The sequence below is a fragment of the Amblyomma americanum genome, chromosome 3 (genome assembly GCF_052857255.1).
Source record: "Amblyomma americanum isolate KBUSLIRL-KWMA chromosome 3, ASM5285725v1, whole genome shotgun sequence".
NCBI classification, from domain to species: Eukaryota; Metazoa; Arthropoda; class Arachnida; order Ixodida; family Ixodidae; genus Amblyomma; species Amblyomma americanum.
Genome location: NC_135499.1, coordinates 66161609 through 66305787, shown reverse-complemented (window position 1 = coordinate 66305787; position 144179 = coordinate 66161609). Strand labels below are relative to the sequence as shown.

General features: G+C 46.4%; 2 protein-coding genes and 1 pseudogene across 2 annotated transcripts; 2 read left to right on the top strand and 1 right to left on the bottom strand.

The window, feature by feature from the left end:
• Window positions 1-30239: 30239 nt before the first annotated feature.
• On the top strand, window positions 30240-50381 carry LOC144123794 (uncharacterized). Its single transcript, XM_077656543.1, has 4 exons — window positions 30240-30592; window positions 38075-38387; window positions 48873-49032; window positions 50298-50381. The coding sequence occupies exons 1-4, from the start codon at window positions 30325-30327 to the stop codon at window positions 50379-50381; spliced, it is 825 nt and encodes a 274-aa protein (XP_077512669.1). The 5' UTR covers window positions 30240-30324.
• A 2838-nt stretch (window positions 50382-53219) lies between these two features.
• Window positions 53220-56953, bottom strand: LOC144123793 (uncharacterized; annotated as a pseudogene).
• A 9298-nt stretch (window positions 56954-66251) lies between these two features.
• On the top strand, window positions 66252-103719 carry LOC144123791 (uncharacterized). The gene is made up of 5 exons (XM_077656542.1): window positions 66252-66309; window positions 67512-67585; window positions 72073-72319; window positions 78746-78839; window positions 103479-103719. The coding sequence occupies exons 1-5, from the start codon at window positions 66252-66254 to the stop codon at window positions 103717-103719; spliced, it is 714 nt and encodes a 237-aa protein (XP_077512668.1).
• Window positions 103720-144179: the final 40460 nt, after the last annotated feature.

The window sequence follows — 144179 nt, the reverse complement described above, 5'->3', positions numbered from 1 at the left end:
AAAAAATGCACACATTTTTTATTTCGAACGAATGTACAGTTATTCTGTAATAAACATCGTATTCTCAATGTAATGTTGGACTTAAGAAGGGAAATCTAAAAGTAAGTCCTGAACTGATGACTTCGGTTAATAAACATTTGCTTGGGACAAACTATTAAGCAAGCGGGGCAATCTATTTTCCAGTTTTTGAAAATCGTACGTTGTTCTACATGTCTTAACACTACAGAGACCTCGGTTGCGTGTTTGGTATGCTTGTTCTCGTTGTTGTAGGTTAGCCAGTGTTCGAAGCAAACATTTATTTTTAGAAATTTCTGGTTTATAAGCGCCACTTAGGGTGTAGTCTGGCAGCTTTATTGCTGGGACTATTTTATACTCCAAGAAAAACTGACTAGTGTCATTTAATAACAGTACACATTCAACTATGCGTAAAAAGCTATTTTGTAGTACGTGCAGTTTTCGCAAATTTTCCCGTGTTCTCATGCCCCAGGTTAAAATGCCGTAACTTAGGCGAGAAAGAAATAGAGATGGATGTATTGTAATTTTGACATTACTTGGCAGCACATTGGCAGTAGACGATACCTTGCGAAAGTTTTATAACAAGATTGTCAATGTGATCATCCCAAGAGATCCTTTCGTTGAAGATACCACCTAATTTTTTAAACGACTGTACAACTTCTAAAGGAATGAACCTGAAGCAAATGTCCTTGGCTACTGAACTTGCTTATTCTTAGCTCTGAAAACAATGACTTTCGTTTTAGAATTGTTATACTGAAATGTATTTTTTGAGTCAAAGTGTCAAGCTGTGCTAATGTGTGATGGGCAAAATCTACTAAACTGTCTGTTTTGTCTCCCGATAGAAGTAAGGTTGTGTCGTCTGCGTAAATTGTAAACTTTACTTTTTCCATTCGGCATGAACCCCCTTTTCATTTAAATTTCAATACAACCGTCTCTTTTTTTTACTGCCCTAGTAAAACACTGCTTTCGATTAGTCGCACAAAGCTTGAGTTGTGGGATAAATTTATTATAAAATTTATTTTACCGTGTAGCTTTTTGATCAAAATTTATCAGTTCACATGTATAGGCTCAGTTTGTAATCCGTGACTGCTTCGATGTTGCAAAGATGTTAAGAGCTGGTTGATCGCAGCATAATTACCTCTTTTATTAGACTCCTAGGAAGTGCAAAAAGAAAGGCAGCTTTGATTAGCTTATGGTATAGCTTATTCTTCGGAGTTATGCAATTAATGAAGCTACCGCGGTTAGTGGAAAGTGTTTAATTAAAACTGTTTGCGGAATTCAGTGTGAAAAGCGTCAGTTTCTGAAATTAATTGCTTGAAAATTCAGTTCAGTGAGGTGTTAATAAAATTTATGTCGTTGTGGGGCCTAGAAATGAAGACGACAGTCAGTAAGACTAGCCTTCCATTCAGTGGGCGCAGTAAGGCTCATAAAGCGTAGAAGAATGATGAGTTGGGAGAGTTGGATGTAGTTAATTTTGGCGGTAAATCCAGCGCTTGTTTTGTCCCCCTTCCAGTGTCTTTCGCCCATCCGCGCTGAATTTACCGCCAAAATAAGGCGTAGGTAGCTCGTGAGACAGTTCAGGAGTGGCGTGGCAACCTTTGACTTATGATAAGGCTAAATCGGGATCATCGAGAAGGGCGTTAGTCCTTCCGTGAACGTTTCCGGATTGATGAGAACTAAAGCTCGATCAAGAAAGCTAAATAGGCATGCGCAGGCCGTGTAATGCGAAGACAGTATAACCGACTGTCGTTAAGGGTCACGGACTGGAGTCCCAGACAAGACAAACGTACGATGGGCGGCAGGCAGTTAGGCCTTTGCCCTCCAGTGGGCGTAGTAAGGCTGATTATGATGACGACGGTAATATAGAAACTACGAGCATGACTTTGAACGCGCTTCCATCATACACACCACCACGACATTCTTAAAACGACCGTTTACTCATCTGAGAAGGAAGATAGTGTAGGCTCTTGTGTTCTTGTCAGCAGAGCGCATTTTTGCCTGCATTATTCGTTCCCGCGTTTTCCGGAAAAGGTCGACTTGGGCAGGTTTAGGTGGCCGCAGAGGTGCAGAAAATAACGCAAACTGTGTAGGTGCTCTCAGGCTGCGTGTCGAGCAGCATGAATATACTGATAATCAAGAACAATCACTGTATCAAAATGAAGACTAGCGTGAAGTGACGTACGACACTTGCGCCTTTCTTGCTCAAAGCGGTTTAATATCTCATTGTGTCATTGTGAATACTCTGTCGTGAAACACTGTGGCGCAGAAGGAAATCCGTTTAGCGTCGTTGTTTCGTTCCAGCTCTCTCGTGGTACTTCAAGCTACGTATGACGATATTCATTGCTGCTCTGGGCGTTTCAGGCGCTTTTAATCTTGCAAAGAGGCACTCTGGTCTCGACCTCTCTTACTGCTGTGAAGGACCGCTATGTCTGTAGCTCATGGCAGAACAAACCGTCTTTACATCCGCCCTAATGAAGGGGTCCGCTGTCATGCACAAGTGGCGAACCCGTGTGTAAGCCTTAGGGCTTGTTCTATGTATTAGCATTATGCGCCTCTTAGCATAGAATTATTAGCTGAGACAAAGCAAATTCGAGGTAAACAATTAATTTGATTTATTCATTGCATTGTTTACATAGAAAGTGAAGCCACTCAATGTACATGGGGGAAATAAAATTAAACCTTTGCAAGTGGTTTGTAAATTATGCTTCCCATTAGGAAGCATTAGCCTCAAAGTCATTGTTTGCTTCCCTGTCTATCATTAAGGTAAGGTAAGGGTGTGGACTATAGCGCGTCCCATTTTCTGCATGCAGCCCTTGACTCGCTTCAACGTGTCTCTCACTCATGCGGAGACTAACCTGCCACCACGCGATGAATTCCGAGGCCGTTTGCTGCGTATATTGTGCCCTCACAACCAGTTGGCATAGGGAATGGTGTCCATCCATCTGTTGGTGGAGTTCTCACCTTGTGTTGTAGTTCAGACCAAAACATCCCCGTACTTTGGTTTGGGTTTGTTGGTTCATAACTTGCGAAAGGATTCTGAACAGAAGCAGGGACAAACTAAGACTGGGCCGGCGCTACTTACAACTGAGTTTTCAGTGGCGCTGGTCCAGTGTTTTTCATGCCAATTTGTCCCTGTTGAATTGAGCGCCGTCTTCGACATCGTTTACAGCCCCATTAGGTGGGCTGAGTTCTAAACATTGTGGTAAAACAGTGCTGGGCATAGCACAATATAGCGTGTGAAATTACCCTAGGAGGTTCTTCAATTATGGCGCGGTGGCGGCGCGGCGCTTAGCCCGAGGAAGCGGATTCGATCACGGTCGCGGTGGCTGCCTTTCGGTGGAGGCAAGACGCAAGGCACCTGAGAACTGTGCGATGTCAGTGCACGTTAAAGAGCTCCAGATGGTCGCAATTTTTCCAGAGCTCTCTTCTAAGGCGTTTCTCATAGCCCGTGTGGTTTAGGACGTTAAACCCCATACACCAATAACGTACCACGGCCGCTTGATGCAAAGTGCAAAGTGAGGTGCGGCGCGCCACGTTGCACAGAAACGGCGTCTTGGGCCTAGTTCTCCGCGCGCCCGCCGCGGCGCCACTGCTCGGGACAACAGCTCGCAGAGAACCGCCGCGACAGCTGCGCCGGTACGCCCCGTGCTGACTGTCTGATGGCGTGAACAGTAAGTTTTCTAGTTGTTCATTACAGACGGCATTTTTAAGTCGTCATTGAAAGCGCCGTTTATGTCACAAATCACTGCAGCAGGCGGGAATCCCCTTTCTAGTGTTTGCCTGATATTTATCCATGACGGCAGCTTGCATGATGGACGACCGGGCGAGCGGCTCTGCCTTGATATGCTGCATTAATGCGCCTGAAGCTTTTATTCTGCTTTTATTCACATCTCGCGAACCCATGTATGCTTCCAGTTGTAGCGGATTAGGACGGTGAACGAGATGAACACACACAGCGCTACACAGAGCCCATCTATGTAACTTATTGCAATTTAGAAAAAAAAAGAATTCTATATAGGTGCGAAGTTATGGAGCATTTCTAAGCGCACCTGCAGCCGAAAAAACCAGAAAGCACTTCAACCAGCTGCTTGACACCTTTATTTCACGGTCATTTAAAAAAAGGAAAGAACCATTCACAAACGAATTTCTTTGAGGTTTATGACAAAGCCTCAAAAGTCGCTCCACTGTAGAGTTAACAATCCCAGCCCTATTAGTTATGAGAGGTCGCAGCAACTTGCTTATAAACATCTTGCAAAGCTCCTCAGTGTGGGCACTGTCGTTGCTCTCATAGATGAGTTGCGGGCACCGTGTAAAGTGTGGAAGCAGTACTCACATCAACAGCTTGCACAGCTTAGTGCTTCGCCTGACCTCTGGAAGCCTCATTACACGGTTAACAAAGATACACGTGATTTGGAAAATCTTTACCGCTTCCATTTGGGGTACATCAACCCTCCACTGTCCATGTTTTTGATTAGCCCGTAAGCGGGTCCGGTCGGCTCTGGTGCTGGCAGCAGTGTTTGCATGACTTGCATGTCACCTGAAAACCAGAGCCAAAATCCCATAAAACAACAACTTTGCAGTGATAAAAAATGCTCCGGTTTAAACAATCGTAACAATGTATATATAAAAATTTATGCTTCACGAAGCATAATTCACAGGCTTTCTAATAAGCCTAAGCAAACTAGAAAATTAAACGGTTTGTGTCCACATAGATAAAACTGTTCATACCTTTTCTTACATGCTCTCGTAACGTATCCAGCAAGAAAAGAAACTGGTCCTACCTCAAGGTCTGCCTCGGAACATGACGTTAAGAACCTGAGCTCACTGGACATTTCCCTGGTAGCCAATTCAACAGCAGTGCACAGGGCAGTTGTTTCGGTATCCGGAATTGCCAGCCTCAGAGGTGCCTTCACTTCATAAGAATTGCGTGCAGTGCCAGTTCTTGCGGCTTGAAGGATACCAACCTGAAAAAAAGAGAAAAGAGTCAATTAAATATATTTTAGAAAAGTTTTAAATAACAATAATTTGTTAATTTTTAACAGCACTTTTAGCAGTTTCTCCGCTGTAAGAACTGCAGTCCTGGCATCCACCTTGTCGTTGCCGCCATTGAACTGCCGAAGCCAGGTAAACAGTGATTCCACATGGTCGGTGTTCCTCATGCCCCCCCCCCCCCCCCCCCCGTGTCTTCACTGCACCGATATCATGGAGGGCATACCATTTCGCAACCATCCTCATAAAACTGATTCTGGCCGGGCTGTTCTTTAACTGGCCTGCATCAGGATGACAGTTTTGTTTCTCCTGAAGAAACTAGTGTGTTGCTATTGTTGGCGCAGAAAATATTTGAGTGGTCTTGAACACTAATTTTTTCCAAGTTGTTAGGTTCAACGTGTGCACGGATAAGGAACCTGACTGGCTTGACCAGCAGCTGTGACTGAATTTCAAAGAGCTTCTTTAAGTTGAAACCGCCTTGAATGAGTGATTTGCAACTTGTGATTTCTCGCTCAAGAAAGTGTGCACAAAGATGTTTTATAAAGTAATTAGGGTCAAAGGACGAGAACAGTGGGTGGCCTCTCCGCAGAGGGTGAGGCAGGGCATGAGCAAGCGTGCAATCTTCTGATAGGCCTTTGAAAAGAGCCACATTTGTTTGGTGGTTGTCGGTGACGATTCTTAGTACGCGAAAACCCACATCTTCGACTGCCTTCATGACTTCCATTGTCATTGCAGAGAGCTAGTCGTCCTTGAGGCACCGCGTGAAGAAATAGTTAACCTGTATGACATAGGTTGCCGCTGTCGATAGTCCTCGTAAAACGAAGCACAACAAGCGGTTTTCTATTTGAGGGGCTGTACTTGGTTGATACTCGTGGCCCATGTCAACAAAACCAAATATCTTGTACACCTGTCGGTCGTACACAACCTTGTGAGCTATAGACGTCTCATCGACAATGAGCGAACAGTAACATTCCTGCTCCACACCTATTCGTGCTCCACAAGAAGCCACTCACTTATCAATGAAGTCACTCCAATTTCGGCGGTTGAATGCCCTACGTAATTTTTGACCGTAGTCCGGAATGGGAGCTTCAAAAGGCCTCTGCTTCGAACGTGTTCATACGCTTTGTTTGAGCAGGCTTTCTACAAAACACATTCCCGCAGTGTCCCTTCATTGTAGGGATGCTTTTTCTTATTGAAAGTTGTCACTTGGTTGCGGATAAAAACTGCTGCTTTGTCTCCTTTTTCCGCCTCTTTCAACACCTGTAGAAAGGCCTGAATTTCTTTGTTGTCTGTGAAGATTTGGGGGGAGCTATTTTGTGTCGTCAAGGTCAGTTTGCAATTTTTGTAGCTGGTTGCCCTGGCGAGCAGCCTTTATCTTTAGTGAGTTCTCTGCTTTCTTCGCCTCTTGCAATACTTGCACAAAATCCAATGTAGTTAGGCAGGTCTGATCAACCGGACCACCACACGGTTCTATGCCAGACACTGGATCGAGCGCTTCTACCTTGTTGCTGGTTGCACGAGACTTTCACTCACGTTGGCGCTTTCTCCTGAGTTTCCACTTTCTTGGTCTACTCCAACCACTGTGCTATCAGTAAAGTTCCTTCGCTGGCGTTTTCTTGGGTCTACATTCTCCTTTTGCATGCACTGAGGATATTTGTAAAACACGGTCGGGACTGCAGACGGAAGCAGAAGCCTGACCTTAGTGTTCTCTTTGTAGTCATTCTCTGTAATGTCCAAGTAACATACGAGAGACCTGTCGCTTGGCTCCCACTTGCTTCCTTTCCCTGACAGTCCTTGGCGAGAGATAATTTTAGCCACGTTTCTTGACACTGTAGTTCACAGGGGAACGTGTGATACTTCACTTTGGGTCCTTTCTTGCGTTTGTGATGCAGAGTGGCACACATCAGTTGAGCGGCATCGTGCCTCGTACACGGCAGTGACTGTCTCACGCACGTGCACAAAGAGCCCAAAGCGTGCGCGGCAGATACGAATCAAGCGCTCTTCCTGACGCGCACAGAAAAAAAATTCGATTGCAGCATTGCAGAGTTGAGGCAAATGTGGTCACTCACGCGCACAGAAAAAGTCTCACGAAAGCACTGCAAACACAAGCAGCATAAAGCAAACGCGCTCAGACACGACGAAGGAAGGAGCGCTTCAGGAGTCCACTCCAGGGAAGCCGGGCGACTTGTCCCCGAACAGTGGCGCCCTCACCTAAAATAGCGCTCGCGAGTGTAAACTCCGTCGAGACGCGCTCGCCCATTGTCGGCGGCACGATGTGGCTGGCCGCACCTCGCTTTGCGCTTGGCATCAAGCGGCCTTTACCGTACATAGAAAGTTATATTGAAGTGGACCAAACGTCACGACGCGGTTCTTCCCTTCGCGTTTTTTTCCTTGCGCACACAATGATGCTTCCTTTTTCTTTTCAAGCTTGAAGTGCGTGATGCACAGCAGAGGAAAGACGACTCCAGGAGCGCACCTTCTTCTGTTTTTCGCGGCTCTCAATTTAAACAACAATGAGACTCGCCCAGTAGAATCTCATTCTGAACCTTCTTTCACTTGGGAACATTAAAGCCTGAAGCCTGTCTTTGTGTTGGTGTAGTTCTAGCCACACTAAGTGGCACGGAAAGCTGCTTCCACCTTGAACTGTCTCCTTCCTGCACATAAGTCGCTAGCGGCAGGTTGCGTAGCTATTGATTTTCTACACGGAAGTTCAAACCGCAGGCAGTGCAGAAGTGAATCAAACATTTCTAATCACTATGTTCGCAACCGCAGTGGCTCGGAAAAGCGCACCAGCCGGACAAGGAGCTGTAGGTACTCCAGGAAAAAGTCACGTTTTACGGCGAGCAGACGAAAGCAAAACCTCAATTTGTCTGCTTCCCGCAACGTCTCCAGAAAGCATCTCGACGGCGAAGACGAACGCTGCCCCAGGCGTAAGCTCTGATCATACAGAATTTGTCTTTGCAAGTTTTTTCGTCAATGTGAGATGCATGCTACACGATGATTTGCGCAATTAACTGTGATAAATAACGTAAATATTTGCTGCGATATGTGGGCTAGAAAACTTCCAGGGCACATTCCACATTTAAGAGAACCTACTTGCAACAGTGACTCTAGTAAGGACCAAGTTGTTCTAGCTTGCTATAATTTATGGGACACAACATGACTGGATCGCGGCTGTGGCGAGACTTCTTATGGTCTTGTGCTGGTACCATTTACAGTTTTGAGGGGGACATGGCAGCGAGGGCAAAAGAGCATTTGACATCCGTTCAGTTTTTGCAAAAAGTAACCAGGCAATAAAATTCCAATAAGGAAGGATGTCAGGCAGGAAGGCACGATCTCACCAATGCTATTCATCACCTGTTTTCAAGAGGTGCTCCGAGGCCTGTACTGAGAACAGTTAGGGATAACAGTTAATAGAGAAGGCCTAAGTGATTTGCGTTTCGCTGAAGGCATTGTTTTGCTATGTCAATCAGGAGATGAGCTGCAAAGCATGATAAATGAGTTAGACAGGCAGTGCTGAGCGGTGGGTGTAAGCATTAATATGCAGAAAACGTAAATAATGTTCGACAATCTTGCAAGGAAACAGAAGTTCACAATTGGTAGCGAGGTGAAGAAAATTAGGTGCGCGGATGAGATGGAAGAAGTTTTGCGGGGATGCGGTGGCCGCAGTTAGCAAAGGAGAGGTTTAATTGGAGAGACATACGGGAAGCCTTTGCGCTGCAGTGGGCATAATCAGGCTGATGATGATGATGATGAACAAGAAAGTGGGGTATGTTCCTCAGCCGTGTCGTGGAGCACTTGTTTCATCCCTCAAGTTCTAAATGTGTGCAAGGCAAAGAGGACCCTTGGCCTCACCATTGGGGACCTTTTTACCTTTAAAACTGCCGCAAAGGCTCCAGTATAGAGCCAAGATGCAAACTCAGTTGCTTGGTTACTTTTGGCAAAGATGTGCCCCTCTTGCCAGGAGTAACCGAGCAACCGCTTTTTCTCCTCAACGGTATGTTGGGACATTCACAGCAATCCTAAAGACCGAAATGTGTCTAAACGTGAGGAGAATGGTTCACCTTACTGTACACAAATTCATAGCTTAAGGGCTCCCATAAGTGCTTCGCTAAGCGGCTAAGAAACAAACCGACTTTGCGTGGTTACTTATCGCAAAGACGGTACCTAGGCTTTCGCAGACGCTTAAGGGTGTTTGTATGCGTTGCGGCTGTGGTTTCAATGGATGACTTCGGTGTGACTTTGACGTGCAGTACGAGAGGTTTTTAGTGCACGTTCTGAACATACGCGTCCAGTGAGCACAGGGTATTCTAACGAAACTTCTCCTATTGGCCGGGTGAACCTAGCTAGATTGACAATAGGAAAAATAAAAAAAGGGAAATGGAATGAAAAATAGCGGCATTAAAACAGGTAAATTTTTGCATTGTACTCTTGTAGTGTCATAAGGAGCAAAGCTACAAAATAAGACGGGACAGAGCCAGGCGACAACCCAAGGCGGTACTGCAAACCGAACATTCAATGAAGAATATAATAGCTTATATGGGTCAGTCGCGCGTGTAATCTGCCAAACAATCGTAAAACGTAGATAAAACATGAAAAAAATCAATCACAACCATAACTAAAACGATAAATACGTGGAGGGGACTGAAACCGAGCAAGGATGACACAACAAACCTGCGCAACAAAAACAACCTATAGAGACGGAGACAAAACGGTAATTATTTCTGGAAAATGAACACAGAGGGCGTGCTGATGCACTTATCTGCTACAGCGGGGACTTAGGCAAGCATGTCCTCTGTCTCCTTTCTTGTTCATGTTGTACCTGCAAGGGTTGGGGACCAAGCTAGGGAGGAGTGGACAAGGCTTCAACCTTTCTTTTTTCAAGCAAGGGGAATGAATTAAACAGTAATTACCGAAACTAATATACGCGGATGATATAGTGCTATATGGCTAACAACAAGGAAGACTTGCAGAATTTGATAGTCATATGTGGTACAGAGGGAGATAGATTAGGTTTTAAGTTCAGTAAGGAAAAATCTGCAGTCATCATATTTAATGATGAAGGCGGCGAGCATAGAATAAAGGAGTTCACGCTAGAAGTAGTGGATGAGTACAAGTATCTTGGGGTGTTTATAAATAACGGTGCAGAGTATCTGACAGAGCTTGAAAAATATGTTATTAATAAAGCTAGTAGCAATGCAGCTGTCATGAATAATTGGCACCATGGAATTAAAATAGGCATGAAGTGGTAAGAAGGATCTGGAACTGGAAAGGGGTGATGGTCCTAGCCTGACTTTCGGTAATGCGGTCCTGTGCATGAGACCACATTTTCAAGCAAGGTTATAAATCAAACAACGCGGCGTAGGGAGGCTAGCTTTGGGAGCACATCGCAATACACATAATCAGGGGGTAAAGGGTGATATGGGATGGGCGTCGTTCGAGAGCAGAGAAGCTAGCAGTAGGATAGCATTTGAGGAGCGATTGAAAAAAATTGGGGAAAAGCAATGGGCTAGGAAAGTTTTCAGATAACTGCACATAAGGAATGTTGACACGAAATGGAGAGAGAGAACTAGAAAATTGACAAGCAAATATCTGTACAGCAGTAGGGGGGCAAATCAGGAATTTTCGGTTAAGAAAAAAGTTAAAGAAGCAGAGAGAGCTCTATGGAAAACAGGGATGCTGACGAAATCGACACTAGGAACATACAGGATCTTTAAGCACAAAATTGCCAAAGAAAATGTCTATGATATTTGTAGAGAACACTCTTTGTTGTTCGAGGCCAGGACGGGAGTTTTGCGGACTAAGACATATAGAGTCAGGTACCACGAGATAGACACGGTGTGCGTTGCGTGCGGAGAGGAGGAGGAAACGGCTGAACGTTTGATACTTTTCTGTGAAGGGCTTCACCCTACAGTGAAAAGCAGCGGGACTGATTTATCCAAGGCATTGGGGTTCAAGGACAGTGAAGTGAAAGTAGATTTTAAGCGGGTAGAAGTAACCAAGCGAAGGTTATCTGATTGGTGGCTAAAATCAAGACAAGAGTAACATTTCATAAGTCATGGCTAGGTGGCTTGAGCCACCGCCCGATTTAAAGGGTTCAGCCTTATCCATCCACCCTTTCCATCCATCCATCCACCCACCCTTCCACCCATTGATCCATCCATCCATCCACCCATCCATCCGCCCATCCATCAATCCATGCATCAATCCATCGGTCAATCCATCAATCAATCCATCAATCAATCCATCGATCAATCCATCGATCAATCCATCGATCAATCCATCGATCCATCCATCCATCCATCGATCCATCCGTCCATCCGTCCATCCGTCCATCCGTCCATCCTGGCTCCGATCTCAAGATGGCAACAGTCTCGACAGTTTCTCTTTCCAACTGCCCTTTTCTTCGTCACATAATCTGTGTGCAGTTCAATGGGCATAATGTTTTACAACTGCGAAAGTGAACGGCCAGGCAGGGTCCTCCGGGCCTACTCAAGAAACGCGCATGATCTTGCAAGCGAATGGTAAACATCTCCCCGTTTGGCCGTTATAAAATCGACAACAGTTGAAGGGAACGTTATAAACCACCTCAGTTGCACATGAGACATACTTTTTCGAATACCTCATGCCGGAAATTACAGGCTTTGAGGTCTGCTTCGTCACCAAATTGCAGAGTTTAGAAAGCTTGCAGGGTGCACACATGACCATATCTGCTTGAGATCTTCTTATGATTATGGAAAATCTTATGAAGATATGGTAAGGCTACATTCAACTTGAAGATGAAAAGTGAGATGCACCTTGTGAAGGCATGATTCCTAAAGCGCACACCTAAAACATGACGACGCCAAGGTCCGTTTGACAAGCTTTGATTGGGATGAGTCGAAGGGCCGTACAGCTTTCTTTCATCTGAGCTGAAAAACCCAGCAAACATGGTCACGTTGACTAAAATATAACTGTCTAAGAACTGAATTTACCCATTTTTAGATCTAGCGCTTAAACGTAAGTTGACCCATGCCTTCATTTCTAGTGTTTTTAGATATCTAGATGATTTTCTTATAATTTTAAAACTTTCATCTATCGATGTCCTAGCTGAGGTGGCAGATGAGCTTTTGGCCGTGTTTTCCAGTTGTTCACGTTCTCTCAGTTTTACTCTTGAGCTTCCGCAAGATGGGTAAATCCAGATTTTAGAGTTAGTTATATTTTAACCAACATGACCACGCTTGCTGTTTTTTCAGCCGACATAATGTAATAATTCACGTTTACAATGTAATTCAAATTGAAATTAAAATTTATTCCGCAACAAAAAGGAATGCGAGAAGGGCAGGTAAAAAGCTGAAAAAACAGCTTGAGGAGTCCTGACCTCCCAGCATACACAGCTGCGCAGCAGCGTGCGGGGAAGGCGGTACGCATCAACATCAAACAAAGGGATTATACAGCTTATACAAACAAGGCACGCAATTTCTTAGAAGAAATCGCGGGAATGTCATTATTTGGTTCCATAAAAATATTATTCATAACCGTCGGCAATGAGTTCTTCAACATCTGTTTCCCGCAGTTAGTCCGGCATTTGGTGACATTCCAGGGTTCCAAATTACGTACGTTATAAGTGGTTGTGTTTATCTGCAATCCTGATAGGTCACTTAATGCATAATTACTTTTTAGTATTCCCAGTTGTTTATAAAGGCAGGATAGTTTGCAATTGTATAGCGATGTAATAGGAACGATATTGTGTTTTCTAAATAGGTCTGCAGTATGCGAGCGATACGGAACATTGCAGACCAGACGTTAGACCCGTTTTAGCAATATTAACAGTCTGCTAATGTTTGTTGCTGTTGTGGACCATACTAAAAAGGCATAGCTTAATGTAGAGGAAAATAAACAGCTCTATAGAAGGTCGTTAACTTAGGTAGGGAAATAACAGTGACGGTGCATGACGCCAATAGTTCTCGACGACTTATTTACAACACACCCTACGTGTTCATCTCATGTCATATCTTCAGAGAAGTATACACCTAGTGATTTAAAATTTTTTTACTATTTCAAGATTGGTATTATTTAACACGATGCGCGGCAATTTGATTTGCTTGAGGCGGCGGTGAAGTAGTACAGCTTTTGTTCTGCGATGGGTAAGTGCTAAATAGTTTCTTTGAGCCCATGAATTTATTTTAGACAGCACGCTATTGGTTTGATTAGCTAAGGTCTCACATGAGTTGTCTGAAAGAAATAAACTAGTGTCGTCTGCATAGATTATATAGTGGGCAGTTTCGTCAAGGCGCACTATTTCATTTATATACTGGATAAACAAAAACGGGCTCAGAATACTGCCCTGTGGGACACCTGTTTTTACTGATTTCAGTGCAAAATTTTGTCCTCCAATTACTACAAACAGAGATCTATGTTGCAGATGTGATTAATTCTTGTGACTTGCCCCTAACGCCATAATGCTCCAGTTTTTTAATGAGAATGTTGTGATTTATAAGATCAAACGCTTTTGAAAAATCCAGATACAGTCCAAGCACCATAATTTTGCGTTCGAAACTTGACAAAATAAACTCTTTTTGAGCCAGAAGTGCCAGCTCTGTCGACTTGTTCCTTCGAAACCAATATTGGGCGCAATATATAATGTTATGACGATCAGTAAATGAAGATAGGCGTTTGAGAATTATTTTCTCCAGGCCTTTGGAAAAAAAAAACGGGTAAAACCAATATAGGCCGATAATTTGACATGTCGTTCTTGTCACCTTTCTTGAATATAACAGTTACCTTTGCTGTTTGCATTGGATGCGGGAAAATTCCAGTCAACAAGCATATATTGAAAATGTGGGTAACACAAGAGGCTATTTCTCTTATTACATACTTTATAGGCTCTATCTGAATGTCCCTGGCATCAGTTGCTTTGCTGTTATTAACGGCCAGACGTGTGGTTACAACTTCACTTTCCGAGACTGGCTCCAAAAATATTGTTTGTTCATTTGGGCCATTCATAAGAGAAGTCAGCAGTAGGTTCGATAACGTCGCCAAGTGACAGAAAAAGAGTATTAAAGGCGTTGGCTAGTTCAGCACCTTGTAACTCTATTTCGTTTTGCTATTTTACTTACTGTTTCTTTTGAGGTTGCAATTTCAACTTTAAGTGCTTTCCAAACATGCCCTGTGCGCCCTTCTGTCGAATTAAAAAGGTGAATGTAATACTGTCTTTTTTCGGCACGCAGGTGTTTCGTGACAAAATTCCTGTACGACTTGAATATTTTGAGGGCTTCAGGAGATTTAGTTTGTATGAATGTCCTGTATGATTGATCTCATTTCCTGAAAAAGGTTTAATGATTCTTTAGTTATCCAGGGTTTGCGACTCTTTTTACATGTTCTACACTTCTTCACGAGTAAAAAGTGCAAAAAAAGTGATTTCCACCCGTTTCTCCAAAGCACAAAGTTCCTCGCTACGGCTAGAACCAAAACAGAAAGGGAAATAATTGAGGCACTCTTCATCGCAAAGAATGCGAACAATTATGTGAGCACACCGTCCATTCTCCTTTCGAATAAAGAAATCTCGTTTTTAGAAAGTAACACTTGAAACTGACCTTTTTAACTCTGCACCTTTACTCTTGTTACTTGTTGTTTCCATCCTTCATAGATTTTAGCCTGGTTTTAGCCTTTGTCATTTTCGCGTCGCCTTTACCTTTGTTTATTGCTGTTTCCATAATTCACTCTTGGTTTCATTGTTTTAGCCTCGTTGTTAATCTGGTTTGTATCATTCATATGGTCGCGTTTTTTATGCTTTTGTGCTTACTTTTTAGTGCCTGCACCTTTATCTTTTACTGTTGTTACTGTTGGTTTCACGTCTCATCCCTTTGCTTAGTAAGTTTTCGCTCGTAATACATGGTTAGGCCGTCTTAAATTTTGTTCTCTTTGATTTTTTGGTTTCACCGTCAGGTTTTATCTTCCTCTGTCCTTTTATCTAGGTATCAAGAGTGTTTAGGCATGCACACACTTGGGGTTTTAGACTGGTTCTCCAGATTAGCTCTACTAAATTGTTAAACTTATCTGCTGTGTTGGATCCTGGATGTGTCACGTGGTGGGTGGTACGTTTAAGAAGAATGCTCGAAAGCGTTTTTCGAATAAAAGTTGGAAGTCTGCGCTCTGTGTGTGTGTGTTTTCTTGTCTTTGTCCCCGTTTCTTTCGCGCAGTTTAATCATGAACGAGAAGCACAAAATAGCCCGCCAGAAAACCCTTCTTCACGGGAAAACACGCAAAGTAAATTTCAAAAAAATTACGCAAAAATGTTTCATATGCTACGTTCAGGTCATTTGCTGCGAACACATCGTTCCAGTTGACTGTGGCTAGACGGTCTTTAAATGCACAGTTTTGTAGGATTCATAAATCGCTAAGGGAATACGGAACGTGGTGTCTTTACTGCATTAGTGCACTGATTTACTGATATAACTAGTGGTAGGTGGTCGCTGATGCTATGAATTAATATACAAGCCCTAATGAGGGATGCGTCGAAGTTGGTTAAAAAATATCTAGAAGTGTCGTTGATTGTGTAGTGATTCGTGTTGCTGGTGTTATAAAGTTCTGACAGGAATGAGTGTTTAACAGGGATTCGAGTTCTAGTTTTACATTGCTATCAACGAGCATATTTATGTTCAGGTCACCACCAAAAATTAATTGATATTTTCTTACACTCACAAGTTCTAAAAATGAATCAAGAAAAGACAAACAACTGGACATTGGTAGACTGAGGACGGTAGCATACACAGAATGCTGTGGTACCACATCCAATGAGAAGAGTTTCATAAAAGGGGTTAATACAGGAAAATTCAGTCAGTAGTTCAGAATTCAATAAATTTTAAACTAAGATTGCAACACCACCAGCCCTTTTGACACTACGGTTCATGTAACACGATTTGTGTGCCTGATATGTATACACATCCTCTTTCGAGGCAAACCACGTTTCAGTAAGCATAACAACATCAAAGCGTACTTTAGCTTCAGTAAGATGATCGAGTTCATCTCGCTTATTTCTTCCGGATATAAGGTTGCAATGAACACAATTGAGGCTGCGCCGGCCATCAGCTTTGAGAACGCTTCACTTGAGATGTAAAAGAAGGAAGCATTTGACTAGATAGCGGTTCGAAAAGAAAAACCAGTAGGACTGCAGGCCAAAGTTTATCATAGACTGTCGAGATCTGCGGCATGCACAGCGAATGACAATGGCGTTATCACCTTCCTTTTTCCTGATTAGTACTTTGACATTGCAATGCCATGAAAACTTGTAATCATGGCTCTTTGCCCAATCCCTTGTGCGGCGCAGCAGGTCCCTGGTCTGATTAATCATGTTTTCGGTGATGGTGACATTCGACGAATTGTTTCGAAGTTCTTTACGCGCTTCCAGCCACAAGCAACGAATTGATTGCTGAGCAAATCGGACAATGATTCCCGGTATTTTGTGTGGTTTTGATGGAAGTCTATGAACAGCGCCAATATCATTCTTTGTTAGCTCTGGCACGTGGATGGTCTTACCTAGATGATTCAATTTACACATCTTAGTTTTCGTTTTTCGTTTCTGGGATGCCATGAATTTCAAGATTGAGTTTTCCTCTACGCCATTCATGGTCACTGACGATTGATTTCATTTGGGCCATGTCGTCTGCAGTACAGGTAGCCTCTAGCTAAGTTACACGCCTGTTCAAGTTTCCAATATCCTTCCCCGGCTGAACCTGTCGGCTTAGTATCTCGTCATACTTTGCTGACATCAGCTCGATTGAAGCTTTAATCCCACCCACCTGAACAGGTAGGTCTACCAGGGCATCAAGCCTTTAGTTATGTCTGCTAGAGAGACAGCAATATAAGGTTCTAGGGGCGCTCTATCACCTTTGACCTTTGATGGACGACAAGCCGTGCACCGCCGTGTGCGGTGGCCGCTCTCGCCTTTGGCTTTATACGTTGATTCTGACCAGCCTGAACTACTACCAATATGGGAAGAGCACTCACATTCGCAGCACGTCAAGAAACGCCCGTCGTCTGGCAGGAGCTCATTGCAGGCTTGGCACATGATTGCCACGGTATAAGGAACAACTATGAATACACGCCTAGAGTCCTACAGTAGCAGCTCATACAAGGGCAAATACGCAACACGGCAGCAGAGCGCGCGCACGGGGGCAACGGCGGTGGCAAAAACAGCGCTAAGGACAAACTGAAAACGAGTTCACTAACCTGGGTAGGCAGGAAAAAAAATATAGGTACGGGGAGCGTCTCTCCGCCGCCGCCGTCGCCGCCGCCCGTGTGACAAATTGCGCCTCTGCCACCAGGAGCGCGACAACAAGTTCACGTAGTCCGTGACGTCACGGAGGATGCACGGGTCCGATCAACAGCCACGGCAGCGTTTCAGGCTTGGACTGGGTAGGCAGGAAAAAAAATAGATAAGGGAAGTGTCCCTCCACCGCCGCCATCGTAATTGTTCACATTCTTTCAGATTTACTCTTGAGCTTCCGCAGGATGGGCACAACAAGTTTTAGACAAAGTTATATTTTAAACAACATGACCATGCTTGGTGAGCTTTTCAGCCAGACTTCATGTAATAAGCAGCGCTTGCAGACGAACCAAGTGAATGAAAGACGACACTACACAACTGCGCTGAACTAACAAATTTATTTCAGTGCAAGTAGATCCGCGCCTTTTATGGGTGAGAGAAACAGAGTTTTAAGCGCACAGGTATCCAGCGCTACGGCACACGGTCATGGAAGGGAAGAAAAAGTACGAGAAAAAACAACGAAACACAGCGCCAAACAACGCTACTGAGGCAACAACAACAACAACGTCTAACACCGCTGAAGAGAAACAGAGACGCGCACACGCACCTATTACCAGAAGTATTATTAGGAGGCCCACAGAAAATAAAAAAACCCATAAGAACAGCTGCGCGTGAAATGATATCTTGAAACGTTTATCACCTCAACAAAATAGGAGTGAAAGACGCGACAACAAACCGCGAGAAATCATGGCCACAGTGGAGTCAATAAAAGCCAACTAATACGGCTCACCCAAAAAGAAGGCCATAAAAAGGTAAAAAACCATTAAAAATGTACATGTGGAAACAAGATAAAAGGTAAAAGAGAGCGACAAAAAACAGGATGAAAACGTGACCATGACTGAGACAGTAGACCCAACAACTAACATATCACGCCTATGACAATAAGAAAGCTAAAATCGTAATTTATGATGGACTAGAAAAGGGCAAAACATTTTTATGGCATATGTGAGGCAACAATTAACCAGGTCTAAAAGACGATGAAGTGAGAGGTATAAAGCGGTTCTGGAGCGCAATTCAAAGATCGGATTCTTGTTCCGGCTCCGCGTCAGCAGGACGTTCAACAGGACGAGGGAAGACGATGGATTGGCCAAGTATTGGGCGGCTGGTCCTGTTTTCCTTCTTCCCCTGTGCCTTTGCACCTTTTTTGCGCGTGGATAACGACGCGGTGAATTTGTAAATCTCAGGTAATGTATACGCAGTCTCCCGGCCAGGGGAGCTCTCCCTGGTCGGCTTCCCTACCGCCTCATGAGATTCCTGTGGAAGCTTTTCAACGCTCCGGCGTCCGCAGCCTTCCTGTGGCGCTTATGCCAAAGGATGGTTGTGCTATCAAAATTAACAATCCAGGGCCTGTTCGAGCTGCTCTCCAGGTGAACACTTCCATTTATGAGGCAATCACTGAAATGCGGCAATTTGGACGTGGCGGGATTCTGTGCCGTTCACCAGACCTGTCGTACGTAACGGATCTTCTAAACTGCTCTTCTTTCCGGTCTCTTTCGGTAAACAGCATCATTTCGTCTTATCTGGCCTGCACAAAAGGTTTGGTTCGTGGTGTGGACTCTTGCTTGTCTGCAGTTGAAACCCTCGACCTTCTCTCTGAAGCGGGTGTTGTTGCGGTTTATCGCTGTGGCCGGTAGGTTAACAATGAGCGGGTGCCAACGCAAACGGTTATTGCCACTTTTGCGGGTACTGCCTACCCCTCAGAAATAAAAGCATAGCCCTAATCCTCCGTGCAGATCCCCTTCCACTGCAGTGCAGCAATTGCTGGTGATATGGCCACAGTGCTCGTGGCTGCAAGTTCACCTTGCGCTGTTGCAAATGCGGCAGTGACCATCCATCAAATGCATGCTCTAATCAAAACGAGAAGTGTTGCCTTTGTGGTGGATCTCATGCTGCAAATTCCATAGACTGTCCTGCTCGGGATCATGAATTGGAAATTCTAGACATAACCGACCACAAACGCTGTTCGCGGCGCGAGGAAATATCAGAAATTAAAGAGAGAGCTCACGGCTATGCAGGTCTGTCAGCCCGTTCAGGTGTGACACTAGATTCGTCTTTGTCTCAGGCAATAGTGACTGCTGTGGAAGCCTCTATGGCTAAGATGGTTGACAGGATAGTGTCCACTGTAACAGAGTGCATATCTAATGCTCTGGCAACGCAGATTACCTACGCCATGCAAACTGGAATGACTTCTGCCATGTCAGCTATGCCTTCGTTAATGACCCAACATTCCTTGCCTGAGCAGTCTCAGCCTCAGGAACAAGTTACCGCTGTTTCTCCACTTCCTCGGTCCACCAATTCAGATAATGCTCCAATTATTGATGATGCAAAGATGGTGGATTCGAATACGCAAATTCTCAAACGCAGTGGATCCCCGATGTCTAACCCTTCTTCTCCACATCCTCAGCCGAAATCAAAGAAGCAACAGATTGGCTCTAAACCAAAAGAAACTATTTTAGGATAGTCACTTGCTGCTGCCAGGATTTCTCAACCATATAGGTGTTAAGTGTTCTCCTTTGAAACGGTCGGTCACTTCTTTCAGCTTCAACAGATTTACTGTACCTTATATCGCAACATAATCCAGACATAATTATTTTACAAGAAACTTGGCTTACATCTGAAAAACACTTCCATTCGCAAAACTATTCTTCATTTCGACAAGATCGACAGTCAAGAGGAGGACGCTTACTCATACTAGTTTCTTCTAAATTTTGTCACAGGGCTATGATTAGTGTACAGTGCTCTACTATGCACTGTGAGTTATTGGCTTTAGATTTTGAAATTCCAGGGTGCTATTCCTTTTCATTAGTAAATGTTCATTTTTTGCGGTGTGCAGGATACCAGGCTGCTAGATCTCCCTCTCCTCAATTGTCAGAAGTCAGTTCTCTTGGCCGGCGACTTTCATTCTCATCATGTGTCGTAGGGCTTTAAGACAGATTTCTGTGGTTAGCGCCTTTGAGATTGGGTTACTGATAGCAACCTTTCGTGTATGAATTCGGGTTCGGCCTCATTTCTCCGCGCAAAAATTCGATCTGAGTTAGATTTTACTTCCACCAGCCCTTGTGTTCATGTACTCAATTGGTCGACTGTGGATTGTGGAATATCTAGCGATCACATACCTATCGTTTATGATGTTAATTGCTGCTCATCTCCGGCGTGCTCTCAGTTTAGGTCATATATAAACTATGACCAGTTTCAGTCCATTTTGCGCTCCACTCTTGCTTCAGCGGTTAATTTTCCTGAAGAGCATGCAGCAAAAGGCATATGCTTCGCTACTGAGGAATGCCGAAAGAAGTCCGAATTTTCGGTACGTACATCAAGAGGGAACACTTCAGATAGATGGTGGAATGCAGATTGCTCGAGGTATTACAGACACAGGAAGGCTACATGGAAGAAGCTCCTACACAATCAATTCCTAAAAAATTGGCATGATTATAGGTTTATTGCGGCTCCTTTTCAATGCACAATCTCACAAGCGAAAGAAAATTATGAATCCGAGCATTTTGATTTCCAAACAAAATCAGGTAATCGTCTCGCACTTTTCGAATTCTTAAGGTCGCGGAAAAAGATTCCGGATTCAGAACATTTACCCTCATGTGTTTTGACCCCGCAAGAAGCAATAGAAACAGTTGAGACCATTGCCAAAAGATTAGAGGTGTCAGGATTAACAAAAAAATATCCCGTGGAAGAGACTGCAGCCTATCTGAAGAACTATGCCCTCTCCTTGCTCAATGAAGACAAGCAGGTAGGATTGCTATCATGGCGAAGGACGGGTACATTGTGAAAGCATCACCAGCAGTTTATTGGTGTTTTAAAAGATGCAACAATATTTCTTTGCCTCAGGTGAAAAGTGCACCGAGAAAGATGCATGAACGGATAAGCCCAGACAGGCTCTTTCACTCTATCAGCGGCAGCAGCAAGATGTCCCTGTGTTTATTTTCACAGAAAAATGAATAAAGCCGAATTCCCGCTCTACGTTATATTTTCAGAAAAAGAAACTTCGCGAGAATGCATTACAAACTTTCTGCAAGCCAAGCTGAACCTGCTACCAGTAGATGATGTGTAACTAATAAAAAACTTCAAATGACGCCTTTCTCTTCTTGCAAGAACACCAGAGTAGAGCCTTCCTAGATTTTTTTTTTACATGGACGTCAAAGACTTGTACCATTCAAATTGTCATAATGAACTGCTCCGATGTGTTAATAACTGCACTGACCGACATTGCGGCGTGGCGTTTGAAAATGCCTGCGGTACCCTTGTTTACAGTACGTTGGAATTGTTAAACACTTATCTGTTTTCTACGCACACTGACCCGAGCGCCTCTCTTTACATTCGAAAACAAGGAGTCTGCATATGGTTATGCATCGCTCTCATCCTGAGCGAGCTACACCTAGCAATGCATGCATGACAGAGCACTCAGCACATCAACATCATCACCAGCCTGACTACACCCACTGCAGGGCAAATGCCTCTGCCATGTCTCTCCAATTATTCCTGTCCTTGGCCCCTGTCCAATTAACCCTGTCTTTTAATGACATCCGCCCACCTAACTTTCTGCCGCCCCCTCCTGCGCTTACATCATCTTGGAATCACTCCGTTACCCTTAAGGAACAGCGGTTATCTTGCATTCGCATTACATGAATTATCCAAGCCCAATTCTCTTGATTTCGACTAGGATGTCATTAACCCGCGTTTGTTCCCTCACCCACTCTGACCGCTTCCGGTATCATGACGTTACACCCATAATTTTTATTGCATAGCTCGCTGCGTTGTCCTTAACTTAAGCTCAACCCTTTTCGTCAGCCTTCATGTTTCTGCCCCATAGGTGAGTACCGATAAGGAACATCCGTTGTATAAATTTCTCTTGAGAGATATTGGTACACTATCATTCATAATCTGAGAGAAGCTGCCATATGCGCTCCACCGTATTCTTATTCTTCTAGTTATTTCCCTCTTATGATCATGATCAGCAGTCACTAGCCGCCCTAAGTAGACGTATTTCTTAACCACTTCCAGCACCTGGCTCCCATTTGTGAACTGCTGTTCCCTTGCTAGTTTCGTTAATATTACTTGGTGTTTCTGCATGGCAATTTTTAGACGCACCGATTTGTTCTCTTGTAGTTCATTGATCATGCTTTCAAAGTTCATCTCCTGAGTTACTTAGCAAGGCAATGTCATAAGTGAATCGCAAATTACTTAGGTATTCTCCATTCACCCTTACCCCAACTGTTCCCACTCCAGGCCTCCGAACACCTGCTGTAAACAGGCAGGGAATAGCATTGGCGAGATCGCATCTCCATGCCTGGCGCCCTACCTTATTCCAATTTTATTGTTGACTTTATGGAGAACTATGGTAGCTTTTCAGTTGCTGTTGACATCTTTCATTATTTTCACATAAGGCTCTTATAAACCCCGATTCTACGATGACTGCATGACTGCTGAGGTTTCGCTTCAGTGAAATGCTTTCTCGTAATCAATGAACGCTTTATATAGGGGCTGGATTTATTATGTGTATTTCTCTATCACCTGATTTATAGTGTGAATATGATCCAGTCTGGAATATCGTATACTAAAGCCTGCCTGACTATTTGGCTGATAGAAGTCTATAGTAGTCATGACTCTATAAGAGATTATCTTAGTAAATACTTTGTAGGCAGCGGAGAGTCAGCTGATTAGTGTATAGTTTTTCAGCTCCTTGACGTCTGTTTTCTTATTAATTAAGATAATGTTAGCGTTCTTCTAAGTTTCTGGTACATTCAAGGTCTTAAGGCATTGCATACAAGGTGGATAGTTTTTCTAGCACAATCTCGCCTACCTCCTTCGACAGATCAGCTGATATCCTGATCCTCCCCAGCTTTCCCCCTTTGCATTGCTCCTAAGCCATTTTTCACTTCCACTTTCTTTAGTGGCCGAACGTCGCATTTTCGTGCGCTGATGATTAACGTTCTGATTACACTGGCCACTATATAGATTTGTGCTTAACTATGCGCCTACTTTGCTAATGACATTGTCCTCTTTGTCTTTAAATGCATACATCTGGATTTTATCCATGCCTAGTCTCCGCTTCACTGCTTTTAGGCTACATCCGTTTCGTAGAGCATGATTGCTTTTCTCTATATTAAACTTCCTTATGTCGGCTACCTTACGCTTATTTGTTATCTTTTATAGATAAGCCAGTTTTATTCTGTCCGTAGTGTTAGGCGCTTTTGTGCTTTGGCGTTTTTTAATCAGATCTTTCGTCTCCTGATGTAGCTTGCCGGTATCTTGTCGAGCCATCCTACCGCCTACATCTACTGCGCACTCCATAATGATAGCTGTCAGACTATGGTTAATCGTTTGAATATTAAGATCGCTTTCTATAGGTAAAGCCGAATGGGTATTCGGCAGCTTTATCCTGAATTTATCTACCTTCTCTCTTACCGCTAACTCGTTCATGGGGCTCCGCTTTAAATTTTTCTTTTGTTCTCACCAAGTTTATGCTAATTCGATACCTTACCATTCTCTGGCTGCTACAACGCACCTTTCTGAGGATCTCCACATCCTGCACGATACCATGCTGAGCACATAGGATAAAGTCTATTTCATTTTTAGGTCTCACCACTGGGGCTTTTCCACGTCCAATTCCTGCTCTCTCGTTTCCAAGGAAGGTATTCAAGATCCCTAAATTATTTCTCTCTGAGAACTCTAATACCTCTCCTCTGCTATTGGCGCCTACCGTGGGGTCACGTGCCTACTTCTTATCTACTTTCGCATTGAACTCGGCCATCAGTACAGTGTACTGTGATTTTAATTTGTTCAGTGCCAATTCCACGTCTTCATGGAAGCTTTTAATGATCTGGTCATCATGGCTGAATTAAGGAGCTTAGACCTGCACCACTTTGAACCTGTGCTTCAGGCTGTTTCCAATAGCGGAACGAAGCTAGCAAATTCACTAAATCTAAAAAACTTTTCGATGTGTACGCGATTGTCAAATTAACAAAACCAGGCGAATTTCTCCTACACGTTCACTGTGTTAGCCGTCTTCACTGAGTGTGTATCTCTCCTGGTGTTAGCGCGCGAGCTACCGGAGGACGGCCTCATCCGCTTTCTGGAGCTTAGGCTACGGTTTTTACCGCTGCATGCTTGCTTTTGCTTTGAAGCTAAGGCCAACAAGCCTGTGCTGCCCTACGACTCCGCGCACTCAAAATTATTAAAAAGAAACATTGTCCAATCTGCCTTCAGCAATGTGTCAAGTAAGTTATATGAAGACTCTTTTGCAGCCAGCCTTCAGAATCAATCTCAGGAAATGCTTCTTTCCGGATATCCGCCATTGATTTTTTATTCAATAGGTGAAAAAATATTAAGCGCCATGCAAGGAGAAAAGCGTACTTCACCCAATGAAAACGACCGCAAGAAAAAACTGGCCGTCATGCTATAGATGGGCAGGGTTTCGCACAATTTAAAAGGAATTGGAAAAATAACAGGAGTTAGCTCCATTTTTCTCTGCACCTCTCCGCCTTTCCAGGCTTTTTAAAGTGATTAACAATCAAGGCGAACGAATTCAAAAATGCACAATTAGGCATTTATCCCTTTCTTTCATGCGCAGCGCGAATTGTATATTCCATCTCTCTATCTTGCAGAAAGCACTGCAACAAGAAAATATGGCAGAAGCATAGCAATATATCTACCAACTTAGCTGTTCAGTGCCGTGACTGCTCACCCTACAGACACCGACAGCCGTACTTCGCGGGCACTAGAATAATGACAAAAGGCAACAAACAGCTGACTCGATTAATTGATCGTACCTTGCACTTCATCCCCTGAGTGAACTAACAAGGCAATGTTATGAGTGAATATCATAATAATAAGGCATTCTCCATTACGTCCTACCCCTACTGTTTCAATCCAGGCCTCTGATTACCTACTGGAAACCGGTGGTGAATAGCATGGACGAGATCGTGTCTCCCTGTCTGACACCCCTCCCTTATCGGAATTTTATGGCACACTTTATGCAGGACTATGGTGGCTGCGCAGCCATTATAAGTATCTTCCATTATTTTTTTCATAGAGCTTTTCTACACACTGATTCTGTAATGACTTCCCAGGTTTCGACTCAGTCTAATGCTTTCTCGTAATCTGTAATGACGAGTACACAAAACCTAGATCTCTAGATTCCGTTCTGTTCAAAAACTGATGGCTTGTCTTAGCACTCTCAACTTGCTTCACGCAACTTAAGAGAGGCAATGCTGTCTTCGTAGCTGCAATTAATCGCTGTATAGAGGAATCACATCCGGTTTTAATGTTATTTTTGCTTTTCGTTTACTACAATGTCTGCCGGATCATAAGTGGGCTCGTAACGAATTTTGAGACGGGGCTGTGATTTTGAAGTCACTTATGTTACTCATTGAATTAAGCACACATTGACGTCTGGGGAAGCATTGTTGCGTTGGTGCCTTTTTGAAAAAGCATGCTGTGAATTAAGTTCACAATTCGCTATAAGCGTTCTGTCCACTAAATGACTATAGACACCAAACCTTTTCTTGCGTGTTTTTTTCTATCAAACGATGGGTTAGACAATGGTATGCATGGAGAAGACCGTGTTATTCGCCGATGACCGCTAAATAATTTATAACTGAATTTATTCTTCACGTAGTTTCGGTTTCATCAACTGATCGATGGGTTTACATGTAGTTGAACTTAATGTCGCGTGAGGCACAAAAAAAACGGCAATATAACTAACTGCTGATACGTTCTTCGTTGTAATTCTACGTCTTCAAGTAGGCTGGTTCAAGTCTTCTAGTGAGTTATTTATTTATTTATTTTACAATACTGCCACTCTCAGCCGAGAGCCTAGCAGAAGGGCATAAAAATGATTTCTTGTACGCGTACAAGTATACGTATCAAAATGACGTATCAGCGTTTATATTGCAGCGTAGTGTGCCTCACAACATTCTGCACAGCATTCCAATCTGCTAACAATGGAATTATCTGAGGCATATCATATTCACAATAACTCCGACATGTGCGTCAGCACACCATCTGTTGTAATCCATGATTGTGAAATTCGGTATCCTGATTAAACACAGTGAATCGTTTTGTCATTTAGGGGTAGGCGCATGCGCTGCTGGCTGCCTTGTGTGAGCTATTTAACCTTGTGTTTTTTCCAATAAACTTCAGTTGATAGTAGCGCTTGTCCTTCGTGTCTTTCTATTTGTGTCCCCTGTCGCAGCGCTTTCGAAAGTTTTCAATTGCGCCTCACGTGACTGAAACTGAACTACACATCAGCGCCATAGTTCGGTTGATGAAACAGCGTTAGAGACGAAACTAAATTATAAATTAGCAGTCATGGGCAAATACCATCCGATTATTCGGCGCATAACATTGTCTGACGCAGCATTTGGAAGAATACACGCAGTAAAATAAGACGTCTATATCCCTTTAAAAGTTGCTCTTAACGCTTGCCGTGAAGTGATGTAAGAACTGAGCTTAAATATTTACTGCAGCTGTCGCTAGAACCTGCATATGGTCTAGGTGCTAGAATGTCGGTCACAATCGGAACTTCCATGTTCGTGCCGAAACAGAATTAGCGTGAGTGAGCACTGGCTGCAATACACAAGTCACGTGGTCATGCTGCGTCTTCCCGGCGCAGGTACCGACTCATCCAGGAGCTTTTCTTCGGCAGCCACGAGCGAGGCAGGCTTTCAAACTGCCGGAGACGTCTACAAATGGGAGCTCAACGAGGGCCATCTTCAGTGGGCACGGCAGCACAGCCGTGACTCTGTCACCCAAGGGGTCGTTGTATGTGAAGGTTAATAATTCTGTATATGGCTTCCATAATGACGACCTATGTCTCATAGTGCTGCCGTGTCAGCACATTGCGCTAGGCTCCTTTTGAGTGTTTGTCGTTACCAGGAAACGACTGAACAGCGCACACAGACGGGACAGAAGAGAAGAACACAGACGCATGCGTTGACTAGCAGTCAAAATGACTAGTAAGCATTTGGCGGTTAGTCGGCGCATGTGTCTATTCCGGCCCGTCGGTGTGCGCTGTTTAGTCGTTTCCATCGGCATGCACCAACCAGCCCAATTAAGCCCTCTTCTCGAGTCGTTAGCAGGCTTGTTGCTGAAATTGTTCGGCGACGTAAAGGAAGATCTCGGTCCAGAGGTGGAAGAAACATTTACAGAATTTATCTGGAGGCAAAAGGGAACCCTGTGAAAACTCACTGAGGTTCAGGTTATTCAAGCTGCTTCTGAAACCAGAATGCTTGAAATGCAATGCCGACGTCTTGCAACTCAAGAGAAAATTCAAAGTCCGGATGATACTCAGAACACGCTTGCAAACATTGAAACGATTGTTGATGGGCAGTATGATGACATGCCTAGTCTTGCCAAACAGATCGTTCTCCAAAAAAGTAATTCATTAATTAACAGTGTACGCGTGCTTGAAGATGCGAATGAAAATGAAGTAACTTTCATTAAAAAGTGACGGAAGATATTTGTAGCGGCATCCTGAAACTAAACGTAAGCTCCATTGTAAGAATCCGTATTCTCGGTAAGAAGACAGCTGGTAGAAATCGTCCGATGAATTTTAGGAAGGGCGCAGAATGGACCAAGTAAAAATTATGAAAAATTGTTCTGAGCTTAATGATACAGCGATAAGCATACGTGAAGGTAACTCCAAACGAGTGCTGGAGTTTGAAACAATGTTTAGGATTCAAGTGCACAGGTAAGAAAAAAAAATGACCGTAAAGTCAAGTACGCTTTTGATAAACTAAAAGTGAATTATATGTTGTTTGGATATGAGGAAGTAAAAAAAAGATATTCACAAAATTTTCAGCGTCACTGGAAGTGACAACTGCTGCAAGCAAAGTAACCTGTATGGTTTCAGGATATTAAGTATAAATGCTGGAAATATAATAAACTAAGTTCATGCAGTGGAAGTAATACTTATGGCGGATGAAGCTGACATTATCATGATAGCGGAGACGTAGTTACATAAGAATATGAAAGAAGCAGAGGTTGTGCCTGCTGGATAAAAAGCTTGCAGAAATGGCCGTGAAGGAAGAGGCGGTTTGATTACCATACTAGTCAAGCAAATTATTTTGTGTACTACCTTCCAAAAATATCTGCCGGATTAATGAAGCGGTATGGACCAAAACTAGGCTGAGCGATTTAGATTGAGCGATTTGACCTTGCAGCCCTTCACTTGACGTAATTGCGGACCGAAGACAACTGCTGGATTGCAATTTTCGATGCGGACAGAGCATAGTCTCCTTGCGCGACTTTAACTTTCCAGGAATCAGTTCGACGCCTTACCCGGAAGGGGAGGTCAGTGTGGCTTGATCAAGTTTTGGACTAGGTGTTTTGTTATGATTTGGTGCAATAGTAGCTGGAAACACCAGATTGTGCGATGCATCTCTACCTTATATAATTTCAGTGCCGCATGGCTTAATAAGGCTTCAGATTGACTATCATGCTGGAGACAAATTATAGGATCATAACATGGCAATAGCTACATTCAATAAGTAAACATCACACCATCTCCTGAAACAAAAAGACAGGCTTTGAATTTTCACTCCGTGTATGATGTCACCCTGTGGAATATCATACATTTTCGTTCGATGAATTCACGTACTCTGCAATCAGAACCGAGCATGGATGATATGTGCAGTTTCTTCCCCAATGTCGTAACGCACTCTATCGAGCACTTTCTTCCAAAGTGCTTACATCATGGATTAAGAAAGTCATCACTGCCATCATCAGCCTGGCTTTGCTAACTGTAGCACGCAGGCTTCTCCCATATCTCTCAAATTAAGCCGGTACACGAGCGACAAGAAGGTCGGCGCATAAACTCTGACCGTTTATAGGGCGGACAGACGTCCACGAACACGCGACAACTCGGTGCTCGAATAGCAAGAAATGCAGTGGGTAGTCGCAGAGGTCAGAATTCCCAACGCTGTCGGCAGCGCACAATTGAAAGATGACAGCAGACTTTCCGCGTCACTTTGCTCGCGACAAACAAAGGGAGCTAGCTTGCAGCCCCTCAAGGTCCACAAAGCCTCCCGGAAATGTGATTTCTCTGTGAAAACAGTCTGCGCGCTGCCCGAAGTCGCACTTTTGCAGCGCACTGACCAGGTGTGTTTTTTGCGCGAACGTTTCATGAGACATAACTTAAAACTTTAAGGTTGTTTCTTTCGTATTAAAGAGTTCCGTAATTTGGTGCAACTGTACAATAATAAGAAAGCGGCGTCTCAGCGCCGTTACAAGAACTTTGGTCTCAATGTAACGGTGTTCTGTTTTTGCCAGAAATAATAATAGCATACATGCCTTCTCTGTCCCCTACAGCGCATAGAAATCTTGTGTGCACCGAACAAAGGCGCTGGATGACATGCATTCGGTGGTCGTTGCTAGAAATGAATGGCACTGATCTCTTGTTTCGGCTAGATTTTTGCTAACCTCAAGTTTCACGATTGAGTTTTCCGTGCAGCCTGCTGTCTGAAAAAAAAATCTACTCTGAATCGATGGCGCTCAAGGTGTGAATATTTTTTAACCTATTCGATTTGGCCGGTGCTCTAAATCTTCGTGGTGAATATATTCTGAATATTAAGCTCCCGATAGAGAAAAGTAAATGCTGGATTTTGCATTGTTCTACATCACCTAAGCCGGTGAAAGAAATCATTAAACCAAAGAATTTGGACACAGCTTCTCTCGTTGTTTTGCCTCGGATGCAAAAATTCAACACGCTTCAGGTAGCAAAGCAACTGCTGAATGCATGCAGTTTTCTCGTTTCTAGACAGGTCGTAACGTGAACTGCATCGCAGAGAAAAAATGTGCTAAATGACAAATCAAATTTGCTATCGAAACTGCAGTTATTACGTCAGCGACCTCACTAAATGACTTTCTCTTTTGAGCTCCCAGATGAGCCAGCGGTCGAGCTCGGGACGCAATCCGCCGCTGCCCGAATTATTCAGCGCTGGTGGCTGAATAGACTGCGGCTGCGGTCGCAAGCTCCTGGATTTCGTGCGAGATCTGAGTCGATGTGCCCCGTCCCTGAACACTCACTGGACGAGGACTTCGGAGCCGTGTTACCCGTGGTAGCACACTATTCGGAGACGGCTGCCAACGTGACGTGGATGCCTGGAGAAGGGTCCTTAGACTGCGAAATCTCCACAGGCTGGGAGGCAGAATACGCGCTTTACAGCGATGCCGGCGTCAATGAACGAGTGGCACAGTGCTGTCCAGACGTGCGCTGCAGAGACCAGGGAAACGATGTCGAGCAGCATGACACTAAGACACCGGAATCAGGTGCGTACTGAGCTACCACCCCAAGAATGGTGCACTCCAGCTACAGGTCACGTACTAACACTGATCTGTGCTGGTCCTGAGCCCGATACCGAAAGTCATTCTTGCTAGAGCACGAGTAGTGCTTCAAGAACGCCCATCAGTGCTAAACAACGCGCTGGAAGAAAGCATATAGGGTAGAACAGAGCAACCGGACGAAAGAGAGGTTGCACTGTTCCACCCGATATAAACCTATACTAACTGGGCCAAGTTTGCATCTTACCACTGGAGGAAAGCTCCAGTCTTTTTTTAATAGATCCATGTCTATGCCTAAGGAGATAGCTTCCAAAATTTTTTGTGCCATTTCCGATGCCCTGATATTGAAAATTTAAAGAAGGCAGAGCGTCACAAAATGAAGTAATGTCTTCAAAAGAGGCGCCAAATTTCTTGATGTCTCGGGGTTGACACAGACATCTTCGGCTGACAGGCGGTGAAGGCAGCGGTATTACAAAAAATTATTCCAGTTGCTATACAGGCAATATTAGCATTCTCACCCGGCAACTGCAGTAGCGAGGTAACTAAGCAACTTGTGCCCCGGAAGTAGACTCGGCGAATTAAGTCTTACACCACAGCATTCGTGTAGATTTAAGCGTCTGTCCCAGGCATGAAAATGATTATCGCGTCTATAAGTGCCAGCGTTGTTCTTTCTCTAGTTAGACTTGACGGCGATTTGTGTGCGATGGAACAGTCTATGCGTTAAATCTGAGAAAGTGATTGGAAATTGGGTAGTTTTCTGGCGATCTAACCCAAAGATTTACACAGTAGAGCATTTACGGGATAGTTCAGAAGAGCGTGTTGTCGGACAAGTTGGCTTTTCATGATATAAATGAAGTGGGCGCAAATCTTGGACAAGGACCCGGTCAGTCGTCGTATGTGTTTCTTTTCGGTCCTTGTCCAAGTTTCGCACCCACATTATTTATATCATTTACGGGATAGTGACTAGTAAAGTAGCCGCTGAGATTTCTGGCCCAAATGTTATCTTTGGGAATTAGAGTGACCAGAACACCACTCTTTTTAAAAAGAATAAGTGGAAGGTAATTACTTTATTAACTCAAACTACCACATCAAACAGCTGTTTGCTAAATGTCTTAAAATACAGGAAGCGACGTCATACTTCCTGCCTCCTGGGAGTCGTCATCCATCGCCCACGCGGAAGGATGCGTTCGACGGTCTTTTTCTTAGTCGTACAGTTCATTTCGTTCTGCTCCGTCGTGTCAAAGCTTAAAACCTGCACCCCGTGGTTTTTTACTTTGCTGTGTGAAGCAACTGGCCCGCCGCCGCTGAATGCCAAATATCTCCTGCTCCAGGATGTCGAAATGACACTTCAGGCGACATGTGCCGGACCACTCTTGTCCCAAAGATGAGCAACTGCGCAGAAATACATTCGTGCAGCGGAACCAACGCGTACAATGCGGATGCCGTCCAGGTGCACCTTCCTTTTTTGCGACCACTTCGCGGACAGCGATTATGAGGCTAGCCCGACGTTGCTGGGGTGCCTGGGAATTGCATTTAAACGGCACCGCCTCAGCCTTATGCTGTGACCTGTTTCCTCTAGGAAACGCAAATAAGAACTCGTCAAAGGCGCGCTTGAAACGAGCAGGCGAAAGGCGGTTGCTGTTCAGTACCAGTTGCAGTTTTCGAAAATGGCGGCGTTGTCTTTGGGAATCGTTGCTGAGTGGAGCCCCTTCTTGCAGGAGCACCTTCCACCAACATCCCGTCCATATCCGTCCACCGTATTCCCTGAGAACAATTTTGTCGCGGGTGTGGATTCTCGGCTCATCCTGAAAGCATTAGTTAGAAAAAAAAAATCCCTAAAGCAATTAAGTACCCAGGGTAAATCCATTTCCATTCGCAGCTTTTCTCGCACCAGGTTTCATGATCGTCCAGTCCAATTTCTCTTTCACGCTTTGCTTTTTTTCAGCAGATTATAGTTCAGTGTCGAATATGATCTACGGCATGCTGGTATATAACGCACTCGCGTGGTAATGCCTTTAAGCAAATGATTGGTTACGCACTGCCTGTCTCATTCAAGCGAGGACTGCCTTCTTTCTGTGTCAAGATGAAGTCCTCGTGAAGAACTTCGCCGCGAACAAAACAGCCTACCTCCTTGTTGTACATGCTTGTTTCCGCGAAGGAATTCTATAGGCTTCGCACGACGAGCCGACAGCAGGACATCTCAGGTTTTCTCGCACCCTCCGCCGGGCTCAAGACAAGTATTACCAGCCCCGACTGTCTGCCGATGTCGCACATTATGTGAAAAGCTGCCGAGATTGTCAGCGACGAAAGACCCTTCCCACTCGACCAGCAGGATTTCTGAACCACATTGAACCCCCCCCCCCCCCCCCTCAAGGCCCTTTCAGTAGATCGGCATGGACTTGCTTGGTCCTTTTCCAGGGTGAACGTCTGAAAATAAGTGAATCATCATAGCGAACGACTACCTGACCCGCTACGCCGAGGCAAAAGCCTTGCCGAAGGGAACAGCAGCAGAAGTCGCCAAACTTTTTGCGGAGTGCATTCATCTGTGACACGATGCCCCGATGTGCTCATCACGGACAGATGAACAGCATTCATGGTGAAACTAACAAACGCCATCCTGCGTTATAGCCAGACCAGTCACCGGAGGACAACTGCATACCATCCGCAGACCAACGGACTGACGGAGCGCCTGAACAAAATAATCGGCGATATGCTCGCCATGTATGTCAATGCCGAACACAAAACCTGGGACATAATCCTGCATTACGTCATCTTCGCCTACAACACCGCAGTGCAGAAGACCACTCAGATAACGCCTTTCAGGCTCGTCCATGGCAGGGAGGCTACGACCACGCTAGACGCCATGCTGCCCAAGGTTACCGAAGAAGAGAACGTCGAAATCGCCGCCTACGTTCAACACGCCGAAGAAGCCCAAAGACTTGCCCAATTAAGGATCAAAGACCAGCAGCGGACCGACGCCAGACGTTACAACCTGCGAAGACGCAACGCGGAATACAAGCGAGGAGACCAAGTCTGGGTTTAGACGCTCATTCACCGCCGTGGATTGAGTGAAAAGCTTTTGCGCCGGTATTTCGGCCCTTTCAAGGTTCTTCGTCGGCTAGGTGAACTGGATTATGAAGTCATCCCTGACGCAATGACTGCATCCCAGCGACGCCGCGTACGACCACAAGTTATCCATGTTGTCCGTCTAAAGCCCTATTATGCGCGCTAGAGGACGCTGTGTTTCCATCCTCTGTGTTTATTTTCGCAAGTTCTGTTTTATTTGTTGCTAGTCGGCTTATTTGTTTTATGCATCGGGTCGATGCTTCTTTGAGAGGGGAGTAATGCCGGGAATCTTTGCAGTGTTTATTTTTTCATCATTCAAAGCTGCCGGCACGCCTCTTTATCGCTTTGTTTGCGATGCAAGATTCGACCAGGTATATCTCGATTGATCACGTCCGGGCATAGCTAATTCTACGTTATTTCAGAATGTTCTAGTAACTTTTTGTGCCTTATCTCGAATGCTCGCTATCAGCTTCAAATTGAGCAGTGCCGACACCGGTTTGCATTGTGTTCGACGACCGCCGAGCACGCTTGTTGCTACGCCGCCGCCAAGTGATTCAATCCGTTTTGGGCGCAAGTCAGCCCATATAAAGTGTTTTTTAAGCATCATTTTCGCAACTTTTCTGCTCCCTGGACTGCAGTCACCACTTCGTGACAATAAGGTGCAACTGGTGGAGTTTCTCCGGGCTATGCGCAAATTTTTCAAATGCGCACTTACCCGCCGCACTGAATACGCACGCATCACCGGGGGCAACGTCTACGCTTTGGTAATTTGCGCTGTGTGGTCACTTTAGAATGCTCGTGTAGTTTGGCGGGCTATTGACGTCTTGCCATTTCAAAATGTGTGCGTCTACTTGTGACGAAATGAGAACAAGCGACCAACAAGACCCAGTTACGGCATGGTCGGAACGTCCATCTGTTATCCAGTGCTGTCTGCTCTCTGCATGCTCGCAAACCGGGAGGAAACGCAGCTGTTCCTTACTGAGCTCAATGCCGAATCGCCTATGCCTCCTTTTCTTGGTACAGCACTGAGAAAACCTTCTACGATCATTGGTGAGAAGAATAGTGAAGTAAAAAGTGATGATGGCAACGAACAGTTTGTTGCAATCAACATGGAGCATCCTGCAAACGTCGCTACGACGCCCAAGATTTAACTTGACCACGTAACAAAGATTTCCCCAGAAAGGCTCATAAACTTTCGGGTATTACTATCTCCGAGTTCAATAGACACTGCACCACTTTCGTTAGGAACTGCGCGTAAAAAATCGCGGAAAAATCGCCGTTGAAGTTCGAAGTGACCAGAGATCGCCATCTCTGAATTCCTCGTGCGAGCTGATTCCCATGCTTAGGGAAAAGCGCCCAACAAAAGCACTCGAAGTTTTAACAGAACACTAATGGATGACCGGAGGAGAAGCTCATCAGGTTACGCGGTCTTACGTGCAAGCACACTCCTTAGCCTCGATGCAAGCAGCGTTGAAAATTTTCGAGAGGGGCACGCATCACCTGGGCGCCCTTAGGGTAGGCATCTGTGGCTCAAACAAGGTAGTATGCACTTATTCTAAAAACGGTGCTCTATCTTTCTCAGCGAAATGCGTCTGTAGAGCCGTGATTTTCTATTAACAAGGAATGTTTTATCAGAAATCAGAAGGAAGATCTCTGTACGCCCAACGAATAGGCTTTGACGCCGTGTCGTCGGCTGGAGGGGTTGTCAGCGTACAGCTGACCTAGTGGATGCTTAAATTTCTCAGTGAGTCGAACACGCAGTGGAAAGAGCAGCTGTAGAAGAAAAATCAGAAAGAGCCGATGCACTGAAAAAGGAACAGGAGAGAAGGCACGCCGCGCGTCTTCTGTTACTTCACTTTACTTTATTACCTTAAAGGCCCCCGGGATTGGGGGTGTTACATAAGGGGTGGGGTACATGTATAAATCAGATTTAATAAACAAAAACACGTAAGGTACATAAATCATTCGCTATTAAAAATAGTCGCTAAACAATTCACTTGATGGACAGGTGATTGCGGCGATGTGAGTGTGAGCTCATAAAAGAAAGTGTTGCCTGAAGCCTAGATGCAGGTGCCCCTTATCGAAACCAAACCAAAGTTTATAAAGGAGTAATACACAACACTGGGGCACTCTGCGCAAGCTAATAGAAAGTCAGTAGGTTTACAGTTGACTTCCCAGCATTCATTTTGATTTGTCTCTCTTAATTATGTTCCACTAATTAACTGACAGATTTTTGTTGTCTGCGGTTGGTCTAAATATGATTTATGCCTATGTTTGCTGAGAGAGGACATCACTTGCGACAAAGTCCAGCCCGATACCAGCGAGGCCACTTTCAGTAGACGGAAATATTTCTCATTCGGAAGTGCTCGTTCTATATGCGCCTCATTTTTTGTTCGTATTATAAAATGATTCACTCAATTTGCCAAGGGTGTTACCATTTTTTTCAAAGCTTTTTATTCCCTACGCATTTTACTAACCTCTCTTTTTTGGTATCGCTTTGAGGGAAGTAAACACTTTTTCCTACTATTCGAAATGCATTCCAATAGGAAATTTCTGTGCACCTATACTATTAAGTCATATAATTTTCTGGCATGCTCTCTAGACAGGGACAGCACCAGGCGGCATTGTGTGAGCCCGTCTTGAATTCGAACGAACTTTGATCAGCTGGGGTAATTTTAGAAAAGCAGTAAACGAATTCTTTGAAAGCTCACGGCATTTGGAAACTGCAAGTTGGTATGCACCCAACTGCCATCACCGCCGCCTGATTGTTGAGTTCTTTTTGGGTGCAGTGCAGCCCAATAAACACCTTCGTTTGGAAGCGTTTAACTGTTTTCTTGACTGTTGGACTGCCGATACCACTACGTGACAGTATGCTGATGACATCTTCCTTGTTTCACTTATTTCCAATCACTATACAGAGCTGATCTCAATGTCCATGGGAATCAGTTGAAATGGAATGGATTTGTAATAACTATTAATTTGCATCCACTCAACCGCGGCACTGGTGCAAACGATAGCTATACAACTTTCACAGAAACTTCGTAGTTAAAAAATTCGTCTTCGCCCGTTGTCGAATTTTTTCCACGAAGAACTTTTCTTTAACTGCGGAGATTCTGTGGAGGGTATAGCTTTTTTTTTGTAGTCGTATGACTGTGCTGGGGTCGACGCAAATCAGTAATTGGTTCTTTATTACCACAGGGCTCTTTCAGACCTTCTTGAAGACGCTACCCGCTTGACTGCAAAGCTTGTTTAGTCCATGCTAATTATTTAAAAACAAAGCTAACTTTTGAGAATTCGTAACCCTCACAAGTTATACCCAACGAATACTGCCGCCGTTTTGCACACGTCCAAATACGCTTCTTGCTCATGCCACTGGGCACATATACAACTGTCTTAGTTATACGCATGACGACTTTTCATGAAACACGCACGTGGCATATGTGTTTAAAAGCCAGGAAGTGTTACCTGCTGTAGCGATAGCTACATTACGCTAGAATTTCGAGCCTTCAGCGTGGCGGCGCCGTGGTTGGTCACGTGGTGAAGAGCAGCTGCCGGCAGCGCGGCGTGTCGGCGTAACCGAGTGGGGGGGGGGGGAGTGGAGAGGGGGAGAGGAGGGAGAGTGAGTCCACATCAAGGGACGAAGATCAAGAAGGAACGCTCAGCGAAACCGAGCGCGGAAAGTGACTGTGCAATTCGACTGAGCGAGTTCCACTCGGCCAGCTAGAGCTATCGCGTCACTCCAGGTTTAAGCAGAGCTAATTAAACCACAACCATTTCGTATTTTAGCCTCAACATTTTCTTTTCAAGCTTGATTAGAAGAGTCTTGGCTAATGCATTACCATACAGCGTGTTAAGGCACGGTATGTGCCGTTTTCTCAATGTCTGCAATCCATGGAGAACTTTATGGAACCTGTAGTATTTAATCTCAGCGAGAGCTTTCAATGTACGGACTTCTGATGGTTAATCTTAATTCGTTTAATAATTTATTTAAACATATTACTGTCCTTGAGCGTCTGTATTTTTGGAATGACAGCAGTCTTTGCTGACACTTTTGGAATGACAGTTATATACCTACCTGACTAAATATATTCCGATATTATGCGCGTCACCTTAGAGTGATCTTTCTCTATCGTGATCACTGCTAAATAATTGCATGGCATATTTTTTCAAAGGAATTTGTGGACGTTGATGTCCCTTAGCTCTTCCAGCTCTGTCATTATGAATGTCCTGTTTTTCTCTCAGTTTTGCACTGCTTGAATGCGGCCGCTACGGCCGGGCATGTGCACACAAGACAACATATGGCTTAGGCATGCCTGGATCTGCACTTTTTCGGCTGAACTTAATGAAACAACAATCACTAATCCCAGATATTCCCACCCATGATTGGCTTTCTTTTGTGCACAGGCGTCCCCGAAACGGACCGATGCTGGTCTTCGGAAGAGAGCGCTTACGCGCTGCTTCCAGCTACCGGGCCATCTCCCGCGGCGAGTTCCAGTTCAGCTTTCCCGCCGTTGACTTCGCCAGGCGGCCAGAACACTCGTGACACGGTTGGCAGTGGCGCCAGTGAGCAGCTTGTCGTGCATATGCCGTACCCGCTGTCGCCTGTGCCCGTTGGGCAACTGCTTCCTGGCCCGTCGTCAGAGAGGGTCTTCGGAGAACTCCTCGGTGAATGCAAGCACCGTGTGCCGCTTACGTTCCACGCCATGCTCCACGACATGTGAGCACATCGTGTATTTTAAACGTGTACTGATACATTAAGCGGTTAAGCTCATATGCAGCAGGGAAATTGTTGGGCATATCTCAATGTATTGCGAATCTTTACCTAAATAAATGCATGCAACGTAAAAAATGCAGGAAGTGAGTAATTCAAAGAACACCGCTGACCTCTTTCCACACTTCCACTTTGGAGCGATAGAGTGCGATAATTTATTAATCATAGGACAGCGGTAGCACCCACCGACTATTCTTTATCTGGACTTCTGTAAAGTTAGGGCAGAGACGGTGCTCAGGATTTTGTGGTTGGTTTGCGAGCGCTCGAGAACAGCCCACTGGCAGGAAAGGTCGTCTCTGGATCACGGTTAAGCAAGCTGTCAGGTAGCCCATCCACCCCTTTGGCTGCTATTATGCCACCCTGCGGGGATCCTGAAAAACGAAACAGCGGCAGCATAAAACCCTTTTTTTAGGCAGCAGATGAAAAACACGATTAACGCATTGGCATCGAGAGTGTACGTGGAGAAAATATTTTTTAAAGGAGAAAGGAAATGTAGTATCAGTATTAATGCACACACGAGTGCGATTGAGGCGAGTGCCGTGGGTAATTAGGTGCCGAAGGACAGTAATAGCGGCGATGAATATCAGCGAAACAATTAGACGGGAGAAAGAACTTTCTATAATAAAAGGCAGCTAGGTTTTATGAAGCTAGTGGCTCAAAAAAACTGCAAACTAATTTGCCATTGGTGACCACCTACAGAAAAAGAAAAATACATTTCCTTATGTTTTCCTAAGCATTCGTGAATTTTTTAAATCTCATTCGCGCCGGGAAGGAAAATGGAATCAATGCGAAAGGTGGGGTAGGCTTTTCTTGCATTTAATTCCCAGTTAGGAAACCAACAGGGCAGTGTGTGTGCTGCAATTTCTTAAGCTCTCTCTGCATATTTATCCGTGCGAGATTTAGAAATCATGTTAGACGCAGCTACCATCGCTTCTAAAAGCCTGTGTACTGTACCATGTGACTGCACGTTAAAGAACCCCAGGTAGTGGAAGTTTCCCGAGCTCTTCACCACGGCGTTCCTCATAGCCTGAGTCGACCTTAAACTCCCATGAAACAAAATAGACCAGTCAGCTACCATAGCTTCATAAAGCACTCCAAAGTGTCATAACGGAGCCGCTGCACAACAGCGGGTAATTTAGGATAACTCCTAAAGCGTAGGACACGACACTGAATTAGCGCAAATATTGCACTGAGCTCTGTATTGAGCCTCCATATTTCGTATATCATAAACTCAGTAATCACAACCTGTGCGTCACCGAGCGGGAAATCATGGTCGAAGCCTGTCACACTTATACTCGCGTACAGTTATCTGGGGCTCCGCAGTAGAATCTACGCTGCTGCAGTGCGGCCTTAACAATTTTTAACCGACCCGGATGAAAACTGATTTGTTTGTTAGTGGTTCCGAGAAAAGCTTATTGCTACGACTAGTCTTCTGCAGAACCGCTAATTGTTAACGCCTCTCTTAAAACCATGCATAGCTTAAAAACCTCACCTCAAATATTACGCTAACCTCACAAGATCAAAGTAAACGGTCATGGACTCGACGACTGTGGGTTAACCGTTAATTGTTAACGCTTCTTTTCCCCTTCCGTAGCCTTATTTTTTCGTAGCCTAACTCACAGTAATCTGTTACGAACACATACAACATGTAAAAGCCTTAGTGTGGTGAGGTTTTGTCCGGTACCACTTCTAGAATGCTATGCCCACGCACCTCTCAGCCAAGCATGCAGCTGAGGAAGCCATTGGAGAACTAGGTGAGAGACTGAACCAGGCATGTGGCCTCTTTCCATGGCTGGAAACCAACTTGCTCGAGCCAATGCACATTGGCGCCAGCCTGAGACAGGCCGGCACTTCATCTTTATCTTTTTTTGAACATCCTGCCGCACATGCAAAATGCTGGTCGCAATGATACAGCCTTCTCCTGCGCCACAAACATCCTAGTCTGTCACCGGCACAGAACGACTTGTGTTGAAACGATGAAGCTGGCGTCCTTGGTCTCGTGCCTGCTCTGATCATATGTCGGCAGAAGGGAATCGTAGATAAGATCTAAAATTGCGGGGGACGCGGCCTGGCGTCAGCACCGCCTCGTAGCAGCTAATGCGGTGTAAGTCCCTGATGCCTTCATCAGACATTACTGTCTGCTTGTAGAGGTCGCAAACTGGAAAGCAGTCCTCACCGCCAACTGCGAGTCGTCCAAAGAATGTGTGCTGACTGTCGATCTGATTGGCCTCGAGGTGCTTCGTTATTTTAATATTTCTCGTCGCCGCTTTCGGAGGATCTCAAACGAGCACATTGAGGCAGTACAAAATTATGTATTCTTTCTGCCTCCTTTAATTTGCTTTGAAATGGGAAGCCTAGAGCTCTTCACCCAGGCTGTCTGGTGCGTTTGCGAAGTACATACCATCGGGCTGCAGTGAAGCGCGAAAACTGGAGCGCGTAGCCTGTGGATAATTTTGGTACAGCGCGCGCATTTAGCAGCGTCCGCGATAAGCTGCTGACGTATGCATTGTGTTTGTGGCTTCTTCCCCAGCCGCCCTGTGTGCAGCTATAGAGCCTAGAAGTGCAGCGTTCGCTCGACAAGCTCCGCTTTGGCAATCCCCGTCAAGCGCCAGCATGGTGTTAGTCGCATTGCCTCGGTAGCGAAGCTCGCCATGTTCGCTGTCAGCGCGAGCGGAATGACTTTGCGATTTTCTCTTCTTTTGACGACCGCATTATCTCTGCGCGATGACAAAGCTTCGACTGCATAATGAGCTGTCATGAACTTGCGAGTCACGGCCGCTTCGGCCTGATGTCTGTGGCTAAGATTGTCATCACACACTCGACTGAAACATCATTTGTGCAAGGTCTGGCGTGGGATGCTCATATTATACGTTTCGTTTCTGGCCATTCAAAGTGAAAGGAAACAAAAATTTAATGTGAAAAGCGTTTCTTTTTCGGCACCTCGGGCGTTCTTCCACACAAGAATGCCGTGTGGCGCCGTCCTGCCTTAACTGATGCAATATTTTGCACGGCAGCACTGTTGGATGCCTTTGTTCCTAAATTTAGAAAGAATGGAGCTCCCACTTACTATGACAATGTAGGCTTATCGCCGAACAGAACGACTGCTGGTTACTGGTTGACCACAAGAGTGCGTTTTCCGGAGAGGTGATCATGCAGGGAGCACCCTAGAGATAGCTGTGACATGAGCTTCGTTTCAGTAATTTCACTTTTTTTCTGAAAAGAGCTGCTGCGGTTTGGTTATTTTCAAACAAAGGGCGCAGTGCCGTCTATTAAGTACGACGGAATACTGAAAATATTCACACCTTCCAATCAAGGCACTCCACAAACAGAACCTGCCTAGCTGACAGGTCGACCTTTGTGCGCGATAAACGGGACCATAGATGCGTACCGGGATGACGGCCACTCCCATAACCTTGACGCAGATGGCGGCCAAGGACCTCAAATGATGAAGAAGCACGAGTAGAAGGGGCTGCAGTTCCGAACAACCCAAATCCCAAATTTTGCAGCGAAAGAAATTCCAAATGAGCTGAACTTGCCCATCCGGATACCCTGGCTCTTCAATCTCTTTGAGGACAGGGTTGTCATGTTGCTTGAAAAACCCACGCAAGGGGCTGACATGGATGCAGCATAAAACTGCTGGGCGGCTATGAAGGTTGTGGTGCCCCGCCATCCACTAAGCAGGGAATCAGCTGAAGACTTGTGGGTGGCAGTGGAGGAAGAATGGAAGGCGGCACGCTAGCGACCTCGCGCTCAAGCCAGTGAAGTTTGCTGCCCGATTTGTTGTCGCACGGGCAATCCTTGAGATATATAAATGGACAGATAGTTAAGAAGAGAGATTCACCGGCAGTTCCTACATTTGCATTGTGACCGCATTGTAAAGCATAGGCGCCAAATGGATATTTTGTAAGGGAAGACTTCACGGGAGACGTTGATTCTCACCCGCTGGCAGAGACGTGCTCCCAGCGAACAGCGCCAAGCGATGACGATGGGAATTTACAAGTGAAAGAGAAGAAAGTCGCAGCCACAGAGGCGATGACGACGAAGGCGCATAAAGTGCTCACACTAACTACCCGCACGGTCAGAAGCGGCCAGCCTGGCCGCGATCAGTCCGATGCAGAGCGCCGAATGAAAGGCTTCAGGCGGGAGACGTGGACAATTTCAGTCCCGCGGTAACGGCGGTCCGGGGGAGGATCAACAGGGGTGACGCGGTAGTTAACTGGTGAAGTTTGGCTGAGCACCAAGTAGGGACCAATGAAACGAGGCTGAAACTTGTCGCAAAGACCAGGCGTCCGGAGAGGTGTAAAAAGCAAGACCTCGTCTCCAGGGTTAAACGAGACAACGCGGTGCGTCGTGTCGTAGTGACTATTGCGATCTTCCTGGCAGGCTTAAGTGTTCAGGCGAGCAAGGTGGCGGCATCGGGCCCCGCGGGAGAGGAATTGTTCGTGGAGAGACGGTGAGGAGCTCGCAGGTACCGAGAAGAGGCGTCGAGAAGGGTAGTGGGAGAACGGCCTTAAACGAGGAAAAACGGGGAGTAACCAGTGGCTCGTTGCAACGCGGAATTGTAGGCAAAAGTGACGAAAGGGAAGACTGCGTCCCAATTCCGGTGGTCAGGTTCGACGTACATAGCAATCATATCTGACAGGATGCGATGGAACCGCTAAGTAAGACTATTGATCTGGGGGTGGTAGCTGGACGTCATCTTGTGACGTGTAGAAGAAGCTTGCAGAACTTCGGCAACAACGGTCGAAAGGCACGTCCGGCCGCGGTCACTGAGAAGCACCTGAGGGGAACATGGCGCAGCACGATGGATTGGAGAAAGAAGGAGGCAACTTCGGGCGCCGAGCCAACAGGCAAGGCTGCGGTCTCAGCGTAGCGTGTCAGATGGTCGATGGCAGTAACTATCCATCGATTACCTCGTGTAGAGAGAGAAAGCGGGCCATACAAGTCGATGCCGACGACGGCGAACGGCGTGGCATGGTAGAGGCTGAAGATGTCCAGCGGAAGGTAAAGCCGGCCGTTTCCGGCGCTGGCAGAGCGGGCAAGATGCGAAGCATTCAGCGACGCTGGAGGAAAGGCCAGGCCAGAAGAAACGGCTCTTGACGCGGTCGTAAATTTTGTGAAAACCTAAGTGACCGGCCGTCGCGTTATCGTGGAGGGCCTCCAAAATTCGGGAGCGAAGTGTACGTGGCACCACTGGAACCCACCGGGTGCCATCAGGGTAGTAAACGTAGTGGCAGAGCACATCAATTTCGAGTTTGAACTGGTGAAGCTGCCGACGCAACCGAGCGGAAGGAGGGTAGAAAGCTCTCGTGAGGCGGTCGATTAAGGAGCGGCAATACGCATCGTTGCGTTGATCCGACGCAAGGTTGTTTAAATCGTCAGATGCGACGCAGGGGAGGGCGGGGAGGTGCAGAAGAGCTTGCGACGATGAGGAGGCGCTGTGAGATGCGGAAGGTGGTGTTAAAGACCGACACGAAGAGTCCAGAAGAGGGCAACGAGAAAGGGCATCGGCGTCTCGGTGCGTTCAACCGGACTTGCAGGTGACGTCAAAACTATTCTTGGAGACGAAGAACCCTGCTGCCAAGGCGGCCAGTCATATTTTTGAGGCTAGATAACCAGCATAATGCGTGATAGTCCGTGACGACCATGAAGTGGCAACCGTAAAAGTAAGGGCGGAATTTATGAACTACCCAAATGACGGCAAGGCCGCGGAGGCCAGCAAACATCTGAGGATCACGTTGACGGCTGCTCACGGTCCAAGTTTCGGGGGCAGCAGAGGGAGAGCGGGAGGAACCAGGCTTGTCGGCGTTCTCCTCTTGGGACATGACGGTGAGAGTACACAAGCGGCGACCGGAACGCAGCTCCAGGGAGAAGCGAGGAAAGAGGATACCGCGGATCCAAGGCGCAACTCCACCACGCGCAAGGGAAGACTTCACTGGAGACGTTTATTCTCACCCGCTGGCAGAGACGTGCTCCCAGCGAACAACGCCAAGCGATGACGATGGGAATTTACAAGTGAAAGAGAATGAAGTTGCAGCCAGAGAGGCGAAGACGACGAAGGAGCATAAAGTGCTCACAACAACAATATTAACTTGCATTTTGACTCCCTCTGTTCTCGCCATAGCAGGCCTGTAAAAAGGCTGTCAACTTCTGTTTCTTGTGCAGAAATTCTTTAACGCATATGCCCTTCGGGACAGCTCAGTGGCTTTGGCAACTGGCTGTCAATCCGAACATTGCGGGTTCTATCCAGGCGGCGGCGGCGGCGGCGGCGGCGGCGGCGGCGGCGGCGGCGGCAGCGGCCGTATTTAAAAGAGGCGAAATAGGAAAAATCCCGTGTGCTGTGCGATGTAAGCGCACCTTGAGGAACCCCGTGTGTTCCAAACTAAAAAGAGACCTCCACTACGGCTTCGATCATTGCCTCTGCGTCACTTCGCAACGCTTAAATCAAGAATATGAATTTTGTTTCACGCATATACTGAAGAAAGATCGACATCAGCCTTCGACATCCCGCCGAAACGGACATCGCGTAAATGGTATTTACGCCATGTGACACCAGTGCCTGGGACGGGAATATTGAATCCTAAAGAAGCGTCTTTCTTGCTCATAGCGTACGTGCCTCGTGTCTTGTCTGGTTGAAATTTGTTGGCAATTGACGTGTTCTCGAAGTTTCCGTTCGTCGTATTCGTTTCCTTTTGGAGCATCTTAATGCTCTCTGACCAGGTGTCGGAATGGCGAAGTACGGCTTCCTGATTCAATCGAAGATCTACCCGGCTTTCACAAGCTTTCAAGAACTTGGTTAGTACAGTCCATGCCGGCGGCTTCAAGAGAGCATGTCATTCTAGTACCGCTACTGGCGCCATCTTGTGCTTCGCTTTATCGTTGCGTACACAGCCCTCCAAATGCTCTCTAACACTGGTCGTATCTTCGGTGAAGTTCAGATGTATCTTAGGTGTTGGGAGTGATGTATGCGCTTGCACTATAAGAGAATTGGTCAAGTGTGATTTGGTTTCTGATATTTTAGAAAAGCTGCAAACTTTTGGCATCGACGAGTCGAATCTGTGGAGGAGGAAAAAGCCGTGAAGATTCCGAGCTCCTAGGAACCATGTCACTAAGGGAACAACAACATCACTAGTAGAACTCACAAATGTTGCAGCGCAGCCTTTGTAAGACTGTATTTCTTGACAGGGGCGTGCAGCTGCAGCTCTTCCATATGCGCAACTAGCAATGCTGACACCAGGTTCATTCTCGGGTACGCTGGCTTTATTGCGGTAGTCATCTTTTGGTGATCAAGACGTATAGGTGATGTTGATGGCCAAACTTTGCATACAGATGTCAGGGTTGCTTTTGTGCGCGGTGCCGTCAAATCTTCTATCAGGGCCCTCTTTTTGTTTAGCCACGATGACGTTAGAGCCGATGTACACGCGCTGGTATAATATCGCGGGGTCCTGGCAAGCGACGCGATGCTTCTTCCTCAGTGATTATCGGCTGGATTCTACAGCCGACTTATTGCAGCCTCCGCCGGTGCGGCTGTCTTGTATCTCTGCTGCGCTACCATCCTTGATCACCTTCGAGCTGTTGACGTGGTGGTTGCTTCTGGAGGGTGGTGCCTACATGTTCATCTCATTACTGCTGTTTTACATGTCGTCGCCGTCTGGGCGATGCGTCTATGGCTCGCTAAAACTCATGATGTTCATACTTAGCTCCTTCTCATGTCCAACTCCTTGACCAGTTCTCAGAGCTTCAGAGAATGCTGGTACCGGGGGTCTCAGTAGCGCAGCAGATCGAGATCTTAGCAAAACTCTAGGGTTGCCCAGGGGCGGTGTCCGCGCGCAAACAGAGTTTTGTGGACAGCACCCGCTGGTTGCCGGCAATAGGGACGCAAGGAACGCTGGTGAGACAAGTGGAGTGGTGAGATGAACGCGGGTTGCCACAAACCTAACCTTGCTGTAGTATTTAAAGGAGGAAGCCATCTTGGTGTATAACTTGCCATCGAGGACGCTCTCGAATATGCGAATTGTCTCAGGCTGTGGTACGTCTCCACGGCGAGGTTCAGGAACACTTGAATGTCAGCAGCGGGCGTGGCCGAGTTCTCCGAGATCGCTTCTAGGTAGGCGGCGGCCTCCATGATTAGGGTTCGCAAGGACCATTGCCAACATCTGAGTAGGCCCATGAGCGCGGATCGAGGGTAGAGGGGGGGGGGGGGATGCTGATTCCCGCATAGTTTCGGCACCAAAGATACTGAAAACAAATACGAGAGACGGAGGCAGCCGCCTAACCTCTGCCACCTCTGCAAGACAACTATCTCGAGACAAGGTGGCACTTGGTCTTGATTTTAACGCGTGCAGCGTTAAAGGCCCCTTTCACCAGTATGTCCGGCGTTGGCGTCTGGAGCGAAAAATCAGGAGTATAGTTCTGTCAGGTGGTCCCCAGTGAGAAACATAGGAGGCAAGTGAGCCACCTAGGAGGAGGAAGAGGAGGCGGGAATTTAATGGAACAGGAGTGCCTGGTTGTCGGCCTGGCATGCTACTCCAGGAGCCACCTAGGTCATGCGACCTTCCGGCCCTTCATCATAACCTTCCGACCCAATAGAGAGGAAACTGCCCATCGTGCCCGGTGGCGGTTAAATTAACTATTGGTCTCTCAGGAAGAGCCACCTGGGCCGCAGAAGGCCCACCGTTTGTATCACCTGCTATTGCAGTGCAGTGGCGCATAGCTTACTCGCTGCACCACTGTGCGGGGAGGGGTATGAGGACTCCCAGGGATCTATGAATGTAGAAAATGGCCTTCTGCATATATGGGAATTAACCCACTACGTTATCGCCTCATACCCTTAAGGTGGAGTTTAAACGTCCTCTCTAAATTTTTTGAAAGGAAGTTATTGGCTTACAGCCCCCCCCCCCCCACCCCAAAAAATAAGTCCGGTGTCCGTTATGCACGGCACACATCATTCTAACAGCGTCTATTTTAATGCGCTACCATTTTATTGCTTTTGCGACGGAAAATCCGGCGCTGGCCGTCTGTCGGAGAAACGCGCTAGATTCATGACCAAAAAAAGCAGCGCAAGCTTTTAAAGAACACATAGAATCTAGACCAACTTGTCAAAACATCTGCTACAGTGCAGGTCTAAGAGAAATCCGAAAAAATGCTCGCCATTCTTATGGACTAGTGCGGGATTCAAACCCATGGCGGAGCGAGCGTATCAGCTTCGCTGGGCCCAGTTTAAGACCACTCGGCGATCGGGGCAGCCTTTCGCCGCGCGCGCTATAAGCATTCCTTCCTTTATTCCTTCCCATACGTCGCGGTTGAAGCGCCCACCGAGATCTGCGACTGTTACTGCCTCATTCCCTTTCCTCAAAAACCAATCTCGGTGTGCTTGTAAAATCGTTTTCATCAATACTGATCCACTTCCAAATGCGAAAGCACTCTGGCGCTTGGTTTCAAATAGATAGGGGCAATGTAACGCAAAATGACGAGCATGGATCGTCAAACAGCCCAGCGGAAAATTTTAAAGTTAGTGTATAGTATAGTACCAGAGTTGCGCGTTAGTATGCCATATTGCTCCATTAAGCATCTACTTTATGAAGGAAAGCCGCAATTCTTGCATGCAGGAGGTGGACGCGGGGATGTGGTTAGCGCAAGAGCAGCCTGAGTCCGCTTGATTCTGGCTGCTGAACTTGCTAGCATATTTCTGTAGCATTGAATGACAAAGCTTCCTAGTAATGCATCGGCAGCATCGAGACCTATCTCAATGAGCTACATAAATATTCGCCATGTGGTGAATGGGTGGCGCCGTCTGTTGTAAAAGGCACAAATCACAAACGTTTTCTTTTTGACTATCGGCACACAGTTGGGATGATATTACGTGTTATTTAAAAGAAAACATTGTTTTCAGCGAACGTGTGCACTCGGACAAAAAAAATTCCACAATACACGATAACAGTAGACGTACGAATGAACTGTCAGCAACGGTCTATTCCTAAACGATTCGAATGAGTTCGCTTCTGCGCAAAGCATGGATGCTTTTCAACCATGTGATCGCGTCCAGCCAATAGAGGCGCGAGCGCCGCAGGGAAAACAAGCGCACACCTCTAGGTATTCGTACAGTAACTATAGGAAATAACTACCAGAGCCAACTGACTAGCATAGAGGAAGTCACAAGGAATGGCAGGAGATTTGAGCCACTGCCACAGTTCAAACAGGAAGCTAAGATGTGATTGGTGTGAATGAATTTAGTTCGTCGACACAAAGCGCTCGTGAAATCTTGGCCCACATTCTAACCCAATCCTAGAGCATCAATAGCATTAATAGCACGTGAATTTTTTTTCGAGGGTCATATCTTCTCTGCCCTGCTGACTAACGATGCTCGTTAAGCGCTCTTTGCAACCGCGTTATGACCACCGCTCCACTCGTGCTCTCGCTTTGTTCGTGCAGCGGCGCGGACGGCTGCGTCAAGCTTTGCGAGAACGGCCCCCACTCGGAGGTTTTCCGCACCAGCGGAGTCCGGGGCGTGGCCGTCATCAAGGTGCTGCACCCGGCATACTTGATCCGACACCTGCCGCTGCTGCTCAACGAAGTGCGCGTCGGAAGGCAGGTGCACTGTTCCCTTCCGTGTCACCAGTTTCTGCGTGTTTTGTCAGCACGACGAGGCCTTTTGTGCGCAGTGGCCGTAGCTAGGTTGATGATGATACTGTTTGCCTAACATGTGCCCGTCTGGCTGCTATGCATGTTGCGCATGGTGGGGTCAGATCTCTTTCGTTCATTTTATTTTTCCTATATTATTCTTCACTTCCTTTCTGCAAGCAGTGAATCCAAGGCGAATATTTAAGTCAGAATCGCATTACAATAAGCGGAGAACAAAGTGCTGAAAACTGATAGTTGGCACGACACTATGGCATACTCGTTTGCTTGTGCGTCTGCGCCTGCTCTTATTAAAAGCTTAAGAAATGTCATACAGTTGAAATCAGATATATCAAACACGAAGAGGACATCGAAATAGTTCAATATATCGACAATTAGACATATGAAAACGGAAATTCAAGCTTCAATTACTTTTTTGTTTTAATAGTGGCCTGCATGGGCTTATAGGATAAAAGCAGTAAATCACATCTTCGCATGGCCCACGAAACTATTACAAGGCAGTCGACATAGTTTAGTGCAACAGAAAAATAGAAATAAGCACAGTAAGGGATGCTCTAAAGAAATAACTTAGTGCATTTATTCAAACTTAAGTAACTTTAGTTTTCAAAATAATTCAAATATTACCAATAATTCATTACACGTGCATATTTCAGAGAAAATGCAGAGTTATACAATCACAGTAATCACGACATAAGCACAAGATTTCTCAAAAAAGGATAAATATTAAAACGATGAGCCTAACTAATCAAAAACGCACTTTTTAAATGTTTCGGAAGTATTCTCGTAACTGCCTAAATGAACGTATTTCGGCATATCGAAGCTGATTGAGAAAGTGCGAAACTTGTGCTGTAGTAAGTGAAGTTTATATTTTTGGAAACTCATCGGAAACCATGCGTCTGTGCTGCGGATAGAAATAAGTGTTTTTTTTCTATAGGCTTTGCGTCATCAACTAAGACATCTTTGTGTATAGCAGCCGAGAAGAGTAACAACCGTAAAATACGGAAGTCAAATGGTGTAACCAGCACTGATAATTTTATATGCGGAAGAAAGGCCTTGGATGAGTGCGAGAGTGTAACATTGGCATATGACGAATAGCTTTGTTATCTATGACAACGATTTTCTGAGTGTTAATTGTTGCTTTGGTGAACCAGATGAGACTACAATAATTTGATTGAGGTGAAAATAGTGCCTGATAAATTTTCGGCTTTACCCTTGTAGGAAGCAGTGTTCGACATCGAGGGGGTGCTCCAGTTGTCGCTGAGAGTTTCTTGCAGAGGCCATGGGCTTGCGAATCCCAACTAAGATGAGAGGAAAAATAACTCCAAGAATCTTGTGCTCTTGCACTGTATCAAATTTTCTCTAGCATATTTGATACCATGATTAAATTTGAATGGTGTTTTTCTTGCACGAACACTAACTGCTTTAATTTTTTTTTTTGCACTAACTCCAAGTTTATTCTACTCGGACCAAGTATGAAGCTGTCGAAGTATGTATTTCTTGGGTATTTTTGATTAAGACATCTTCACTGCGACCTCAGAGAAATATGGTAGAACCATGAGCCTAAATGACAAATTAGGTTGAATTGTCGACAGTAACAATGCTGTTGATGTGTGTACTAAGAAATAAAGGTCCTAATACGTTTACATGAGATACACCGCAGGTATTAGGCACAAACGAAGATCGTGCGGTTCTATATATGCAAATAGATAGGATTCGTTTAGTTAAGTATAATTCAACCAATTGTAGTGCCTTTACGCGGATACCATGCGAGATTAGTTTAGATGTTAATATAGCTTATCTGAGGAGTCGAAAGCCTTTGCTAATTAGATAAAGAGCCCTAATTTGTAAATATAGACTTCTATGTTTCCAGAATTGCCGTTTTCGGTGTTAGCAATGCTGTTTCGGATGATTTCTTTCTCCTTAATTCGAATTTGGCGCCAGTCAGAATGTTGCGGTTGTAGAAGAGCCGTATAAAACGACAAAGAATAACGTTTTCTATTCCCTTTGAGAATATAGGAATGATACCTATTGGTCTGTAGTTTGAAGCTGAATTCCTGTCGCCAGTTTTCTAAATAAGTGTTACCCTGGACTGTTTCATGGCTTCTGGATACACGCCAGTTTTTAGCACACGGATATACGTGGGAATGTACCGAGACAATAAATTATGAGACGTACTTCAGCGGCTTTGCTTGCATATTAACACCTAGCGCTGTACTATTATTCAGAATTCAGTTTCGTGTGCTGGCTCTAACAATAAACTTTTAACAGTGCCATTTCCTTGCGAGCCTAAAACCGGAGTGGTACTGTCTTTTGCTCATTATTAACAAACCGTTTATTGAAGTGTTCTGCTAACACTTCGCCGGTTATTTAACTACCATGGTGGGATACGTTTTTCGGCGAACGGCTAGTATTGGACCGGTTGAGGACGCTATGAATAATTTTCTGGGCGGCAGTTGGGTTACGGCGAGCGATAACAGAGTATACATCTTCAAAACTTTTCTTTGTTCTTGCTACCTTAAAATCTGGCAGCGCAGTGGACAGACTTGTGCGCAGAAAGGCGTGGTACAAATACTTGTCTTTATTTTGATTATGGTTTCCTAGTTCTTTTTCGATAGATGATCGGTTTTAGGAGGAAAGTGTTTCTTATATATGTTCACAAATATAGCGATAAACTGTGTATATGCGTCGTATGCTTTTGTTGTTTTAAATATTGGTGAGCAGTCATAAAACGTAATGGCATGTTTTAATGATCCTAAAGCTTGGTTTGTTACTCTGTACAAAGTGATCAGGTTCTAGGGACTAATTTTACGTTGGGTGCCTGATTCGTAGAACATAAAAACAGGACAGTGACCGCTTATATTCGATTTGACTCTACCAGTATTTTAATTAATGTGTTTATATTTGTGGCGACTAAAACAAGAATGGTAGAGGTAGAAAGCGTAACATGGGTAAGTGTCTGAATTGCATTTATAAAACCCAGATAATTATTGCGATCGGATCATTGGAAGTAGTAGTATTCTTACTTATGTTGATATTGAAAGTCCTTTTACAAACGAACAAAGTTGTTAGCGCGAATGTACTCTAGAAGTAACTCGAAAAAAGGTAATAAATATTGGTGAGCAGTCATAAAACGTAATGGCATGTTTTAATGATCCTAAAGCTTGGTTTGTTACTCTGTACAAAGTGATCAGGTTCTAGGGACTAATTTTACGTTGGGTGCCTGATTCGTAGAACATAAAAACAGGACAGTGACCGCTTATATTCGATTTGACTCTACCAGTATTTTAATTAATGTGTTTATATTTGTGGCGACTAAAACAAGAATGGTAGAGGTAGAAAGCGTAACATGGGTAAGTGTCTGAATTGCATTTATAAAACCCAGATAATTATTGCGATCGGATCATTGGAAGTAGTAGTATTCTTACTTATGTTGATATTGAAAGTCCTTTTACAAACGAACAAAGTTGTTAGCGCGAATGTACTCTAGAAGTAACTCGAAAAAAGGTAATAAATTCGGAATATTTCCACTTGGAGGCCAGTACGACTGACAGGGTTTCATGTTTGTATTTAAGGGTTAAAATTTCAGTCTTCGCTACTATTGGAAAATTCAGGCACTATTTCATAGGTAATACATGATTTTTGATAAATGGCAACCCCACCTCCTCTTTAATTAAGAGGACTGAGAAAATAATTGGTTTGGTTGATGAGGGTTTAACGTCCCAAAACGACGTTTGGTTGATGAGGGTTTAACGTCCCAAAACGACTGAGGTTATGAGGGATGCCGTAGTGAAGGGCTCCTGAAATTGAGACCACCTAGGAGTCTTTAACGTGCACCTACATCGCACAGTACACGGGCCTCTAGAAATTCGCCTCCATCGAAATTCTACCACCGCAGCCGGGATTAAACCCGCGTCTTTCGGGCCAGCAGCAGAGTGTCATAACCACCGAGTCACCGCGGCGGACTCAGAAAATGATTGGTGTACGCTTCGAGATGCAACATGGTAGAACTTTGTACGAGTTTTCCGTTAACATTGTAGTGTTGGGCTTGAAAATAAATTCAGCTAAAATTCGCAGTCTCATCCCTATTGTTAACAGCTGATCGGGTATTTATGTGCAAGACCTCATTCTGCAAAGGTGTGTTTAAGAGAAGGGACTGCAGAAATGTAAACTCTTCATATTACACTTGTTTTAGCTATGGTAGCGCTGAAAGGCTGCTCAACAAATCTTGAATTAGTCACGTTCTTTTTTTTTTGTATGGAGTCTGTGCTGTCCGCCCGTCTAGCATAGATGTTTTCTTTCCAGCACCACGCTGACTTCCGCTTGCTATCGCGCATGCGCTTGATAGCCACGCAGAGTAGCTTTTTCAAACTGGAGCAAAGATGCTCGTACACATAAATTGGTTCGTCTTTGTCGAATGCTATGTCAAAGTTTGTGAATGTTCTCTTTGATGACATACTGTATCTCTATGTTAGTATTACTTGAGTATTGCTTTTGATAAACTAAAAACGTTTCTTTTTTTTTCATCTTATGTTCTAAAGTTTCAAGTTTCAACCGAAGCATGTCGTTCACTTCAGTCAACTTACTGTGTTTCGCAAGTTCGTTCTCAAGTTTCTTTTTCTGCTGTTCCTCAATTGTCTCGCTAGCAACTGATCGATTGAAACCACGTTTAATCCACATTAGAATGCGCCGAAGGTGCTTCGGTGGAAGGAAAAGGGGGTATTGCAAAGGAGAAGGGGTATAGGCTGTCTCCGTTTTATTAAAACTTCCTGGAAGCAGCAAAGTGGAGGATGCGTGCCTCTCGTGAGCGTTGCGGAGCCTATTGCCGACAAGCAGAGCCGCCGAGACTTGGATGAACACGAGGAGTGCCCGCCAAAGCTCGATGGCACGATCCGGAGACGAGGTATCAGGGACGGCCCGGGTCCAGATAGAAGAAGGCCATGGTCCCCCCTTACTAGTGGCCAGTGCTTGAAGACGAGGTGGTGTGTAGAGAGGACATTCCCATTAACAGGTGACTCAAATCCGCACGGCAGTTGCACCTGGAGCAGAAACCAGATACAGGTGGCGTCGTGACGCCCCGATGAAAACGGTTCAACACGGAAGGAGTAAGAATGGTGCCTCTTTGAATCAACCGCAGCAGGACCGATTCTCGTCGCGTGAATACCATCGTGGGAAGCTCATTTATAGAGAGGGGGTTGCCCACTATATACCGTGAGGTAGGCGGCGCGATGTAGTTTCGTCTCTTGCCTCTCCGCGATCTGATCTGCAGCCTCAGGTGTGGTAGTGACGGAAGTAGGAAGAGTATCGGGAGCTCTGGCTAGCACGGTCGAGAGATGAGTGCGTGGTAGTCTTTGAGCCTTCTCCATCCCAGGGATACCACATTTCGCGGGAACCCAATGGACGGTAACGTGCTGACCGCGTTCGCGAAGCAGGCATGCGTTATGCCTTATCTTCTGCATTACACCGTCTATATAAATAACGTTGGCGCATACCCGGTAGGCAGCTTGAGAGTCCGTGTACACACGATGGTGAATGGTGTCAGATTCAGAAGAAACCGCGGGAGCTGATTCTAAATAGTCTAAAATGACCATTAGCTCGGCTCGGATACTGAAGGGCACTTCTGCCGATATATGGTGGTATCGGCCCTGATTCTCGGTTCTCTGGTCGTACCACGCAGTGGCATAGCAAGTTTGGATGCTGCCGTCAGCAGGAAGTGCAGCGTCCGTGTGCACAACACGTTTAGTTTAGGGCAGTGAGCTCGTAGCCCTAACATGCCTCATGGCATAAGCCCGGCGCCGCATTCGCTGATGCGCATCCATATGTAGTGGAAGTGGCTTCCCTTCAGTGAGTTGCGTGGTTTCCCACGGCGGCGTCTTGCTGAGCAAAGTGGGAAATGTCTGTACATCGTTCCCGAGGAGCAATAGTGCGTGCCGCGAAGTCTCGTCTGCTGTGTGTGGGTGTGCATGTCGAGGAGCTCTGAGGAGCTCAAGGGCTGTTTGTAAGGCATCCTCCTGCTCGCCAATGGACCCCTGATGTCTGCACACGGTGACGTCGTCAGCATAAACCGCCTGCTTTAGGAGAGCAGAAAGTTGGGCTAGTTGGTTGAAATGCATACTGAAGAAGTTGGCGCGGAAAAAACGAGGACAAGCGAGACAAACAAAGACGAGCTTTAGGCCCGTTACGTTCGCGAGGCGCCTCGGTAGCTGGTGCATAGCTATATTAAGCAGTGTTGGGAAGATCGCCGCATCCTGAGGGACGCCTACTAAGTTGGGGAGGGTAGAACGGGTGTCCTCACCAACTTGGACCTGGTAGCTGCGCTCCTCTAGGAAACCAGCAATCAAGTTGTATATTTTTCCTATCAGACCGAGGTCGCGACTTTTCGTCAGGGTGGTGCTGTGTGGGACGCCATCAAAAGCCTTGCGTATGTCCACGACAATAGCCCGTGGGCGGACTGAGTTATAGTCGAGGATGTTCTCTTTGAGGCGGAGCAGTACATCTTGTGTGGATAGTCCAGAGCGTAATCTATACTGTGTAGGGCTTTGAAGGTTGTGATCTTCAAGGTACCCATTAATCGTGTGTTGATGATGCTCTCCATTACTTTGCGGGCGCAAGAGGTTATGGAGATGGGACGGAGATTGGATAAGGTATGTGGTGGCTTCGCAGGCTTAAAATTAACGGGTTTGACCACCGAAAACTTCCAAGTGGAGGGCAATACCCCAGCATCCCAGACTCGGTTAAACTCTTCAAGGAGACCTAGCTTGTACCCGGGGGGCAAATTACATATATGGGCCACGCACACCTGATCGGCTCCCGGAGTACTACATGCATTAGAGAGAAAGAGAATGAAAAGGAAACGCAGGGAGGTACATGCATTAGAATGCTGCAGGGCATGCTCCAGCTCGGGCATGGTGAAGGGATTGTTAAGCGGGTCGCTCTCTTCAGAAGACTCATCCTTGTACGTGGCGTCTGAGGGGCGAGGCGTCTGCGAGAACACTTGAGCGGCCTGTTCGGCGAGTTCCTTAGCGCTGATTCCTTCTCGGAGTGCAACGCGCGCCGCCCCCTCGTAAGTCGCGCGCTGGCCGAGGAGGGAACGCAGGATGGCTCAAACTTAAGACGTTTGAGTTTGCCCTTTGATGGAGTTGCAAATTTCCATCCAGCACTCTGATTCAAGCCTAATGGTATAATGTTCAACGGAGCGTTGTATGTTACGGAACTTCTTTTTGTGAGGGGCAGAACGGCCAGACTACCTGTATTGTCCTTGAATCCGGCGCCTTCTATTGCATAAGGTGAGTAAATGCCGGTCAGGCATGGGGTGGTCAGAAGAAACACGTTGGCTCTTGGTGGCTCTTCGTTGTGCTTCGCACAGCTCTGATCCCAGCTGGTTAATGTGCCGGGCTGGAGGCTACTGCCCCAGTACCTCATGGTACTTATACCATTTTGTGATATGGCTTAGCCTTGTGGTGGCATCTGCTTTCATCTTCGTGTTGGCGTGGCCTGTGCGAAAACGTATAAGATCAAGAAATGGTCACTTCCCAAAATAGGAGAAGAAGCTAAGGTCAACAGGTGCCACCTGATTAGCCTTATTACTCGTATTTTCGGGAACGATGTAAATGAAGATGACGAGGATTGCGCGCGGTAGTGAGACTTCACCCGGCAACTAACGACGCTTAGGGCCGTGTTGCATAACGCTTGCGTGTCTAGCTGCACACGTACTGCTCCCCTCCGCACGTACAGTGCTGTTTCTCGGGTGTAGCAAGATCTTCAGACGGGGCGTATCCGTCATAGCCCATTATTCGCAGCACTGGGCCGTTGACCTCCAGAAGGGCAATAACTAATGGACTCTTATCGTCTTGCTTGCTGAGGAACCGGGCGATCATGTCCGCCCTCTTGCTGCGAACCGAGCGACAATTCCACTGTAGAACGGTTGCCTACGGCAGTGGTCCTGCAGAACCTGCCATGGTTAGGCTGTGTGGCTTTATAGGCGGTGAAGTTTGGTGCTGACTGAGGAGTAGGTAGAGTGGGTGCTGCCGTGATGGTCGGATGATTAGTGCCAAATGGGAACGTGCCCGAAAGCACAAGACGCTCATAGATGGTATGGACGCTTGTTTCTATAGCTCAACTAAAATTCTCGGACTCATTCATTCTTGCCATTCATTCTTCAAGATGCCGCTCGAAATCTTGGGGTGTCATTGGAGTGGGAAGACGTGAATTATCGCGGGGCTGCGAGGACACTGTCGCTAGCTGAGCTACTTCCTTTCGTGACGACTTTGCCGGTCCTTCACAAGCAGACTGCTTGGCGGGCGCACGAGGCGAACTCGAAATTGACAAGGCATGTTCATGACTGGCTTTTATATGTTCGTTCGTCTGTTTAACAACTTTAGTGTAGGTGTTTTGGCTGCTTTGAAAGTGTGCGAGGGCTACCTTTGGGCCGGTGTAGAAACTGTGCCGGTTTGGACGAGTTCTCGAGTTGGCTGTGCTGACGTCCCTATGCATGCCGTTCCTTACGTTTCTGTTTTGTAACCGGTTTATGCTGTTGTGCAATTTGTTTGTGGACTTGTCGCTGTTTCGCACAAGTTTTGACCATGGCCAAATGAGAACCCTCGCAGTTTCGGCATTTCAGTTCTGCGTTCGGGCACCGCGTGCCCTCTTCGTGTAGCCACAAACCGCAGGTGGAGCATCTTGCTGCCACCGCGTTATGGCATTGCTCCTTGCGATGACCAATCTTGCGACATATATCTGAAACCGCAACTCGCAGACGGTACGGAAAAACACGACACGCAAATGACCGCGGTCCGACTTTGTGAGGTAGGCTGTTACCTTCAAAAGTGATCATGGCAGTGCCTGTGTCCCCAACTGGGCGCGCCTGCAGGATTTTGCACTTGCGGCAATGCAAATAGCTGACGAGTTCCTCAGAAGTCATAACCAGAGTTTCTAATGATTATTGTGATTTGATTATGAAGAGCGGTTTCGTATGCTTGAAACGGCATGTTCTTTCCATTGATTGTCAGGGAGTCTATAGCGAGAAGTGCGTTTTGCACATCGGGTTCCACCGCGTCAACAGCGAGCTGGTTGTTCTGGCTTAGGTAGCGGACTGAAAACTTCGGTATCGCATCTTCCTCCGAGAGACGAATATAAGCCGCAATATGGCGCGTTATGAGTCTGTCTATACGTATAAAGTGCTTCAATTAAGTGCTTCAAATCAGCAATTATCGGTTAAGAAAAGGGTCAAAGAAACAAAGAGAGCTCTGTGGAAAACAGGGATGCTGACGAAATCGGCACTGGGAAGATACAGGATCTTTATGCAGGAAATTGCCAAAGAAAATATCTGTGATAATTGAAGGGGAAGCTCTTTGTTGTTTGAGGCCAGGGCGGGAGTTTTGCGGACTAAGACATATATAGTCAGGTACCACGAGATAGACAGGTTGTGCGTAGCGTGCGGAGAGGAGGAGGAAACGGCTGAACACTTGATACTTTTCTGTAAAGGGCTTCACCCTACAGTGGAAAGCAGCAGGGCTGATTTATCCAAGGCATTGGGGTTTAAGGGCACTGAAGGGAAAGTAGATTTTAAGCGGGTAGAAGTAGCCAAGCGAAGGTTATCTGATTGTTGGCTAAAATCAAGAGAAGAGTAAAATTTCATACGCCATGGCTTGGTGGCTTGAACCACCGCCCGATTTAAAGGGTTAAGCCTTATCCATCCATCCATCCATCCATCCATCCATCCATCCATCCATCCATCCATCCATCCATCCATCCATCCATCCATCCATCCATCCACCCACCCATCCACCCATCCACCCATTTATCCATCCATCCACCCACCCACCCACCCACAGATCCATCCATCCATCCATCCATCCACCCACCCATCCATCCACCCACCCACCCATCCATCCATCCATCCATCCATCCATCCATCCATCCATCCATCCATCCATCCATCCATCCACCCACCCACCCACCCACCCACCCATCCATCCATCCATCCATCCACCCATCCATCAATCCACCCATCCATCCATCCATCCATCCATCCATCCATCCATCCATCCATCCATCCACCCACCCACCCTCCACCCACCCATCCATCCATCCATCCATCCTGCGATGGGCGCGTCGTCTGATATTCTGAGGAGCGCAGTGGATGGTGGCTAGCGTGTGTTAAAATGTATTAAATGAATGCATACGAAGTTTTCGCCTTGATCTCTTTAACGAAACAAGACGATTTAGTAGCATTTAAAATCTTAACTTTAGCCGGGCACGTTAAGGACTTGTTGGCAAATGGCTGCTCGTCTCTTCCAGGGAGCCGAAATAGTGAGGGAATGCTGCGTTCCGTCATGGAAGCTTAATATTTCGTTGTTCCGTCTTCTTTTCCCGTACCTGCATGCACGCCGGGGCAAGTTTGTTTCGTTAGCCTTCTAAACGTATTTAGCGAGGTGATATTACGAATTAAATAGACTTCGCATTCAGGCCGAGGCTACGAAATTCAGTAGGCGTTTCAATTACTTCCCCAGAATGTTCATCACTCAATCTTTTCTTCCTTAAAAGAGCTGTTGAAAGAAGCCAAGAGGAAATCTCCTAAAAAGGTGCTTTTCTACTGCAGTCGATGCTGAAAGGTGAGCACAAAGGGGCTCGCACTTCGCGAAATTTAGTGCAGTCATTGCGACTTCAGCCGTAATGAAGCGGACCTGCAAACTATTTTGCACTGCTGCATATTACCCACGTGAAGAATATTAACAAGTAAAACTACCAGGAAGCAAGCGCGTTTCTTCGATTTCACCATGTCGAGCCACGAAAAGAAGTGCTTTCAGTTTCGGCCGAGATATACACCCAAAAGCCGATCGCGCCGGTCTAACATTCTTTTCTATGGCGTTCCTGACAAGGATAAGGCTGAAACTTGGTAAGTCTCTGAACGTCTTGTTAACAAATTTTGTTCTGATAAACTTGGTCTTACTCTCCCTTCATTATTCCGGGCTCACCGCACAGGCCGTTTTTCAGACGACAAAAACCGGCCTATTATTGTTAAGTTGTTCAAAGAAAAAGAAGTTGAATCTGTCATGAGTAGGGGCTACAAGCTCAAGAATACGAACTTCAGTATTTCACGCGATTACTCTCACATTGTTCGCAATAAACGCCGCCAACTACTCACGTATGGAAAATCAGTAAAATCAGAAGGTGACAAAGTGCGTTTGGTTTTTGATAAACTGTATATCAATAGTGAGTCTTACTTCTGGGATAACGAAGCCAATTGTGCAGTGTGGGTGTCTCAAGAGTGGCGGAGACGTTCCAGTCTTCAGAAATTGACAGACAAACCACCCTTGCGGTCACTTGCACGGCCCTGCGCTGTTTGGGTACAAACTTCCTCTACACCAACATAAGGAGTGTTCTTTCTTAAAACGTGGCTCTTTCTTCACTAATCGATTCGAGCTGTTCATCGATCATTGCGCTTACCGAGACGTGTTGAAATGACACGATTCCTGACAATGTCCTTTTCACCTGCGATTCTGAATCTAACATATTTCGTTTTGACCGCGTGGGCCGTAGGGGTGGTGGTGTACTTTTAGCAGTTAAGAAAGAGATCACCGCTTTGCTTATCGACGTCGCGTCGTGCCTGGACTCAGTGTGGGTTCGCTTGCAATGTGGCCCTTCTGCTATTATTATTGGTGTACTCTGCCGGCCTCCTGACATAAGCACTTCATTCTTAAGTGAATTTTATCGAATATTAAGCGAACTTGCTGCTCGTTTTCCGAGCTCAAGCTTCCTGTTGCTAGGTGATTTTAACTTTCCGACAATTAACCGGTCCTCATTATTTGCTCCAACTAATGATCCGGAAGCTCGGGCTTTCCTCCAGTCTTGCCTGTTCTTCTCATTGCAGCAACTGATCTCTGAACCGACGCGTTGTTCTGCCACTTCTGCAAATGTTCTGGATCTTGTCTTAACCAAGAATTCTTATCTTTGTTCTAATATTGCGCTCTTAGAAGGATTTTCGGATCTTTCCATAATCACCGGAAAGATTAATTTCACTCTCCATAAAGAAATAACTCGCAAGAAACAAATCAGGTGCTACAACCGAGCCAACTTCGATGAAATTAACGCTGAGATGACTGTTTTCTCTGAGAACTTCCTTCTCGATTTCTTAACACGTTCATTAGAGGACAACTGGAACCTTTTCAGCAACAAACTTGCTGCACTTATCGACAGATTTCTACCTGTTATCGGTATACCACATACTAACCCCGCGCCCTGGTTTAGTAGACACCAACGTCGCCTGAATAATAAGAAAAAGCGTCTTTACAGACATACCGACAAAAACACGCACTCTGATTCCTGGCAACGATAAAAAAGTGCGATAAAGATTATAAGACGGCGTTTAAATCTGCTCGTCGCCATTTCTTCACCTACGATTTACAAACAATGTTAAAAAATAACCCTCATAAATTCTGGCAGACGATCAACCCTTCGAATCATTCTCTTACCAATGCCGAAGGCGGCAGCGTTCCGGTGGCTGAATGCGCACAAGTTCTTAACTACGCATTCACATCAGTCTTTACCCGAGAAGAGGTTTATTCAGTCCCTGTTACTAAGAATCATTCTAATACCTTAATGTCCGAAATAGTTATTAGCAAGACTGGTATCTTTTCTTTACTAAGGAAACTTAAAACGACATCAGCGTCTCATCACCTTGGTTTTAATAACAAAATACTCAAGAACTCCTCTGTAGGTATCCATCGCATCTTGTCCGCTATTTTTTTTTTCAATCCCTTTCATCTGGTTTGGAGCCACGCTACTAGTGCCTAGCTAATGTTGTGCCTATTTTCAAGTCCGGTGATCATTCTGTACCACTCAATTCTCGACCAATTTCATTAACCAGCAGGATTGTAAACTCAGAATACGTGATTCATTCGCAGGCTTTTAACTTTTTGGAACAACACAACAGCATCTTTAAATACCAAATGCTTCCGTAAAGGGTACTCGTGCGAAACGCAACTTACTGGTTTCATACACGAACTTCATTCATCTGTTGATGCTGGAATTCAAGTCGACTCCATATTTCTTGTTTTTTCCAAAGCTTTCGACAGGGTACCTCATAACCGGTTATTAACGAAATTAACATTTCTTAATATTCACCCTCTTGTTATTGCATGGGTTGAAGCTTTTCTCTGTTCCAGGTTTCAGTTTACCAGTGCCAATAACCATAATTCGTCTCTCAGCCAAGTACATTCTGGCGTCCCAAAAGGAAGCGTGCTCTGCCTTGTGCATTTTTTATATATATTAACGATTTACCTAACTCCCTTTCTTCCCGAATCATACTTTTTGCCGAGGATTGTGTAATTTATAGCAAAATTTATACTAACGAAAATCGCCTAGCCTTACAATCCGACCTCGAGACAATAACAGCATGGTGCTCTACTTGGCTCATGCAAATTAACCTTTCCAAAACAAATTTGTTTTTCACTAACCAATTGTCTCGATTTCAAACAGCGTATTCTTTAACACTCCAGTCGAGTTGGTAACCACGTATAAATACCTCGGTCTTCACGTTCATTCAGACCTAACATGGAACCACCACATTAAACTTATTCTTGCATCTGCTAATCGGTATTAGGCCTCTTAAAACATAACTTAAAGCATGCTACCTCTCACCTCCGATTACGTACTTACACCACTCTTAATCGACCTGAAATTGAATATGCTCCGTCTATTTAAGACCCTCATCAAGAATATTTAATAAATAACATCGAATCATTGCAGAATCGCGCAGCTCGTTTCATCTACTCTGATTATTCACGTCATAACAGCATCACAGCCTCTAAGAAACGCGCTGATCTGCAAGCTCTATACCCCCGTCGTAAAGTTGCGCGCTTATCACTTTTTCATAAACTGTATCATCACTCAACGCTTCATAATTACTTTTTTTCTTTGCCTTCCTCCATGTTCGACCGCCGAGACCATCTGTTTAAAGTTAAGCGGTTGTTATGCCGTACATCTAATTATGCACATTCATTCATTCCACGCACTATAACCAACTGGAACGCTCTCCCTTCAGATGTTCCTAACACCACTGATCCGGAGAAATTTTTTAAAACTAATTTCTGCCACTGCTTTGGCCTAACATCTTTTGGAACATTGTTAACTTACCAGTGCATTAGAGTTTTGTCTTTATTTCTGTTATTGATGATTCTCGTTGTTTTATTTTCATGCCGTTGTAGATAGGCATTGTATAACTTGTATTAACTTTACTCTGTTAATGTTTCGGTTCCTTATGTCGGTTTTGTATTTTTTTCCAATGATCCAAATGCTTTTATCGGTTTTTTTCGTAGTTTCTTGAATTTTTGGCTTATTTACTTCTTTCTTTTGATTGATTGCCTGTACTGGCATCTCCCCTATGTAATATCCTGAAATTGAGGACCTTTAGGGGTATTGTGTAAACACATATAAATAAAAGCTCAACCCCGAGCATCCTGCCCTCTTTGTACCCCAGCTGTAGAGCGCACGCGAACTTATCAATACATAGACGAAATCCAAGCAGTGAGCATGAATAGCGACGCACGGCTAGAACCAGCCGCACCCGGCGCAGACGAAGCGAGGCGCGAGCCATCGTGGGCTAGATATGCAGCAAACTACCACATGACCAAGCACAGCCAACGGGCGTGGTACTGACACAACCCTAGAGACGGCGCTCGCGTCTCTCAGAGTAAGGCGGCGACGGAACAGGGGCCGCATCCCCGGAGCAAGTTTCCCAACTGTCCTTATCTGAAAACGTTGGTCTTTGCCAAAAGCAACCGCGCAGGCGCGCCGGCGGCCGGAGCGGGCTTGTAGCCGAGCGACGGCACTGCAACCTTCGGCGCTGGCCGGCGCTCCCCAGCTGCGAGGCTAAACTGGCTGTTGCAAGCCTGCGCCCTCGCTCAGTATAACAGCACTCGAGAGGCGCGAAATTGCTACTACCTGCTTACTTCTTATCATCTAAGGAAGGAGGGCTTACGTCACCCAGTTTACAGTCGCAGCCGGAGAGCAGCTGCGCCGCTCGGCTGCTCGGATACTTTTGGCAAAGACGGTACATACTAAATGCCAGCAGTGGTGGTAAAAACCTTATGGTTGGTTTATGGGTTTAAGGGGGTTTACCGTCCCAAAGCGACTCAGACTATGAGAGACGCTGTTGTGAAGGGCTCCTGAAATTTCGACCACCTGGGGTTCTTTTACGTGCACTGACATCGCACAGCACACGGGCCTCTAGAATTTCGCCTCCATCGAAATTCGACCGTCGCGGCCGGGATCGAATCCGCGTCTTTCGGGTCAGCAGCCCTGCGCCAAAACCACTGAGCCACCGTGGCGGCTCAAGCTTAACAAAAAAATACCCTTATGATTTACATGCTCGGTTGCTAGATATGGCTTCGGATTTTTTTCACTAAGTGGTCGGGATAGCCGTTTGCAAAAAGCTCTCGCCGTACCATTTTAAGAACGTCTTGCATTTCGTCGTTTACATAAAACCACATTAAAAGGCACTTGGCCAGTGCAGAAGTACGTAGCCACACTGGCATAAAAATCGACGCGGTCTAAAATATTCTCTTCACCGTAAAGAACTCTCCCTTTAGGGCTTTTATTACTGTTCATATCATACTGCGCTTGACGTTGTCACACTAGAGAGGGGTTTTAGGACAGGCGAGAAAAAATAGGAACCTCCGAAACAGTATCTGGGAGTTTTTTTTTTGTAGTTACTTTAGTGCGAACGGGTCAGTCGGTCGTTATCTGTTGGAGTACAGCTGCCGGGTCGGAGAGACCCAAATCACAACCGCCCATGGTGCCTGGCCTAGCTGACGCGAATAGCACGCCGTGCCTGGGTGCTTGCTTCATTCGAGGTCATGCGTGCTGTGGTCTTGCGTTCTAGACTAGCCGTTCTCGGAGAGAACACCAAAGTTTAAAAGAAGCAACTATGTCAAACGCTATGTCGAAAAACAACGAACGAGATTTTGGCGCTAAACGTGCCGTGGTCTGAAAAAAAAATATAACCTTCAAGTCAGGCAGTGATGTGACCTGAACTCCGCATAAATATAGCAGACGCTTGGGAGACCGCTTAGTGTTTCTAGGAGGAGGACTTCGGGAGAAGAGAACAGACGGATGCATTCCTCCAGTAGTGTGGTGCAGCAGCGTAAAATTATCGCGTAAAATTATCGCTAAAATTATCGTGACATGAGAGATAGCCACATACATGCGAGCCCACCCACTCACAATAAACAGATGAATTCCTGTTATAGTCTTTCGACTATGGTCAAGAAGTGCAAAATATGCTGACATTGAGTGGGACATCTCAAACACACCCACACATACGCGACCACCCATGCACGTTAGACGGATGGATTCCTGCCGTAGACTGGTCCAGCAGTGTAAAATATGCTCCCAGTGAGAATGACAGCCAAAAAGTACACACAGGCACGCACGCAGGTACGCACGCGCTTCGATCGGCATATTGTCAGAACGCAGTAACCTGGCTATGCTAGTCCATTTTTTCTCAAGCGGGAAGGAATGTCTTCAGAGTTAGTGCTTGCCATTTGTTTGTGATAAGTTTGGGCATAAAGTGTCTAGAAATTAACGATTAGTAACACTTACCGGCAATAATTTTCCCCTAACACTGACCGCCGTCGGAATGGCTGGCTATCTTGCCAAACTGGTTTGGTGACGGTTATTGTTCCGGTGACAACTCTATTTATATCGTCTACAATTGTGCTTCCTCGTGTTTCTCTGCGTACTCCCGCCTGTGTTGCGCAAAAATTTTCTCTTCATACAGTGCCGGAGGTTATTTTGTTCATTATATGCGTTTTTCTCTGCCTCGCTGCTCTCGAATATTTGTTTATATGTATTCCGTTCAATAATTATCCGAGAAATGACACATGCAATTTGTCTACGTGATTTCAGAACGATTCGAAAACTGACGAAAAATGCGACGAACAACGCGGGAGGCTTCTCCGAATTGCGAGCGTAAGTATCTGTTTCGTTTTTGAACTCGTAGCAGACATTACGTGGCGATACTGCTGCCCCGAAAGAAGTGCGACTGAAGATTCCACCCTAATGTTTTTCCTAAAATGACACGTGCCCTGAAAGTGTTATTATCAATCAAGACCTATTTTTCATTAACCTCTCTTCGGCAGGGTATATGCCGTGTGGGACAAGTTTCCAGACATAATGTCGAATGCTTGCATCACCTACAAAAGCCAGAACGCCTGCTGTCTCTTCAGTGATGGTACGGGGCACGACGCCTGATTTAAACCTTTTCTTCTTTGTACGTTTCACGCCCTTTGATGTATTGATGTCTAAACGACATGGTTACTTCTAGCTATGACTGCCCTTCTGGTTGACAGTTCAATGAGAAGCGAAAAGTGTATTTTTTCAACGAAGATAGTTAATAAAAATGGACACAAATAGCATGCTTCATGTGAACATATCTGACAATCTAGACAAAGCTTAAGACCTTCTCGCCTCCACAGGCTCGTCTCTTTTGATCGTAGATATTAGGCTAAAACATGAAACAAAATTAAGTTAGCACTAACTGCGCTCAACTAGGAGCCGATCGCGGCAAAATGTTTACCCCAGAGAAACCTCCCTAAGGCAGCTCAGGGAAGTCGTTGATCTTAAAATTCGGTTGATGACTCCTTCCCCACTGCCTCTTTTTTGGTTTTTCCTCCCTTGTTGGAAGCTGGACAAATAGGCGTGCGTTGCACGATAATTTATTTTATCTTGAAAACGCGTGCGCCTGCGCTTGTTTTTAACAGCGTCCGAGCTGTTTCATTTCGTCAATGCTCTAGGGAGCACCTGTGATCAGCAAGACCACCGTTTTTAAAGATAAAGGTTTACTGGCTTAGCGGCGCCGATTTCGCCGTGGGCTGCAGTCTGGCCTATAGAACGCCCTTGCTGCGCCGCTGCCGTAGCAACGCATCACGGGACTTCACCGCGCCGCATAGCCGAGTTATCGCCGTCGCTGCGCCGGGGCTCCGCAGCCGCGGAGCAGCTGCTGCCTGACCACGTGATCTATACAAGCAGACCCGGCTTGGTGTCTGTAATTTTGAGTGCGTTCCGCACACTGGATAGCCAGTGCGCCCACCCTGCCACTCTTGGACATGGCAGTTAATGGTTGATCGCGAGAGGTTGGTCAATCAATGAACGCTACGGCCTATTGCTGCAGTGCCACGTGTTTGCCACAACGTTGTCAGCGCTAATATATGCAGCCCACATCTCTCTCTCACCACCTCCACGTACTTCAAAGCGCGATTGAGGCGTCCACTGACCCTGGGAGCAAGTTATGCACCATTCCGTTCCTCAAAATAATCGTCGTCTAGAACGTTGTCAACGCCAACGAGAACGAACACAATGAACGCCGACAGCTTTCGTTTTGTATATCCTGCATTAGTTGAGCTAATGCACATTCATTTTTTTCTTTCTGTGCAGAAGAGCGGGAACTCAGCAGGCCGTACGTGGTTCTGCACATGTCGTTCGCCGGCCGTCCATTAAACAAGGTCAAGGTACGGAGCCATTACTCTTAACATTATCGCAATCTGACTCTGAAGAGGTGTATTCAAAATATTGCGCCTACTTTTTGCGCACGTTTCCTCCGCATAATTACGTGTAATTGTGTTGTGCACTTCTCTACCGCAGGACTCGTACTGTCTATTGTTTACGTTGGAGTCGTTCGTTTTCTTTATTTTGCTTGATATCTTTTACCTCAATGTGAAGACGAATTCATGTTGGTTTGTTGGCTTTGAAGGGCCTGAGATCAAATGGTATTTAGGAAAGAGTTCATTGGATGTGTGACTGCGTTACCGGCGCATAGTAGCACTCCCGACGGAAATTAGGCCACAAACTTGCCAACTGCCCGTTTCACAGAAAACACTGCTGCCGTTCTCATTGCGCAAAAAAGGCACATATTCACAGTAAACTTCTTTCCCCTTGATATCGATCAATACAAACTTGTTTCTCGTCAAAGACAATAATCGAAATGAATGCAAGGTTTTTTTTTCTCAGTAGAGTTACAAAAGCACTAGGGGAAAGCGTCCTAATCCTAGTTAAGTACTCTAAATGTAGCAGTAGGCTCCTAAATCAGGAATGCGTGATTGCTGAAATCTGGACCCATCATTCATATTTTCGCCACTTCAAGCCCTGGGGATAACGGCCGGCAATGTTCGGTTACGCGAGACACTCAGCGTTCAACAAACTCTGATATCGACTTTGAAGCTCGAGCATTTCCATGGATGTTTTTCGCACGCGTGCATTGGAGAGACGGTGCTTCTTAAAGCACAAAGCTTTTATACCAACTCTGTGGAATCAAACTTCGGAAACTTAAAATAATCCATGTCCAGCGTAATAAATGAGCTGGCGAAATTGACTGAAATATCTGAGGAGATACTAGGAAATAATGTCCTGTGAGCATAGCCCTTGATTATAGATATTAGGAAATGTCAGTTGATCGGAGGTTCAAGCTTGGAGCTACAGCTCCTGGATATCATGCGATGGATGCCTATTTAGAAGGGGTCTGCCTTAGTTTTGGCACGCATACGTTGCATTTGTAATCATGACGAGCCATATAGAATTATTATTTAATGAGATTAGCGCTAGCGTATTATAGCCGACTTGAATAGGAAGTAAAAGATTCTACGAAAGAAGTATAAAGAACAATTAGTGTTGAGTAGTTCGAAGATTTAACAGTTTTCCGCAGTGCACGATGAGGCACTTAAAGTGCTGTGAGGTAACGCAGCAGTGTCGGCCATCAAGCCAAGATGCACCTGGGCTACAACAGAGAAGCTACCAAGACAAAAAGGGTAGTTAGCAGAGCCTTGTCGTGGGACGCTAAATGAGAAAAATAGATGGCGAGTGCACACCCGTGGTAATGAGAGTGACAAAAGCTCACTATCTTTTCCGCGTGCTTTTTAAATGACGGATTTCTATATGTGTTCTTGAATAAATTGCAAATTTGTTATTTGCGTCTTTCATGGGCGGAACCGGCCTCGCTGGGCCTGAGCTTGAAGATCCTGGCTTCTTTCACGGGAGCCTTCTGCTTGCCGAGCCCGTACATGACTACATTGCCACCTTTTGCGGATTGCATGGAGCTCGAGCGCACGCGCTATACACTTGGCCTTGGCCTATTGTTTCCGGCCGAGAGTGCTTACATGTGGATGCAGAAGACCTCCTTCTTCTTGCGTCTATTGCCGTTTGCGAGCCGTGGCCGCTCGTTTAGGCGCGGTGCCCTTAGCCGGGGCTTCCGCTCCACGTTTGTTACTCTGTGCGATTGTCCCGAGGTTCACCCGCGCAAGGCAACTTGTGGAACGGCTTCGAAGCGCCACTGCTCCCTGTTGGAAGCTCTCTATGCGCGAAGCGCCCGTATGGCCGCCGCGCGCCTTTCGGCCACCGACTTATTGCTCGTCGGCTTGTGTTGGTGACTCCTCCCTGCGTGCGCAGCGCATTTTCCGCTCTGTTCCTGCTCGCACTGCGTCCTCTAGCTACCTCCTGCACTTCATCTTGTGCATGTGCGGACGCTTGGTGTTCACAGCCCCGACTACTGCGCATGGGCCGGAATCATTGGCATTAAGGGCTACCGCTGGATAACTTAGTAGAAAATACATAGAAATCAATCAGCTTTGGAAAGAAATTGTCATAGGTCAGCATTTAAAGCACCAGGAAGAGACAGCACAAAACAAAAGGAACAAAGCTCGAGGGAGAGCCTTAATTTGCTAGCGAAAGTTGAAGCGAGAAGACTTGGCTTCGTTTGGGTTCACACGAAGACAAGTCCTGTTGTCGAAACGTTGACTACCGGAATGATTCGAACCCTCGCCCCATGTCCAACATTCCCGGACAAAAATTTTGAAAATTAGAAAATTGTAAGTCACTGTTATAGAAATTGTGACGGTAATTGTCCATTTTTCCGCTCTATTTTAAAGTGCTTCCCTCGATCTCGATGAACTGTAAAGACTGCCATGGGAACAAATGCAGAACGCTTTAGATGATAGCAAAAACGTCAATAAACAATTAATGAGGATTAGCCCCGCTAATCTAGGATATACAAACGAAAGCTGTCAGCGTTCACTTTGTTCATTGGCGTTGTCGTTATAAACGTTGTCCACGCCGATGATTTTTAGGAAAGGAAGGGCGCATAACTGGCTCCCTGGGTCAGTGGACTCCTCAATCGCGCTTTGAGGCACGTGGCGGTGTGGGCTGCATGCATTAGCGCTGACAATGTTGTGGCTGACACATGGCACTGCAGCATTAGACCGCAGCGTTAGTTGGTTGACCAACCTCTCGCGGTCAAGATAGTGGTAATTAAGCAATGATAGAGGCAATTAAGCCCCAAGAAGATGATTGAGTTGTTACGACTGCCATTGTGCTTTGCGCGCAGATAGTTGTGGAGAAAGGTTGGTATTTCTCGTGTGCATTGTTAATACAATCTGGAACTTGGGCGACATGTTCTCAAGCCCTGTTGTAGGAGTTTGGTTACTACGGGGAGCGACTACTACGAAGAGCGAGGAGCATAATCATAATAGCATTGGAATGCGGCATGTGGAAGCTGGGGTGCTGAAGCGAGCTAATTTCTCTTCCAATTTCTGCTCAGTGCGAGAAAAGACGATGAAGTTGACGTTTAGCTCAGCGCTCTGAAAATGGTTGTTCATAACGATTCCAACATTTTTAAGCTTATGCGTGAGATGAGAACACTGACGACGGTGTTGCCAAATATTTCTATATCGACGTAATTGTTTCCTCTTAATGAGGAACCGGAAGACAATTTTCAAGAATCTAGAATCCCACTGCGTCAGAGCTCCTAATTTATATCTTACTGTGTATTGAGCGTTTATGTGTGTTTTCAAAAAGCCAGAGCATCCGGGGATACTCATGCTTCGCACAAAATAGAATTTTGTTGTCCGCACTGGATATACCGTGTTGGATGGTGGGGCTCGGAGTCGCACTCTGACGAAACTTTGGTCAGGACGACGCCCGCTTCTACGGCCACCAGCAGCATGACAGGACTGCCGACGAATTAAAGGAGTTGGGAGATGGGAGGAAGGTTACGAGTGGATTTAGTTACATTTTTACAGAATCAGATTTCAAAAGTGAGTTTCTCTCCGAAGTGAGGATCTTAAGGCAGGATCATAATGGAGGATGCAGAAGAAGTATTCCAAAAGAGGATGATCACTGCACTCGCTGACAAGTTTTATAGAGTTCTCCGTCCCTAGATTCCTCAGGTAGAGGACGCCATTGCCAGCTGGGAGAGGCCTCAATCTTGCAATCTGGCGCACAAACATGCACCACCACACATAGGGACACGCCCCGTCACATGTTGAGCAAGGGAAAGAGGAGGATGCCGTCGGGTCCAGGCCGATTGCGGAGGGGATGATCTCTAGCCAGCCGAAAGTTCCCACGCGTTGCTGACACCTGTTTCTTCATTCGAAGAATCCGACGTACATGGCCGAAGCACCAGGTCTCCTACTTGAAGTCAAAGTGGTTGTGCAATTAGCGAAGCCGGCGAAAGTATCGGACGACGACCGCCAGTCCGCCGCCGTATTCCCACGCTGATCGTCCACTACCGGGACCGAGGCCGCATTAGTTCCCCCAACTTAGTCGTTACCATTGGGGATTAGCTGCCGCTCGTTTACTGCGGCGGCCTCTCCTCTCCACCCGGAATCCCCCCGGGCGACGCTCTTAGGGATACTCGGGTCGCGTGGCTCGGGACCTTGTCGCGTGGCTCGGGACCATCCCGCAGAAGCTTAGCGTTGGCTTCCAGCAGTTGACAGTTGCTGTCTCCGTTGCTAATGATGAGACCCGCTGGTGCCAATCTTAACAACACCTGAAAACGTCTATGGTCGTAATTTTATTTTCTCTAAAGTTAATAACGTTCTCCTTCGATATTTGTCATTCGCAAAGATGTAGCAGCAGTAAGTTACTTAACAGCAGCAGTATTACGTTTAATAAACGATCCTTTCTGTTCGCTCAAAGTATGCCTTCTTCGCACTCTGGCGAATCGCAGTTTGCGAGCGCTCTCCAGCTGCGCTCGGCGGTGCAGCAGGTGGCGCTGACGCTCGCGGTGGGCGAGGCGGCCCTGGAGTTCGAGCACCGCGCATTGACCACTGCGCACGTCCTCGTCAAGGAAGCGCACGAGCAGATGGCGCCCTTCTGGATGGACGGCCGTGCGCTCTTCGTGGACACAGCCGGCGTCCATCTCTGCCTCATCGACTTCTCTACGGCGCGTCTCCTGGTTCCCGGCGGAGGAACGGGTGCGTACTTAGTCCTTCTGGCGCCACAAGTAACGGGGACCGCCCGCCCAAAGTGTTTCACTCATTCCATAATTTCGTTGAAATCCGTATTTAGGTTTGAACGATTGTCTATGCCAAACAGTAGAGAGAGGACACAAGGTTCGTAAACGCTTAAGAATGGCCTGCCAACCCCTTATGACACTGCTACAAATCGTGAAATGTATTGCTGAAAGGCATACAGCCTACAATAATGCACAAATATATATAATAACATGCAGGATGTACTAACATATATAGTGGGGTATCAATGATGGGTTTCAGGTTCGTTCGCCAAAAGACGTGGCTTCGGGTCCGGGAAAGCTGAAGCACATCCGGCGTTCACCGCAAGCCTGTGCTTTCACTCCGAAGGAAGAATGGAACAGTTGAATAGGAGCACAAATGTTTAATATAAAGTAAGCTGCATTCAAAGACATTGCACTAATCCGAGTACTTCCAAAACTATCTAGTACGAAGCTGGCCCACGCAGCCGCGCACGCAAAGCAAAAACTTACACGCTTGACGGAGTAACTAAAGGAGATCGCTGGCTGCACTGTCAACCAAATGGTTAAATCGCACAACACGAAGGAGGATGGGAATGCTTGGAGTACGTCTTGAAGACACAGTTCGCACGTCGATGGCCCATCGCGCCCCGCCACTAGAAATGTCCTTCGGTGACTCAGAGCCAACGAAATTTAGCCTTCCCGACTATGGCACGTTAACACTTCACAGGCAGGCGACAGGAGTTCGTTCGCGTCTAGACTCGACCATGCATACTTTCAAGGTGCGGGTGTTTCACCACCCGCTTTCTTCGTCGGCTAGCAACGGCCAAGGATCTGGGATGGTACTGGGCTGCTGCCCAGATCAGCAGCGGACTCCCCGTCCACTACCCGCCCGCAACATCTCGTCGAATCAACGCCGTTCGGAGTTCCCATTGGGGACGCGAGGTCGAAACAGGAAAGCAGGGTGACTGACAGCGGTTTCCGGAAGAGCTTCCTCGATGGGGAGGAAAAAGCGCGACCGCCCGCTTCCGGCTTTAGGATACTACTCGGGGTCACTTATAAGTAAAAAGCAGGGCAGCAGCCGCGCACTCGGTTCACTGAAGAAGCCGATCCCCACAAACTGTGATAAATAAACATATCGCATATAATAACTTATTACCCCGAGTCATGAAATACAAATGCACTGCAGGGTTTTATATTCGACATAAGTCGTCATAAAGACCAACGAAAAAAAGACATTAAGTCTTTCTTGTCTATATTAAAGTCCATCGAAGAGATTTCGTGGAAAACACAACGATCATAGCTTAGCGCCAAACATCACGAAAAGTACCGCTAGTAAGTTTCCATTTTTTTGCGAGGGTGGCTACCAACTAGGAAGCTCTGCCAGCGGTGGTGAATTTCTGAAGTCACTTCATGATTTATTTTAGTTGGTGTACAGTGATATTCTTCAATTTTATTTCTCGTGCATGCTTTTTACCTCTGACTTATAGCTCTTGTATTGTACGTTATATATTTTAGCCCTCCCTGCTTGGACCTAGCTAAGCTGAAGGTCTGCAGTATTCATTAAATGAATGAATAAATAACTAAATGGTAAGAACAGGATTACAGTTTTCAGTTGTAGGCTAATTGTGCGTTCCTTAAACTCTAGATCACTGTATTTTTTCATTCATCCACTACATTGACCGATTGATTGATCGATTTACTTATTCATTCATTCACTGATGCTTCAAAAGAATTTACGAGTTACTTTTCATAGATATACAAGCATATTCACTAAGTATGTTTCTCGACTAATTTATTTCTGTATTATCTCTGAAACCCAACAATGTGCCTTGAAACGGGGCATGAAGCTAAGGATATTTCGAGAGAGGGGGCAGAGGAGCAGCCTTACGGCGGGCGCCAGTGTCCTGCATAGGCAGTGGTGAGAAAATTCATGTAACAGCTTGTAAAGGATCCAGAATGCATTACAGACAAAGGGCATAGCCTAAAAATGCAAAATAAAGTGTCCTGTAGTGGCGGATCTTAGTCTTGCATAGGCTATGGTGGCCAAATTCATGTAATAGCTTGTAAACGATCCAGAGCATATAACCGCCAGAAGACTTTGCCTAAAAAGACTTTGGCCGTCCCAATCTCTGGCCGTGGGTTGTCCGAAAATCTGTGGGCCATCCCAAGCGGTTGTGACCTTTTTCAGTGCCGCAGCAAATTTTCCACTGAGCACAGAATAATCAGCGCCAGTATCCACCAGCGCGGTTACATTGGCGCCGCCGACCGAAATCTGTAAGTCGGCTGTTGCTAGCGTCTTACTTTGGGGATGTCGAGGCAGTCGGTTTCGGCTGCAGTGCGTCGAAGGAGTCCAGCATCGAGAAAAGGCGTCGTGGTCGCGGAGCGGTACGTGAGGACATCGGCTTGTTTTGAGGCACTTTGGCTGATGAGTCGTCGGTATGGCTAGGGAATTCGGCTTTGTGTGTTAACTGTCTTGCGGCGATGGAGGATCTTGCACATTTTGCCGTTGAGCAGCAGCACCTCCAGAGGCTGCTGCATCTAGTTTCTTCTACGGGGACTCCAAAGCTGGTCTCGTCATGGGGAACTGTAGCGACGCGGAGATGGTGATCGAGAGAAGCGGCGCTATGCTGAGTCTACATGCGAGATGTAGTCCGCGATCTCCTGCGGTCGTTCTCCACACGTCGGACGGGGACAGCCGATGGGGAATCCTCGAAGGCCCATCTCCCTGTATGGGCAGCGGCGCCAAACATGTCCAGCCTCACCCTAATGGTAGCAAAGCGGGTGAATTTCTGGCGCTCTCCTGATATCCGTTCTGCGTCGTCCTAGACGCTGTTGAGAATTGGGCTGGAGAGGTGTACTCCGTGCAGCGGCGGAGGCAGGTGCGTCATAACGTGGGTTCGGCTGGGACGGGATGAAATGACGTGTGACGGCGGCTTAGCTGAGATCAGGATGCTGCGTCTGTACCGGGTCTGGGAGAGGTAGTGGTGTTCTCGTACTTAAAGCCTGTTGCACTTCCTCGCGAACAACATCAGCAAGCGTGGCAACCTGAGGCCGCACCTTAGCCGGATAGAGCTTCGCCAGTTCTTCTCGCACGATGGATCGAATAATCTCATGTAGAGATTCTGCTGTCTTCATCGTGGCTCCCTCCACAGTGGCCGTGTGCATCAACGCCGTTGTGTGGTCGTACTGTAGGGCCCTCATGTCAAGAGACTTTTCGATGGAGCTCGCGTCTTTTACGAAGTCAGTTACAGCCACTGAACGACTTTGAACCAGGCCGGCGAACAGCTGCTCCTTAACCCCTTTCATCAGGAAGCTGACTTTCCTCTCCTCCGACATGCTTGGGTCCGCACGTCGGAAGAGTCGCTTCATTTCTTCGACGTACACCATCACACTCTCGTTGCGGAGTTGATGTCGGGTCCGCAAAAGCAGGTCAGCCTTCTCCTTGCGTAACACGTGCTATCCTTGAAAACTTTGAGGAACTCGGGTTTTGGAGGTATCCCACGTTCAAAGACCAGATTCATTGTTGATAAACCAGGTCCTCGCGTAGTCTTCGAGGGCGAAATAAACAAGACGCATCTTGCAGTCATCTCCCCAGCCATTGTAGATGGCCACCCGGTCGTACTGGTCCAGTCAGTCTTTGGCGTCCTCGTGGGGTTGGCCGTGGAAATGCGGTGGCTCTCGCTGGTGGTGGAGCAGGACCGGAGGAACTGTAGCTGGAATATTCATTGTGGGAGCCCTTCGTGGTGGATTAGAAGCAGGAAGTGGTCCAAATTCGGGAGGTAGGCCTTGCAATCGGCGACTGCCCTGGTGGACTGGCGTGTCTACCTCAGGTGTTTCTCCGGGGCTTGAACTGCGGCTTGAAGGGCGCGTACGGTACATTAAAGGCGCACCCAGCACCTCCACCAGATGTCACGTTGGCGTTAAACAGCCGAGAGTCACGGTAGAGTTATACGGCCGAGAGTCGACTCAGCCGCGGCGTAGCTCTGGACGAGCGCTTCTTCTTCTTGATAGGAGCGTTCGTCTGCACGAGAGCTGGCGTCAATGTAACAGCTTGTAAAGGGTCTGGAACGCATAATAGACAAAGGGCGTTGCCTAACAAATCAAAATAAGTAGTGTCCCGTTGTGGCGGCTCTTTGTCTTGCATAGGCTAAGGTGGGCAAACGCATTTAGCAGCTTGTAAAGGATCTAGAATACGTTACAGGCAAAGGGCGTTGCCTAAAAAAGCAAAATAAGCAGTGTCCTGTAGTGACGGCTCTAAGTCCTCTATAGGCTTTTGTTGGAAAATTCATGTAAAACTTTGTAAAGGATCTAGAACGTAGTACAGATAAAGGGCGCCGCCTAAAAAATGCAAAGCAAGTAGTGTCCTGTAGTGACGGCTCTGAGTCCTGCATAGAGTATGGTGGGCAAATTATTGTGACAGCTTGTAAACGATCCAGGACGCACAGCAGACAAAGGGCGTTGCTGAAAAATAAAACAAGTAGTGTCCCGTAGCGACGGCTCTTAGTCCTTCATAAGTTATGGTGGGCAAATTCATCTAACAGCTTGTAAAGGATCTAGAATGCATTACAGAGAAAGTGCTTTGCTTAAAAAGCAAAATAAGTACTATACTGTAGTGACGGCTCTTAGTCCTTCATAGGCTATCGTGGGTAAAATTCATTTAACAGCTTGTAAATGATATAGAACGCATTAGAGACAAAAGGCTTTGCCTTAAAATGCAAGTAGTGTCCTGTAGTGACGGCTTAGTCCTGCATAGGCTATGGTGGGCAAATTTACGTAACAGCTTGTAAATGTTCAAGAATGCATAACAGACAAAGGGCGTTGCCTAAAAAAGCAAAACAAGTAGTGTCCTGTAGTGATGAATGTGAGTACTGCATAGGCTATGGTGGGGAAATTCATGTAACAGGTTGCAAAAGATCCATACCGCATAACAGACAAAGAATTGCGCCTAAAAGCAAAATAAGGAGTGTCGTGTAGTGGCGGCTCTTTGTCCTGCATGAGCTACGGTGGGAAAATGCGTGTACCAGCTTGTAAATGATCTAGAATACATTAGAGACAAAGGGCGTTGCCTACAAAAGCAAACCAAATAGTGTCTTGTAGTGGCGGAGCTGAGTCGTGCATAGGCTATGGTGGCGAAATTCATGCAACAACTTGTAAACGATCCAGAGCACATAACAGACAAATGAAGTTTCCAAAAAATCAAAACAAGTAGTGTCTTGTTGTGACGACTCGGAGTCCTGCATAGGCTATGGGGGGAAAATGCGTGTATTAGCTTGTAAATGATCTAGAAATCAATACAGACAAAGGGCGTTGCCTAAAAAAGCAAACCAAATAGTGTCCTGTAGTGGCGTATCTGAGTCGTGCATAGGCTATGGTGACCAAATTCATGCAACAGCTCGTAAACGATCCAGAACACATAAGAGACAAATGACGCTGCCTAAAAATCAAAACCAGTAGTGTCCTGTAGTGACGGCTCTGAGTCCTGCATAGGCTATGGTGGGCAAACTCATGTGAGAGCTTCTAAACGATTCATAATAGATAACAGACAAAGGGCTTTGCCTAAAAAGCAAAACAAGTAGTGTCCTGTATGGAATGCTCTGAGTGCTGCATAGGCTATTGTGGCCAGGTTATTGTAAGTTCTTAAATGATCCAGAGCCCATAACAGACAAAGAGCGTTGCCTAAGAAAGCAAAATAAGTAGTGTCCTGTAGTGACGGCTCTTTGTCCTCCATAAGCTATGGTGGGAAAACTCATGTAACAGCTTGTAAGGAATCTGGAACGGATTACGAACGAAGGGCGTTGCCGAAAAAAGCAAAACAAGTAGTGTCCCGTAGCGATGACTCTTAGTCCTGCATAGGCTACGGTGGGCAAATTCATATAACAGCTTTTAAAGGATCTGGAATGCATTACAGACAAAGCGCGTTGCTTAAAAAGCGAAATAATACTGTACTGTAGTAACGGATCTGAGTCCTGCTTTGGCTATGGTGGGCAAATTAATGTAACAGCTTGTAAATGATACATAATGCATAACAAAAAAGGGCGTTGCCTAAAAGAGCAAAACAACTAGTGTCCTACAGTGACGGCTCTGAGTCCTGCATAGGCTATGGTAGGAAATGCAAGTAACAGCTTGTAAAGAATGCAGAACGCATTACACGCAAAGGGCGTTGCCTAACAACGCAAAATGTGTAGTGTAGCACGAGTCGTAGCTTTCTTCTGGATTTCGCTCTTCCACGGTTTCTTCAGGCACCGATCTCTCAGGCAGAGAAGGATGATGAACTGAACTTTCTACCGTCCATCATAATGTGCGCACCTGTCGAATAATCCAAACAAGACGAAATGGGTAGGGAGTGGAAACCAGGGGCGAAAAAAGAACACCTAGTCTTCTCTCCAAAATTCTGGCATCTCCGCAGGTTCCAAGTCAGTGTTCGCCGACCTAACCAAAATGCCGCTCCAGAAGCGCCAGGCAATGGGAGATACCTTCCGCAATGTTTGCCGTGTAATCAGGTAAGTCTAGTAGGTATGAAGAAATGTAGAAAGAGAATGAATTATAGAAAACAAAAGGCGGTGAGGCTAACCAGAAAACCTTGTGGGCCAAGCGGATTTGGCGCGAGAATAGAGGCGGTGTAAAGGGGGGTGCAGGAGGTTAAAGACGAAATATTGAATCTACTAACGAAAGTAAGAAGTGTCCCCTCCTGTAGCAACACGCTGCCTGGCCTTGCAAACCTTGAAGGTTTACGATCGTTCGCCCACTTTCTGAATAGAAAAGGAACTGTTAGAAGACAGCATTTCCGAAATCTTAAAGTACAATTAAGGGTTTAAACTCGCGCTAAGCGATTGAGGACATTGATACTTCCTAAAGAAATAGGTTCATGTTAAGGCACAATGTCCTGCAAGAGACAGGGAGGCATGTCCACGCTGTTTGCTTCTCCCTTTGTTGCCTGTGTGCTTTTAAAGGCGTTTGCAGACGCGGCGATATAGCTTTCCGGGCATCCTTTGCCTGAACGCATAGCTACGTGCGGGCGGCTGTTCCGGTCGCAATGGAGGGTGGTATGATCGGGGACGGATTTCAAGCCTGAATGAATGTTCGCATTTTCTCTTACCTGAGCTAACGGAGGTAGCACGGCGGCGACAAAAGAAAGGGTTCCTTCTCTTAATTGAAGGAAAGGTGGTTACGATCCCACATCGCTAAGAAGCAACTGCTTGGAGCGCACAAAAGCGCTGCACGGCGTCAGCGGAAGACAACGGCGCCCCTCTTTTCCGAGAACGGCGGCGGCAATTGGTGGGAACCATGATTTATGAAAAAACACAGAAGGGACATAGGGACACCATGGTAGCTGCTGACAGAAGACAACTTGTTCTGAGGTTGTGTCCTTGCTAGAAATGTGGTTCACCTTAGTCAATGGTTGGTTTAAAAGGAGTCTGCTTACCTGCTTGGGAATCACCGTCGCGCTAGAAATGCTGCGTGAAGGGGGCGCCATCGCTAACTGAAAAGCTGCGAAAGGGCACACGTCCCTCCTCCATCTGTGGCCGGCTCCGCAAGACTCCGTGTGTTACCCGTTGATTGTACAGTCCCCAATGAACTGCATTTATCTGGCTAGGGGCTTGAGGATATCGAGCGAGCTCTTTTTAACAAGCCAGATGGCCTCTGTAGAGCGTACTTACTCCTCGTTTTTTCTCATATGCCTTCACGTACTGAGGTTGAGCGCTGTAAATGTGTAAAATAAACTGAACAGTCCTCTTCAGCAAAACAACCACAGTCCTCAATAAAGAAAGTAATAAAATCCGAAAAAGGAAGCCCATCAGGCAGGTAGACACGATCTCGCCAGTGCTATTCATCGATGACAGAAAACAGCGGAAAACTGCACACAGGACACAAAAACGGAAGACAAGCACAGGTGCTGATTTAAAACTGAAGTTTAATGTTCTCAAGCCTTGGTAAATATACAGAAAGCATCAAAATTAACAAGAACAGACCCCAATTGCCTGACATCGTGAACAGGAAATAAGCAGGAAAATAAGAATCACCCAGCTTTCGATAGGAAATGCAAGTCGATCCTTATCCGGAAATGCTATAGAAGGTGCACTGAGACAAGAGTCTTGCAGGATCGCGATTTTTGCGGCTTCAGTGGTCTCTCTCGTGGTTATGTCACCACACCAGCGCAACAGGCTTCTGCTATTGACCCCAGGAATGCGTTTACAATCGCGGCAGTGAACACCAAGACTGCCATAAATCCGCTCGGTCCCATTGCAGTTTTGTTCTAAGAATACTTTTATTAAAGCACCTGCCGGCTTTGCTTACGTATGTATTGCGACACGACAGAGGACTCAAGCTCATCAGAAGATGCGAACCGCTTGCGGCCGCTTCTGGTGCAACCAATGTTTCTTCTACCCAAATGATTTACGCGCCTGAACAGACTTGGCAAGCGATCCGGAGCCGCAGAATAAATATCAATTGCAACTCTTCTTCCTATCTTTGTTAAGTTGCGTGAAATCGCCGCGTGCTTAGGGAATCACAGCGATCTTCTCACCCTTGTCTCTTTTGCGTGTCCTTTTGTACAACGCTTCCGTCACTTAGGGTAAGAGCGGAGGCAGGTATACTGCCGGCACTACTCGGCGCGCCTCTTTTAAAAACCTGCCTTCCAGCTTGTGGTAGCATCATTTTATGACAGCATTGTTAAAGCAAAAATTAATTATGGTGCGCTTAATCAACTTAGAGTGTGGTTAATCGAGCGGTAGAAGAGGTTTTTTGCTCTGAAGCTTGAAGGCCTAGCACCCATGACTGGAGATAAAATATAGTCCCAATTCTAAAACACGTGCGAATCAATTAGTTGGCAGTTTTTAGGTGACAATAAACGACTCAGATTGATGGAAAAGTTACGAAGAACATTGGAAGCTTAAATCGGGAGAGCCTGATATCACATTCTGATGTCAAAAAGATAATTATTGACAAAACGAAAGATCTTCATTTAGCTACGTATATTGAAAGGATCTCTGTAACGGCCTGTCTTGCATAGGTTAGCTAAGATCACTGAGGACCGGTGCAATGGACGAACCTATAATAAAATCATTTTTCTGAATGAAACGAGAACTGTTGCACTTCGCGAAAGTCGATCTTAAATAAGCGGACAGTACTTCGAAGAAGCCGGCCGTTTAAATGCTACTCGCTTTCTGGACATTAACAGCTCCGTGCTTGTCTATGCACTCCTTGATGCAACTTATCAAGTGTTCATGAGATAAGGCATAGTATAAATAACTTAAATTAATAAAAACCTACTAACACCTTTTCGAAGTTCTCTTTGAAAACAATAACCAGTCGCAGCCTTCCTTTACCAAAACTGGGTCGTCATGCAGTAGCTTGTACCTCGAGTTGCTTTTGTAAAAGCGACTCAAAACATTTCTACCAAGTCCGTGTTTCGTAAAGGATGACACGAAAAGGAAGAACGACCTTATGGGTTTCAAAGGACAAAAATATTTCTAAGCACAAGTACTTGTTGCGGTCTATTGTACTAGATAAATTCCTTAGATTCAGACATTTACATAGTCTCTTGGTTCTGTTCTTTGCCTTGATTAAGAACATGTTGCTACAATCATCAAAGGACCAGCCGATGGCTTCAAGAGCCTTGACTACGTAGTCGCCTTTCGGTAAAACCGCAAAGCCTCCTTCCTTGTCGACAGAAAGGAGAGAAAGTTCATTTTCCTTCAGGTATGTCACAGCCTTCCCCAGAGGCAGTCTCTTTCCGGCCGACTTCCAACGATTCAGCACTTTGCTTTTGCGGCTTTTTGTACATTTACCTAGGTGTCAGGACAATAAACTTCAGTTGTTAGTCAGCGCCTGTCTCTCGTCTTCCCCACCTGTGTCCTCTCTGAGATTTTGCGCGGTTTACCATCACGGATGAGCAACGAAATAGCTCGAAATGTGTCATTCAGTTTCACTTCTAGTAATCCACCAATCCTTGCTTCGCCTTGCATGACCTGCAAAGCCTGGTTGCACTCTTCGCAGCAGATTCGCACAGGGTTTCAATGCTCAGCTTTTGCATCCGCAGCAAGGTTATCCCACCAGATATCCTGGCTTCCTTCGGAAGATTTCCCCCCCCCCCCTCCTATCCGGTCTTGCAAGCTTGTACGGGATGAACTGCACAGATGACGGGTCTATTCAAGTACCACCTATGTTTGCAGCTGCAAGCATCGAAGCGGAATGGCGGCTCGAGAGGGTTATCCCCCAATGATCCCTGATCTTAAACAGGACAACTTTGAACCCGTGCCTTGTTACCCTCCCACGTCTTCGTTCATTCGTTCCCAAGAAACCTCCCTCGTACACCAACCACGTTCACCTCTTTGGTGTTGTTACGGTTGAAAGCCGTCCACAACGTTCTAGATTGTGATCCCAAGCTTGTAGGTGAGCAAAAGCAATGGTCTACTGAACTTTTTGCCTTAGTCCGGCAAGTGTACAGTCTCGCTCCTGGCGCTCAGAGGGAACGTTGTGCTTTCGAAGGCGTTGACGTGCTGTATCGTTGAAAATTGAATCGTTGCGGCTAGCAAGAGACTGTGCCTGGGGAAGACTGTGACCTACTTTAACAAAAATGATCGGCCCCTCCTTGCTGCAGACAAGCAAGGAGGCTTTGCGGAGGCTTTGCAACGAGGCCCCTGAAGCCATGTATTCGTCCTTGGATGAGTGCAGCTTCATGTGCTTAGTCAAGCTAAAAAAGAGGGTCAAGAGACTTGTGAATGTCTGGAGATAAGGAATTCATGTCGTGCAATGGAGCGCAACTACTTTTGCTTGCAACGGTTTTTATCGGTTAAAACCCATAAGGTCGATTTTCCTTTCAGCGCAATTGTTTACGGAACAGGGACTTAGCAGAATTTGTTTGCACCAATTTTACAAAGGCGAGCTCAAGCTACTATTTATTCACGACTATTTTTCTAATACACCCTGATCTAGCTTCAAAGAGGAGGGCACTGCCTCTTGATTTGTCATACAACGATTCCTTCCTGATCTGCCTTTTCCATTTTCGTTATAGTTCTACACTCTGCTTCTTTCCCACTGAACTAATCCAGTTTATACCTTATACGTTTCTTTACCTCCGTTTAAAGGTCTTTACTTCTCTGTCCTTGAGTCCTGCAGATTTGCTGGTAGTTTCCAAGTTCTTTTCCGCCATTGTGAGTCAACGTTCTTTCTGTGCAAGTATTTATGTCTTACCTGTCCACTTGTTAGCGTCCACATTCCTCATGCCTTCTTCGTATAGTATTTTACTCTGAATGAATGAATGCAAAACTTTATTTTCAATGAGGATTCTCGCGGTGTAGGTGGGTCTCTCAGTCTGGGGCACTAGGGTCCTTTGCTGTCTTGCGAGCCCTGTCGATCAGCTTGAGCTGTTCTTCAGGCTTCGAGCACGACAGCGCAGCCTCCCACTGCTCCGGTGTTGGTGCGTTGCTTAGTGGCGCTGCCTGCGTTTTCTGACAGGCCCATGTAGCGTGATAAAGCGTTGAGTGTTTCCCGCATTGCGGCATTTGCTGTCATATGTTGAAGGATAGGTTTTGCTTAGTAATCTGAGATTGGGGCATCTATTAGTCTGCAGTTCTCTCCAGGCAACCTACTACTCTCTACTAACGCTTTTGTGTGGTGGGGGTAGGTTCTCCTGAGAACTCATTGGTGTTTCAAGATGGCTGCATACCGTCCAGTGACTGCGTCCAGTTCCCCTTCGGTGTGCGCCTCCCGGTGGGCGTATGCTCGGGCGTTGGCGCCCGCACGTTGGTTCCCTTTGACAGCCTCATGGCCTGGTGTCCACGTGATGAAGCATCTCGTCAAGGTTATTGTTCTCGCCTTGAGTATGCGGATGGCTGCAGTGGATATGCGTCCACTGCTGTACCTTCTGCATGCCTCTTACGAGTCTGTAATTATGTGTGCATGGGGCTCCTTGCCTTGGTGGGGGATGGCGGGTGCGATTGCTGCTTGCTCAGCGTCGAGGAGTTTGGTTTTCATAGTAGCGCAGTTGATTTCCCTGAGCTGGTGATCCAGCACGCTGGCTACCGACCCGTATCGTTCTCTGTATGTGGTTGCGTCAACGTATAATACGTCTTTTTTTTCCCGGCGAAGCTTCTTTCGTGGGCTTCCGATCTTGCCTTTCTTCTCGCCTTGTGTATGTATGCATGCATGTTCCTCGGAATCGGGCTGACCTCAATGATCCACCTGATTTCAATCGGTACACTCGCTGGGCTGTTTATTTCGCTCAAAGCATTCTTTAAGCCCCGTAAACGCAGCGTATTTATGCCCGTTCGGTAGAGCATGAGTCTGGTTTTCTGCGAGAGAAGGTGGGCCTCGATATGTTCTTGTACTGTGTTGTTTATGCCCGCTTTAAGGAATTTTTCCGTCCAAGTGTTTACCACCAGTCCGAGAGCGCATTTGCATGCTTTCCTAGGAATAGCGCATAATTGTTCCTTTTCTTGCTCGAGCTATTTTTGGTACGGGACGCTGTATGATATCCTACTGACCACGGGGGCCTGTACTAGCCTACATGTGTCCTCCTCCTTCTGACTCTTCTTCGGTTGGAAATTCGCGCAATCATCCTTGTGATCTGCTCCCTGGTGTTCGTTAGCAGTCTGATTGTGTGATCTATACGATGGTCACTGTCTATCCACATGCTAAGCATCTCAACTTTCAATACTTCTGGAATCTTCGTTTCTGCTATGTAGATGTCAATAAAGTTTTGCAGATCATACCCTTTTCTGTAGACTCTGAGCACCTCGGATTTTTCAGGGGAGCTCTGAGCCTCGCGTGCTTCGAACGATGCCCAGCCCATATCCCCTTGTACTGCATGGTTTGTGGTTTTGCCGCGGGCACACATCTCTGATTCTTTTCTAACCTCGACTGAACTTCTGCTTTTAGGCACGAAACCGCATTGCTGAAATTGAGCTCTTCCACCATTATTCCTTCCAAATACCTCTTAGTACTTCATATTTAGTGTACGCCCATAATGCCCTATGTTTGATTATCCCAGCATCTCTTTGCCCGTTTTCCCAACAGACTGTTCGCGCTTTTGCGTGTAGATTTGTCCTTCGTTTACCCATAACGCGAGATATCTGCATTCGACCACTCTGGGTAATTCATGGCGTTCTATCGCAAGCACGTACCTGATTCGTTGTATCGCTGAAAATCATCAGTCTTCATTTTGGTGCTCTAAAATGAACTTTAGAGCGTCTCTTTTATCTCCACAACAATTAACCGGAGTTTGAAGATTTTCCTGGCTCTCTGCTAGCAGTACAATATCGTCCGCATACATGAAACTGAGGAGCCGTTGCTCAACGAATTTCCTGCCTCATCTATGCGACAGATTTAACCTAGATTAATTTCTTATAGCCTTATTTCTACATTTATCATATAAAGCATGAATGTAGCGGACGGATTTTACGCCACATGGCGTTCACTGCAGCGATTGTAAATCTACATGCAGGGTCAGTAGCACAACCGTGCTTCAAGGTACGGTGAAAAAAACCACATGACATACCATTGAAGAGGCAAAATTCGCGAGTCCAAACGCCATTGTGTCCGTGCACCTTCCATAATCCTTCTATTTAAGGAGTTGCGTTTCCTATCGGGAGTTAAAGGAAGCCGCAAAACCAAGAAGCATAGGGGAACGTTTTCTTTTTTTTGTGGTGTTGATCAGTGGGAGAATTATAGCGTAATTATTTTATCACGGAAGAATAATTCATTACACAGCAGAAGAAACAGCAACCATATGCCGCCGGTGGGACCATAGCCCACGATCTCCGAATTTCGCGTCCGGTGCTCTACCAACTGAGCTACGACCACGGCTGTCCGATCGCCTGCTTTCGTGTGTATTTATGTGTAGTGTTACCGAACCTTGAGAGAGTTCAACAGCGTCACCCTCGTGCATAGCGGCGGACGTAGTACGTCCTGTACTACCAGAAGTGTCACGCCGCACGTCACCGAGCGGTGAAGGCGGAAGCTGTGCGAAAACCATCTTATGCTACTTACGGCATCGAGACTGCCAGAATCGAGGCTCTCGTTAAGCTATTGTGTAGACAAGGGAATGGAAAAGAGGGGTTCGTTATGACACACTCATGAAGGAAGCCAACAAAGATACCAAGGCGCATAGGTAAATGCCTGTATTTTTGTTATTTACGGTTTTCATTCGTGAGAGGTCAATAGCGTAATTATTTGATGGCTGGAAGATAATTGATTACAAAGCAGATGTTTTGGGAGCCGATCCCAGCGGCGGCATATGATTATTTGCGTTCTGTGCGATCAATTATATATCAGCGATAAAATAATTGCAGTATTTGTCCCCCACTGATCAACACAAATTTAAAAGAAATGGAAGCATTCTTTATGCTTACTGGTTGCGTTGACTGTTGTCTTCTCTCATTTGTGTGCCATACCGACCTCCTCATTTCTGTTCCCTTGTCTGCTCAATAGCTTAGCGAGAGCCTCGGTTCTAGAAGTTTTGACGCCATATAGGCAGTATCAGAGTGTTCTCGCACAGCTTCTACCCTCACTGTTCGATATCGTGCCACGTCAATCTCGCGGAATACAGGACTTACTGCGTCCGCAGCTATATGGACGACGATGGAGTTATATGGACGACGTTGGACAACACTATCTAGGTTAAGTTACACGCTACATAAATACCGCAGAAAGAAGATTGGACATTCGACGCCGCAGCTGAGTTGGTAGAGCACAGGACGCGAAATTCGGAGGTCGTGGGTTCCGATCCCATCACCGGCACGTGTTTGTTTTTATTCTGCTTTGTAGAGAATTATCTTTCAGGGATAAAATTGTGACACTATTAACATCCTTCTAATCAACACCGCAAATTAAAAAAAAACACAAATATTCCCGTACGCTCCTTGGCTTCTTTGACTGTTGCCTTCCTTCATATGTTTGTCATACCGAGTCGCCCGTTTCTTTTCCCTTGTCTGCTCAGTCGGGAGCTGGGTGATTTTAATTTCACTGTTTGATTCCTGTTTCCGATGTCAGGCAGCTTGTCTTCGTTTCGCTTGTTCTTGATGCTTTCTATCTATTTGGCGGTGACTCCAGAGCAGTAAACATCAGTTGTTAGTCAGCACCTGTCCATCTTCTTCTCTTTCTGGGTCGTCTTTGTGGTTTTGCACTGTTTTCCATCGTAGATGAGCAAGCAATCGGCTATTAATGTGTTATTCAAGCTATTCGCAGTTTGTTTACACGAGCTGTTGGGAGCCCTGGACAGGGAACAGTTGACAATAACACTTAAGCAAGAACACTTAAGAAGCATTAAACATTGGCAAATGTAAGTTCAAGCGCGTTTTCGGCACACACAAATTTCTTCCTTAACATTACTTTAATGACATTCCTCTCGATTCTGTCAAGGCATATAAATATATATCTAGGCATTCATAACACACGAAGCTTAACATGGCGTACTTATATCGAATGCGTGACTAATAACGATAATCGCATGTCAGGGTATTTACGTCGCAACATCTCCGCCGCTCCATCGTCCCTAAACCCTTACTTCATAAATCACTAATACGTCCTAAGCATGAATACGCAGCATCAATATGGATGCTGGATGCTCGATATTGATCCATATGGACGCAAGAAAGCCTTATAACATTTCTCGAATTTGTTAAAAATGATTCCTTTCGCTCCATCTTTTCCGATTAGAGCCGTACCGCAAGTATCACAGCCATGAAAGCTCACCTTTGCCTCCCATTTTTACATTCTCGCCGGAAAACCAGTCACTGAACTCCTTTTCACAAGGCATATCACCCCATCACGCTGCATGGAGATTTGATTTTCCCTCCGGAATACATTTCCCCGTCGCATTGCTCAGCCTCACAAGGTCGGGATTGAAAAATGCCATACCAACGCCTGTTTTGACTCTCACCTCCCACGGACTTCCGCAAAGTGCGAGCACCTTCCTCACGATATCATAGCCATTGGAGATTACCTACATTTTCGCGATGCCCTAGCTAACTTTGTATATTCAGGAGAATTTGAGTTCCAAAGACGACGTGGAGGAAGTGTCCGGTGTGTGCGTGCGATCCGCTCGGTGTTCGCTGTGATCTCTGCCCTGTGCTCCGGTCGTACTTGTGCCTGCCTAGACTTCTGGCCACGTAACAATATGCACAGTATTTTAATAATGGAATTGTTAATAAAAATATATTAATTAATTATTAATAATATGTGATTCGCTGATGATATTACGGTGCTGAGTAAGTAAGGGGATGAATTGCAAAGCATGATCAATGAACTTGACAGGAGAAGCCGAACGGTTGGTCTAGAAATCAATATGCAGAGAATTCAAGTAATGTTCAACAGTCTCAGAAGGGAACACGAATTCATGAAAGGCACCATGCGGCTGGAAAAGTAAAAGCAGCAGATGCTTACGGTAGGTAGTGACCGCAGATACAGAGCATGGGGTGAAATAATCAGGATAAGAATCGGGTAAACTGTAGGGGCGCATTTCGCAGGTACTCGCAGACCATAAATGGTAATTTAATAGAGCCTTTCAAGAGAGAAGCATATAATAGCTGCTTCTTACCGGTACTAAACTATGTGTCATAAATGGGGAGGCTAACGAAAAGGGTTTAACCTAAGCTGAGGACAACGCAGCGAGCTATAAAAGAAACATGACAGATGTAACGTGAAGAGACAGGAAGATGGCAGAATGGATCAGGGAACAAACATGCGTCAATGGCATCCAAGTCGAAATCAAGAAGAAGAAATGGCAATGGGCAGCGCATGTAATACGAAGGCAACATAGCCGATGATCGTTAAGGGTAACAAACTGCATTTCTCGAGTAGGCAAGCGTAGCAGGGGTGGCAGGAAGTTCGCTCACCAGATGAAATTAGGAAGTCTGCGATGATAAGATGGACACAGCTGGTGCAGGACCGGGTTGACTGGAGAGATATGGGAGTAGTCTTTCCCTGCAGTGGTTGTAATCAGGCTGATGGTGATCATTAATTTAAAATAATGTCTGAAAAATGCCTGGCGGTTTAGCATTGCTAAGCACGAAATATTGTGCGAAACCACAGCTTTTTTCCATATGGACGCCACCGCCACGTACCTGTAGGCGCGACTGTAGTGTCCACTGACCCAGGGAGCCAGTTTTGCGGGCCTTCAAATATTTTACCGTGTATGCCATTTTATCGAATGTACTCCGGCGGCCAATGGTCCAGGGACTCATTTCTGTAGCAGTGTTGTGAATGCCAAAGCGTATTGCTCTAGTTACGTGTTTCTGCCACAACGTTGTCCACGCCAACGCATGCTGCGTACATCTCTTTGTCATTACCACCAACCACATAGCTCAAAGCGCAAATATTAGCTTTAAAGTAGTATTATTTTATGTAGAAAACGATGTGCAATTCACAGCGCCGAGAGTGTGTTGCAGCTTAGCACAGGGCGTATTCGGCTGCGGCTATAGCTAGTGCCCTCGACCAGTGGCCAGCGTAGCTGATCTGTTTGCGCCGTCGAGGGTTAGAATCCCAGTCGCGGATATTTATTCGATCTATTTTTGTTCCTTTCTTTCACGGGACACAAACCAACAAACGTCGCAAGATATGCGCAAAACCCAATCCAAGTGGTACCTAACGGCACAGGCAGGAAACGAGGAGCGGAGGTTCAATTGCAGACGCCTCTCGCCAGCCTAATTGATACCCGTTAGCATAGCGTTCACGGAACCGCAAAAAAAAAGAAGAAAACAGAACAAACGGGAAACCAAATCAGAAAGCGTTTCGCAGTGTATGTCAACACAGTGGCATATTTTATAAATCTCCTTCATGCTGTAAACACCGGCGCCGAAGGACTGGATGCATTGCGAATCTCCGCGGACCGGGATCACGCCGCCAATTCTATTTTCTCAAGTTCTGGTGGTGCGATTTCATCTCTTCTAATATCTAATACTTCCTCCTAAGGTTCCTCAGATGCGGAAATCCTGTGCAGTTCTTGTGCTCGTACTCGCCTTTGCTGTCGCAACGTCGGAACGCGTAAACAATTAACTGCGAGATCACTGATCGGAGTGCATCTGAAGGTCGTGCAACTAAGTTAAAGCCATCACTAAATGCGTCCAGGGGAGAAATTTATGACTTTCAGCTTTTTCCAATTCATCTTTTTTTAACGGTATAGTAGCACCACGCCCGTTAGTGCGACAAAAGCGAGTTGCAGTATCGTTCGCCCATACGGCCACCCGCTGGACTTAAACCTGCGCACTTGAAGCATGGACTCCGTATTTGTCTCAAGTGGATTGCGAGAAAGTGATGACCTGCCTGCACGGGAACCGCAAAACAAGTGGCTTTATTCCAACATAAAGCCGCATGAAGTCTTCTTGACAGCCTACGTCATTCTGAAATTATGAAACCGAACCAAGGTCCACCAGGTACAATGTGTGGTGGATATGAATTTCCAGAAAATGTTTAAATTGCATTCATTCTGTAGGCATATTTCGTTGTTTGCTGTGCAGATTTAACTCTTCCGTATAATGTGACCCTAATCTAGGATTTATTAATTGTTTGCCTAATGCAGAATTGTTTCCCTTCTCATCGGGATCTCAGATGTACAACGCTTTATAGTACTAAACCAATTCGGTTGTAGCGGAGGTTTACTGATATGCGGATTGTTTTCTCTTTTCTAGCTAAATTATGTTGATGAATGAAGCGCATGAATTTTTTGCCAATATTCACTTGCATTTCAACAATTTTACTCTGTATGTAAGCTCACTCTATGTAATCTGTTGCAATATTCGCTTGTATTTGAAGCTAATTGTGCTGCGTATATAAAGTCGCCGCTACCAAAATGGCTCCCTGACCTCGTCAAGCTGTGTTCACAGCTTCTTGTCAGGGAAGCCACCAACATTGTACCAGTGCTGAAAATAAATTTGATTTGCCCTTAGGAAAATTTATGTACTAATTACCTATATGGATGCATACTATACTGCGTCGCAGGAAGGCGAGTTACGATTTAATAGTATATGAACTAACTGTGCGAAATCCAGCTATCTGTTAGGAATGCTCAGCGCCTTACCGTCTGAAGGAACCCTGACATGACTTGTGCCATGTAGATTTGTGGGATCAAGCTTTCAGTGACTGGATTACAGCAGTCTCATAGTTCACACTAATTCAGCAAAAATAATCATAACGGCAAAAGCCAAAGTGGCCTCTTTTATATGGCGTTAAGGCGAGCTGCGTCACCTGCTTGCCGGTCAAGCCCTGCTTCGTTATTTTTAGAGAAATTCTGCAGCTTCATGGGGCCCACGGTGACTGATGCAACACTCACCCCTCACAACGCTTGCGTGCGAAATGCGCAGTGCCATCAGGGCAGCACCCAGTGAAAGGAACAGTTAGGAGGTAATACTTGTCTTGCACGTCTCAAATCCTTAGCTTTATATTTGCACAGACTACAGGTGTAGGCGCCATACTTGCAGTGGTGGGGCTCTTTTCATATCTGAGACATTGTAAAGAATGTTGCGTGTCACAGACTCGATTCGTTGTCTGCTGCCCTCTAAATGCTATATTGACTGTTTGCGTAAATCAGGGAACCTCGAAAAAACATTCTCTCACTCTAATTGCATGTTTTTTCGGGCTCAAATTTCGCACAGAGGTTACATTTGGTGGTCAGTTCTTTTATACTACATTTAGGTTGCGTGCCTGCCTGATTCGGTAAGAATTAATCGAAAATCTCCGTCGTTTACGGTGACGGCGGACCGAAACTGCAAGCTTTCGCAGTAGTCTTACCCGTAGCGCCATCTGTGCTCGCCGAAGGAACGAGCACTCTAACATTAAGGCTGCAGCGAAACGCAATGGGGAGAAAACGCTGCGCGGTTAACTTGAAAGTGCTATCTCGGCTCTTTTATCAAAATTGGGCGCACAAAACGCTTTTGCACGCAACTGCCCACCTACCGCACATTGCGTTTCTCCCACAAGTTTTTCCTCCCGGGTTCGAACCCGACCGCGGCGGCTGCGTTTTTATGGAGGAAAAACGCTAAGGCGCCCGTGTGCTGTGCGATGTCAGTGCACGTTAAAGATCCCCAGGTGATCGAAATTATTCCGGAGCCCACCACTACGGCACCTCTTCTTTCTTTCTTCTTTCACTCCCTCCTTTATCCTTTCCCTTACGGCGCGGTTCAGGTGTCCAACGATATATGAGACAGATACTGCGTCATTTCCTTCCCCCCCCCCCAGTATCTTTGCGCGACCAGTATCTTTGCACTAAGCAGGACCCCGGAGGACCCGCGTTCTCGTATGCAGGTTCAGAGAACGCGAATCTGGATCAACCGTTCCAGTTGCATGACCTCAAGGCGGCCCTAGCTAAAATGAAACGAGGAACGGCGCCGGGCAGGGACAAGATAACTGTGAAAATGCTTGCTAATCTTCCCGATCCCGCCTACGAAACCCTCCTCGCTTTCATCAACTCGATCTGGCTTGGTGAGGCACCTCTACCAATTGAATGGAAGACCGCCCTGGTAACTTTCATTCCGAAAGCCGGCAAAGCCATAAACACAGACAACCTCCGCCCCATCTCCCTCACGTCTTGCGCGGGAAAGCTGATGGAGACCATGGTGCGGGATAGGCTGTCTGGGTTTCTGGAAAATGAACATACATTCGCAGACACCATGTTCGGTTTCCGCCCGCAGAGGTCCGCTCAAGATGTTCTGCTTGAACTCGACCGAGAAATTCTCAACCCTGTCGAATATCCCTTCAACGATAAGGCAGTACTCGCCCTTGACTTGAAGGGGGCTTTCGACAATGTCACACACGAAATCATCCTGCAACATCTCTCCCAAACGAACTGTGGACATAACACGTTTCAGTACATCAAGCAATTTCTCTCGGATCGACGAAGTTTCATCCGAATAAAAGACGAAGAACACAGCCCATATAAACTGGGAACGAGAGGAACCCCACAGGGTGCGGTCCTCTCGCCATAACGTTTCAATCTGGCCATGATGAAACTCCCGGCTCAGCTGGCGAAGGTCGAAGGCATCCAGCACGCGCTGTACGCCGACGACATAACCATCTGGGCCAAACACGGATCGGTTGGAGACATTGAGGCCAACCTGCAGCAAGCGGCGGAGATCGTGGACGCTTACGCCCGCCACTGCGGCCTTCAGTGCTCACCGTCCAAATCCGAAGTGCACATTCGCCCGTCGCTTCAGTGCTCCACCAAAATGGAACTATCTCTGGCCAGCGGCCCGATACCCGAACACGATGAGATTAGAGTACTTGGTCTCCTTATCCACAAACATCGACGGGCTGATACCACACTAGCAAAACTGCGCAAGGTGGGGGACCAGGTGGGCCTGATGGTCCGCCGGGTTTCCAACAAACGCGGGGGGTTACGGTGCAGAGACGCTTTGCGGCTGGCGCATGCATTCGTGACCAGTCGAGTCCTCTACTCGACTCCCTACCTCCACCTGCGCAAGTTTGATGAGAACGCCCTCGAAGTGATTCTCAGAAAGATGTACAAGCGTGCCCTCGATCTCCCGATCACCACATCCAACCAGCGTCTCATGGGCCTGGGGATGGTTAACACATTCGCGGAGCTCCGGGAGGCGCACTTGACAAATCAATACACAAGGCTTTCAAAAACGCCGTCGGGTCGCCGCCTATTAGCCCGACTACACATCCACCACCCAACACTTACGGAAGAGCGCGTACGCATTCCTGAAATCTGGAGATACGCCCTGCACGTACGCCCTCTTCCGGCCACCATGACACGTGACGACCACAGTGGCAGGCGCCTTGCGCGGGCGGAGGCACTGGCCCGTCACTATGGGAACAAACATGGCATCTTCTACGTGGACGCCTCAGGCCCTAACCATGGGGGGGTGGTACACGGCCGCAGTCGTCCACCAAAAAATCATGGTGAATGGCCTAACGTTCTGAGCTCAAGACATAACACATGCGGAAGAAGGTGCCATCGCGTTAGCCGCGCAGACCAGGAGTCGCGAGTGATCGTCACCGACTCGAGAGGGGCCTGCAGAAATATTAAACAGGGGTACATTCCTCTCTTTGCGCATCGCATCCTTCAAAACAGTAACTACCTCGGGGCCCCCGCGTCTCGAACGATTGTATGGGCTCCAGCTCATATGGGCCTCGAAGGCAATGAAACGGCAGACACCGCCGCCCGCGCGCTCACTCTCCGGGCAACGCCTTCAGACCCTTTGGATACGGATCCCGAACCCAATCCGGCCCTCACTTTTCGAGAAATTACTGAATTATTCCAATTAGGCCATGCAATTTATCACAAGCCTTCTAAGGGCCTCACAAAGGTGGAGGAACGCACACTCCTCCGCCTTTACACCAAAACGCTGCTGAATCCGGCAGTTTTAAAACACTTTGATCCTGCCTGAACAGGAGAATGCCCACACTGTGCGGAGAAGTCTTCGAAACTATTTCACATGGTGTCGGCATGCCAGTCAACCCCGAACCTCGCCCCCAAACCCAACCCCACCCTGGAGGACTGGGAGGCAGCCCTGCTCGACTGCTCGGACCTAGCAAGCCAGAAGGCCCTGGTCCACCGAGCCCGAGTCGCGGCGGTCGCCAATGGGCTCCTTTAATGAGGAGCCCACCTAGAGATTGCGAGAGGTTGCTCCGGCTACCTCAAGCTTACTCCCTGAAATAAAGTTTTTCACACACACACATCCCCAAGAAAAAAAACCAAAACCAACCACAAGTTTTTCCGCAGCCTGCCTGCATGGTAGAGTGCTCGTTCGTCTGGAGGGCGCATGATGGCGCTACCGGCATCATTACTGCGAAAGCTTCCAGTTTTGGTTCCCCGTCGGCGCAGACGATGAAGGTTTCTGATTAATTTTGACCGAATCAGGGAGGTAATCCACCCAAACGTAACACACAACAAATATGAGCGCCAAGTGCCACCGTTGTGCTAATTTTGAGCGCTAACGAGCGGGCGGTTAAGCCGAGGGAATTTTTTTTCTATTTTCGCTGATCTACGCAACAGTTAATATGTTTCACGCACATCACTCAAGATGTCTTCCAACCTTATGCATGAGCTTTTTAGCTCGCTTCCTAGGCAGCTCCAGCGAAGTTGTTGGGCCCGGCTGGCAGGCCTTTTCAGCTGCATACTTAACAAAAAACACGATCAGAACAGTGAAAAAATGGAGTACACTTAAGCTCCGCTTCAAGAGTGGAAAGCGTGTTCCAGCGCTGCCAGGGAGTGCACGGAACGCCATCCCCTTGCCCGTTGGATAAAAAGCTCGGAGTCTCTAGGAGGCCTCGGAAAACAACACAGACGCTGCACCACAGTAGCACTCGTAGATGGCTGCGGTTCCATCACATCTGTTCAGAAACGAGCCACACTACTCCGACGCAGAAAGCTCGCCTACGCACGCGCCATCTGCCGGGCCAGCGGCGTGCATGGCGAAGGGGTTTCAGTGGGTGCCACACATTGTCGCTATGACTGCACGCCAATCACGGAGGAAATTTACTGGAAACGCATGGTACTCGCCGCCACGGTGGCTGAGTGGTTATGGCGCTCGGCTGCTGGACCAAAAGACGCGGGTTCAATCCCGGCTGTGGCGGTCGAATTTCGATGGAGGCGAAATTTTAGAGGCCCGTGTACTGTGCGATGTCAGTGCACGTTAAAGAACCCCAGGTGGTCGAAATTCCCGGAGCCCTTCACTACGGCGTCTCTCATAGCCTGAGTCGCTTTGGGACGTTAAACCCTCATAAACCAAACCAGCATGGTACTCGCTTAATTCCGACATATGTAATTTACATGCTCATAAATACTCATGTTCGCCTCAGTACAGACCTCAAAGATACGTTTCTAAGAAACCCGTGCATTCACTAGACACGTCGTTATTCATGTTCAACCGTCGTGGCTGAGTAGAAGCGTCCCCGTCTCGAACGCCAAAGGCCCTGGTTCGATTCCTGGCCTAGACCCCGGTTTCTTTAATCAGTGAGTGTGCGTACCCTCTGATTATAACGCAACCCTCGAATATTTCCGACGCGCGGTGCCGACAACTACACGTACTGCTGCTATGACGCCGACGGTTTTTCTACCGAACGAGCTGTATACGCTATCGCGTTTAATTATTCGTTGCGAATTAAAGGGTACCAGGGTTCACCGAAATTTCATCAAAATGAAATTATAGGTGCTGAAAGCCTCGGTAAAGTACCAAGGTGCGTAACCTGTCTGCTTGCATGACCAATAAAAATGTTAAATGCATACAAATCCAATAGCTGCACAAAGGTTTTGGCAAGAGAAATCGGTGAAAAGTTATCTATTAATTTCTTTACCAAAAATATGTGAACTTCCATAAATGTAGAACAACAGACTATGTGCCGCCGACCCACGATGAAGACAATCGACTTCTGCTTCCCTAAGCTTCTGCCGTCATGTGTTGCAGGCTCATGTCGTTCGTGTCGCATGTGAACATTTGTTTACTAGCGTTCATCTTCTTAGAATGCGTGAGCAAGCGAGAGCTTCTGGAGGCCTCGCTCCGAAACGAGTTTTTAGTTTCCAATGGCTGATTAATACACAAACAAAAATTGCTGATGGTTTAGCTCCGGTTAAACCTTGTGTGTACGCGATAGCATCACTCGGGGTCCGTCGACGTGGTTTCCCGCCGTCGCCGTTGATGTCGGTCGCAGTATACACGAGAACTTCCCGCTTCTTAACCCGTCGTTCGTCTGAAGAACGAGCGCTTCGCACCCTCTGTTTATAATGCGGCCGATCAATGACGCGCGTCTGTTGCTCGGCGCAGCGAGGCTGCGGAGTTGGCGGCGGCAGCGGCGCAACTCTGACGGCGGCAAGTGGGGCGCACCTGTTGTACGACGCATGCGCATTAACAGCTCCGGCTCGGCCCGATGACCTTGGCTTTACATGGCGTAGTGAACCTATCGCTTCAAAAAAGGCTACGCAGCACGCGGTCTTTTGGAGAGTATGCCCTATCATGCTTGCGTTGTCACGGTACGCGCCAACGTACACGACCGAAATCAACGTTATTAGAACAAAACCAGTTTCATAGCTAAGCGGTGGTGCCCCAACTGGCGGTCGGGGGAACTAACGACGCTGCAGTTGTCTTGCTTGTTGCCGGGAGCGTCGTCTGCTACACGCGACGAGGAAGCGTGGAGCGGCCGGCGCACATATAGTTTTGTGGCGAGAGCTACACTGCGTTACCTAGTCGAGCATTTTGCCGTGAGCCTGGGAGAGCGATATTGCGCATGCGCGAAACCAGAGAGGAGCAGTTGGTGCGTGGCGCAAGACGTCAGAGTTCGCCGCACCGCCGCGCGAGGAGCCGCGCCGGCCCGACTATGCCCGCCGGCGCCGCGCGTGAAAGCGCATGCGCGGCAACCGGAGAAGGGCAGCAGGTGCGCGGCGCATGACGTCAGAGCTCGGCTGCTGCCACAGCCGCGTGTGGGGTCGTGTGGAAAATATGCGTGTGTGCGGCTGTGTGTATAAAAGTTTACGTGATACGCCTCGGTGCATCACAATCGCTTCGTATGGGCGACGGAAAGGAGATTCAAGCCGCCGCTATACGGCGGTATCGTCAGGAGAAGATCAATTCTTCGGACCCAGAAGTTGTCGTCTGGTATTTGGCCGCTCCGCAGAGAAAGAATGAACGTCAGAAGGCTAAACGAGCGGCGGAGATGCCTGAGCAAAGAGAAGAACGTAAACGAGCGGCGGAGATGCCTGAGCAAAGAGAAGAACGTCTTGCCAAGCGGAGACGCCAAGAGGAGTAGCGTAACAAGCGGCGCATATCAGCTCGCATGGCCCCTTCCCAAGAACATCAAGATGAAGTAATGGCAACAACATCAACATCAACAACCACTTAAGAGGAGGATGTAAAGGGTCGTCGTATAACTGATCAGGCGATTAGAGCAGGGGGTACTGCAGCTCTCGCTACGACCATCCTAGCATAGCCGAGCTAAGCCACTGCCAATTTTTTGCGAGCTGCTGTTGCACTCTACATGGCTGCATTACATTACGGCAGTTTTTGCTTAAGAGCTACGCATTATCTTGGAGGACGCGTTTATGTGGTGTTAATATCGTGTTATTTAGCTTGTTAATATCGTGAAACAAGTGTGACAAAGCCGCCGACTTGCTCACCAGCACTGCTTCTCGCTTAGCCCAATGGCTTGTAATTTGGCTTGTACTACGACGCCGACGGCTTTTCCACCGAACGAGCTCTATAAGCTATCGCGTATAAATATTCATTGTAAATTAAAGAGTACCAGTGTTCCCCGAAATTTCTTAAAAATGAAACTATGGATGCTGAAAGCCTCGGTAAAGTACCAAAGTGCGTAACCTGTCTGCATTCATGATCAATAAAAATTTTAAATACATACAAATCCAATAGCTGCACAAAGGGGTTGGCAGGGCTCTTATAATGCAAACACATCGGAAAAAGGTTCAGTGCATGGGAACGTAGTGAATGTCCCTCAAAGACGCGTTCTATCTCTCTAACATAAGGCCTATTCTAGAATATGCATGCACAATCTGGGACCCACATACGCATAACCTGATTAACAAACTAGGACTAATTCAGAACCGCGCTGCACGTTTCGCCACTTACAATTACGACTTTGCCTCCAGCATAACAAACATTAAAACCGAGCGAGGGTGGCAGCCCTTGTCCCAAAGGAAAGAATTGTTGAGGTTGAAATTTTTACAGTGTATATAACGGTGGCACCAGAATAGACGAAACTCTTTACATGAAGGCCCCACATTATATTTCCTCTAGAACTGATCACCCGGAAAAAAATTATGGATTGCTTGCCGCACGAATGTTTTTGCCCATACATTTTTCCTTTTCACCATAAACGAATGGAATAGGCTGCCTGAAAGAATTGCCAGTGTTCCTTCTCCAATCTTTTCCTCAGCTCTGCTTGAGGCATGTTTTCAATGAGTTTCGTTATATCAGATAGAGTACTTTGTAATATTTGTTCTTGCTTTTGGTATTCTTTTTTTTTGTCCTTGACTTTTGTATACTACTATGTTTATAATCCCCCTGCAATAATGCCCCATGGACGATGTAGGTATATGCATAAATAAAATAAATATTTGTTATGGTTTCGCGCAGATTGCCTTCATTGCATGCAGAAGTCCGGCTACTCGGATGAAACGGGAGAGTGAACACAGAATTCATGCAAATAATGTCCGTCGTTGTCTGATCAGACGCGCTTTCCTTAGTTACCAACTTTTGGTGTATTGCGTAAAATATAGCTTCATCGGCGCCCCCCACATACCATAGTAAGAAAACTTTTACTGCTGTGTTTTCTGAAGGTCGCATGGGCGGAGATATTTACTGAACTGACTAGAAGAGAAATAAGCGGGAAGGGACGTGCGCATCGTGAAAGGAGATGACAGGTTAAGCATGAGTCACTTTAAAAAAAAGATACTGTTGTACGTAATAGCAGGAAGTTGTTATTCCATTTGCGCTATGCCTTGAAAAACGTCACCTCTTCCTCCCCACCCCCTCCTTAAAAAAAGAAACAACGTGTTTACTGCTTCTAGTGAAAATTAATGTAATCGCAAATTATCACCCTGGACTGCAATGTGAGACGCCCGAAATTGAAAATATTCTGAGCCTGGAAAGCTCATTAATTTAAGAGGAGTAATTGCATGAACGAAAAGAAATCATAACGCAGCAAAGAAAAACAAGCAAAAATGCAGTATTGTCAACAAGAAAATGAGATGCAGCACCCATATTCGAGATGCTTCATCAACGTAGAGAAAAAATCGCAAGAATATGTAGCAACGCACTTGACAACGCTGCTTCCTGCTTGGTAAGTATTTGATTACGCATCAAAATCTAATGACTTGTTGCATCTTTACATATAAACGTCGCAAAGCGCTAATATGTAGAGCATGTATTATACCATGATTCAACACGTTATAGTACATGTGGTATGATATACCATCATTTAAGCAATATACACTGAGCAGTAGAAGTAGGCGGTAGTACGGTTCGACATGATACCGGCACGCGATCTCAGGAGACTACAGATTTGATTAAGAAACGCCAAATCATGAGGGCGTCTAACCCTGCCGACAGAATAGAGCAGGCAGATCTATCAAAGATAATATATAAGCGCAAGGTAGCCGACAAAAAGAAGGTTATTACGAAGAGAATCCAACATGCTCTAACGAACGGGGGTAGCCTAAAAGCGGTCAAGAGGAAACTAGGCATAGGCAAAAATCAGATGTATGCGTTAAGAGGCAAGGATGGCGGTGTCATTAGCAATATGGATAGTAGCTGAAGAACTGTACACAAATCTATATAGTAGCCAATGTAATCAGAACGTTAATGAGAGAGAGAGCACCGCACAGCAATGCGTCATCTCGCCATTAACGAAAGCGGAACTAAAGAAAGCCTTTGGGAGCGATGGAAAGGGGGAAAAGCAGCTGGCGAGGATCAGATAACAGCAGATCTGTTGAAGGATGGGGGGAAGATTGTGCTAGGAAAACTAGCCACCCTGTATACGCAATGCCTTAAGACCTCGACCGTATATGCTTGGAAGAACGTTATCTTAATTCATAAGAAAGAAGAGGCCAAGGACTTGAAAAATTATAGACCGACCAGCTTACCTGTCCGTCGCCTACAAATTATTTACTAAGGTAATCGCTAATAGAGTCAGGAGAACCTTAGACTTTATTCGACCAAATGATCAGGCAAGCTTTCGTTAAGGATGTTCCACAATAGATCATATTTTAACTATCAATCAGATGATGGAGAAATGCGCAGAATGTAACCAACCCCTATTTATAGCCTTCATCGATTACGAAACAGCATGTGACTCAGTGGTAACCTCAGAAGTCTTACAGGCATTGCGGAATCACCATGTTGAAGAGCCTTATGTCAAAATACCGGAAAATATATACAGCAACTGCACATCCACCATAGTCCTCTATTAAGTCAGCAGTAAAATTCCAATGACGTAGGGCGCCAGGCAAGGAGACATGATCCCGCCAATGCTGTGCACTTCATGTTTACAGGAGGTATTCCGAGGCCTGAATTGGGTACAGTCGGGGATAAGGGTTAATGGATAATACCTAAATAATATGCGATTCGCTGATGACACTGCCTTGCTGAGTCACTCAGGAGGCGAACTGCAAATCATGATCAATGAGTTAGACAGGCAGAGCATAATGGCGGGTCTAAAAATTAATATGCAGAAAACTACAGTAATCTTCAAGAATCTAGCAAAGAACAGCAGTTCACAATTGGTAACGAGGTGCTGAAAGTGGAAAAGGAATACGTCTATTTAGGCCAGGTAGTGACAGCTGATCCGGATCATGAGAGGGAAATAACTAGAAGGATAAGAATGGGGTGGAGCGCGTATGGCAGGTTCTCGCAGATCGTGAATGGCAGTTTACCAATACCCACAAAAGGAAGCTATACATTAGCTGTATTTTAACGGTACTCACCTATGGGACAGAAACGTGGAGGCTTACGAAAGGGCTTCAGCTTAAGTTAAGGAGAACGCAGCGAGCCTTGGGAAGAAAAATGATAGGTGTAACGTGTAACGTGAGACCGGAAGCGGGCAGAGCGGGTGAGGCAGCAAACGCTAGTTAATGACATCCTAGTCCAAATCGAGAGGAAGAAATGGGCTGGAGCAGGGTATGTAATGCAAAGGCAAAATAACAGCTGGTCCTTAAGGGTACCGGAGTGGATGCCAAGAGAAGGCAAGAGTAGCAGGGGGCGGCAGACAGTTAGGTGGGCGGATGAGAGTAAGAAGTTTGCATGCATAATTTTGGCGCAGCTGTCAAAGGGCAAGGATAATAGGAGCGACATGGGAGAGACCATTGCACTGCAGTGGATGTAGCGCCAGGCTGATGATGGTGATGAAGCAATAGTTGTAGTTTTCATAAGAAAGACAACCTACACAGAGAAAACGCTCTTGGTATATACCGTCCCAGATCCTCTTCTGAGATATTTCATAGCTTATCATTCAACTGCGATATTTCTTCTTTTTCTTGTTAGCTGCCGCAGCGCACAGTAGAGCTTTTCTAAGACGTCGCGTGTTCAGTAGTCGAAGAAGTTTATTTTTTTCTGATACTCTTGATTGTCGACAAACTTGTCGCGACGTTAACACAGAGCAATTCTCGCGATGGTGCCTTTCTCCGCGTAAGCTTTGAGTACTATCTCCCTCCAACCATTTCATTTCATTGACCCGCCTCAGACAAGCTTCTGCGTCGCTAGCACTCTCAAATTAAAATGTGAATTTTTGCAGCTCGCTGTACGTGTTCTTTGTACATGATAACCGCTGATCAATCAGATTGGTCTTCTCTAACAGCCAGCACAAATAAGGTGCAGCGAGTACTGCTGCAGCGGGCATTTCTCGGCTCCTTAGCAGCGAGAAAAATGTCCCCAGTTGCAGGTCCCACCAGTAAGGAAGGACATGAAGTTTGAGCATTCAATAAATTATTCATCCATATTTATACGGCACGAGCACACTTCTGCCAATTTTTCGACTGGCGTGCAATATCTTGAGGTCGCGTTCGTATTTAGTGTGGAAATGACCGAAAAGACTTAGGGGAGACATAAGCTCCATCTTGAGGGTATGACGCGGTAACGTAATGGGCCTCAGAGTGGGGTCCTTGCGGACCACTTCGCAGCCACAGTAGTTCTCTACTTTACATTCACAGATCGCTGGGAGTCCTCACACCCCTCCTGGCACAGTGATGCTGGTGTCAAGCTATGCGCCACTTCCCCGGCAAGTGGCTGTTTCAAATACAGCCACAGGTAGGACTTGTGAGACCTGGGTTGCTTTCCGCGATGAACCTATCGTGACAAATCATTAACTTCCACCTGCCATAGACTGTGTCAACATGTCGCATGGTCACGTCATAAGGCAACCTAGACAGGACCACTAGGCTGCTGCTCTGAGAATTTTTCTTCCTCTCGCCGCCACTTCCGACGAGGACGATGCCGGATTTTCCGCATAACGGGACACTTAACCGGACCGCGTTAAAATTGTTTTTTATCTTCAAACGGGTTGTTATTATTATGAAGCCATGAGAATCTGCATCTTGTTCGCTATCCTCGTCGGTCGTGTGCGTCTTTTGCCGAGTTCTTCAGCCGTTCTTTGCATTCGAATAACCGCACTTGAAGCGATTCGCGCTGCCTGGGGCGCCTGTTCGCGTGCTTTTATCCGCTTTCGTTGCGGCGTGCGCGCAGCGAGGATCTGTCGTCGTTCCACCCGTGGACGAACGTGGCGTACCTGGAGGCCCTCACCAGGACCCTAGTGGGGGCGTACGAGGCGCGCTTCGCCGACGCCGCCGATGAGACGGAGCGCCAGGCGTGGCGCGACGTCTGCTTCTGGCTCGCCGAGATGCCGCACTGCAGCGCCGTCCGGGAGTTCGCGCTCGAGCTGGTCGCCCAAAGCACGCGCTCCACTACGTCTCTGTCCACCATTTGATGTCACCTCAGCCTGACGCCTCCCGAGGGTGTCGATCCCCCCGAACGGCCTCATTTAGCTTGCAAGTTCTTCATAGTAATCGGTTATCGGATTAAAAAAAGGCGGTGCACTTTGTTTTGCGTTTTCCGAAATCCCATCTTCCCTCCCTTTCTGCACCGTGGATATTCTTCGTAAATGGACGCTCTTTTTTTTAAAGTGCGGCTTTCTATCGAGAATATCAGCTCGGGAGAGCTGCGGATCAGATGAAAATGCTCCCAGAAGTGCAATGTCGGTAGAAACAGCGCGGTCTAGGCGACGGACAAAAGCAAGAAGACAACACAGACGAGTGTTGTCTTAATGCTTTTTTCCGTCGCCGAAACTGTAAACAAGAATTAACCCAAATGGGAGTTTAACCGGTTGGCGCCACCGTTCATACTCCATATGCGGGAACAAGTACTCCATCAATATGGAGTAAAAATGCTTTAAATGACCCATTTTACTCCCCTACTCCAAAAAATGTGGTATAAAGGAGGGTTCTCCTCCTTATAACTCCCATTTTTAAATGGAGTTTTTTGGTCTTAATGTTCCCCAAGTCCCCAAAGGAGTAATAGAACACCATTTTGCGCCTACCGCCCCGCCACCTAGCGTCTCGTCTGCTTGTGGTCAGTCGTCTGATAATGGCGGTGAGTGACGACCCCTTGGTTACCGCCGTCGCTGGATCTCTGCTCACTTCTGCTCCTTCACGGGCGCCTGCCGCGGTACAAGATATCGGCTTGTCGCCGTTTTCCCCTACAGTAAGGTGCATGATTGAACTTTTCTTGTGAAGCTTACAGTGCTCTAACCATACCTGACCTTCCTTTGTTAGTGTCGCCACCCCGTTAGAGCCCCTTCCTAGGCCTAATTCTCACAGCTTTTTTCAAGTGTGGTTCTCGCGGTGTGTTGCAACAGATTATAGTGCGTTGCATAACCTTGAACTCTGATAAAATATAGTTTCAACGCTGAGCTTTTGATTGAGCTGATGAGGCTACATTTTCCTCAACTATATTGAAATGCCAAGCATTAAAGAAGTGAATACGAAGCCAAACACTGCCATTCCAATCTACCTTCTGGGGTGTTTTCATTTTCTACTTAGTCTGATCTGGTATTTAGTCAAATATAGTGTGATGCACGATCGTGAAAACTACTCAGCGATTCCTATCCATTTTATAACTATTTATTCTAATGCTATATCTCTTTATGTACGAGCGTAGCCAAACAAACAACCTCGTACAGCAAAAGCAGACGACAAGCAGACTCCTGCCGCCTACGCCGCCGCTGGGCTTGCAGACGGCGAAAAGAACGCGTGACGCGGGGTCACGTTAGGGAAGCGCAATTCCCTAGTTGGATTGCCGGCTCCCCCCGCAGCTACTGCCCATTCCGGCCGCTGGTACTGCTGTAAGGATGAGCCTGAATGAGGATAAATAATCACGACGCCATTTTTGGGCTCCATTTCTGTGGGTAGTAAAAGACTCCCTTGTACACCTAAATACCTCCCTTGTAGAAAGAAGTAAATCAAATACTGCATTTATATGGAGTAAATAAACCTCCTTTTGGGTATGGGCTAGAGGACAAGCTAGTTACTCCCATTTGGGTGTATTTTCGCTAACAGTGTAGTTCCCGCTCTAACACCCACAATGAATTATTACCAATTCGCCCAGCTGTCCATCCTCCTCCGAAAAGCGTTTGCTATGTCGCGATGTTTTCACGCTTTTGTTTTTTCTGGTTTTCTTACGTGGACGAAAAACATTGTTCTTTAAAACCAGGAAGAAGATAACTGGGAATTTGGCAATAATACACGTCGGCTTTGCTATTGCATGTGGCGTTCAGAGTCCTGCATCGCATTTTAAAGAATTTTGGCCACGCATGTTTTCGCAAACAGGTACGTAGAGGACAGTCGGAGTCGGGTATGCAGCGAGCGCTCATAGGCTACACAATTTCATGACAAACCAAACATAAGCATGACAAACAGGCGATGTGATCAGTAAAAAATAGGGGGACACAAGCCCTAGCTGCCCCAACGCGAAAGCGCTGTACGTTTGTTTGCCTTTCGTTTCAATTGGTACTACTTCTAATTGCACACTCATTAGCATACATCAGTAGGCATACTAGACGACGTGATACACCAAGATACACACATGAGTGCTTATTCTGAGTTTGTGTCACAGTCGAAACTGTCAAAATTGACCTCACCTGATTGGTCGAAACTCCTGAATCTGATGTAAGTTTGGTTGCGACTGTGAGCGGCAGCAAGATGTCACTGCGTCGCGGTTGCCGCAGCGAAACGTCCAGCGGCGCTTTTGCTCTTTTCTAGAAATTAAACACGGCAGAAGAAAAATTCAGTCACAACTTAAGTTGCTCATCGGACTCCACTGTAAAGAGGTCCTCATTCAGAAGCTGCCTTGTTTACCCATATATAGAAGCAATAGTTCATGTATTCTTCTCTGCACCGTCAATGCCGCAGGTGAGACAAAAAAAATGGAGAGGACACGTAAGCTCCGCTTTAATGGTATGACGCGATAGCGCAGTTGGTTAGGCTTTCCATTCTTAATAGTTTGACACCCTTGAACGCATTTTCAATTGCTTTCAATTTCATTCACCGTAGTACGAGCTCCCAGTCCAAGTGCCCGTGGAAGTGATGATGGCGATGTTGGCTTTGTGGGCACCACCCGGATGAGTAACAACAGCGCTGGAGGCACCCCTGGCCGTGGCAGGTGGTTGCGTCAGCCGTTGAATCCCCGGAATGGGTCCACGGTGCGACGCCGTAGAACCCGAGATCACCGGCCCCATAGCCGGCGTTGCTCTCTTCCATCCGAGATGTTCCTGACCCCCCGGGACCTCCGATTCTCTGTTCTCTTCCCCCCCCCCCCACCCCGTGCCACGCTATCCGTTGCGGTTTTATCAAACCTTGGCGTCGGTACACGTCATCCTTGTCTTCATCGTCTTCGTCTTCTCTTCTCCACCAATCATCTCTTCCCACCTCATAGACTACTTCTTCTTCATCTTCTTTATTTCTGGGTTAATACATGCCATGCTTATCGTCATCCTCGTCGTCTTCTCGAAACCACTTTAGTTCATACTTCTATTTGAGACTTCCTATCACATGTGACAATTTCCATGGCTCGCTGCGCTGTCCTTAACTTAAGCTGAGCCCTTTTCGTTAGCCTCCACGTTTCTGCGCCGTAGTTGAGTACCGGTAAGATACAGCTGTTGTACACTTTTCTCTCGAGGGATATTGGTAAATGGCCATTCGTGATCTGAGAGCACCTGCCATACGCACTCCACCCAATTCTTATCCTTCTAGTTATTTCGGTATCATGAACGGGATCAGGTGTCACTACCTGCCCGAAGTAGACGTATTCTTAGGGCAGGTAGTGACAGCTGATTCAGTTCATGAGGGCGAAATAACTAGAAGGATAAGAAATAGACGTAATCTTTACTACTTCCATCCCCTTACTGCCAATGGTGAACTGCTGTTCCCTTGTTAGACTTTTGAACATTACTTTGGTGTTTTGGATGTTAATTTTTACACCCAGCGTTCTGCGCTGCCTGTCTAACACATTGATCGTTATTTTCAGTTCACCTCCCGAGTGACTCAACAAGACAATGTCATCAGCGAATCGCCGATTATTTAGGTATTCTACATGTACTCTTATTCCCAACTGCTCCCAATTCGGGCCTCGGAATACCTTCTGTAAACAGGCGGTGAATATCCTTGGTGAAATCGTGTCTCCTTGCCTAAAGCGCTTCCTTCTTGGAATTTTATTGCTGACTTTATGGGGAAGTATGGTAGCTACGCAGTATATATATATATATATATATATATATATATATGACATAAGGCTCTTCTTCTTTGACATAAGGATTATTTGGTTGATTAAGGTCTAAGGCTGCCCTGACACTCTGAGCGATTAGATTATTAAATACCTTGCAGGCAACGGATAGTAAGCTGATCGGTCTTTAATTTTTCAAGTCCTTGGCGTCTCCTTTCTTATGAATTAGGATAATGTTTGCATTCTTCCAAGGTTCTGGTAAAGTCGAGGTCATAAGGCATTGCGTATATAGGGCAGTCAGTTTTTCTAGCACGATTTCTCCTCCATCCTTCAATAGATCTGCTGTTATCTGATCCTCCCCAGCTGTTCTTCCCCTTTCCATTGCTCCTAAGCATTCCTTTGTTAAACTATACTACAACATAAATGTGAGCCGCTCATGTCGCTATTCGTACAACGCATGACTCCGCAAAAGTGGTTTGTTGCGAGGTATTTTTTTCTTAATAATCGAGATTAATTCTCAAAACATGAAAACCTATCTAAAGAACATTTCAAAATAACAACTGCTGGTTAGAGGTTTTTGGGACGCTCTACAATTTACGACTTGAATTTTCGGCTAAAAAGTATCTTTTTAAATAATTTTGTTGCTCAATCGGAGAAACCATAAAAACACCGTAAATTAACAAAGCGAGCATTCGCATCGAATGAGGCTTAAATTCCTCCTCTGAATATGTCTCCTTGGGCCTCTGTTAAGCTTGAACGGTAACAGATTCAAAGCGGATGAACAGTGGCGGTACTGCAGCATAACCGGCTGCCACGGCACACTCGCGAAGGAGACCCGGAAAAAAAATTTCCTCCACTTTTCTTCTACAAACCTAGGCCTTATGTCCTCGATTGAGCATGTTGTGCCTTTGTTTCGCCTATATATTTCAGATACTGTAAATTATGAGCAATGTGCAATGCCTTGTAACCGTACCGCTTCCTGGTCCCTTTTTATACTCTCATGTGTGCTGTGAACATGTACTTTATGAATATCTGCATTCAGTGTGGGTATCTCTTCCTGGCCTTTTTTTTGTACTGCTTTAAAATTCTCCAAAGCACTGACTTAAAGGCCGAAAAGGGGGCTGACACATTGCCAAAGAGCTCTGCCTTTTTGTCGGCTCCTCAGCCACGAAATGTTTGAAATAAACTCTATAAATTGAGATAAATAAAAACTTAAAACCATGCCGATGGCTCACGCCGTCTTCTGTATGTTTACTCTTGAAGAATTATCATCCGAAATTACACAAAACAGACGCAAAACAAATTCAACAAGCGTTGAGAAGGCTCAGTCCTCCAGCCTCAGTGGCTAGCGGTCTGAGGCTCCCCCTCATCCCTTGTTCACTAGTGGAGAACAGCATGGTTGAAGGGGCTCTCACCTGTTTTGAACCTATATATCTTTATTCCTTGGCTAAAGTCAGCTTGGACACATGGCTATATATGGGTGAGAAAAAAAATTTCTGCATGCGGCGAGGCGTAGACAATAGAACAGCTAAGCGTTTCACAGCGATGAGTTCACCAAGAACACCAGTTCCCCTATTACCGAGCACCGCACCATAGCGAACCTCTGCATGTAGTGAATAAACAAGCTGACATCAAATCCGTTGCAAGTGACAGCGTTTCCGCGACAGACACAAGCACACTGAAGGACCGATGGAAGAAGGCCGCCTGCCTCTGGGTTTGACAGCATCTCGCAAGAGTTGTTACCTTCACAGTAAAGAAGCAGGTGACTAATGAAAGTTTTGGTGCCATAACCAAGGCAGCTTATATGTAGCGTACATTTAAAATTGAGTTTTGCGATTGAGGAAGCCTTGCGACAAAACGCGGTTTCTTAGCAACAGTGTTGAGACCAGTTCATAGCTCCTTTCCATAGTCGCCGTTAGAAAAAAAGCCTGGTCACTTACACTATTTACTACGCTGGCCCGACTCCGCCTGCCTTTGTGGATATATCATTTCTAAAACATGTAACCTCTTTTCCAAAAGTAACCGGGCTGCATGGTTTCCTTCTAATTCCAATAGTGAAGCAGTAATTTCGCTCATTAAGCTGTAAATGCCCTTCTAGGCATTTATAGATCTTTATAGACCATTACAACTTTCTAGAGGCCATACGTGCTCTATTATACGACTGTAAAGCAAGCCATGTAGCCTTGTTACATATATCAGATACGCACACTTAAATGTGACGCGTTTCCACACTCTAAACACACATTATCTCAAATAGGAGTATAAATGGGTACTGTGCGCTTTTAAACTCCTTATCATAAAATAGTGCGACAAGCAGTGAATGGTGAAAATGAGGAAATGCCCCGTTTTACTGTGTTGCGAGACCGAGGAGTAAAAAAAGGCATATACATGATTTTACAACATTTCTAAACAGCAATACGTCGGCTTCAATACAAGCCCCTTGGCGTCTCCCCGCCGCCTAGTGGCAGCTGCCGGTTCGCCGCGCTTGCAGGTGGCGACGCCGTCTCCCTCGTCGCTGCCTTCTCGCTTCTTGCCTCTGCACTTGCTGATTCACGCGCGTTTGTCATGCTACTGGACACCGGATCGCCGCCGCCTTGCGCAGAAAGGTGCTGTACAGACTCTGCCTCTGAGGCCGCCAGCGTGTTTTCGCAACGCTTCGTGTTGCTTCGCCTGCGCTGCCAGTCCGCGATAGGCCTAGCTCAGTCGAGCCACCTTGGCGGTGTGACGCGTCGGCCTGCCCGCAGCCGCAAGCTTACCGCCCGCTCCTTTGCGAGTGCTTGCTGTGACATAAGAAACTGTAAATGAACGATATTAGCAGCAACATGCTGCATTGAACGTCTCACTCAACTGGCAACACGTGCGAAAGCAACGACTGGCCGTTCATTCTCTACGCAGCATGCAAATGTTGGCGGCTGCGCTGCCATTTCGCCACGTCGGCATGGTGGTGTCTGTGTGGCGCATAGAATTTCTTACTATTAACTAGAGGGAAAGCTGGCGGCGCTGCACCTGTGCCACCATGGGCGGTCAAAGCATCATGGGGCGATGAGCTGCTTGGTGCGGGACGGTCGGTTTTTTTTTTTGTGGCGTTACTGAGATGTCCCATTCCGCTCACGGCGCATACGACTTTGGCGCAAATGTAGTGCGCAAAAGCTATAGTAGCGAAAACGCTACAGCTCACGACGCCAATAAAAGGTTATTGGTTTCCTAAGTGCCATTAAAAAACACCTTAAAGTGTTGAAGCGAGAAATTTTTTTTTGAAAACATGTTTCGTTTTAAAAATGCGCCTGTTAAGCACGATATGTTGGCTTTTGTGGTCTGCAATACTTCGACAATAGGAGATCAAACCATCGCTTATTTTTGGCAAACTTTATATTTGCATACTTTTCTGCTCGTTTCTTGCAATTTGTAGACAATATTGAATGTTAGGACATTCCTAATTATCGCACAACGTTTCTTTTTTCATTATCTTTCGGCCAAAAGTTGTAGTTCTGCAGTCGGTAGCTCTCCGCCCCATGATGCTTAGAGCGCCCATGGTGGCCCAGGTGGTCTCGAACAAGCTCCATGTAAACCACCACAGGCGGCCGGGTTGCCAGCTTTCCCTGCAGTTAACATAGCAAGAAACCCTGTGGTGTGGAGCATCAGTTCTCTCGGCACGACAACCCCTCGTTTGTTCGCTTTATCTTCACGTGAACCTGCAGGGATACAAAAGACCGGATTATCACCGTTGTGTATATGGTCAAGCAGTATTGAACTCTTCTTGGATGCTACTGATGCACATGCACAGAACTCCACTCCCTCTACATTGTGCACGACTTACTGTGAACCCATGTGCGCTGAGACAAAAGGCTTCATCGTCGCGCCGAGGAGCCAACTCACGCAGCGGTCATTAAGTCAGTATCTGAGAAACTTATTCTTGCACGCGGCTGAAAAAAGTGTGTAGCAGTAAAGTCGTGGTTTTCACGATAATATGTACAACTGGAAGTATGGACACAGTTCCTACGGACCATATTTTCTGCATGTATTTGCGCCCCATGAATATAGAAAAGCTGCACAGGCAATGAACAGGGTAAAATGCACGGCAGTTAGGGTTCGTGAATTTTTGTCATATTATTATGATCAGCAATGAGAACAAAACCTGTCCTGTCCAAATCGGTTGCTTCCTTTCCTGTGTATTAAGAGGGCCTTGTTGATGCAAACAAAACAAGCGATTTTATTCTTTGTAGTCATAGCATAAGGCATGGCGATGCTTCAGCCACCAAGGAAATTGTCTAAATTATTACATTTTCCGGGTTGATGGCGTCGAAACGTAGCAGCGATTTTCGGCAGCCGACATGAGGTGGCAACCATACTAAGCGCTGTCTATCTGGTTCTTTAAGCGTCTGGTTCCGAAATGTAGTATCTTGTAAGCTCATCGCACTTGCAAAATATGAAACATAGCCATTTCCTCTTCCCTTCCAGTCTTAAAATACAGCGTTCCGATTCAAACTGCCTATCCTTCGAATGCAGTGAAAGAAAACGAATAAAACCTACAAAAGTATACAAGGTCCCCTGCGCGAAGTATTCCGCGTCGTAAATTGGCGAAACCCAGCCTTCGCTGAAAGAATTAAGCCGCACAAAGTGCATGTCAACCCTTAGCGAAAACTAATAAGTTTGGAATACACGCCGGGATACATATATTGTATTTTAAACATATTTTGTATTCATGAATGCACTAAAAATATTCAGGAAGTAGATTCCTGAAATTTCATGCTTGGTATTAGATATAGTTTCTTAAGACTTTCCAAAATACCTCACTTAAAGCATGCTTCAAGCACAGTTGAAATACGTCAAATGATTTGTATGCGGTTTTAGCAACTTTTCATTGTATTATAAGTGTACTTTCGTAAATATGAAATTGATTCGTACGAAGCGTACTTAGGTTCTAACGGCTAGTCCTTTCAAACATATTTTCAGCACACTTCAATATACCGTTGAGAAATCTACTGCTCGAAATTGCGTTTAGGGAAATCGCATTTGCATGTTGGCAATGTATTTAAAGTGTGCTTTCGTAAATACGAAATTAATTCTTGCAAAGTATACTTTAATTCTAACAAATGGGCAGTCTGTGCAAACATAATTGCAGCACACTTCAAGCTGCCGTGGAACAGCCTATAGTGCTCGAAATCACGTTTCGAGTAACAGTGGAAAATCTCCTTTTCTGTCGCCCTTTTGTTGATGGCAACTTTTTGCAGGAAGACAATCGCCACTTGTTTACGTTACGTGCGGACAACGTGATAGTATTATACCGGCAAGGGTGCCTTGGACACCTCTGGACCCGAACATTCCAGCGAAATGACCCCGACTGGCAAGGCGACCGGCTCCCATAGACACACATGTATTCGTTGGTTGACAGTTCGACTCCTACGCGAACGCCTGACGCAAGTTACGACTAGCAATTCGGGTCAACACTGAACGCAGATTTGAAAGCGACCACTTCGACAGTTGTGCGACAATTTGGGGGCCCACAGTCTGGGAGCCCACAAAAAAACGCCTCACCGGGAAAGATGTGTAGTCTCTCAAGGGGTATATATAAGGCAAGCCAAGCATTATGCTTGTCGGCACACATCCTCTTTACGGACGTCACTTTCTATCGATGGATGGATGGATGGAAGGTAGGTAGGAGCGTCCCCTTTGAACCGGGGTGGTGGGCGTTGCAACCATGCTCGGCTTTCTTTCTTTATTTTTGCTCAACTTTATTGTAAATTGTTGTTAAGATTGATGATGATGATGGTGATGATGCTGTATTTTTATGGCGCAAGGACATCTATATGGCCAAAGACCGCCATGGCGCTAGGTATTTTCGACTTCTCAAGGTGGGGTCAATGACCCATTTCCCAAGCATTTCACCTTAAATAAGCCTTATCACCAGACCAGGTGCCTCCCTGGTGTGTGCCCGGCGGCACTAGGGATCGAACCTCGCACCTCCTGCATGCGAGGCGGATACTCAACCACTTGGCCATCGCTGCGTTTGTTATTAAGATTCAACCGCGCTGGTGGACAAGTGGTTGAGGGGTTGGAGTGTTATTAAGATTCCTCATTTTCTTTAAATACGTTTTCACTCACCTTTAAGCTTATGTCACATCTCTGCTTTCTAGCCACCAATATTCGAATTGGTTTTTTCTCACTTCCATCCTACCTCAGGAAGAGTTACTGCGCCTGTATCGACATCCGGATGGATACCATCATATTCGAGTATGGGGTGTTCAATTGTTTCTACAGATTTCCCGCACACAGCACATGTGTTATCTTTGTTAAATTTCTTTTTGTAGCTGCGCGTTGTAAGACATCCTGACCTAGCTTCAAAGAGTAGGGCACTGCCTCTTGAGTTATCATAAAACGCTTCCTTTCTGTTCTGCCTTTTCCAGTATTGATAATGTTCTACAAAATGCTTTTTTTCCATTGAATTTATCAATTTTTTACCTTCCGCGTTTTTAACCTGTCGTTTAATGCTCTTTCTTTCTCCGTCCTCGTGTCTGGCATACTTACTGGATAGCTTCCTAGTTTTTTTCCGCCAGTGCGAGTCAACGCTCTTTCTGTATAAGCGTTTAAATACCTTAGCTGCCCACCTGTTATCGTTCAATTTCCTCAGGTGTTCTTCATATGTTATTTTACCCTGAGCTTCCTGGGATTCGAACGATGCCCAGTCCATATCCCCCTGTACTGCCTCGTTTGCGGTTTTCTCGTGTGCACCTAGTGCTAATCTTCCAGCAGCTCGATGATTTACTTCTAACCTCGACTGAACTTCTGCCCTTAAGCACAAAAGCGCATTCTCTAATGTAAGCCCCGGCACCATTATTCCTTTCCAAATACCTCTCACTACATCATATTTGTTGCACCCTTATAAAGCTCGATGTTTCATTATTTCGGCATCTCATCGCCCTTTTGCCATATTAGACTGTGTATATTTTCGTGTTTTTGTGTATATCTGCCCTTCGTTTACCCGTACTCCGAGATGTGTGTATTCGGTCACTCTGGGTATTTCATGGCCTTGTGTTGTAAGCACCTGATCAGTTGTATCGTTGAAAATCATCACACCTGACTTAGATGCGCTAAAACTGAAACCAAGAACGTCTCCTTCGTCTCTACAGCAATTAACCAGAGTTTGAAAATCTTACGGGCTATCCGCTAACAGTACAATATCGTCCGCATAGATTAAACTCGGAAGCCGTTGCTCAACCTTTCCACCTAATCTGTACGACAGATTATAACCTAGACTGCTTCCTTGTAGCCTTCTTTTCAAATTTATCATATAAAGCATGAACAGCAGCGATGATAGAGGACAACCTGGCCTTAATCCTTTGTGTACCTCCGCAGGTGCACTTTTTATTCGATCCCATGTAATTTGAACTTCATTTTCTCGGTATATTTCCTGCTGAAAATCAATTAACCTCACGACCGATACCTTAATTTTTTTATATTTTAGGGGTGTGCGAATATTCGAAAGTTCGTATACGAATTGGATATGTTTCATATTCGGTTCATATTCGTATTCGAGTAAAGTTATTCGTGAAGCTCCGAATATTCGAAAATTCCCGAATACTCGGCAGCGATCGTATAGAGCGACGACTTTCATAAATTTGATTGTGGCAAAAGCGCAAAATCCGGGCAGATTATCTTCATATAGAGTTTAAAGTTCCAGGAAAACAATATAAAGGCCCTGTTCTCTTTCTTCTCCATCGTTTATCGCGTGGACCGATCGCATTTCGATCGCAATTCCGCAAGTGGGCTTTCCCACATACCACATGTGCTGCGAACAAGATGTTATCGACCCGCTCCTACAATTGCAACGAGAAAGCGCGTTTATTTTTTTATCCCCCCGTAATATGTTATATTGTTACGGTACGCAGTCGCCAAGCGAAGACGACGTTCTTGTGTCGCTGAGTAGTCGACTCAAGACGAAGACGCTGCCGCTCTTTGTGTATCATGTGGGCAAGTTGAATCAATCGATCATTGTCTCCTCTCTTGCCGGCGGTTCGCGGTTCAGAGAAAGCAATATCTGGAGGTTCCTCTTTCGAGACTAGGACTGCCTCTGTCTCTTACAGTTATTCTATCGTTCGGTGCGAGCGCCAAGGGATTCCCGTTAAGCAGTGTATGCGGCTACCTTCACGATTACATAAGTGCAACTAATCGATTATCTTGTTAGCTATATACAAAATTCTTTCGCATGTCCAAAAAAGGCTAGATTGATTCTATTCCGGATGACTCATACCTCTTGAATTCATTTTATTTTTCCATTTTTTTTATCTTGATTCAGTCTTCTTACGTTTCCTTCCCCGCGCAAATGCTTCATTGGTATTCTACTTTATACCTTGGCCAATCCCCCCCCCGTGGGTATGTGCCATATTACTTGAGGAGAAGAAGAAGAAGTAGTGCTTGTGTGACGCGTTTCGTGGTGTGTCTTCTGTGTACGGCGTACCGTTCCTGCTGCTGAACTAACCTCGTAATAATATAATTAATGCCCACACCCATGGCATTCGTTCTGTCACCTTAACTCTCTGAGCGTGACCACCGCCATCTTGATTTGGTCAACTACGCTATGTGGAAAAGCGTACTTGCGGAATTTCGCGCGAGGCTCCCGAAGGGGCGAGTAGAGGGGTCACAACAGGGCAAGTGATCCTGTAAAAATCCCGCCTTTTGCATGGTGCACTGTAACCCATGCACCTCTTAAGTGGGCGTAACGGCAGGCGTGACAACGTTCGGAGGGCTCTCACTAGGTCAAAAAAATAACCTGGCTGCGTAGTTTTGGTTTCTGAGCTTCGCCACTCGCCTATGGCCATGGCAACTGTCGGCCCGCGCATTCGCCAGTAGAGCGATCAAAGCACCGTGCCGCTTTCAGACGCTGACTGACGCGTCGCTGGTCATTTTTTTTCTTTTTCAGAAGCAGTCTCGCCATTCCGACGTCAATGCGCGTTCCCATCTCGCTTACGCTCGCGATGTTTTCCAGCACGCCGAAACTCGGTGCTCATCACGGGCTTATTACAGGTGTTTGTACGATAGAGCCTGCTCATAAGACTACCGCATTTTCGGTAGTTCTCTTTTTTTTTCGGGGCCGCGGTGCACTTTAAAAACAGACCTCTGAATAACCCGGGCATTTCTGTCGGCTCTTTGTATTCCGAATTAACGAGGTTGTACTAGCCATCAGGTTATTTTTGACTCCAGTCTTGTCATGTTATGGATTTCATTTTGCCTGACCACATTATAGGTTGGATACTGTTATGCTGTTCAGTTAAGTAGCATACATTTCTGCGCATGTCATGGTTTTTTTTATACGGTACTCTGGCAGTCTAGTTTTGTTTATTTCGGTTGCAAAGGCGATACATTATATTAAAGAAATATGAGCAACAATGTTTGCTTGTATATCTTTTCTGAATTTATTTTTGTGCTGACCAGATATTCAATATTCGATTCGATACTCGAAGCAATTTTTTCTTCATATTCGTATTTGTTTCATATTCGAAAATTTCAATATTCGCACACCCCTACATTTAATGCGACCCCACAGGAGTGCCCTGTTCACGTTGTCGTATGCGCCGCTTATGACCAGGAAGGCTAAATACTGATTTCTGTTTTCCGCCTTAGCCATTTCTATGCACTGGGTAAGCACGAACAGGCTATCATCTAAACGCCTACCATTTCTGAACCTTTTGTGAAGTTCTCCGAGAATTCTATTACTTTCTACCCATGACTGCATTTTTAATTTCACCACCTGCATCGCCAGCCTGTGTATCACTGATGTGATCGTAATCGGTTGGAAGGATATTATGTTCGTCTTACCGCCTTTCCCTTTATAAATCAAATTCATTTACTGTGCCACCAGCTGAGTTGAATTTGCTTCTATGTTATGACTGTCTACAATGCTTTTATCAGTGTTTCCTTGCTTCTTAGGCAAAGTTCATTAATCAGCTTGATTCGTCTATTCCTCCGGATGTGCATTTCGGAATATTCTCTTTCGCCCTTTTCCAGTTAAGACTGGCCAGCTTGAAGATGTTTTCTATTGTCCTGTCCTGTGTTGCTGCCTCATTTTAGGAGAGTACCCTATCGTCGTTCCTAACTGACTCAGCTTATAACTGACGCAATGTAGTTCACAGCGTCGTCTCCCTCTAAACATTTTCCCTCAGCATCGTGAATCTGTTCCTGCTCTCTTTGATTCGTTCCTTGACCCCCGTTTAGTTGCATCGCGAACTTTAGCCAGCCAGCGATCAGAGGACTGATTTATTTTAGCCTGGACGATGTCCTGCACTTGTTGTTTCTTTTGTCGATAAGATTCTTATTTTTGGCCTATTTCCTCTTCAGATAACTGCGCCCTCTCTGCTTCACTGTGTGGCCGTGATGCCTCCCGTCGATGTTCAATGGCCTCCCCTATTTCCTAATTCCACCAACTTCGTGGCTTCCTCTTTCCTCTCCAGCGGTTTACTCCTTTTACTACTTTTTTATTTGTACTAATGAGCGGTTCTAACTGATTATACTCTCACTTTTTGATGGGTCGCTTCTCTATTGCCTCCTCTATGCCGGCTGCTATTAGCGCTATTTTTTCGTCGTTTAATCTTGCATTTCCTTTTTGACTTCTCTGCATTTCTCTTTTGATCAGGGCTCCCAACTGTAGACTAATGCGCTTATGATCAATTCCCACGCTATACTTTCCCTCTTCGTCTATTTTCATTATTTCGTGTTTTCTATAGATCCCCTGCGACATTAAGCAGTAGTCAATGGTCGTTTCCATGTTACGGGATTCCCACGTGATTTGTCCTTCACATATAGTTTCTCTATTTACAATAACTAGGTTGTGTCGGTCACAGAAGACTAGAATCAACTTCCCGTTACAATGTGTGTATCCATCCAGATCCTCGATGTGGCCATTCATGTCCCCCAGCAGAACAATGTCGGCGCCTTCTCCAAACTGCTTTATATCGTCATTGAGACAGTTAACTACATCCTTGTTTTCTTGCCTACATTTGTCCCCTGTCCATAAATTAACTACCCCTAGCCATGTCCTTTTACTGCCAATTGTACCTGATACCAAGACATCTTCTTTGCAAGTTGATTTTATTTTTTGCCAATTTATTCCTTGATGTATGAGCATACCTACTCCTCCTCCCTTTCTCTCCATTGTTGTTATGTTCCTCCCTTCTCAGATGTAGCCATCAATAAACGGTGAAACTGCTTTATATCGTCATTGAGACAGTTAACTACATCCTTGTCTTCTTGCCTACATTTGTCCCCTGTCCATAAATTGACTACCCCTAGCCATGTCCTTTTACTGCCAATTGTACCTGATACCAAGACATCTTCTTTGCAAGTTGATTTTATTTTTTGCCAATTTATTCCTTGATGGATGAGCATACCTACTCCTCCTCCCTTTCTCTCCATTGTTGTTATGTTCCTCCCTTCTCAGATGTAGCCATCAATAAACGGTGAAACTGCTTTATATCGTCATTGAGACAGTTAACTACATCCTTGTCTTCTTGCCTACATTTGTCCCCTGTCCATAAATTGACTACCCCTAGCCATGTCCTTTTACTGCCAATTGTACCTGATACCAAGACATCTTCTTTGCAAGTTGATTTTATTTTTTGCCAATTTATTCCTTGATGGATGAGCATACCTACTCCTCCTCCCTTTCTCTCCATTGTTGTTATGTTCCTCCCTTCTCAGATGTAGCCATCAATAAACGGTGAAACTGCTTTATATCGTCATTGAGACAGTTAACTACATCCTTGTCTTCTTGCCTACATTTGTCCCCTGTCCATAAATTGACTACCCCTAGCCATGTCCCTTTGCTGCCAATTGTACCTGATACCAAGACATCTTCTTTGCAAGTTGATTTTATTTTTTGCCAATTTATTCCTTGATGTATGAGCATACCTTCTCCTCCTCCCTTTCTCTCCATTGTTGTTATGTTCCTCCCTTCTCAGATGTAGCCATCAATAAACGGTGAAACTGCTTTATATCGTCATTGAGACAGTTAACTACATCCTTGTCTTCTTGCCTACATTTGTCCCCTGTCCATAAATTGACTACCCCTAGCCATGTCCTTTTACTGCCAATTGTACCTGATACCAAGACATCTTCTTTGCAAGTTGATTTTATTTTTTGCCAATTTATTCCTTGATGGATGAGCATACCTACTCCTCCTCCCTTTCTCTCCATTGTTGTTATGTTCCTCCCTTCTCAGATGTAGCCATCAATAAACGGTGAAACTGCTTTATATCGTCATTGAGACAGTTAACTACATCCTTGTCTTCTTGCCTACATTTGTCCCCTGTCCATAAATTGACTACCCCTAGCCATGTCCTTTTACTGCCAATTGTACCTGATACCAAGACATCTTCTTTGCAAGTTGATTTTATTTTTTGCCAATTTATTCCTTGATGGATGAGCATACCTACTCCTCCTCCCTTTCTCTCCATTGTTGTTATGTTCCTCCCTTCTCAGATGTAGCCATCAATAAACGGTGGATCTTCTAGGTGCCTGAGATGTGTGTCGCAAAGCGCGTATGCACCTACTTCTTCATCCTTTAACTGCGGTTCTATTTCTAATCATTTCGCTCTGTTTCTACCCCCTTGCATGTTTATGTAACTGATCCTGCTGTTAAATTTTGTTTTAATAGTTTTCTTCCCGGACCTTCTAATGGCCATTTGGATTGGGCTCAGCTGCCATTGTGCCGCTTCCTACTTCGCTTCTACCTTTCCCTATTCCTTAGCCGCAGTGAAGCCCCTAAAAAAGCTACTGCCTGGCCTTGCCAGTCGCCTGCCGACCTCTGATCCTAGCTTTCCACTGAAATGGATGCCAACTCGTGTACAGCCTCGGCCAAAACCTGCTCTATGCACTTCTTTTTATGTCTGCCAGTTCAAAGTCTTTCTCCAGGCTTAACTTCCTCATCTCTCGATTAACAGCCCAAACGTCCTTCGCAACCTCTCCGTTTCGTCCTTCCACCTCCGGCACTGTGCACACCACATTCTGCACTTGCTGCGTTGTCGCCCTTATATCGTCAACTTCCTCAGCTGATCTTTCCACTACCTGTGTGGCATCACCATTCAGGACATCATTTAGCCCCACCGCTACCACTACCAAATTGGGCCCGGTAACATTCTCAGAAAGTTCGCGTTTGGTCTTGTTCAGTACCACGTCCATTGTCCTCCCTGAGAATACCCTGATTGCTACCCGCGTATCACCTTTTACACGCTCCATTATAGCTGTTTTGCACCTCCTCATATTTGAGACACCAACGATAAGCACTACGGTATTCTCTCCCTCCCTCCTAACTTCCAGATTATGCTGCCTCTTATCATTGACTGTGTCCTCATTCCTTGGGGTTAGCTTGTTCCCCTCCTCTCCATCGCCTCCAGGCTTCCTAGCTGCCACGTGTGCATAGCTATTCCTGCCTGAACCTGCCTGACCTACTTCCTCATCGCTGTCCATGACAGTGCAGGCCCCATCCAGGTGGCTGGCGCTGGATTCTCCGCCAATGTGGCTTCTCATGGCGGTGTCAGCCATTTTCGCTTCCGATTCCGATGCTGTTCTTGAAGTTTTCGCTTCTCTGCCCTCTCCACCTGCAGCTCTCTTTCTAAAGCATCCGCACGGAACGCTAGGCTGGTGTTCGCTTTGTCAGCCCTGTCCAGGCATGCACTTAATACGCAGCATTTGGACATGAAATCTGCGCTTTCGGCCTCCTCTACCGATTCGAACCGCGTTTCCTTCAAATTCACCGACGACTCACACACCTCGCATTTAACCATAAGTTGCTTCACCATCTTAGCAGCATTCGATTACTTCTACCCCAAATAGCTAGAATATCGACAGGCCAAAAAAAAAACACCTGCAAATGCGTGCTCAAATAAAATTCTGCCTACCGCAAGCTTATCAACTAGAAAATGAATAGCTACCTTTGTAAACAGTTAACTCACATATGAGCGCTGAAAATCTACAGCTATCGGCCAGAATTGACCCGGCCGTTAGGTCACTGACGTAAATTCTACTCTTTAGCCTGCACTTCTCCTAACTAGCTTAATTCTAAAAACTTGCCCAACTAAAATTCTCCTGCACTTTCAAATTATTCAAGAAGAACACTCATTTATTTGATGTAGACACGTCGCTCTCGCAGTCGTCAGTCCGTCCTCTCCCGGTCACGACGCGTGATCCGAAGAGCATCGAAACATGCGTCCGCACCGCATGGCTGTCAGCTGGACTTCTACGGCATTTGCTGTGTGGCGATATCTTCAGTCCAGTGACGGGACCTTGCATTGCGATAGAATTTTTGATTGATGACAACGCGTTTTCTCAGTAATGGTCTCGTTATGCTCATACCGGGTTCAGTCAATAGTTCTGCTGTTAACATCAACCAGTCTCATCCAGTAAAGCTGACTACTACACATTTTAAAGCCGATGTGAATATATTAAATATAAATTTTTGTGTATTATGTGTACTTTTAATGTTATGTAAAGCGTTTGATGCATATTTGTATTAAATTTTTAATGTATAATAAATACAAAGTTGTATTTTTGATGCATTTGTAAGATTGTTCAAAATATTACTCCTACCGTACTTAGAAAGCATTCGTAGTGCAATTTAGGCATAGGTCAAAGATGTAAAAATAATAGTAAATTAGTACAATATTCATATTTGAACAGCGCAATAAAACAACGGGACACAACGAAGAAAGGACACCACAAGCGCTTGTGGTGTCCTTTCTTCGTTGTGACCCGTTGTTTTATTGCGCTGTTCAAATATGAATCAATACCAACTCGCCCAGTTCGCAGCTTTAATGAATGTAGTACAATATGTTTGAAATGAATTTTTAGCACAGGCTTTTTTCGCTAAGGAAAACAAACGAACAGGGATTGGAGCACGGTGGCAGAATACTGCTAGTCTTGTAACCACAAGATTGACTTCCAGGGAACTATTGTGCTGGACACTGAGCCGCACCCACGCACAAGGCTCGAGTCACTGCGTATTCAGCAGACGCGGGGCAATGTTAACCGCTCCCTAGACACCCTCCCCCTCCCTCCTCTTACATCTACATTCAACGTCCAGTGATAAATTCATTTTAGGTACATTATCCACTGAACAAGCGGTTAAAAAACCAAAGATTTAAAAAAGGCAAGCTGCAACTCGCCAGCAGTCACACCTGACGAAGGAACCAGTAGGTTCCGAAATATCGTTTTTTTAGTTTTTTAGTTTTGTTTGGTGTTCTTTCTAACTTAAAACCCTTTCCCAACCATACAGATCAGTGTCCAGTATTTTCTTTTCAACCATGGCCAAGATTGTGACTGCAAAGCAGGACACAAGACAGGTAGGGGGTGGGAAGAAGGGATTGGATAGGATAATAGATTTCTATTCCTAATAATGCTAAAAAAACTGCAATAAACCTTCGCTCCCCCTAGCTATGTTAATCGCCCTTGCCTTGCCTTTGACCTGTACCCAGAATGACGACTCCCTGAAAGTGCGCGGCTGCGGGTTCTCCCAGCAAGGAAATTGCCGGCAAACTTCCACTGCCTTTGCGCAAAGCGCTGTCTTTTGTTTGCACACTCCGATTTCAATAATTACTTTTGACCTGGTGTCCGGAAGGCGTAAGGAGCGTTCTGACGAGGAAAAAAAAAGTTATATCGCAATGCCCCTTTCAGTGCTGGAAAGCAGCCATATGCAGTATGAATGCGCAAGTGTCTCGGAAACACTATTTAATTTCTTTCACTTTAGGCTTTATAGGGAAACGGTTACCGATCGACGCTGTTTTTTATTCGCCGTATTGCATTAACGGCCACGATTGCGGTTTTCTCTCCAACTTGTACTACACTGAAAACCGCTTTGAGCCGCTTCACCTGACCGGCTACAGATACGTCCTAGCTAGTAGATTAGCTACTGTATACTACTAGCTAAACTTTTGTCGTTCAAAACTTTTTAACTTCAACAATACCTACCTTCTTGGGAAAGTTCTCAATTGCTTGTGTGAGCTTGACTTAAACTACACTTGAAGCGCATGGGTAATTGATACTTAGAGGTGTAATTGCTTTCAGTGCTTATTTTTTTCTAGTCTTTATTTCAGAAGGAGCCTCCTTTCAAATCGTGCCTTGTAAACAGCAATAGCATATATTGTTTGTATGTTGTTAGCAAAGCTTTTCATTTTGCCCTCCTTGCTTGCAATCGTGGCATTTCTATTTTCATTCATTTGGGGATTTCAACTTGAGTGCCCAAAGAGAGCGCTGGTCAAGGCACTCCTCTTATTTTCTACAGGAGCCAAGGTGTGGGTACTCTCTAAACATCGAAAGCAAGCTGCCTGACACTTTCCTCGAATGTTATATACCCAATAAGAATATTGCTTGAAATCAGTAACTGTAATTTCATTGTGGCATTTATTGTTGAACGCTAAACTCTAAAAGGAGGCTTCCTTAGGAGTACTGGATCTTAAATTGGCTTCCTGATCTAGTGAGATATACTCATCTGGGCGTCTTAAATGACACATTGTATTAGGACAAATTGCTCCAAAAATTATCTGTACAATCTACTTAACAGGAACAGGCATATATTCCAAGAATGCATTATAAAGTCAGCTGCAGAGTAGTATATAATGCTTCTTTTAATTGCCATGCTAACTCCTTTGTGAGCTGAATATTTACTTCAAAATAAAGTCTTGTCTAGAGAGCGGTCCCCGAATACCTCTTCAAACAGAGGAGTAGACCAGATACTCTTGACTTCAGGATTATCAAATTACCCTTTAGGGAGTGCGCTACTCGACGAGCCATTTACAGTTACCCGGATGTTTTTCGGTTCACAGCGCGACTTCTTCAACTCCACCATGCTGGGACGGCTTCATTATGCGTGAGCGATGTTGTACGCAAAAAATCTGTTTTCCAAGGCGCCAAGCTTCTAAATTCCAGCTCGACACTCGCGTCATGACTTGCCGGTCAGCCTTTCTAGCGACGAGATCAATACCTCCTTTTTCAAATATGTAGCCACAAAGTACTGAGGCAGTTCAGCTGAGATGAGCACTGATTTTTGCTCCGTCAGTCTGCCTTGTCAATACGAAAAAGTTTCCCGGTAGTAACGAGCATTTTCTTCGGAAAGGGCACCTCGAAATCCGTTCCTCCGTGCCCCTCATTGCCAAAAGGGCCGAATAGTACGCAACGCGCATAAAAAACGTCCACTGCACAATCACAGATTTTGCATGTCCTCGACGTTTTAAATCTTCTGTTCTGAACAATTTGCATGCAGATCCAAACTAGGCCGCAGAGTCTTAGAAGAGCGCCAGTGATTACAGGGAATTGCATTACAGTGGAAAAGTTGAGTAACGGGCGAACTGAGGAAAGTTTCACACGGCCGCAGTGGGTAGGAAGCTTGGCTCTTCTGCACAGCGCCGATGGGCGCTTATTTACCAGGGCAAACTTACATGGATTTCAGAGCACGGTACCTCGACGGCTCTCTATCGGATGTGATGTGCATGCATACACAGGGAAAACCCGCCACAGCACAAACACATCGCCACGCATACCTCTGCCTCTTGTCGGCACCAAACGCAAACGGCAATGCCTCATTTGGTAACTATGTCCTTCCATGTCTCTTTTTCTTTATTGTGTATTAGTCTTATCATAGTTTTTCTGCTATTATTATTATTTGCCCTTCCATAGTAATGTATGACTGCTCAACACCGCTGTTTGACCCCCCCCCCCCCCGTATGTAACGCACCTAACGGGACCCTTAAGCTGTATTCACACGGGCGATGGAATCCTTCTCTCAGAGAGGACTACTGCGCACACGCCACGCCTTCGAGAGTGCTCGCTGCGACGCAGTTTATGGTACTGCTCAGGCAGCCGGCGCCGACTAAGGAGGGGACCGTTCGTTCGGCCGGTATGTTTAGTCCCCGTCTCTCCAGGAGATTTGGCCGCACTTAGTCTTCGGCGGCATGCATAGGGTGCACACCTCCGCTGGCATCTTTCTTTGTATGTTTCCCGTCTTTGGGTGTCTTTTCTCTCTTGTTTCCCTTCCTTTCGCGCATCTTTACTGTTTTTCTCATTCGTGTCTGTTTGTTTGTTTTTCCCCGGATGTCCCGACACGGACCGACACGACCCCGCAAGGGAGTATAGTTTTGGCATCTTTTTTTTCTTTTCGACCCTTCCCCCTCTGCCTCCGCAGCCCAACCGCTTTGGTCGTCCCTCTCGTCGGCTCCCCGCTGCCCCTGTGAGCAGTGAGTCGAGAGCAGGGGCTGATTTCGGCGGATCGGTGACGTCGCGCACCTCCTCGGCACATCCATCCGCGCCGATGTCCCTAGTGTGGATACCGCTTTAAGGGCTAATGAAAAATTCTGATGATGATGTGAACACGTGGTTTCGGGTCCCCCAGCTTCGCTGGGGTATGGCACACTTATTGTGCCCACACTCACCCACCGCCAACGAAGCGAGATAGGCATCCCACAGGCTAGCAGCTACGATCATGTCCACGTAGCCAAAAAGAGCATATAGAAAATTATAGGAATCATTTTTATGAATCAACCTCTCTCTTTGTTCTCAGAGTTTAATTTAATAAAGCAAACCTCTACGAGCATGCTTTCTCAATAATGTGTTTAACGAGAGCTATTGTTGGTGCTATTACTATTGGCGATGACATTAAATGATGATAATGCTGGGTTTTTTGGGGGCAAGGCCACCTAATGCGTAAGGGCGCCAAACACAATGTATTTCGATGACATTAAATGGACATTCATCATCATCGTCAACCTGACTATGCCCACTGCAGGGCCAAGGCTACTCCATACCTCTCCTGTTAACCCTGCCTGTGCTAGCAGCGGCCACCTTCACCCCGCAAACTGCTTAATCTCATCCGGCCACCTAACTTTCTTGAGCCCCCTGCTACGCTTGGCTTCTCTTCGAATCCACTCCATTACACTTAAGGACCGGCGGTTATCTTGCCTTCGCATTACGTGCCCTGCCCAAGCCCATTTCTTCCTGTCGATTTCGACTAGGATGTCAATAACCAGCGTTTGTTCCCTCACACACTCTGCCCGCTTCCGATCTATTAACGTTACACCCATCATTTTTCTTTCCAAAGCTCGATGCGTTGTCCTCAATTTGAGCTGAAGCCTTTTCATTAGCCTCCACGTTTTTGCCCCGTAGGTGAGTACCGGTAAGATACAGCCGTTGTACACTTTCCTCTTAAGCGGTATTGGTAAACTGCCATTCATGATCTAAGCAAGACGGATAGATTATTCCTTGGGTACACTGCCGAGGTTTCTTTCTGCGCGGAAAGGCTGCTACGCTCACGAAAAAATAGAAAATTGAAGTCCTAGAACACTCTCATACTCAAGCCACCTAGCGAAAAATTTGCATATTCACTAGATTTAAATGATGCATTTGAAATGGAGCCCGCCGATCAAACAGAGGTGTGTCACGGATCCTCGGAGAACACTCGGCCGAAATAATGGAGTAGGCGACAGGTGTACCCACACAGACGCACATTTAATACACCCTACGTGACACAAACCCTAGCACGCAAACCTAAAAAACCTAACGAAAAACACAGACTACCACTACACACTACCCAGGACCACCCAGTCTACTAGCGTCCGGTGTTCGTGCTCACGGTTCGGTGATCATGAAGGGTTGCATGGGCCCAGTAGCCGGCGTCAAGGCGGCGTTCGAAGTACTCAGGGTGGCGTCGCTGGCGGCATCGTTGGCGGCGTCGTACAAGCTCCCGGTCCAAGCGGCCGTAGAGGTGCTGCTCGCGATGTTGGCGTTGTGGGCACCACCCGGATGGATGGCAACAACGCTGGAGGCACCCCTGGCCATAGCAGGTGGTTGCGTCATCCGTTGACTCTGGGAACGGGATCAGGAACGGCAGGAAGTCCACGGTGCGATGCCGTAGAACTCCAGATCACCGGAGAAGTAGCCGGCATTGCTCTATTCCATCCGAGGTGTTCCTGACCCGCGGGAACCTCCGCTTCTCTGTTCTTTTTCCCCGTGCCACGCTGTCCCTCACGCTTTTATAACCTTGGCGTTGGAACACGTCCTCCTTGTTTTCGTCGTCTTCCTCTTCTCTTCTCCGCCAATCATCTCTTCCCTCCTCGCCGAATTCATCTTCTTCACCTTCTTTATTCTTGGGTTCATACACGTGATGCTTATCGTAATCCTCGTCGTCTTCTCAAAACGTCTTTGGTTTATGTTTCTATTTCAAACGTCCTGTTATATGTGACAAGGGCCCCCTCTCTCAAGAGTTTTTCATTAACAAACTGCTCACATCATCTCATCTTCAAGCCTTCCAGCAAACCGACTATCTTCAGGGCGATTTTGGACCAAGAACACAACAGACCGCAAATGTCTTGCAAACACCAAAAGCACACCTCTAACACAGCACACGAAATTGCATTTACGGAACTTTAACACACCACTGCCGTTGTCCGTAGGGTGTCCCTAATAAACATGTTAATGTCCTCAACACAGTTCCTTGTGTAAGCGCACAACAACAACAACAACAAAAAGATACATCCCAGAGATAGCCAGAGCCATTTAGTTACTCTACTCGTGAAGTCCGCTCCTACGTTATCTCTGTCTTTAATATATTCCACCTGAAATGAATATTCATGCAAGGCCAATCTCCATCTCATGGCTTTACTATTGGTGATTTTCGCCTTGGTTAAGTATTCAAGCGGCTGATGATCAGTTTGAATACTGAAATGTCTCCCATAAAGATAAATGTGAAATTTCTTTACCGCCCACACCTCCGCCAAGCATTGCTTTTCGACCGTGGAGTAGTTGCGTTCACTAGTTGATAATCTCTTACTGGCAAAAAAATACGGGATGTAGCATGCGATTTTCTTCCTTCAAAAGTACGGCTCCTAATGCTCTGTCTGATGCATCAGTGCGAAGAAGAAATTCTTTATCCAAATTTGGAGCAGGCAGAACGGGCGGTTTTGCCATATGCCATTTTAACACCACGAATGCGTTCTCGTGTTAAGCAGTCCAATTCAGCTTATTGCTTGCACCCTTCTTAGTGAGTTCGACAAGCGGATCGGCTATGTGGGCATAATCGTGAATAAATTTCCTGTAGTATGCCGTTAAACCCAGAAACGACTATACCTCCTTCTTGGTCGTCGGTGTCTGGGCTTGCTGTATTTCGAACAAGATGTCGTCTTTCGTCGCGATGCTGCGGCCCATCCTCAGCTTGTGTCCGAGAAAAGAAATGGCTTCAAAGCCCACCTCACATTTTGCCGGTTTTATGGTCAACCTGGCTTGCTGAATAATGTCAAATAGTTTTTCCAGAGTAATTACATGCTCTTCCCACGTATCTTTTGCCTCAAGAATGTCATCAATATAGTGTTCTGCGTTGTGGAGCCCATCCAAAACCTTCCTCATCAGCTTCGTGAATATTGCGGATGCTGTCTTCAAACCAGAAGGCATCAATTTAAACTGAAATAAACCCGCCGAGCAACAAAACGCAGTCTTCTCTTTCGACGAATCTTCCATTGGTATTTGCCAATACCCTTCATATAAATCATATTTGAAAAAAAAACTTTGCGAGCCAGTTTAGCGAACACCACTTCCCGTCTAGGTATGGGTTCTGCATCGGGTACTATGATGTCATTTAGCCGACGAAAATCTACCAACGATCAGTTAGTTTCATCGCGCTTTTTGACAATCATGAGAGGCGCATTGTATGCTGACCGCAACCTCTCAATCGCACCAAGCTCCTACATATCTCGCACCTCCTTTTCAATTGATTATAGACCTACCAAAGGTAGTGGGTGTTTTTTCACACCGATTGGTCTATCTGTAAAGACATCTAATTTGCAACATATGACATCCGTTTTGCCCGGCACATCCGAAAACACATCCCCCTTGCTTTGGAGAAGAGCCTTTAACTCTGATCTTCCGTCTTCATTCAAATTGGGGTTTATTAGCACTTTATCCCATCCTACGTTTTCTTCCCATTGCACATCGGCACCTCCACAACATCATCGGTCCCCTCTTCCACTACCGAGCATGGTATACCTTGGGGGCGCACCGTACGGGAACTCTTCATATTTTTTCAACATGTTTGCACGGAAAACCTTCCTGGTGTTATTTGTCAACAATTCATAATTCATGTCATATTTCTTCTGCGCCACAAGGTGAGAACCCTTCCATTGCATCAGTAACTTATTTTGATCCGTGCGTAGCAGGACGAGAACCCTGTCGCCCGGATTCAGATTTCTGTGTGTGGCTTTCTTGTCATAGTAGCCCTTACAGCGTTCGCGCGCCTTCTCCAGGCCTTGATGTGCAAGCCTGCATGTTTCCTCCAAATTGTACCGCAACTCAAGAACGTATGTGCATGTTGTCTTCAGATCTGACGAAATCTCTTTACTAGCCTACAGCTCCTTGAGTATTGAAATTGGACCTGTTACGGTTCTTCCATACAACATCTGGAAGGGCGAGAAACCACTGCTCATTTGCGGTAGTTGGCCGTACGCGAACAAAAGAGCTGGGATGTATCTATCCCAATCAGTAGGTCTCTCCTGGCACATTTTCTTGATCATGTTTTTTAGGGTGCCGTTGAACCGCTCTGCAAGTCCATTACACAGGGGATGGTGTGACGCTATTAGTAAGTGCCTTACTGGCAAAAGGGCTTAACCTCCTTCATTACATCCGACGTGAAGTTCGAGCCCCGGTCACTCAAAATTTCCCCCGGGAACCCATAACACGAGAACGTCTCAACAAGACCCTCCGCCACTTGGATACCCTAATACGCTCAATAGTCTTCAATGGAATAGCGTCACGATAACGAGCGGCAACTTCAACCAAGGTGAGCAAATATCTATTTCCTCTGGCGGATACCGGAGAGATTGGGCTCACAAAATCAATAACCACTCTTTGAAACGAAAGGTCCATGGCTGACATCTTGCCCAGAGGTACGGGGCCAACTCTTTTCTTCGCAAGAGTGCGCTGGCACACGCCGCATGAGCGAACAAAGCGTTTAACGTCACCCTGGACAACGTTTTCTGAACACCCTGGTGTCCGACCATAATGGCGTAATGTCCTGAGCTAACACTGTCTCCCGCATATCTTTCGGTAACACCAGCTGTTGGACGTACCTTCCTGAGGTTAATATGTGTTCCCTGTGTGGAAGACCGTTTACCAATTGATATTCGAATGACGTACGACTCCACTTTCATTGAACTTTTTCCGCAACACTTTCGAAGCAGGTTTTCAAGCTCGGGTTTTCTTTTTGCCTAATTGCAGTTTCGCCTGGTGTTACGCTCAGACACATCGTAACGGGATTAGAGAACAGATGCTGCGTTGCTCGGGCTGTCACATGAGCCCTTGTCTCCACTGCCGACGAGAAACTGACTGCACCCGTCTGAGCTGTCGCAGGCCTTTCCTCCTTTGGGTGACCCTCAACGTCGAGCATCCTCCACTCGGGATTGGGGTCGCCGACACTTCATGGACCCGTAATGTTTCCCAAGAAGAGATCATAGATTGGTTGTTCTTAGCATTTTGCCACTACCTGTCAAATATAACATGGTGTGGACGCTAAAATTCTGGATTTAGGAAGGTACCTGACTGTGCCATCTACAAAAGTGACGGCCGACACTTCACCTGTAAGATCCTCGTCCTTCGCCAGGCTTCTCCGAACCAAAACTGTGTTTGCTCCGCTGTCTCTAAGCACCAATATAGGAAGGTCCACTATTTGCACAACCACCACCGGCATTGCTAATTTCGAGTTTGGTGTTCCACTCACCGCCTCAATTTGCAGCGGCGTTTGCACTCCTTTTAGTTTTGGGACTTCAGGTGGTGTGACAAGTTCTACCCGTGAGTCGACAACGCGTCCAGCTCGGTCCTGCTTTCTATATCGGCACTCATTCACAGTGTGTCCTCTCCTCTTACAACATTGACACACAACCTTTGTCTTTTAGGCAACGCTACTAGTCCGACAGTCAACTGCACGGTGTCCCACCTTGCCACAGAGGAAACACCTTACTGGCGCCTTCGGTGCACCGCCATAGGCTCTTTGTTTTGTCGTACCTGTCTCTAGGACCTTTTGAATTTCCTCCCTTCTCTTACCCATATTTTTTCAGCCCTTGAGCCTGGAGGCATTGGTCTGCAGTGTTGGCAAAGTCCTCCAACGAACCCAACCTTTAGGAATAGCGCTAGGTTTGGACAGCAATATGCTAAAAATTTATATGTCACCAGCTTATCACGCACCCCTTCAAAACTCTTTTTAATGTTTGACATATCAAGCCACCTGCAGAAATAGTTGGAGGCACCCCTGGCAGAAGTAGGTGGCTGCGTCATCCGTTGACTCCTCTGAACGGGCTTAGGAACGGCAGGAAGTCCACGGTGCGACGCCGTAGAACTCCAGTTCACCGAAGAAGTAGCCGGCGTTGCTCTATTCCATCCGAGGTGTCCCTGACCCGCCGGAACGTCCGCTTCTCTGTTCCTGTCCCCCGTGCCACGCTATCCCTCGCGCTTTTGTAACCTTGGCGTTGGAACACGTCCTCCTTGTCGTCGTCGTCTTCTTCATCTCTTCTCCACAAGCCATCCCTTCCCACCTCACCGAATACTTCTTCCTCATCTTCTTTACTCTTGGGTTAATACACGTCATGCTTATCGTCATCCTCGTCGTCTTCTCCACACTTCTTCATTTTATGCTTCTGTTTCAAACTTTCTATTATATGTGACAAGGTGCCACTTTCGAACACCGAAAACGCGACCGGAAACCTAAAACCGAAAGTCAACATCAGATTCAGGAGTCAAGAGGGCAAGGTGCAAATTCAGGTCGTTTCAATAATAATAATAATAATTGGTTTTTGGGGGAAAGGAAATGCTGCAGTATCTGTCTCATACATCGTTGGACACCTGAATCGCGCCGTAAGGGAAGGGATAAAGGAGGGAGTGAAAGAAGAAAGGAAGAAGAGGTGCCGTAGTGGAGGGCTCCGGAATAATTTCGACCACCTGGGTATCTTTACCGTGCACTGACATCGCACAGCACACGGGCGCCTTAGCGTTTTTCCTCCATAAAAAAACAGCCGCCGCGGTCGGGTTCGAACCCGGGAACTCCGGATCAGTAGTCGAGCGCCCTAACCACTGAGCCACCGCGCCGTTTCAGAAAGGCGATGATGCATGCATGTGGTATTTTTAAAATGCTTTTAAGCACGCCTGAAAGCATATTGGCCTTTCCACTGTGCAGGAAACCTGGAAGACTATGCGCTCTCATCGCGTTAATGACTATTATGCACGCGCGTCTTCGTAAGCTCGCACTAAAAGCAAAGGAAGAAACAAACACTTTAAAATTTCATCACACCCGTAGCCTGCATAAAGGAGCCGACTCGGCGGTCTAAGTGAGATATGCAAATTCCTTCACCGGCCGAGCTTGCGGTTCCGCTTTGAGCTTGCGGTCATGAACTTGTTGGGTATACCAATGACCACACGTAACCTGAGCGTGCAGAATGCGAGGCGAGAGATTAAGCGCTCGTTTCTTCGTCTGACCATGTCTTTACCTCGTCTATTTTGAATCGTTTAAGTTATCAAACTGTTCGCAGTCTTTTATACGGTCGCTATCCTGCTCTCCTCTTAATCTGATGTCGATTGCTATTTGACTGCGATATAGCGTTCCTCGTGACCACTCATGAATACGTCGCCGACCGCTGCCTCACGATTCCGCAAGTCTTGGCATCATGTGTACTCATTGTACGCAATTGCCTGGTTTATAAAAGCTTTTTTTAAAATAAAATTTGCACATTTACTACCACGTGACACTAACCGGTCATGTCTAGCCTTTCTTACTTTACTTCTTTAGTGTCCTTTTATGGGCAGATACTCATGAAAAAGCGGCCGTTTTGGCACAAAAATCACATTTTTGGTTTTTGCTTGTTTTGTTATGCGTAAGCCTTGCTTTCAACGCGAGTGTTTTAATAGCATCATGTCGCTAAATATTCTTCGGCGTTGGCGTTGGCAAGCATTTGAAGCCTCGCCGGAGCAAGCAACCTATCCGGCAACCGAACTGGTCCACCTAGGTCACGTTACCCTGTGGCGCCTGCACAACCTGCCCTCTGGATTCTGAGCAAACTCACCACCGCGGGAGGTGGAATTTAAATAATGATTGGTCACGAGAGATTGTTTGGGAGGAGGAACCGGTTTCTCACTAGCCCCACCAGTCGCAGCACCTGCCATCGCACAGCAGTGGCCCATTTCTTAACCACTGCGCACTGCACCGCGGGTGGTATGAGGACTCCCAGCGATCTATAAATGAAAAGTCGAGAATTACCACGTCCGCACATATGGGTAACAACCCATTAACGCTATCGCGTCATATCCTGAAGGCGGAGCTTAAGTTTTGTCCAACAGTTCTAGTGTTAACTAGGGAGCTTAAATTATTAAAAACCGCGATATAAACGCGCCATGTGACTGAAAAAGTATCAAAATTGAGCGGTGTTTCACATCGCGGCGCTGCAGGTATGTGAAGCCTTCTTCTTTCGAACGCGTTCCGGCAGTTTCGTAGCTTAAAAAGGATTTCGAAACTACCTTTGACGTGTCCCCAGAAACTGCATCGCAAATGTCTCTCTGAATAACTTTTTTTCTTCGTTTATCACTTCTATAAAACCTCAGAGCCTGTTTGCGACACTAACGCACGTCTGCTTGGTGCATTAAAATGCATTTTGACGCCGCACAATGTGTTTACTATATTCAAAACGCAGATGCACTATTTTTCTTGCACTTTCTAGGTGCGAACGGCATTCAGATTGCTTACAACTATATTATTTGTCATCAGAAAGAAACATTCTAAACAGTATTTTTTTTTTAATTCTGAAAGTACTTACATGGCAGGCGTTGTTTTTATCGCTGCTTAAAATAAATAATATTGAGCAAAACAGTTACATTTTTCTTTGTAGTCGTACGCTTATTTCGGCCTAGAATAAGTACGAAAAAGCTTCCGTAAGTTTGAACTTCATCATCATCATCATCATCATCATCATTATCATCATCATAATTATCAGCCTGACTACCCCAAGTGCAGGGCAAAGGCCTCTCCTATGTCTCGGCAATTAACCCTGGCCTTTGCTAGCTGCGCCCACCCTATATGCCTGCAAACGTTTTAATCTCGTCCACCCACCTAGCCTTCTGCCGCCCTCTGCTACGCTTGCCTTCTCTTGGAATCCACTCCGTTGCCCTTAAGGACCAGCGGTTATTTTGCCTTCGCATTACATGCCCTGCCCAAGCCATTTCTTGCTCTTGATTTCCACTAGGATGTCATTAACCCGCGTTTGGTCGCTCCCGCACTCTGCCTGCTTCCAGACTCAACGTATACACCATGCAAAAATGAAACGAGGTAAGGTAGGTGAAAAAAAAGAACACATAAAAAAAACGCTGGAAAAGATCTCTTAACTTTGAAGTTTCCAGCGCACTGGCTCAAATATTTACAAAAATGTTTTGTTCTGGAGCATATTGCTTCAAAAGAGCCAACTAGCGCTTCTCCACAGCGCGCTCAAAACGGCTACTCGCTGCCGTTAACGTCAAGGCCACTGAATGCTGCATCACGGTCACGTGATGTCACGTGACCACTAGATGTTTCTGTGATTGGGTGAACGACGCCACTTACATCGCAAGTGAGCCACCAATGGTGTCACTTTAAAAGGAATATTTTGTTAATGTGTCTTGTCAGTATCAGAAAACGCATGACATTTCGTAGCAGTGTTTCCAGAATCACATGAAAGCAATGAAAGGAAAGTACCTACTCGCTAGTGTTCACACATACCACACATACAGCAAATCGAACGAAGAGTACTCATCGATCAGCGATTTTCATATTTATATAGGCATACTGCACTCCAAGGATTGCCGTTAGCAGGAGGAGTACTAAGCAAAACAACCCCTAAAAGCAAAGAGGATATACAGAAAAAAGACATAGATCAAGATCGAAAATCAACTGTAAGCATCCTAGCAAGAAAAGGGACACACATTCAGAACACAATCCAACTCTGGGCTCTTTTGCTTGACAAAGAGACATTCCTGTTCAGTTCGGAAGTCTTTCGATTAATAACTGATCGGAGGTATTCCGTGCCATTCCATCATTGTATTAGTGAAAATATAGTTCTTATAAGAGTCTGGTTCTGAAAATATCTGGAATTGTTAAATGGTATGATCAGTATTATTCAGCTCCGAAAATACACTTTGGAAGTGGTGATTAGCATTCTCCACGATGCTACATTGGTTAGTAAATAATTAGTCATCAACCTTTATTTTTGCTTGTTCGGTTTAGTTTGGCCAAGATATCTTCAGAATTTTGAAGGGTGCCTTTAATAAATTCTTCAAGACTGTTCTCGAAAAATTTTGTGTCACTTTCTTAACACTTCGTAATAATTCTTCCTGAGAAGGCTGAAGTGCTGTTTCTATTCTAGCTTTTTTCCTCAGTCATTTTATTTTGCGTTTACAATGAATTATCTTCCAAGTAATCCATGGATATGAGCGAGGTTCTCGATGCTAGAAAATTTTCGACACAGTATGTTTCAAAGTTTCGAAGTGTATACGTAAGTAATTACAAATGCTATGTTTATGCAGAAGACTACAAAAAGAGGTCCCAAAGTTCGGCACTGTAGTGGGACCTCTATGTAAAAAACCAAAAAAACAACAAATAGCAACATGCAGCAGGATTGCATATTATCACCGAGAAACTTAGCAAGAAGCACAGCCGTTTACTGGGGTGAGGCTTGCCGAACCGCCGGGCTAATTTAAAGAAGACGTTCGGCCACGCGCTTAGAGGCAAGGTTCGGCCACCAGCTGGCGCCGGCAGAGAGTCAGGAGTATGGCATTGCCCCCCCCCCCCCCTCACTTCCAAGAGGCATCGACTCGATGCCGTGCGCTAGGGGGAAAAACAAACATACGTAAGGCGGAAAGTTAGCGACACGAGTGTCTTCGTGGAAAGGCGCTAACGGGAGTAATACGGCTCTATTCGGGCCACGTGGACTACTTCAAACGTCTGTTGTCGAGAGGACCGGACAGTCCCGTGAGGAAGCACCTCGTAACACCTGGTATGGACCAAATTAACTGCGAAGAAGCTTCTCTGAGCGCCCTCGCAACCGGATCGGGCTCCACACTGTAAGGTTTCTGGCGACAGCCGGTGGTCTGATTCAGCTGCGTATTCGGCCAGGACACCTGCAGCCGGTGTCCCTGCACGGCGATAGGCATTTTAGTTCCCACGGCCGGTCCTCGCGAGGTTTATTGGATTCGAGACGGAGGATTCCACTGCCGTTTGTAAACCTTGTTCCCGGAAGATCTACCGTGCGGCACGGAGGCAGTTAGCGACCGCCAGAACCGAGCAGGGGTGACTCACCCCTTCAACTATGCCTGCTCGCCGGCGCCTCGCCCATTCGGACTTCCCGGAAGACGTGTCCGGCTGGAGCGTGAGAACTGTCGTTCGGACGCGAAGACAACGCTCTCTCTGGTGGGGGCGATTGTCCAGCGGCACCCTCTCTCCGGCGAGGCATGTGACGGGGCCGTGTCCCTATGTGAAGTGGTGTGTGTGTGTGTGTACGACTGCGCAAGTTAGGCCACGCCCAACCTGGCGAAGACATTCTCGGACCTGGAATCCTAGGGACCGGACCCTTTTTAAACCGGACGACGAGTGCCGTGAGGAAAGAATCCTCGATCATCCTCAGATCTTCTCAGATCCTCCGACCTTCCCCCATCACCCTCCAATGGGTTCCAAAATCTTGTAAATAATGTAAAATAAACCCCCTGTACAGTTTCCTTCATAACCAAGTCCGACAACGTCATTCGGAGAAGGGACCTGCGGCGCTGAAAGAGTCAGCTCACTCAAGGACCCCTCGTCTCTAACAACTGGTTGGCAGCAGCTGGGATGGACCGTGCGACATCGTGATTTCTCAACCGGTAAGCGTTTCGGCATTTTGCTATAGGATTCGCCAGGCTTCAGATTTTGAGAGAATAATCTAGAATCACTGGGAAGTGTATGTCAATTGAGAAAGGGTAATCTCACGACATTTTGAAGATAGTATTGCCAAAGCGGTGAAGGCATTGTCATGGACCTTATGAAATTGTGAAAGTCGGACTTGCTGTTGTTATGCGAGAAACTGTCAATAGAAGTACAGGGAAAAATTACAAAACTTGAAATATGCAAGACAATTCAAAAGCACGTAGATGACGATCAGCTGGTAGGTACGTGGAATTTGGTACAGGAAGAAAAAAGAAAAAGGGAAACGGAATGGGAAAAAGAGAAAGAACGGCAAAAGTGGGAAGCTGAAAAAGAAGAAAGAAATCTAAAGCGATTGCAGCTTGAAAGCGAAAATCGAAAAAAAGGCGACAGTTCGAGAGCCGGGTCTCCTGAAAGAGCAAGCGATGTACAATCATATAGAATGAACAGATTCATGCAGCCCTATGAAATTGGAAGGGACATAGGATTGTACCTGTGAAACTTTGAGAGAACTTGCGAAAGGGAGAACTTTGCTTGCAGTACATGGCCGCAACGGCTTCTGACACTCTTGCCATGTGAAGTAGCTGAACTCATAGCGAGACTTAGCGCACAAGACGCAGCTGACTACGAAAAAGTCAAAGCCAGCCTGCTAAAAAGGTACCGGCTGTCAGCCGAAGCTTTCCGACAGCGCTTCAGGAACGCAATGAAAAACGATAGCGAGGGCTATCCGGATTTCGCGTATGGACTAAAGACGAATCTGCTAGAGTGGCTAAAAGGAGCCGAGGTTTATGAAAGCCGAGACAAAATCATTGAGTGTTTTTGCCTTCAGCAATTTTACCGAAGCATTCCCCAAGTGGTGAAACTGTGGGTTAAAGACAGGGAAAAAGTCGACACAGTTGAAAGGGCCGCTGAGCTAGCAGAGGAGTACGTTTCGCGCAGAAGGTTGAGCACTGAAGAGGGTGCGTCACACGCTCGAAACGCGATGCGAGATAAAGGGCCTAGCAGAAAGACGCGAAGTGCTAGAAGTTCGGAGCAATCAGAGGCAACGAAGGTAGCGCCAGAAAAGCGTGAAGAACAGGCGAAGAGACAGGGAGCAGACAAAGCCGCGAAAAAAGAGTTTGAGGCTAGTAGGCCATTTCGTTGCTACAACTGCAATGGTGTCGGGCACTTTGCAGCCAAGTGTACAAAGCAACGTTTGGTGTTCTCGTGCGTCGAGGATAACGACGAGAATCTAGAGCTCCTTAAGCCATACCTGCATGAGCTGCACGTTAACGGGAAACCGTGCAGGGTGCTTCGTGATAGCGCCGCGACGATGGACGTTGTCCACCCGTCTTACGTGTCAGTGGACGATTTTACGGGAGAAGTCTCGTGGATAAAACAGGCAGTAGAAGAACACAGTGTATGCCTTCCCATAGCTAGAGTGATAATTTTTGGACCGTTTGGAGAGCTAATCACTGAGGCTGCAGTTTCGAAGGCCCTGCCACTTCGATATCCTTACCTCTTCTCGAATCGATCAGACCAATTGCTACGCGAGAGAGGCCAGAAACTCGGAACCGGGGTGATACAAGCTTTGACAAGATTGAAAACTCGTCAGCTCGCATCTCAACTAAGTCAGATTCCCGAACCTCAGGTAGCCAGAGACGCACCAGCCAGCATATCGTTGCAATCAAATGAGGAGGGAAGTGAACCAACGAGGAATGAAAGCCAGACAGCTGACCGAGCAAATGAGCGACGAGGGACTTCAACCACTAAGTCGGTAGAGGAATCAGAAAACGCTGAAGGATCCGTTTTATCTCCAACATCGCGTAGTTTTGATCGCCTTCTGTAGGTGAACAGGGAGTCCCTAACAAAAGAGCAGAAGCAGGATCCCACTTTGGAAAGACTGCACCTTACAGCTAAAGAGGGCATCGCGAGACGCAACATAACGATGCATGAGAAGGGAGGCTTACTATACCGACACTACCAGGACAGAAAAGGCAAAACATTTGATCAGCTGGTCGTGCCCGAAAAATACAGAGCGGACATTCTGAGTCTCTGCCACGGAAATGGCTGGGCAGGACATCTGGGAATCAATAAAACAAAGGAGCGCCTATTAATGGAATATTATTGGCCGGGTTGTTTCAAAGATGCAGAACGCTACGTAAAATCATGCGATGCGTGCCAGCGCGTGGGCAAGCCGGGAGAGACATGGAAGGCTCCACTGAAAATTGTTCCATTGATCTCGGAACCTTTCCGCCGGCTTGTAATAGACACAGTAGGCCCTTTGCCTAACACGAAATCAGGCTATAAGTACTTGCTTACTATGCTATGTCCCGCCACAAAATTTCCCGAAGCAATTCCGTTCAAGGACTTGAGCTCCACAGAAATAGTTGATGCCCTTTTGTTAGTGTTCGCGAGAATAGGATTTCCGGCCGAAATCTAAGCCGATCAAGCGACGGTCTTTACAATCACCTTGACGACCACATTCCTAGAAAGATGCGGAATAAAACTGTTGCACAGCTCGGTGTATCATCCGCAGTCCAACAGTTTAGAGAAATGGCATTCGGTGCTGAAGCGGGTGCTACGCGCTCTTTGTTATGAGCATAAAGCAGACTGGGAGGATTGTCTGCCGGCCACACTTTTCGCTTTACGAACAGTCCCCCACGAAGCTACGGGGTTTACGCCAGCAGAACTCGTGTACGGAAGAGCCCTCCGCTCTCCCCTCCGCATGCTGAGAGAAATGTGGGAAGGGACAGGAGAGAACCAGACAATGGTTGAGTACGTGCTTAAGCTACTGGACCGCCTTAACAACACGAGGGAATTAGTAAATTGAAATATGAAAGCTGCCCAGGAGGCCACCAAGGTCTATTATGACAAAAACGCTCGCCTTCGAGGTTTCACCGCGGGCGATCGCGTGATGATCCTCCGGCCATCGAGAAAAAACAAGCTGGAAGTTCACTGGGATGGTCCAGTAGAAGTGTTGCAAAAACTTTCGGAGACGAATTACGCGCTAAGGGTTCCAGGCAGGGGAAAGCAGGTCAGAATCTATCATTGCGATCTGATGAAGCCGTTCGTGGAACGCAGCGGGATCATCAATCTGACTCTAAATGAACCAGAAGAGCTGGACAGCGAGAGTCAGGGTTGGAAGGGCGGCGCGGACGCTAGTGCAACGTGGAAAACATTCTGGCTCACTCCGTGAATGCAGATTTCCTAAGCGGGACACAGGTCAACACGCTAAAGCAGTTGTTGAGCGAATTCGCTGACCTATTTAGCAGTCGCCCGGGAAAGACACACCTCCTGACACACGAAATCGAGCTCACCTCTGATGAGCCGGTACGGTCGAAACCCTACAGGGTATCACCGCGGCAAAAAGAAATAATGGACGCGGAAATTCAGCGCATGTTGTAGTTTGGGGCTGTAGAGCCAGAGCGGAAAGTGACTATACCTCACCGCTAATTCTTGTTGAGGCCCCAGGGAGAGATCCTCGTCCCTGCGTGGATTATAGAAAGCTTAATGCAATTACCAGGGATCAGCTATACCCGATTCCCAACATAGAGGAAAGGGTAGAAAGGGTGAGCGGCGCGAAATTCATTTCCACCCTCGATCTCGTACGGGGATATTGGCAAGTTCCCCTCTCAGAAAGCGCGAGCAGGTATGCCGCTTTCATCTCCCAGCGGGCACCTTTCGACCCTTAATGCTTAGTTTTGGGTTGAAGAATGCCCCCTACAGCTTCTCGAAACTCATGGACATCGTACTGAAGGACATGCAGTGCTTTGCACTCCCTTATTTAGACGATGTGGCAATTTTTTCGGAAACCTGGCAAGAGCATCTAGAACACCGAAAGACCGCGTTTTCCAGTTTACGGCAGGCTGGACTGATACTGAAGGCAGAAAAGTGTAGATTTGGTTGCGCACAGGTGACGTACTTGGGCCACGTTGTAGGCCAGGGAACTAGGAGCCCATCCGAGTTAAAGATTGCCCCGATCGCAGCATTTCCGCAACCACGGACGAAAACGGCCATTCGCTCATCTTTGGGATTAGTTGGGTACTACCAGCGATATATTCTTAACTACTCACAGCGGGCTAGTCCCTTAACTGACGCCTTGCGAAAGGGAGCACCTACTAACGTAAGTTGGGATAACCAAAACGAAAACGCCTTCAAAAGCCTGAAGGAAGCACTCGTGTCCCGACCCTTGCTCAGGACCCCTGACTATGGGAAAGAGTTCATAGTCCAGTGTGATGCCAGTGATAGAGGGCTGGGTGCTGTCTTAAGCCAAGTCGGCTACGGCCATGAAGAACACCCAGTTCTGTACATCAGCCGCAAACTGACCAGTAGAGAGGAAGCGTACAGCGCTTCCGAAATAGAGTGCGCGTGTTTAGTTTGGGCAACGCAGAAGTTGTCGTGTTACCTGTACGGAGCAAAGTTTGTATTTGACACTGACCATTGTCCTTTACCGTGGCTGCGACAGATGTCCCCCAAAAATGGTCGCTTGCTCAGATGGAGTCTGGCTCTGCAACAGTACAATTTCTCGGTGCGTTATAAGAAGGGGAAACTGCATGGAAATGCTGATGGCTTGAGCAGACTGATGTAAGCGGGTGAACTAAGAGGAATCTCCTCCTGTGTGAGTGTTTTTTTTTACTTTGTTCCCAGTAATCCGGCTGTGGCAGTTTCAAAAGGAGATGTTTCGCGCTCAGTCGGCACAACATTAACCCAAATTTGAACACAATTTTTTTAAAAGTGTATTGTTGTCAATCGAAGAAGCCTGGTGACTCTTTTGCGAAGTCGGAGCGCTTGCGGGTGGTGCAGTGCTTTGCTGTTTGGAACGTCCCACCTGCGCTTTCCTTTGTTGGCGGTGCTTTGGGTTCTGCCTTGGGGGCGATGATATTGCAATCCAGGGGACCAACACGGACGCCATCTCATCTCTTCCTGCCCAGCGGTCGTCAACGCTGGACATTCGAGATTTTTCGGGACGCGGAGGAGCTGTAAGGTTTCTGGCGACAGCCGGTGGTCTGATTCAGCTGCGTATTCGGCCAGGACACCTGCAGCCGGGGTCCCTGCACGGCGATAGGCATTTTGGTTCGCACGGCCGGTCCTCGCGAGGTTTATTGGATTCGAGACGGAGGATTCCACTGCCGTTTGTAAACCTTGTTCCCGGAAGATCTACCGTGCGGCACGGAGGCAGTTAGCGACCGCCAGAACCGAGCAGGGGTGACTCACCCCTTCAACTATGCCTGCTCGCCGGCGCCTCGCCCATTCGGACTTCCCGGAAGACGTGTCCGGCTGGAGCGTGAGAACTGTCGTTCGGACGCGAAGACAACGCTCTCTCTGGTGGGGGCGATTGTCCAGCGGCACCCTCTCTCTCCGGCGAGACATGTGACGGGGGCGTGTGCCTATGTGAAGTGGTTTGTGTGTACGACAGCGCAAGTTAGGCTACGCCCAACCTGGCGAAGACATTCTCGGACCTGGGGAATCCTAGGGACCGGACCCTTTTTAAACCGGACGACGAGTGCCGTGAGGAAAGAATCCTCGATCATCCTCAGATCTTCTCAGATCCTCCGACCTTCCCCCATCACCCTCCAATGGGTTCCAAAATCTTGTAAATAATGTAAAATAAACCCCCCTGTACATTTTCCTTCATAACCAAGTCCGACAACGTCATTCGAAGAAGGGACCTGCGGCGCTGAAAGAGTCAGCTCACTCAAGGACCCCTCGTCTCTAACAACACCCAGACTGTCACGGCGTGTGCAAAACACCTCCCTGAGGCGGAGGTTGTAGCGCTCCGCGTCGCGTTGTTGTTGGCACCGGAATCGCTGACGAGCAACTTGGCGAGCGGCTTCGTCGTCACGAACAAATTCGTCAACGTCCACGACAGAAAAGGGAGTAGGATCCGGAAGAAGCATGGCGTCCAGCATGGTCAAGGCTTCGCGACCGTGCACCAAATGGAACGGAGTGAAGCGCGTTGTTTCATGGAGCGCAGTGTTGTACGCGAACGTGATGTAAGGCGGTATCCGGTCCCAGATACCATGGTCATCGCCGACATGCATACAAATCATATCGGCAATTGTCTTAATCCCCTCAATCAGTCCGTTGGTTTAGGGATGGTAAGCTGATGTCTTGTGTTGGCTGGTACCACTGAGTCGAAGTACCTCGCTCGTAAGTGCCGACGTAAACGCGGTGCCCTTGACAGTTAATACGACGGTTGGGGCTCCATGACGAAGCACAATATTGTGAATGAAAAAATGTGCAACTTCGGCGGCGGTACCACGGAGAAGGGCCTTGGTCTCACAGTAGCGGCTAAGGTAGCCGGTGGCAACAGCAATATACCGTTACCCATGGAAGACGCCGGAAATGGGCCGAGTAAGTCCATGCCGACGTGTTGAAATGGGAGGCGCGGGGAATCGATAGGCTGCAGGAGCCCGGCTGGTTTAGTCGGCGGCGTCATCCGGCGCTGACACTCACGAGAGGTTCGTACGTAGCGGTGAACAACCACAGCAAGCGTAGGCCAGTAGTACTTGTGGCGTATGCGCGCTAACGTGCGGGAAAACCCGAGGTGGCCCGAGAAAAGGTCGTCGTGGCACGCACGCAGAACTTCGTCACGAAGCGTTGTAGGCACTGCAAGCAAACAGATAGTGTCCTTTGGGCCGTAGTTCTTTTTGTAGAGGACACCATCGCGCAAGCAAAACGATGACAGTCCGCGCTTGAAGAGCCGAGGTGGAGATGGAGCGGTTCCGTCGAGGTACTCGATGAAGGGCAGCAGTTCGGAGTCGGCC

Coding starts and splice junctions, on each gene's coding strand:
- LOC144123794 (XM_077656543.1), top strand. CDS start 30,325: ATGTGCCCCGTCCCTGAACACTCACTGGACGAGGACTTCGGAGCCGTG. Junction 38,388..48,872: donor CACGCCATGCTCCACGACAT/GTGAGCACATCG, acceptor TTGTTCGTGCAG/CGGCGCGGACGGCTGCGTCA. Junction 49,033..50,297: donor AAGTGCGCGTCGGAAGGCAG/GTGCACTGTTCC, acceptor TTACCCTTGTAG/GAAGCAGTGTTCGACATCGA.
- LOC144123791 (XM_077656542.1), top strand. CDS start 66,252: ATGTCGAATGCTTGCATCACCTACAAAAGCCAGAACGCCTGCTGTCTC. Junction 67,586..72,072: donor GTCCATTAAACAAGGTCAAG/GTACGGAGCCAT, acceptor GGCGAATCGCAG/TTTGCGAGCGCTCTCCAGCT. Junction 72,320..78,745: donor GGTTCCCGGCGGAGGAACGG/GTGCGTACTTAG, acceptor GCATCTCCGCAG/GTTCCAAGTCAGTGTTCGCC.